This window comes from Orbicella franksi, chromosome 1 (assembly GCF_964199315.1).
Source record: "Orbicella franksi chromosome 1, jaOrbFran1.1, whole genome shotgun sequence".
Lineage (NCBI taxonomy): Eukaryota > Metazoa > Cnidaria > Anthozoa > Scleractinia > Merulinidae > Orbicella > Orbicella franksi.
In genome coordinates, this window is record NC_138145.1 from 42228316 (window position 1) to 42370958 (window position 142643).

At 39.3% G+C, this 142643-nt stretch overlaps 11 protein-coding genes, 1 long non-coding RNA gene and 3 pseudogenes across 15 annotated transcripts in view; 9 read left to right on the forward strand and 6 right to left on the reverse strand.

Annotated features, from left to right (window-relative positions):
* The first annotated feature begins 1273 nt into the window (after window positions 1-1273).
* On the forward strand, window positions 1274-6361 carry LOC145462885 (Golgi phosphoprotein 3 homolog sauron-like). Its single transcript, XM_081446535.1, has 3 exons — window positions 1274-1651; window positions 1729-1975; window positions 3492-6361. Exons 1-3 carry the CDS (start codon window positions 1466-1468, stop codon window positions 3914-3916), a joined length of 858 nt encoding a protein of 285 aa, XP_081302661.1. The 5' UTR covers window positions 1274-1465; the 3' UTR covers window positions 3917-6361.
* Window positions 6362-7394: 1033 nt separating this feature from the next.
* On the reverse strand, window positions 7395-34786 carry LOC145462876 (uncharacterized). Its single transcript, XM_081446523.1, has 18 exons — window positions 33699-34786; window positions 32849-32987; window positions 30231-30367; window positions 29330-29462; window positions 27977-29024; window positions 27483-27556; window positions 25023-25254; window positions 23928-24048; window positions 22871-23145; window positions 22274-22347; window positions 21509-21557; window positions 21174-21224; window positions 20594-20728; window positions 19111-19772; window positions 17192-18570; window positions 11752-16666; window positions 9909-10673; window positions 7395-9226 (listed from the first exon to the last, which is right to left on the reverse strand). The coding sequence occupies exons 1-18, from the start codon at window positions 34031-34033 to the stop codon at window positions 8501-8503; spliced, it is 11250 nt and encodes a 3749-aa protein (XP_081302649.1). The 5' UTR covers window positions 34034-34786; the 3' UTR covers window positions 7395-8500.
* Window positions 34787-35932: 1146 nt separating this feature from the next.
* On the reverse strand, window positions 35933-39630 carry LOC145462921 (large ribosomal subunit protein uL22-like). Its single transcript, XM_081446595.1, has 4 exons — window positions 39376-39630; window positions 37564-37668; window positions 37166-37262; window positions 35933-36121 (listed from the first exon to the last, which is right to left on the reverse strand). The coding sequence occupies exons 1-4, from the start codon at window positions 39589-39591 to the stop codon at window positions 35982-35984; spliced, it is 558 nt and encodes a 185-aa protein (XP_081302721.1). The 5' UTR covers window positions 39592-39630; the 3' UTR covers window positions 35933-35981.
* Window positions 39631-40014: 384 nt separating this feature from the next.
* Window positions 40015-46617, forward strand: LOC145462899 (46 kDa FK506-binding nuclear protein-like). Its single transcript, XM_081446563.1, has 7 exons — window positions 40015-40157; window positions 41270-41521; window positions 42016-42779; window positions 43419-43502; window positions 43801-43930; window positions 44034-44082; window positions 44824-46617. The coding sequence occupies exons 1-7, from the start codon at window positions 40148-40150 to the stop codon at window positions 44900-44902; spliced, it is 1368 nt and encodes a 455-aa protein (XP_081302689.1). The 5' UTR covers window positions 40015-40147; the 3' UTR covers window positions 44903-46617.
* Window positions 46618-46713: 96 nt separating this feature from the next.
* LOC145462894 (uncharacterized) lies at window positions 46714-55588 on the reverse strand. Its single transcript, XM_081446547.1, has 15 exons — window positions 55253-55588; window positions 54842-55000; window positions 54188-54237; window positions 53467-53566; window positions 52701-52789; window positions 52290-52404; window positions 52062-52202; window positions 51376-51591; window positions 50383-50472; window positions 50141-50206; window positions 49157-49245; window positions 48681-48739; window positions 48507-48598; window positions 48096-48147; window positions 46714-47309 (listed from the first exon to the last, which is right to left on the reverse strand). The coding sequence occupies exons 1-15, from the start codon at window positions 55337-55339 to the stop codon at window positions 47095-47097; spliced, it is 1620 nt and encodes a 539-aa protein (XP_081302673.1). The 5' UTR covers window positions 55340-55588; the 3' UTR covers window positions 46714-47094.
* Window positions 55589-56299: 711 nt separating this feature from the next.
* LOC145462930 (histone H3) lies at window positions 56300-57065 on the reverse strand. The gene has a single exon (XM_081446606.1). It carries the CDS (start codon window positions 56985-56987, stop codon window positions 56577-56579), a length of 411 nt encoding a protein of 136 aa, XP_081302732.1. The 5' UTR covers window positions 56988-57065; the 3' UTR covers window positions 56300-56576.
* A 147-nt stretch (window positions 57066-57212) lies between these two features.
* LOC145462906 (6-phosphofructo-2-kinase/fructose-2,6-bisphosphatase-like) lies at window positions 57213-62030 on the forward strand. The gene has a single exon (XM_081446572.1). The coding sequence runs from the start codon at window positions 57343-57345 to the stop codon at window positions 58681-58683; it is 1341 nt and encodes a 446-aa protein (XP_081302698.1). The 5' UTR covers window positions 57213-57342; the 3' UTR covers window positions 58684-62030.
* Window positions 62031-62837: 807 nt separating this feature from the next.
* LOC145462913 (histone H1-like) lies at window positions 62838-64148 on the reverse strand. The gene has a single exon (XM_081446583.1). The coding sequence runs from the start codon at window positions 64027-64029 to the stop codon at window positions 63367-63369; it is 663 nt and encodes a 220-aa protein (XP_081302709.1). The 5' UTR covers window positions 64030-64148; the 3' UTR covers window positions 62838-63366.
* Window positions 64149-67442: 3294 nt separating this feature from the next.
* On the forward strand, window positions 67443-80066 carry LOC145462940 (dual specificity mitogen-activated protein kinase kinase 1-like). Its single transcript, XM_081446618.1, has 10 exons — window positions 67443-67943; window positions 68077-68311; window positions 68540-68686; window positions 73115-73192; window positions 73433-73484; window positions 74241-74365; window positions 76068-76304; window positions 77161-77222; window positions 78369-78414; window positions 79225-80066. The coding sequence occupies exons 1-10, from the start codon at window positions 67861-67863 to the stop codon at window positions 79300-79302; spliced, it is 1143 nt and encodes a 380-aa protein (XP_081302744.1). The 5' UTR covers window positions 67443-67860; the 3' UTR covers window positions 79303-80066.
* Window positions 80067-82689: 2623 nt separating this feature from the next.
* Window positions 82690-142643, forward strand: part of LOC145482252 (uncharacterized) — a 74180-nt gene continuing 14226 nt past the window's right edge. For 2 of the 3 annotated variants that reach the window (XR_014048739.1, XR_014048740.1), the window contains exon 1: window positions 83088-83985. This is a non-coding gene — a long non-coding RNA (uncharacterized LOC145482252). Of the gene's footprint in view, window positions 82799-83087; window positions 83986-142643 lie in introns of those variants that run through there. The other variant, XR_014048742.1, reaches the window with a different exon arrangement.
* Window positions 86917-97503, forward strand: LOC145481317 (uncharacterized). The gene is made up of 4 exons (XM_081459787.1): window positions 86917-87400; window positions 90686-92392; window positions 92911-93265; window positions 97037-97503. Exons 1-4 carry the CDS (start codon window positions 87292-87294, stop codon window positions 97092-97094), a joined length of 2229 nt encoding a protein of 742 aa, XP_081315913.1. The 5' UTR covers window positions 86917-87291; the 3' UTR covers window positions 97095-97503.
* LOC145484654 (uncharacterized) lies at window positions 104044-129326 on the forward strand. Its single transcript, XM_081463260.1, has 3 exons — window positions 104044-104128; window positions 125654-126242; window positions 129248-129326. The coding sequence occupies exons 2-3, from the start codon at window positions 125833-125835 to the stop codon at window positions 129324-129326; spliced, it is 489 nt and encodes a 162-aa protein (XP_081319386.1). The 5' UTR covers window positions 104044-104128; window positions 125654-125832.
* Window positions 108337-109410, forward strand: LOC145462947 (uncharacterized; annotated as a pseudogene).
* Window positions 130468-135781, forward strand: LOC145464562 (uncharacterized; annotated as a pseudogene). Its single transcript, XR_014041438.1, has 4 exons — window positions 130468-130511; window positions 130704-132417; window positions 132739-133093; window positions 133869-135781. The product of XR_014041438.1 is annotated as an uncharacterized LOC145464562 (transcript).
* Window positions 138261-140150, reverse strand: LOC145481798 (kelch-like protein 25; annotated as a pseudogene).

Sequence of the window (142643 nt, forward strand, 5' to 3'; positions counted from 1 at the left end):
CACATTTATTCTTTTGCTTTTCGAGACACCAATCTTGACACTTTGTCTCCTTGCACCCCGAAACACGTGATGTGGCAACGCGTGTTTCGGGGCGCAAGTGAGTTCAAAGTACGGAACTTAGTAATATAGTGAACGGGTCATTTTGCAATTTATGTGCGTTGGCTGTTGGGCTGGCGTTACATATCTTCGCTACACAGTGCTGATGAGCCCCAAGAAGGGCGATACAGCTGTCCATTGTTGCGATCCTACTTTATCGGTTCTTGTCATGTTGGTGTCTCGAAACGTTTTCCACGTAGTATCAGCCTTGCAGTCTATTGTTTGTCTTTAATTTACTTCACTCCATATATTTCTCACGAAATGGGAGGACTGCTTATGTAAAACGGAAGTACAAATCGCTTTCAGGGGGGAACACCCATGTGAAATGGTTGGGGATATTTGTCGCAAGATTTAAATTAAACCTCAAAAGGAGGCGTGGCTCCAGCTTTAATTGAGCCACCCCCGAAAAGATACTAGTTTTAAACGGGCATGACAGCGTTTTTTGATTATTTCATCGAGTGAAGAATACCTTGACAGCTAAAAATAGTGGCGTTTCGTCTTGGACACTCTGAGTGAGACCAAAATCAGTGATTTACACTCCTGAGCGAGGCGACGAACATCCCCGAAATTTTTTAAATGCAAGTCTTCCCCTGGAATCGCTTTGAAAATCTTCAAAATTTATCCTTTGACAATCGACCGATTTTGATGTATTAAAATTCAGCCATAGACCTCAATATGGACTATAATAGACCTCAGCACGAGGCTCTGGGGAATAAACTCTACAAACGCTGTAGTTATTCCCCAGAGCCTCGTACTGGGGTCTATTATGTTAGGCTCATTTTGATATATCGAAATTGGTCTATTGAATTGAATGATTTACTTATTTGTTGTTGTAGATTGTTCGGGCATTTTCACCGCTTACTCTGTAAAGTAAATACGAACCAAAAAGACTCGGCAACCTTTTGTTTCCAAGCGTAGCATGGACACGTTTGAATTGTAGATTTCAGAAGTAAGTGTACACAAACTGTACCTTATTTGATCAGCTTCGAGTTTTTGCCAGTTTTCGTTGTCTAGTGCGGTTAAAAAGTACTTGAAGCAAGTTCGAAAATCACGCAGTTCATTCATTTCTTTATATGAAATAGTTCTCGACAATAAAATATAACAATCCTCATTTTCTTCTTGAGAAATAAGGGGCGCCTTAGCAATCTAGTGAAGCTCTAAAAAAATGCGATTTCAAATCAAGCAAAAGAGGGTCGGGTGGGAGGAGGGGTCGGTCACCGCTTTGACCACTTACCCATGGGCCAGTTCGATCGGTGTCTATTGTAAACCGGCCAACACGGCCATCTTGGTAAAATAGCAGGGAAATTTATGGTTGTTTTGTCGCTGCTGTTCTTCATCCTTTCTTAGTCAGTTCTTCTCTTGTCTTACGATGGCAACGAGAAGAACCGGGCAGTTAGTTCAGCGTAGTACTGCGACTGGTGGAATATCACCAGAAGACAATCCCGACATCGAAGGCAACGAAGGTTACGAAAGCGACGAGGAATCTGGTGATAGGAAAGAGACGAGACTCACTCTTATGGAAGAAGTGCTACTGCTGGGGCTGAAAGACAAAGAGGTAAGGATTTCTTGCTTGCATTTGACGTAGATCTATGTAGTTATCTGTTTAATGGACGTTTTCCCTTCTCTAATTAGGGTTACACGTCGTTTTGGAATGATTGCATCTCATCGGGGCTGCGCGGGTGTATGATAATCGAACTGGGCCTGAGAGGGCGAATCGAACTGGAGAAAACCGGAATGCGACGAAAGAGCTTGCTGAACAGGCGAGTTCTGTACAAGAATGATAACTTGACAGGCGATGTATTACTGGATGAAGCCTTGAAGCACATCAAAGAGACTGAACCACCAGATACAGCGCAGAACTGGATTGAACTGTTGAGTGGTAAGTGAGTACTTCACGTCGAACGTAACACGGTGACAAATTATTAATGCCATCTGTGACCACTTTTATTTGCTGGTCATGACTTAAATCTAGCTCTGCGAAGTGCATTTGCTCTTGCCTTATTCTATTCTACGTTTCAAAAACCGCTTTTAAAGTCCAAAGCTACCAAGGTTACTTTTCTAGCGATAAATTTGCAATGATCAAGGGCAGATGTAACGTGTCGTATGGAAAATCAAATTCCTTCATTCGTGTTTACATCAAGCCGAAAGTCGTTCACAGAAAAGTATATATAACGAGGTTTTAGTGGTTAAATATTCCGTTTTAGCGCCTGATTTAAGGTGTTTTGCGCGGATGATCAGAATTTTTTTAGGCCTTATGGAAATGAGTTCGGTAGGCCTTGGAGACCATCGGGACCAGAAACGTGTCACTTCTTAGCGTACTGTTTTCGACGATACATATTCAGCTGGAATAAATTGTTTGAGTTCTTATTCAGCAAAAACTTGAACTTCGGAAGTGTGATGTCTGTGTTTTGCAGCTGATGTTCTTAAGTTGAGATTGATAAACTAAAATGAATCCATTTAACATTTTGTCTTCAACACGACGAATAATATAAACAACATGGGCCATTAATTATTGTTACTGTGTTGGCTGAAGTTATACAATTCTGGGCCAATCGTGTTTTGTGGTACAAACAAAGTATTGGAAGAATAAAAATCAAAATCATTTTAGGGAAAAGCAACTGGATTCCACTAAGAAAAAACGGTATTTTGTTTCAAGAAGTTATCGTTAATCAGGCTGGCATAGCTAGAACCAGAGTTCTTTATTTTTATTCCTTCCCACCTCCCCCCTAGCCTAGCCTGGCACAGGCCAGCAATTTCTTTTTCCCAGTATGCCTGTGCCATTGACAAAAATAATCTTCTCAAGAACTTCTTAACATTATTTTACTGTAAACATGTTGAGATTCTTAAACGAGCTGAGTAGAATTTTATATTTCTTTATTTGTGCTATCGAGGAGAATCTCCACTGCACATTTGGCCTATGACATTTCTGTCCCTTCAAATTCTGCAAGGGAAAAAGCCCTAGCTAACCACCAAGGGGAAAGGCTTTTAGCCAGATGGCCGTCCAGGCTTCCTGTGGATGGCCACTTCTTAAAGAAAATTGTTTTATTTTTCATATGTTGCCTTGAAAATAATATTATTTGTTTGAGCAGGTCCTATAGCACATGTTGGATGCCTGCTTTTTAAATCCTGGCTAAAAGTCTGCAAGGGGGTGACTGGTTGTTAGGACCTGTGTTTGCTACTACTATGTGTCAGACCTGTACATTGCACTCTGTACTACCTGAGATTGTCTCACTATTTTTTCCCACTCCAGGTGGTCTCTAGTGATACTATACTTCCATCTTCTGCTTCTTATTGGAAAGAGGGCTCAGCTAAATCATTTAATTACAGTGCCCATTGTATGTCTGAACTAGCTTGTTCCTCCTTAAGCACACTCTTAAACTGATGTTTTTTTGTAGGTGAGACCTGGAACCCCCTGAAGTTAAGGTATCAGCTTAGAAATGTCCGTGAACGTCTTGCCAAGAATCTAGTGGAAAAGGGTGTTCTTACAACCGAGAAACAGAATTTCCTCTTATTCGACATGACAACGCATCCTCTTGTTGATAGCGTGTCCAAACAGAGAGTAGTGCGCAAAGTTCAAGATGCTGTTTTATCGAAATGGGTAAATGATCCTAACAGAATGGACAAGAGGACATTGTCTCTCATCTATCTTGCACACTCTTCTGATGTGTTAGAGAACGCATTTGCTCCACTCTCTGACGATGATTATGAACTAGCCATGAAAAGGGTGCGAGATCTCCTAGATCTGGAACCTGAAGAGCAAGCACAGAAACCAAATGCCAACGAGGTCATGTGGTGTGTCATCTCGGCATTCATTAAATAAAGGGCCAGTGTTACATTAGGTAGGAATTAGCCAGTTAATTATCACTATACACAGGCAATGACGTCAATGACATATCAAGTATGTGTAAATGCACAACCTGTTTGAACTTGCGGTTAGGATAAGCACTCACTGTTACAAAATGATATTGGTTAAAGCTAGGTACATGTAGTATCACTTTTGTATAATTATTAGAAGCCGAGAATATATAACCTTCTCTTAGCGTATTGTATTGAAGACCCCAGACGCACAAAGAAATTAAGTTTTCATATGAAAACAGAGATTTTTTTTTCTGAAAATTGACTTAAGAGGAAGATTATTCCAGCTGTGGGATTTTTTTGTGAAATCATGGCAACACTGACGGTGATGATGAGAGGCTGTCATTTGAATAAAGTCTGATGTCAAGGTTTGGTTATTCTTCCATGGTCTTTTTTTAAATCTTCATTTCTTGCTATAAGAGGACATTAAATCTCTGCTTTCAAAAATGCGCTGTTTGGAAAACAATTTGAGTGAACACAATTATTGTTTTTCTTAGGTTTTTGCCACTTTCATGACTGGACAGAGTGCCAAAAACTTGTGAGATCTCTGTTTTATGTGAAAGCATCATATGGTATTGGCTGGGCTAGGCTTACCTTTTGGCAGGTTCTTTTAGGATCACTTATCCATCCTGTCTTTGCAATCTGCCATACAGGGCTCAATGTATTGTTACGTGTTTTTTCACTCACAATTAGATCTTACATCAACTTAATAGGAATGGCAATTTAATTGCAACATTTTGTTTAACCCAGGCAAATGTTTCCTACTATAGCACAGATCAAATTAGCCACAGGAACTTGTGCACATTTGCTGCACTGATAGTCGTACTAGTCTAATCAATACAGCGATAGACAGATCTAATGTTGAATCAATGGCCACTGGGCGAGTTACTTTGTCAGTTTACCATCCTGTTGTCATACTACACTCATCAATATAGGACATACAGTTGGTACATATTTTTTGCACAATCCACTGTCTTCTTAGCACAAAAAGCCTATTAGGGCAATATATATTTTTCTAGCTTTGGTTAGTGGTTGTTTGTCTCACAGTGTTGATGAGCGATTTACTTATTGTTTACAAATGGTGTTAGGATGTGAGTTACTGGTACCCTCATTCCTTCAATTTTAAGTCCAAAAGTGAAAGCCCTGAAAGCCTTGACAGCCTGTCAAATGGTGCTTGAATGTCCTTGAAACTCCTATCGGTCTCACTCAAACTGTTAAAGATCTCATTTGTAATATATCTCTGGTATTTCTGGTGAAAAGTGTAATAATAAGAATGACTCAAAAATTTTGTGTAGAAGTACAGATTTTTAAAGTAATGTGGCTTGTGAAAACTAAATGTAGGTTCTTTATTTTTTGGTCTGACAAAAAGGAATATCATGGCCTGAGTTGTTGACATGCGAGGATTGTTAAAAATAAGAATAACTGTAATATGTACCGGTTTCCAGTAGCTAGCAAGAAAGTGGGTGGTCAAGGAGACCAACAGGAATGCTGGATGATTATTTGAGTTAGAGGTTAAAGTTAGTTATGCGGTCATGTTTATTTAAGTGCAATTCAGAATTGTATAAACCTCAAAAGTAAATGTTCTATGGATTGGTTTAATGGTACTTAAGAAGTTAAAGGGGCACTGAAGAGAATGTTTGTTGTCATAAATGTAAAGAACATTCTCTCTAAACCTGAAAAGCTTATTACAGACAGAGTATGGGGACGATATCTGCAATTATCCGGGTTTAGAGATTGATGTAATTTCTCATACTTTGCTCATTCTAAGTGGAAGGAGCAGATGCAAAATAAGAAAGGTGGTTCTCTTAAAATACAAGCTTTTAAAATCGTAATTTCAGGCAATTTACTTTTGTGACCTTGTGACTTGATATACACTTGTAATTGCAATAACTGACGACCTGGAAGCTAAGATAGGAGTAGAAACATAGATTTTATCATTTTTTCCACTGTTAATGAAAATACCTGTGCTGTATTTCCTCAATTAAGTACTCGCATAGAATCATGCAATTTCGAATATAAACACATTACTCTTTTTAGAAAAGATGTCAAAATGATTGTATAAAGAGAAAAGAGAATGACTCCCAATTTTCTTGCCAAAAATAGTTGCTGTTTTAAAGATAAAGCTGACTCAATAAAGCTGATTGATAACAGAACTTGGCATTTGGAAATAAGCATCCAAAGTGGGGCTTAATCAAGGAAATACATCATGCTCCATAAATTGTAATTTTACTTGTTTTTGATCTGTGATCAGAAACAATTCTGCAAGTTAGCTGTTGTCAGTAGTTGCAAATAGCATTCCATTGTGTCAGAATTGAAGCCAGTTTTGTACAGTAACTGTCAGCAGTAATACTGTTAAGGTAAGGGTATTTTACAGTGGTAATGTAGACTCAATAAAAGATTTCATGTTGTATATTCATTCAAAAAGCACAAAATTCAACAATACTAAAAATGCAGGTACATGGTAATACACAAAGCTGAGAGATCAGGCTCTTTTGGTAGAATAACGTGCGCATTACGAGGTTCAAAACAAGGTTCAGACCTCCACAGAGGGTTACTGGAAATTCTGACTGGGAGGGGTGGGGATGGAGTGTTAAGGCATTGAACCCACAGTGGATACTTTCTGGAGCAGCACATTCTTGCCAAGTTTTGTCAAGATTCTTACACAGTCCTCAACACTGTTCAGTCGCCTTTTTGAATTTAACTTCTTTTGTGGATTGTGTTATTTCTGGGCGAAAAAGCAAGCTAAATTTTTTCATAACATCCGACGATTTTTTTCAAATAAACACCCACCGCTCACAGGGAAATGACTGGCACTATAGAGTACAAAATTTCGTCCAAGTTTTAAGAACCTTTATGACACAGTGTCTCTATGATGCCTGCCTCTTAAAAATATTTATATTTCCAAGGGTGTATCTTCGATCTTGGCCCAGCCCACCTTGGTGGGGAAGAAGTAGGGGGAGGTAGAAGCTAGCATCCTCAGGATTCGTCACGTAATGAACCGTTCGTCATAGACCAGTTTAGGAATCGTAAAAAAAAAACCGTTTTTGCGATCGTACAACACCTGTTGCGTTTTGGAATCGACAAAAAACAGTTTCAGGGCCGTAGTTTGGGATTGTAAAAACCGGTTTTGGGATCGACAAAAACCGGTTTTTGGGATTGGCAAAAAGCGGTTTTCGGATCGCCATAATCCGGTTTTCAGTGCTAAAGTTGGCTCATTTTCATCTTAATTTCTGCATAATTAATGAGGCGAACTTCGTCTTCTATTTTTGCGAATTTCTCGAAAACTGTAAATTTTTAGAAAGTGACAAGGGTGCATTTGAAGATAGTTCCTTAAAAGTGCTCCTCAAGCAAAGTATAATTTTGGATTTTTTCGAACCTGGGGGCCCATTTCTCGAAGGTCCTGAAAAGGTTTTGCACCCGGAAAGTCAGCAAAATCTCAAACCTTATGATTACAGAGCTGTTTTATTCAAGTATTCTTAATATGAAGAGAGGTTCTCTTCAAACAAAACGTTTCAGGAGTATACACTTCTCTGGTTTTAGATACAGATTAATTAAAATGGCTTCGCGGGCCTGGAAAGTTTCCGGGGCTTTCGAGAAACGGGCCCCTGGGCAGCGATTCTCGATATTTCCAGGCAGTGACTCTTAAAAGAGCTCTCATAAATATAAGCCAAACAATAACAAAAAGAATATCCTACAAAAAAATTAAATAATTTTATTTACAACTTATCTTTGACGCGATGCAAAATGTTTGAGTAGTTTGAATGCTTGTATCCAGTACAAATCATATACTGTTTATGTTCTAAGACATGTCATTGTTGCTGTTAATCATCAATAGTTTTTGCTTTCATTCACAAAATGTTTTAAAATTGTTCTTTAGATGTTCTAGAATGCTATAGTACCATTCTATAGTAAATAATTAGACGGACCTGCGTATGAAAAGCCGACATAAGGATTGTGTTTCTTAGCACCTCTAAAATTTGATTATCCAATAATAAAGCGATTTTGTCTGTCTATCATAGCAGAGGCTTGGGCCTGCCAAGATTGTTCAGATATATAAGTGTACCAATTCCCGACATCATATAACTATCTTATATACAAATTTCGAGATTTCAACTAACGTGTTGCAAGAGTTTAGTTTTATCATTTACAAAGTTGCTAGCATGCACAAATTTACAAAACAATATAGTTACAAATGAAAACCGATGTGAATACGTCTGTCACTAAGTCATTCAACCCTCCTAAATTGTTCTCATTTGAGGGTTTTCTATTGGCTGTCGTATCCTTTGTTGACTTCTGTGATTGGTTGAAAAGACCCATGTTACCATGTCTAGCCAATAAAAAAAAAAAACAAAAAAACATGTCGTCTTCTCAGCCAATCAGGTGCCAAACCAAAACTGACGGTCACTTGGGCTCATGACTTTTCCCGCGCTTTGCACCGGTTGCGTGTTTTCTCGCGCTTTACATTGCGAAGTCTGATTGACTCACTGCTGTATTGCGGTGTTGTGATTGGTCAGTTGTGATGATTATGGTTACTGCTTCAAGTGTAACGTTACTTCCGCCTTATCTTCATCGCCACTGGTCCATAAGGCAAACTTCTAATGAGTTCAAGAACATCAACATTCGTCATGTAGGTCACCCTCTGTCCATTCACTTCAAGAATCTCGTCACCAGCTCTCAAAACACCACTCCTCCCGGCCACGCTGTCTTTGAACACATACCTTACATGTATTGGCGCATCGCCGTACAACGAGTCCTGGCCCCCACCGAGAGAGAACCCCAATCCAGATGCCCCCTTTTCAAGGGTAATCTCAATCACCGCGGGCCCTTGGGGTACTTTCTGAAGTTTCTCTTTTATACTCATGGTCCCGCCATTAGAGAAAAGTCTCTTCTTTAGACGTTCGAAAGTGGAGTGCTCTCCGTTTTGTTTAACGAGGTCTAGTGGAATTTTTTCAAGTATTGGCGGTGTGCTACTGTTTGTATTTGCTAGGTTTTTCTTCTTGGTCAGTTCCTCCTTTGTTGGCCAAGCCTCAGAGCTAGAAGTGATTTCTTTATTGGCGTTTTTGTTTCGAAGAAGCGTCATGGGTTTGGCGAACTGCTTAGGTCCCAGGGCCCGACTTACGACAAGCGTCACCCGTTCAGGCGTGTCTTTAAGGAGTGTCAAGGCTTCTGCATTCGTTAGTCCTTTAAAAGACTTGCCGTTCACAGACAACAAGATGTCACCTTTCTTGATAAGTCCGTTGTGAGCAGTCACGCTGCTGGAGAGGATCTGGCGTACCTTGCAACAGAAAGATTAATAACGGTTACCTTTTCTATCTTAACAAAAACAGTTGGCCTAATTAATTCAAACTCGGTTATCTTGAACTCCCCGTAATTTTGAACTCAAAATCATTTCCCTCGGACATACCCTTCAGTCATTTACTATCGGCTATTTCGAACTCCTGCTATTTCGAACTATTTTTTGGTTTCTTCTGCGAGTTCGAAGTAGTGAGGTTCGACTGTAATGACAACAGGCGTATCTGATAGGTCATGGATAGTTTCTCCTCTGCATTGGTAGATTTATATATTCATCAGCCTACAGAGCAAAGAATGTTTAATGACGGTAACATTGAAAGACAAAAGTGGCGTTTGGAAATATCATTATAATCAGAGGGAGTTGAGAGGGTAGACGAAAGAGAGCAATAAGGGTTGACGAAGAGAAAGAAGGGAGTTATGGAAGGGAGGGCGGGTGAAGGGTAAAGCAAGAGAGAGTAGAAAGTGGGGAGGAGGACAGAAGAAGGGAAGGAGAGCAGGAAGCAAGTGGAAGTACGGCCAGAGAAAGAAAAAGACAAGAGAAATGAGGTTACGGAAAGTGAAAACTTGGACTACAGGCACGGAGAGATTGACAGTAGGACGCGAAGTGAAGGGAAATGTACGGGAGGGAAGGTGTGTGGCTGGACAAGATTAAAATGTTGACTCACCATTATGTCATCATAAGGCGTGTCCACTCCTCCACTAACGCTCATCCCTAGCCCAGCTCGGCCACTTTTCAGGAGTTCCACAGTAAAGACCTTGCAGTCATCACTGCTGACCGCCCAACTGACGCTTTTATTAACAGGTCGTACTTCTTCCTCCTCCTGCTCGGTGCTTTCATCGTCTTCACCCGGAATGCCGTCAATAATGGTCACAGGCACGTCATCTTGACGCAAGTTCAGTGTTGGGCTCTCTGGCTGAAGGTACGCTGGGAGATACTCATCAGGTTCATCAAAGGAACCACAAGGTGATCCTGGAGAATGGTCACCACTGTGATATGGGGTCCCAAATGAGGAGAGGCTCACGCATGACTTAGGACGTTGGCCCCTATCAGTCGGTGGACTCAGAGATAATTCTGACGAGGTCTTTGAAATGGTGCTTGACTCACGTGCGCTGGAGACTATTGGTTCTTCAAGGTCGGTGACGCGTCTTCCCTCTGCCACTAGCTCAGCACCATCGCTATCGCTGTTTTTCTTTCTCGCCACAGTGAGTTTGACCAGGGGTGGAGTATTCTTGAGGATGTTCAACGCCTCACCATGTGTCACGCCTACCAAACAATTATCGTTGACTTGTAACAGTTGGTCCCCTGTTCTCAGTCGGTTACAGTTGGCAGCTGGAGAGTTAGGCTGGATATCTTTGATGTAAAGCATACCTAGATGAGTGTCTAGGCCTCCAACAACCATTAAGCCAATAGACTGCTGTTCTTTAAGAAGCTACACAGGAAGGAAACAGTTACTATGGTTATTTACTAACTTATTCCATGAACTGATAAATAGGTTTTGGTTGCCTTTACGTAAGGTTTAGTGGTAGCAATTTGCAATAAAGATGGGTCACAGTAAATCCCAAAAATGTTCAACATATCATCCAAACGCTTTTTTAAAAACCATAATCAGTGGCGGATCCAGACCTTGAGCTAAGGGGTGGGGGTTGTTTTGCTTGCCCTGCAGGCTTTTCTTCCTTCTGTGATTTTTTCTTTTATTACCCAAAACAAGGAGAGGCTCGGCTCCCCCTCCCCTAGATCCGCCACTGATAATATACAAAACGAAGTGCCAAAATACTTTGATCCAGAAAGATTCTATTTGAGAAGGATACATCAAGCACAAGCATTTACTATGACATCAAACTTTTGAATGAGATTTCCGTGTACCACCAGACTTCAGTGTACCACCAGACATGACTTTCACTTTTGCATTGTAGACGCTTGTATAGGTGATCAGTTGTCAACACACTAATGTCCTACTCCACTGAAGAGGGGAGTTTACAAAGTCACTATCCCTAGCCTTATTGATAGTAACATCAGAACCACATGGTTGTAATCCTTCGAACCACCTTGTACAGCATAATGAACAGCAGTACGTGAACATACTGCTCAATAGCTTTCATTTGAGCGGTCACACACTAGAGTTTCTTCCACGGAGTTGTAACACCTTGTACCGCAAAATAAACAGCATCACACGAACACACTGCTAAATATCGTTCACTAAATTGGTCACACACTCGATTAGCGCACGAGGTTTGATTTAAAGGAGTTACGTCACGGTTTGCGCATCTTGAAAAGTTTAACCTACATTTTTCAAGTTCGTCGTTTGTAATCCCCGTTTATCTTCTCCATCCTTAACCATCCATATACCTTTACGGTTTATTATTGTCTCTTAGGTTTTTTCTATCTTAGTAAATTATTATTTTCAGGTTTCCTTCAATTTAAAGGTAATTTCTTACGTAGCCAAAATAACCCAAAATGCAGCGACTGTGCTCCTTTAAGAATTGTTATCCTGGATTTGTTGGACTCACCTGCACTTCTATGATCCCTTCATCCACATCTGGCTCCTGATTCCGACTGTTGATCAGCTGCTGTAGGTTTCCAGTGTGCCAGTAATCTGTCTCTCCCGCTCCTCCTTCGGACGCGGCAACAGCTGCTAACTCTGGGAACAGCTGAGGTAATGAGGACGACCGTCTACGCATTGGACGAGGAGGACGCATAATGCCAGAAGGGATACGTTTCTTTTGGTTATCTGCAGCAACAGGAGGACGTTGAATGTGAACGTCTCCAGCCGAGAAACTAGCACTCCTAACAAACCTATTACCAGCTACAAGCAGGCCAGGGTCACCTTGAGTTGAACTACAAGTATCATCCCATTCAGACGACACTTCTGAGCTGTCGAAGTCATCGCTGTGAGAAGCATTTACAGGATCAACTGCGTTTTGTACCATCAATGGCTCTGCCACTTGTGAAACTTGTGAGTAGTTACTGTCTTCAATTAAGTCGATCAGTACACGAGCTAACTCAGGTGTCCGTTCTAATAACTCCGGCGTGTCAGCGTCTTCATCACTGTCACATTCATGAGCATTTTGTCTTGAAAGGGGAAGCTTGTGGCTGTTATCGTTTGACTTCAGGTTAAAACCTGTGGGAATTAGGGGCAAAGGTTTGGTTTTTCTCCACTCATCATTCTCTAGTGCTGGCATTGCGTCATTTTCAACGTAACTATATTCTGTAACATTATGTTTCACTGAAGCTTCTTCCTCTCGTCTTTGCATCGCACCAGCAGTGGGAATTGGGGGCAAAGGCTTTGCATTTGGTAGATCAGCCGTGCTGGGAAGGTCTCCTGGTTCGGAATCAGCGTTCTTGCTGTGTACCCGCATATCTATTGGTGGAGGAGCAGGCTTAAATCTTGGAGGACCAGGCGAGCTTGGAGGATCCAGCCCTTGGTTACTTTTTATGTCATTTTGTACCGGAGTGGAATTCAAAGTTATGGGTGGCGGTAGAGGTTTAAATGGAGGAGGCCCAGGTGAGTTTGGACTACCTGTCGTCTCGTCAGAATCATCGGTAATGGAACTTGTTCGTAATGTAAGTGGTGGTGGTAAAGGTTTGAAAGTTGGTGGACCTGGCGAGGGTAAACCATCATCATCCTCGTCGAAAACCACCTCCTCGTCGCTTTCATTACCAAATTGAAGGTTCTCTTTGCTACTTGATGCTGTTTCCAGTCTACCTTCGTCAGACGAACCTTTGTCAAATTTGTTTTTTAGTTCGTCCACAGTTTTCTGCTGTTGCGTATTTGGTGTACTACCTAATTGAAGGAATGCCGGCTTCTTTGGCACAGGTGGTTTTGAGGGAAATGTTTTTGGCATCCTCTCTTCATCAGCACACTGCTCGTTCTCGTCGACATTTCTTGTGAGGGCTACTGGATCAAGATGTTGTTCACGTGATGGTGGTAGCGGTGGAAGTGGCCTGTTTGTCAGTGATGTATCCGCTTCCAAATGGGCAGCAGGTCTCTCTACATCATCACGATCCAATGATAAATTTTTACTGAGGTCGCCATTATCTGATAGTCCTTCCACGTCGTGATTTAAATAGACATTCTGACCTCCAGGTTCTTCGTAGTATGATTCTACTTGTACTGTTGAAATGACACGTTCTGTATTTGGTTCATCATTCAGCACGTTCCTCTCTACTACATGTAAGAGCTCCTCGTCATATGTTGCTGGTAACGCACATTTATTGTTGTTTCCTTCCACATAACGCCCTTCGTCGAATGGAGGATTGCTCATCTCTGAAGTAGACGGCACTGTTGGCAAAAGCACTGGACGTTTTGCAGTGTCTTGAACGGAGAGGTCTTTTTCTATTTTGTCAATAACTGGGCCTTTCTTACTTTCATTCTTGTGTTTACTCAAAGGAGCCTTTTGTGTTGACTGTGGGGGAGGAGGTGGACTGGATCGCCTTGACTTAGAGAACAATCCTCTCGGTGGTGAAACCGATCGACTTCTGTTCTCTCGATCCTTTGATTTGTCTCGACTCTTGCTTCTACTACGGAAACCGAACAGTTTCTTAGTCCAAGAACGCGATCGCTCGCGTCCATCGGGATTGATCTCAAACGATGTGTCAGGTGACGCAAGATGGTTAGGATCTGCTCTTTTGTCCTTATGTTTATGACCTTTAGAGAACAGCTTTTTGGAAGTCTTCTCCTTAACTGGCGACGATTTGTTTTGTTGTTCTTTCTGATGCTTGTGGGTTGGTTGATGATGTTGAGGAGCTGCCTTGGACTTGATGTCAGGTCGGGAGGGAAGTACTTCTATGCCTAAACCTCCTGGGAGTGATTTTCGAGGAATGGTGCTGGCTTTGTTGGTGTTGACGCTAGGTCTTGTAGGGACAGGGGGGGCTGGCCTTCTATGCTTGACCAAATTCCCCGTCACGTCATGTCCTTCACTTAGCTGCTTCAACAGCTTACCAGACAGCTCCGGATGTGCAAGTTCACTTGTTGTGGCCTCTTGAAAATCATTAACAGCCAAATCAGTTCCAAAATTCTCATTTTTGTCTGTCATGTTGAAGGAAGAACTGGGCTTAATAGCTTCCAACTCAGTTGGTTCCCCTTTGTCTATGTCAGGCAATCCTTGCAGCGATGACGTGACACTGTTTGTATCTAGGACACCTTCCCTTGCCATAATGAGATCTCTCTGTTCAAATGTTTCTTCAGATTTAGAAGCCACTGGTCCTTCCTGAACTTCTGTGGACTGCTCGTCCACTGATGACACATCTTTGGAAAACGATGGACGTTTGGCTGACGACGAGCTCCCAGCATCGCTACTTTGCTCATTCCCTGATCTTGAAGAATCTTCCAAAGTCAATATCTGATCCAATAGAGTCAGCTCAGCTTCCACTGCTCCAGCCTCCGACCACAGCTCCATTTCTGGAGGAAGAGGGGGTGGTGACATGGCATCAGACGAATCTGTCACGGTAACCTCATCTTCCAGTGGGCTAAGATGCGTTAATGAGCTGTCTATAGTGAGATCTGTCTCAGGCACACTGGGAACATCGCTAGGCGAGCTTGAGGACTTCGGTAAAGGTGCCCTTTCGTCCATGTGAATGACATTTCTACGAAAAGACTTCTTCTTCTTTGGAGAGTGCTGGGGTGAATGCCAGGATTCTACGCCAGTTGGTGTTGAGGCTCCTTGATCGTCAGAGGCCAAATGAGATAGACGGGGTTTCGAATGCATAACGTTCATGGGCTGCAATCCATCAGCCATGCTCTCCAAGCTTTCCACAGTGAGAGGTGACATTCTTGGTGGGGGAGGAGCAGGTGGCAGGCTTTCCATGTCATCTTCAGGTGGCTGATTAACATCACTAGAAATGTTCGCATCACCAAATCCCATTGGACTTGACTGAGGTAATGACTCCTGGTGAGGATCAGCTAGCAAAGATGTCTCAGATTGTTCCGATGCTTTCCTGCCCTTTTTCGACCTGATTCGTAAAGGCAATATCCTTTTCTTGGAATTCTTCCGCTCCTGTTTGACTGGCTGTGAGAGAGGGCTGGTGATACGAGGTACTTTCTCATTTCCGTGCGGTGAAGACACTACTGCATCAGAAGACACAGACCACGTGGATGACCTGGAGAGTGGTGGCGGTGGTGCGGGCGGTAGGCTGGACATGTCGTCATCTGGAACATCTGGTGATTCCGTTGCTGCATCATTGAATGGAATAGCCACCCCTGATGTCGAATTATTTCCATAAGGTGAAGACGATCCCGAAACTGCACTTAAATTTGAATACTTCGATGCATGATTGGGCGATTCTCGATCAAACCAAGACGACGAAATTGGTGATGATGAATTCGAGGACACTGTGTCCAGACTGAAGAACTGTTTGTTTAGTCTAGGAGGTTTAGGAGGTGGAGGACCTTGTGGCAAACTTTGGAGACTTTCAAGTTCATCATCAAACAAACTCGGTGGTTTGATTGGAGCATTATCTACCCCATTCCATTGCACAGACTCCATTGAAGTCGCATCATCAACACTCGAACTCTTCTTGAACGTTCGTGGTAATGCAGATGGTATACTTTCAGTGTCATCTCCAAACAAACTAGGGGGTTTAATGGATATCTGTGGTTGACTGTCTTCAGATAGAGTTCTAGCATCGTCCACTGAACTGTACGATTCATCTGTCTTGTTTAATGATTCTTTTCTCTTTTGAACAGAGGAGTGAAAGTTTGGCTGCGAATCTAGCTGCACAGCATCGGCAGTCTGTGTTAAACCGTCCATTTCAGAATCATGAAACGATGGTGATGAATTCATGTTGTGGTCATCAAAAAAATCCTCAAAATTTGTTGGTGGGTTTAACGAAACGTCCTCTACAGTGTCCTGCACCAGAGGCTCATCTACAGTGACGGAAGAACTTCCCATCTGCAAATCATTTGTTGGTACTGCCGGAGGAGGAATGGGTGGTGGTAGATCATCGAAATCTGTGTCTTCCAGTCCACTGTCCTCTATAACAGTATCACAATCTTTTGTTCTGATGAAACCGTCTGGACTTTCGTCAGGTGGAATTATAGGTTTAAATGTCCGTTCAGCGTCTTGTTCTTGATTTGCCTCAATCCCGTTTGCAACTGTGGAAATGTCTGAGTTCCCTGCAGAGATTAGCTCACTCGGCATGTCCACACGAGGCTTGTGGATTGCACTGTTTGACAGCACATCTGGCAGAGTGTTCTCCTCAGCTTTACTCTTTGAATGATTCTCCTCTTCTGATTGACCATGTTCCTTTAAAGCGGACGGAGAGACAGCTTCCTCATCAGCTTCATCTTGTATTGCCTGTTTGGGTGCAGCCTGTGCTACGACTGTCACATCCCCTCTGGGGCAGTTTTTGATCATGGCTTGCACATCTTCAAGCGCCATTCCTTCTAGTGACGCATCATTAATGGACACAAGAACATCTCCAACTCTGCAATTGGACAATGACTTATGATACGAGGAAAGTAATTTTTACTATAACACGAACCGGCCATTTCCGAGTTACCCTTTGCCTCTGTGTAAAAACAAGTTTTCGTGCAAAACTATTCATATAACTACAGGCTCATTTTCATGCAAATCAAACTCCTGATTTTCATATAAAAGGTTTTGCACGAAAACGCATTTTGAAACACTGGCACAAGGTCACTGGTCGACAAAGCACGATGCCATCAACTACATATACTTGCCTACAAACCTTTCGACAATACCATCAACCTCCGAGATCATAATAGAAAACACAGGCAATGCTAATCTCTTAAAAAGCGACAATTGAGAAAAAACATGTTTGAGTACGACCGGAAAAATCCGATCTTTGGCTCCACTTCATTCAATAGCTGCAAGCAAAGAACAGATTTGATCCATGGACAATAGCTACCGTCCTACAAATATATCATCAGTTTATAAAAACAGCTAGTTCGCTCTGCTATATGTACTCGTAGGTTTGCATCACTCATACCTGATATTTCCATCTTTTCCCACCAAACCAAATGAAGACACTTCTGCCACTATGACCTTCCCCTCCCCTGATAGGTCCACTTTGATGCCAAGGCTTCTGAACTTTTTCTGGTAAGTGATAACAAAGGGAACATTCTCCACTCGTCTTCCAGCTACTGGTTTTACATCATCGCTCGCTTCACGTTCACTGCAGCCTTCAGAATGGAGAGGTGAAACTGGTGGTGTCAAGCTTCTTAATTCCTCAGTAACGTCAGGGTGTTTCACTATGGTTTGAAGACCTTTATCGTTGTCGGTCAGTCCATGTATTGTTCTTTTGTTCCTAGCTCCACTGGAGAGCAAATCATTACCACTTCCCACGGCAGGAGGTTGAATATCCGTGCTACTCTCAACAGGAACTACAGAACGTTTCACAGTCAGTTTGTCTAAACCATTTTTCTTTGAGATCTTGGCCTGTGACCATTCTGGTGATGAGAGCTTTGGTTTTGAGTCTCCTGGCGCTAAATGAGTCTCCGTAACACTACCCTGTTCAAACGTCAACACATCATCGCTTTCGTGTGAATTCAAATCGTTGCAAGCATCCAGCAAGGATTCGAAATCCCATCCTACAATTGTGTCATTACGAGGCGAACTCGACGGGGTGAGCATAGCACCAGATTCCTGTGAAGTCTCCTGTTGATGAATAGATCCTTGACTACCTGTTTCTTGATCATCTTCACTAGTAAACAGGTCTTGCTCCATAAGTTCTTTCATTCTTGGACTAAGATCAGGAGGTGGAGAAACAATGGGGATTGACGATAAAGGGAGATCATGGGATGATGTTAAGTCTGATGTTATGGGAGGTGGTGGAGGAGAAAATGATGGTGGCGGAATAGAGACATCGTCATCTAAAAGATCGTTCACTCCCAACACTGGCGAGGGTGGAGGTGAACAAGGTATCTCTGGAACTTGTTCTTGAGCAGTTTCTTCTTTCTGTATTAACGGAGATTCATGTGATGTGTCTAGTAAGTCTCTTGATTCACTGTCTACTAGTTGAGATGCTATGAAAGTCACAGGCTGTCCTACGCCTTGCGGTTTACCTACACGTTCTGTTTTTGAATATAATGTTTCAGTAAGTTCTCCGCTGTCTTGAAGTATGGGTGAACTTTTAGCCGGCGTCTGAGCTATACTCTGATTCAGAGAAGAACTCGTTACTTTTCCTTGTGTTTTCAGACCCTCTCTTAGTATCACAAACGTTACTACGTCCATAGGTTTCTTGAGCAGCTGTAATGCCATCGAATGAGTTACACCTTTCAGAGACACACCATTTACTGACACGAGCTTATCGCCAGTCTGAAGTTGTCCATCTTGGGCACACACCATACCAGATAACAGTCTGCGGATCTGTAAAAAGAGGAAAATTAATAACTTAATTAATAACTTGACATGAAAAAAATACATAATGCTTTTCCAGAGAAGAGTGATACTCATAGCTGTAACAACGGTACCTATTTGTTTGAGCCTTAAAAACCTTTTGTTCCCGGTCATACCTCATGCCAATTACTGAGGTTCTAACTTCTAGGTGCGATTAGATAAGTGAAACCTACTGGTAAGAAGTTTTACAAATAACTGTATAGTATACATCAGTATGGATTTTTGTTATGTATATCATTATGACTACTTGGTCTACTAGCTCTGGCTAATGTGTGGTGCAGAGGGGTGTGTCTCATACGAAAAGTTCTCCGAGTGGGTGTATGACGCAGATGGAACATCAGGCCAGGGACAGTAAAGACTGGTGGAGTTTTGTCAGTGGCGTATGCTCCACAATGGAGTAAAAAGCCTCCCGATCAGATCAGATAAGATCACGGAACCACTATAATAGACTACAGTATCTATGTCGTAAGCCCACGGCACATGTAATGAAATTTATATTACTCTTAGTACCTGGAAGTATCCTTTCAGTTTCCCATAGCTAGGAACTAGTGAAAGACCAAGTGTGGAGTTAGGTGCCTTTTGTATTTTCACAGTCAATTTCCTGTAACCAGATGGAATGATCAAATTGTCGCCCAGTTCATCATTTATTTTGTCCGATGTATTGATGTCATTTAGGACTGGTTCAGTTTCTTCTTTAGATTTTGTTTCTGGTGTGGTTTTTGCTCCACCGGAAGTGACAATCCTTTCAGTTTTTTCTTCAGTTTTTTCTTTATCTCCACTACCATTCTGGTAAATTTCCTTTGACGCAAGTCCTTGATCACGAGAATCGGTTTCCTCTTCAGCTTTTCGATGTTCAGACGACGGAATTCCTCCTGTCTTCACAGATGATGTAGGTTCCACTTCTTGCTTAACATACTGTACTTTACCTCTCACACTCGACCTCCGCCTGTTCTCAGGAGGTTTAGGCAGTGGCACTGGGTCTTGTGAGGGAGGTTTCTCCACAGACTCCTTTCTCTTGTTCTCTTGTTGTTTTGAACCCTGTTCCTGAGGCGCCATCTTTGATCTTCTTATTTTCATCTGCGTTGAACTTGGAAGATCTCTGAAGATCTTGATAACGTCTTCTTGGTTCATTCCTCTGAGATAAGTACCGTTGATTTCAATAATTTGATCTCCTGAAGAAATAGTGCAAAGAAAGACGAATGTCAAAAAAATATTTCAGCCAATAAGCAAGGTTTGCACAAACTTGGAACAACATTTCTAGGCCTTGTTATGAACTTTTAAGATCGTACATATTGAGCAAAAACTTTTCAAACTAGTGGTATAATAGAGCACAGTAATCATTAACAATTTTACAACTGGACAGATTAGGAATAAAAGATCGCAACAAATGTTAAGTATTTCTACAATCTAAGCACCCACATATTTACTTTGAAGTCCTTGACATCCTTTAAGTATTCTGATTAGGTGGCTAAATATACGAACAGTCAGCTACAAAACAGTATATAATAAGCCTTGTATTTTAAAGCCACAACAGGCAGCTACTTTGGCCCTTGTTGCCGCTTTCTACTGTGAACCCTGATTCACAGTCTATTGAATATTGCTTTCACAAAAGCGGCCCAGAATCATAGTGCTCAGTGTGTTCTTCTTTGTTTTCATTGTCTAGCAAACGTTTTAGGCACCCTGACCAAAATATTAGGTTTGTGGAAGAGTGGGGAAGGGGGGGGGGGGGGAGGGGGGTGGTGGTGGAGATATGATAGATTACTATTACTGATTTCCTCCATCCCTGGGGAGTAGTTTCAACAAATACAGTCCCTTAAATTACAGACACTGGAATAAGCTGCAGCGATGTGGAACACGTCTGCTAAAATGAACACCTTAACAATACATCTGCCATTGGTATGAAATCCTTGGCTTGTACTACCACATGTTTCTGTAGCAGTTGTTAACCTGGCTTTTGGGTAGACTAAGATCATGTCCACCACTTTATACATACCTAGTTTCAGCCCTACTCCTCTGGAGCTTTTCGCCAAAGCAGCTGAACCTCCTTCAGTAACACTTTTGATTGACACACGCTGAACTACGGTGTTCCCACGAGACTTGTCTATTGTAACACCCATTCCCAGCTCACCTGATGATACAACACATAAAATGGAACTATGTACATCAATGTACAGTCGTGTATATGTGAACTTTATTTGGTATTAATATATGGAGAGTAAAATGACTGAATCTTGTACACAACATTACATTGTTGAATTAGGGTCTAACAGTTGAGCCCTTATAACCCTTTGGCAGCCTGTAAAGTGCTTGGGAAACTTACTTAAAACGTCCTCTCCAATTTTTCACTTACAACGCTTCATACTAGCTACTTGGTATTATATCTACCTTAAATGCAACAATATCTTAATTTGTAGACTTAGTTAGCTTCAGCGATGTTCAGGGAAAAATGTGTAGTTTTATTTTGAATGGGGCACTTGTTCAAAGGACATGTTAAATCAAGGAAATAAATGTAAGCATGAACTTCAAATGTTAGCATTTTGCAAAGTTTCCTATCTGTATTGTTTTAGGCTTACCAGTGGGTTGTTTAATAATTGTATAGATGTCTTCAAGATATTCTGCAGCAACTGTAAACATTAAAAACATGTCTGAGTAATTTAAGTAGGCACCACATTTTGGATCTACATCCACACTTGATCACCTTTGTTGCTAAACCGACTGGCAAAACTTACTTGAATCAATAACAATATGGTTTGTTTGTTGTTCATTTTCATTACTGAATACTACAGGGACCTGATAGCCTGTCTGTAAACTAGCTCCTTTTTAAGTGATATTTCACACTTGAAAGTTTGAAATGATTATGGGAATAATAATCTAAAAAAGTAACTTTTGAAACAACTCAGTCTCATACCAGGTTCATCTGTGAAAACAGCGTCATCTGGCTCTTGAAGGGCTTGAGACTGAAAAAAAGTCAACATTTTGATATTAATTTGAATTCAATAATGTTTTACATATTTTATATTTTTCTGCAGTTCACATGTGCCTAAATAGCTTAAGTTGCACATTCATCAGTTATTAACAATATTTCACTAACCTAGTAAATATCATAATTGCCTCACTGCAGATGACAACAATATTATTAAGTTTGAGACACACAAGTTCTCTGTATCCATGAGTGTACAGGGAAACCAGTGGTTGGTTTGGGAAACCAGTGGTTGGTTTGGAAAACTTGAAAAAAAGCTGGGGCTTATCCACAGTGAACTAGAGCTACCATCCCATCTGGGGAGGGGGTAGGGCAGTAACAATACTCCTAAGTGCTTCCCACTACAGAAACCAGATAAAGCTCTGGTACCATGGGCTAGTGGCTCTGAGTGTGACTTCAGCTTAGCCCAGTTTTTTACAAATTAATTAGGAAACAAGAGTGACCTTGCAAAGACCGAAATGGAACATGAAATGGTCTGCAGTGGAAGAACTCCAGGTACCAGACTCATAGAATTAACTTCTTTCCTACAGACAATGTATGATTTTTACATCGTCCCATTATTCAGCCAGCTTTGGGTTTCACAGACCAACTAGGAAATTGATGTTAAGTATTTGTTTTAAATTCATGTTTTCTTTGGTCAAAAGATTCAAAGAACCAACATGTATACAAAACGCAATAAAAATAAATTATCACCTTCTTTTTCCTGCTTGATCCTGCAGAGAGTGGTATTAGAAGATCAAAAGATGAGGAAAGACTTGTCATGTTGTCTGAAAGAAATAAACAATGAGACCGCTTGGTCAAGGTATTTTTAATTAGGAAACAGTTTTCTCATAAACTTCAAGATTCACATAGTTAGGAACAGCTAAATTTTGCAGTTTTAGCAACTAATAAAATTAGTGACTTCTAATTTTTAGTCTCATTTTGGAGATCAATTTAACTTAATCTTCTGTTACATCAGCAATTTTTATCTTTAGAGGGTGCTTATTTAGAATTAATTGATTTTTCTTGCATTCATGTATGTTGTTGATAAAAAAGTAACTTAAGGGATATGTAAAAACTGGTCTCAATGAAACCTACCACCAGAGAAAAGACACCCATGTTTTCAGAATTGTGAGTGAATGGGTTCTTTGATGTTATGTAACTTCTAACTATGACTATAACATAAGCATATTGAGCACTGAAAATATCTGTTTGTCCTTCTTGTGCACATTAGCAGAACAAGTGTTGCTTTTTACTTTGTTACCCTTTTAATTAAACCTATTAATTAAACAAATTGAAATGAAAACCTACCACAAGAATCAGAACTGCCTGAAGCACCCGCGAGGGTGGATGCTGTCCCAACACTCTTTGATTTCCCAGACATCTTTTTATCCAATAACTGACGCTCACTTTGAAGTTTGCTTAGTGCATCATTTAGTTGTAGAGGTATCTTCTCTGATGCATTGCTCTGTATGACTGTAATGTACACTTTTCCTGGAGGAACTTTATCCAGAATGCCATACACTTTTTCCACTGTTAAACCTTCTAATTTCACATCATTTATTTCAAGGATTTGGTCACCTTGCCTGTTAAGTAAAAAGTCTTGTTACAGTAATTCTCAATAACAAGCTACAGGTAACTCTTTTCAAGGTATCCTCAGAACTTTATTATCTAGCTCTCTGCACGCACTGCAGGCCTATGATGAGGGAGCATCATAGGCCTGCAGTGCATGCAGAGAGCTAGATAATAAAGCTCTGAGGAGATAATTTATTGTTATGGCAACTGTGTGAAAACCAGAAAGTCAGTGAGAGCTTTGCTCTATGCTTACTTGTACAACTGGTATATAAATTTTTCTGTTGGCCAGTAAGTTCCATTTGGTGCTTACTAGACCATACACTGCTGTACACAGACATTTTGACCAGGATGGAGTGTATAAAATTTTACAATGCCTTTACTTCTGCAAAATTCAAAAACTCACAACTGCTTTTTTTCCACATAATTATCTCAGCAAACTACTAACAAAAAAAAAACCTGGATCAAAATCTTCTGGTCACAATGGACTAATGTGATGTTTTTGCAGCTTTTTGTTCCTAAGTGCCAGTTCTAGTTCAAAGTGAAATAGAACCCCCAAAGAAATTCAATTGGACAACAAACCCACATTAAACAAACAATGAACAAATGAATGAGTGAAGGCCATATGGTTTGTGAGACTGTCTTAAAATGGCATGATTAATTTGTTAAAATTATCTTTCGGTAGTAAATGCTGAAAGAAAACTTGTCTATAAAAATACCAAACAACAAACTTAGTGAGAAGAAATCTTCAGACAAAAACTTTCAACATTTGCTCTTATCAAAATAGGCATTTCACCTCAGTCGTCCATCATTCGCTGCTGGGGTCCCTTCAATAATACATTGAACAAAGATGCCTTGTAACTGCTGGCTTGATGGACTGCGTTCTCCTAAACCGATTCCCAAGCTGTTCCCAGGCTCTGAAGAGAAGTGAACATACAGAGGTCTTGCTCAGTCTTATAAAACACAGCTACATTATCAAGTGAACCCAGTTTCTTGAATTCTATATAATAATTCTTAAAAATGTTTTTATTATTCCAACCGAAACCTGAATCACTATTGTTTACATACAACATTATATTTGTTCAGTGAATGAAATTAATAATCACAGCTACATGTATTAACAAAATAAACATAAGTTACACATTATTTAAATTCTTCCACAACTTGATACAAGTAATGTATGTTTATAAATTACTGCATTAGTAACTGTTTTCGCCAACAATTTTTAATTTGGACAGCATGAAATATGTCATTGCAAGAAAATAAATCATGTCACTTGAACGTTCTACATGTATTCCAGCTAGATGGAGATCAACTTTAATATTTGAGAAAACTTTAAATAAATTATATTGTGGTAGAGAAAGACTCTTGGAAAATCTAGCACAAATTCACATTTTACTTTTTAACACAGAGAAACGTTCACGTTTATAGCTCCAAAGTTGTCATCAGAATTGTTTAATTTAAACTTTGAACCCCTATTCTCTTAGTAGTTGATAGTTATGAAAAATATTATTAATCATTAGAGATTATCAGAACTTTAAGCTATTGTTCAATAAAACACCATCACAAAGCCAGAATAGTACTTATTGTAAAATTAGTCCTTGCAGAAATCTACAGACACTAAAAGGGTGATTTAAATATGCTTCGCTATTATAGTCATAACTAGACATTCATTGATATCAGACCAAAATAAATCTAAATCTATATAGTAAAATTTATTATCATAACAAACCAGGAGAACAAATTGACTTGATGTTAAAATGTTAAGCAAGTTAACTTATAACAAGATCAAACATAAACACAATTTTAGTTGACGTCGGATTGATCATATATCAAAATTAATCTACAGAAATTAAAGTAAATTATACATCAAATAAATTTAAAGTCACACCTTTATATAACACAACTTCAGTTTTTTTCTCCTTTTGGCTCCTTTTTTGACGCAGCTTACGAAACATCGTTGGCGATGAAGAATTACTCGAGCTAGAGGATTCAGCAGTTACATCTTTGCTGTTATGACGTGAGCTTCCCGGTGAGCTCCGAGGTGTAGTGAACGCTGACAAACTTGGAGCTCCAGGGCTGTTTCTTTTTACTTTCAAGGTCACAATTCCTCTGCGAAGATTCTAGGAACCAGGACAACAACAAAGATTACTACACCACATACAAATTTCACCAGGCATGCAGAACTTAGCAGATTGTTAACGCAAAATATCAGTCTTAAAACCTTCAAAATGATAACAATTCTCCAACAAATTTCAATTCTTCACACTGTGAAATTGAAAACAATAAAAGTAAACATTTAATAAAATAATGCTTAACATTTTCAGAAATTACTACAAGGATTTTGAACTGTGACTGTTTATGAATTGATTAGTTTTTCTGGTTTGAACATTTGTAATAACAGTTATCAGTTTGTTTGCTTTTGATAAGGCTCTCGATCAGTAACACACAAGGCAGGTGACAGAGGTAGCTGTTTAATATTTAATAATGAATTGTAGCATTTGTAAACCATGTGAGGAAAATCTCTTGGATCAGCAAGGCTTAAAGAAAGATTGTCTTTAGATTCACTCAAAACACAATTTTTCCACTTTAATGTTTTTGACTGATCACATGGTTTTCAAATAGGTTATTTTAGCACTGCATTCTAATTAAGCCAAAGACATGATGCTAATTTTCACCAGGAACAAACAAATACCATAAAACTATTGATTTTTCATACAATGGCTAGCACTGTCATTCAAATTAATCCTGACCTCTTTCCTTAACACTGCTTGAAACCAAGGTGAACGTAAACACCAAAATTAATTGTTTTACGAATCAGCAAGAATAATTATGAAGAATAATTTGAATTCACAATGAAGCATGAACAGGGTTGATTAACACACCAAAGATAAATGACTCAATCAGTATTAAATCAACTTTTGCTGTTAGCCAGTGTTTTGACCATGTTCTAAACTAATATTGGCTATCTAGATTTGTTCTGAAATAATACAGAGTTCTATAAAATGTCTCAACAATCAACAAAAGGTAATTCAAACTTTTAAAGCAATTATACTTAAAAATTTTGGAGACTGAATTTGGCATATAGAACTGAAATATTTTACAAAAACTACTGCTCAGAGAATATTTAAGATTTGTTTTGGGGAAAAAATATTTTTGGAAAAGTGAATTTTTTGAAATCTTGTGGACAATTTCCATATAACACGGAAAAAGTTAATTATCAAAAATCAATACATGTAGAGTTATCCATATCTCAAACAAACACATTTTTTTTGCTTATCCTGTAAGGAACATACTTTTATAAAATTGCCAGAAGACAACCTCCCTGCTAATATATATAGTAATTCCGTTTTTCAGCAGATTTAAGACGACGAAAATTCTTGATTTACAAAACAATACTAACAAAGGTCTGTTTTGTTATCAATAATTATTATGATGGAATGAAAGTAAGTCAGTATCTTTTCCAAGTGATTTACTTTTATTTAATAAGTTAAAAAGGAAAAATATTTATGGTTAATAACAATATAAATGAGAGCCAACACAATTTGCCGAACAATAAAAAGAGAGCAAATTTGATGTGACGGAGAAACTTTGCATGAGTGCATATATTATGGTTTAATTGTATTTTTTGGTTAGAAATTATCCAAATCCATGTTTCAGATTATGTTTAAGAATTGAATGTGGTACAAAGAAAATCAAAATCAGTTGCAACAAGTTTGAAAGTCCACATGTCAATTACATTTCAAACATCAACAGGCTGTTGTGTTTCAACTACTATCAATTATTATGATTATTTATTATATGTACAATGTGTTGTATCCATATTCCTTTTACCAAAGATTTGTGTTTTGGTTTGTGCCCCCCACGCCAACAACACCACTAAAAAAATTCCAGTTTAACTTTATACTTTCCTTTAAATGATTTTGCTTTGAAGACCCCCCCAACCCCTCTGCCTTGGAATTTCCATTTGACTTTCCATGGTCTGAATGTTTTCTGGAACTGTGCAATTACGATGGCACATAGGTCAACTCTTATTATAACTGATTGGGTTAACATGTATCATATAGGCCCCAGTTGTTCAAAGGGCATAAAATGCTACCCTGCGGATAAATCACTACCCAGTGTATCGTGTGGTTTGTTTTGATAACATCCAATTGGATAGTGATATCCAGTGGATATTAGTATTATCCACCCTTTGAACAACTGGTGCCTGGTCAACATTTAGAGTTACCATTTTGTCCAAACATGATTGACCTTAATTGACTCAGAGAAGTTTCATCACAAACCTTACAAAATTTCTCTAAATTTTCCAAATTTATACTAAATAACAAAATTTTGCATGAAGTATTACCTTAAAGGTGTCCAGCGCTTCTTGATGCGTGAAGCCTTGAAAAGCTGTCCCATTTACTGACAGCACCTCATCTCCTGTAAATTGATGAGAAAATCTTTCAGTCTTAATAGCAGGGTTTAGCCATAGAAATGATGCCACCATTTAATATTGTTAATGAAGATGTTAAGTACAGTGGAAACTAACCTGAATAGTCAAGTTCAAAATATTTTTAAGAATATAAATTCTCCTTAGGCTGATTGAGAATGTTTCTTCCATGTAAACTCTGAGAATTTAGTGTTACACCAAGAGAATATCTCCTAGCTGATGAATTTCTTTATTCTCAACGCCTGTTCACTTGAGAATGCATTGATACTGTAAAGGGAAGTTGGATGTTGATCGCTTTTGGAGAATAAGAGGCTTGATGGAAACAGTGTCTCATACTATTGAGGTTGATAGTCAACTGATTATCCACAGCTTGTAACAATCAATAAGCACTGAATGATTCAGATCCCTACCTCGTTTCATTCTGCCATCTGCTTCTGCTGCACCGCCAGGAAGAATATTCTTGACATACACAGCCATATCACCATGAGGTGAGCCTTTTCCTCCAACAATAGTAAAGCCAAGACCTTTTCCGCTCATTCCTTTGACCAAGACTATGGTCACAATTTCCTCGTCCATTCCTTTACTAGCCCTCCTCACAGTGTTCTCATAACTTCCTTTTCTTTTAGCTTGTGGCGAGTCTCGTTCATTACTTCCAACAAAATTCAGAGGTGTTGGTGAAGCTATCGTCATAACATTAGAAGGGGACTCCCCAAGATAGCGTGCAGGGAAGACAATTCCCATGCCTCCTGGAGACTGAGGCCTTGGAAGCGAAGGCGAGATTTGACCAGGTTCCAAACTTGTTCTGCTGTTGGGTGGCTTTTCTTTTGATGTGTTTGACAAAACATTTGGTGAATTTCTTTTCCCTGTAGCATCGATAACTGGGGACAATGAAGTCTTGCGAGGTGATGTATTTGTTGTTGAGCCTTTTGTTAGGGGTTTATCTTCTAAAGTCACTGGCTCACAATCTAGACTTTCATCTTCTTTTGATAACAAAATATCCCCAGAGTTTGACTTTGATGTCCCATCTGAACTCAAAGATGAACTACTTGAGGACCGACGCCTACCATTAGTCAAGCTTGATATGCTTCCATCCACAGGAAAACCATTTTGTATCTTGAATGAATTCTCCATAAAGTCAGTTTGTTTATTGTGATTATTATTCTTCTCCAATCTGTGATCAGTTGTTCTAGAATGACCATTTGCTATTGGTTGTTGTACATCAGAGTGGTTCAACCTTGTAGTTGCTTCTTCTACATGTTTACCGGTTAGAGAAATTTTCTTTTTGGTGTGATCCAAAGTCTTGCTTCTGCCTTTGTAACTTGTATTTAACACATTGTCTGCAGATGCAGCACGGGGAAGGCTTCTTGTTCCCTGTTTCATAGCTTTTCTCTGCACATTTTCCTGTGACTCTGATCTACCTCTCAATGGGATTTTCCTCTCTGCAGGAGATTCACTACCCTGTGTAACACAGCAGTGAAAGACATTAAGAAAATCCCCACAGTTGTTGAATTGAATTTGCATGGAATTAAGTGGTCATGAGCACTTGCTATAATGACACTTAGAAAATTTTAAAACGTTCAAACTTGTATGGTAATGCTCAATTAGCCTTCATTTTTGTGGGGAAGGGGGAAGAGAGAGTCATGGGGGAGGGGGAGGGGGAGGCTATTAAAGGGCACATCAAGGGTGAGTACTTAATTGCAACCTAAGATAATTAACAACTCTTATACGATAACCAACATATAGATGTTATGTCTGATATTAACCTGCGTGGAAATAACTAGTTGTATAAGCTTTGGTGATGCTCTCAGCAAGTCGACAGCCTCCTGTTGTGTGACACCTATTAGGCTATGACCATTGATCCACAAAAGTTCATCACCATCCTTAAGGCGACCATCCCTACACAACAGTGAATTCAAAATGGCTTGAATGAGATATGGCAATATTTTATTTAAATATTTTAAGTAATATCAAAGAATCAGTGAATATTTACATGTCACTTTAGTACAAAAGTCTAGCCCTTTTCAGCAAGAACTTAAGGGTTTATAGTTAGCCAGGTGAACATGGAACAGAGAGATCTTTACTAAGACCTGACTAAACTAAAACCTTTAAAATGGCCATCTCTACTTTGATTTTTTGCTTTGTGATATTGCATTGTGAACGTTTTGGTTACACTTTCGTAGTGTTCAATATTGTTTTTGTTTTGTTTGAGCACATATTGAAGAGTGACTTAGAATCTGGAATTTTTTGGTTAACGGGATACTATCAAACGTCTCCATTAGACTCCTCTAGCATGCTATAAAGACACTTCTATATTACAACAGTTCACTTGGTCCCAGAAGAGTCAAGGTTTATATAACCCTTACCCCAATAATATGGACACTCACCTCTGGGCTTTGGTTATCTAGTATATACATGTACTATAATGCACTGTGGCTTTAGGGAACAAAATTTTGATTTGTCTTTAACTTTTGGAATATTCGTTTACAAGTGTTTTGACATATTGATTTGTCTCTAAGAATGCAATAATTTATATTAATGTCTAAAGAACATTGAATTGCTTGTCTCATCTGGGACGACAGGATATACATATAGCATTGCAAAATTTAAGACCAAGATTGACAACACCCTGTAAACATCACCAGAAAAATTATAAACATCATTAACCTTGCTGCAGCTCCTCCAGGGCTGACATCAGACACAAAAACACCTTTCTCTCCTGTAACACGGTTCAACTTCATTGATATTTGAACTCCAAGTCCACGGCTGTCTTTAAGGATGTGAATCTTTTTGACCATATTTTTCTGTAGAGAAACATGTTGCTTATTTTAAGGAGTTTTAGACAACAGAGAGCACAAGTACATTTATATGTGCGGCATTAACTTGTGACACCTATCCACAAGACAGTGCATCATACTTTAAGGAGAAAACCGATATTGATAAGTTAGCTATGCTGCATTATTTTTATTGCTTCAGTAACATTTCTAGTCAAATTTTGGCCTTGCCCAAAAAATGAGAACTAGTGGTCTGGCCTTTACAAGTATATTTCCTAATATTGATCAAAATCTTTCTTCTCCCAGCAAAATAAGTATATTCTCAAGAAGACAGGCGATAAAAAAAAAAACAAACTCATCAAGGTATTAGGGTATTTGGGCATTTGGACATTAGGGTATTGGGGTACTAGGGTATTAGGTTATTAGGGTATGAAGGTATCAGGTTATTAGGGTATGAAGGTATTAGGTTATTAGGGTATGAAGGTATTAGGTTATTAGGGTCTGAAGGTATTAGGTTATTAGGATATCTAAGTATTAGGGTTCTAGGGAACTAGGTTATTAGGGTATTGGTGTATTGGTATATTGTGGTTTTAGGGTATTGGGGTTTTTTGGTAATGGAAAATTGGGGTATGGAGGTTATGGAACATTAGGGTATTAGGATATTAGGGTATTAGGTTATTAGCAGTAATATAATTGGGGCGTTGGGGTATTAGGGTATTAGGGTATCGAGGAATTTGGGTATTGATGTATTGGGATATAGAGGTATTGGGGTATTGGGGATTTGAGGCTAAGAGACAATGGAGCTTTAGGACATTGGGGTATTATGTTATTAGGGTGTTGCGGTATTAGAGTAGTAGGACATCAGGGTATCAAGGTATTATTGTATTAGAGTGATAGGATATTAGGGTATCAGGGTATTAGGGTATCAGGGTGTTAGGGTATTAGGGTATTAGGGTATTAGGGAATCAGAGTATTAGGATATTAGGCTATTAGGGTATCAGGGTATCAGGGTATTACGGTATTAGAGAATTAGTGTGTTAGGGTATTACAATAGTAGGGTATTAGGATATCAGGGTATTAGAGTATTAGGGTGTTAGGGTATTAGAGTAGTAGTGCATTAGGATATCAGGGTATTTGAATATTAGGGTATCAGGGTATTAGGGTACTAGGGTATTAAGGAATCAGGGTATTAGGATATTAGGCTATTGGGGTATTAGGGTATTAGAGTATTAGAGTGATAGGGTATTAGAATATCAGGGTATTAGAGTATAAGTGTGTTAGGGTATTAGAGTAGTAGGGTATTAGGATATCAGGATATTTGAATATTAGGGTGTCAGGGTATTAGGCTATTAGGGTATCAGGGTATCAGGGTATTACGGTATTAGAGAATTAGTGTGTTAGGGTATTAGGATATTAGGGTATTTAGGGTGTTGGGGTATTGGAGTAGTAGGGCATTAGGGTATCAGGGTATTATTGTATCAGGGTACCGGGGTATTAGGGTATTAGGGTATCAGGGTACTGGGGTATTAGGGTATTAGGTATTAGGGTACATACATACATACACACTTCATTTAGACATGGTAAAAACATCAGTTACAAGATTTAGATATATTGTATTATATGTTTGCCTGTGGGAGTACAAGGAGGACAGTTGGCAATTAAGTCCGTAGTCTGTGCTGAGGGGTTTAAATAGGCCTTTCAGCTATTCCGGAGACTGATCATTCAAAGTTTTACACAATCTAGTGTATCGAGGAACTCGACTAAATATGGTCTCAAATCATGGAGATATTCTGCCCCAAAGAAATGGAACTAGCTAACAAATGATATTAGCACTAAAGTAGGCACTAATGAAGTGAACAACAAAATTCAATCACTTAAGTTTGACTGATGTCGGAATTTATTGTGATTTGATTCTCTAGATTTTTAGTTCTCTGCATTTATAGGTCTTTATAGTTTTATACGATCAATTATTGTATATTTTTTGAGGATTTAATTCTTAGCATATACTAGGGCAATGAATTACCTGTAAACTAGCTGATTAGCTAAGTGTAACTATTGTATGGTATCAAATACAGTACCAACAAATTAGAACTCAGAACTAGCATTATGCAAAACAAACAGAAATCAGGAAGAATTAAAATTTCAATGCCAAGTTCATGAAGAGGAACTTGAGAGTCAAAACTCTCTTTATTCTCAATCAAGTTTAATTTGACACTTGAAGGTAAAATTATTTCAACAATCAGATGACAGATGCTCCTTCTCGTAGTCATTTTGTTTTGATTTCAGTTTGTAGAGTAATCCTGCAAAGTATGAACAGATCTACAGCAATAAATATGTGATGTTTTTCGTTAACTAGCAATGAAAGAATTTTAATCCAATTTTCATCACAAAAACTCGCACGTTTAGTACAACCTTTCTCATAGCTCAACTCAATAAGAAAAAATAAAATTACTTAGATTTAGAATGTTTTTCATGAGTACGGATCGTTAAATACAAAAAGTTAAGATTTACCGGTTTTGAAGCATCAGGAATTCTTTCAAGTGCAGCTGTTGCAATCCCATTAGCTATCGGTGGAATATTGCTTTCCGTTAGGTTCCGGACGACTTTTATTTTTAATTTGCCACTTCGTAAAGCACTACCCAAGTACCACCTAATAAAATAAAACGTTGGAAATGTTCATACTCTAGGCACTTCAATTAATATTGGTCAATAAACATGGGCAAATATCAGATGATTTCAAATCCAAGATGTTTGGGAATATTGTTTGTAGACGGGTAGTGAAATATACAAACCGTAATAAACAGGTATAAAATTGAAGCTAACTTAGACACTGACACCATGTTCAAACACAATCGGGAATTTGTAGGAAGGATAGCAAATGATTAATTAATGAATCACTTCTTTTTCAGTTCTTATCAAGCTCTAAACGAAAATACAACGACATGCATTTTCGAAGTCGACATCACCATAACAAAACACTAAAGGAGATCTCAGTTAAAACGAAAACAAAGGTCACACAATACAGGCCAATACAAATGATGGAAACTTGTTAAAAATCTCCAAATTTCACCCAAACAACAAGTAAACCACAACCAATACAAATCTCTGTTAACAAGAATGAATAAATCATGTTGTGGAGAAAGAGTTTGCAAGATTCCACTCTGATAAACCTTGATTGTCGTAAATTACAGTTCCTTTAGATTCTAATTGAAACCCTGGGGAGAATCGTTTTATTTACGACGATATTTTAAGTACATCTTTGTGCAGGATCCAAACTGTGGGATTAATTCATTACGCTTTCCCATATAGAATATACCTGTTGCGGTTTTTCATAAGCTTTTATGAAGTGTATGTTTTTTACCTTGCTCGTTCAAGACTAGCCTTTGATAAATCGTGTCCATTAATTTCCAACACCCGATCTCCAACTGATAGCTTTCCATCGTCTTTAGCTCTGCTACCCGGCAATAAATCCGCGATTCTGATATTTCCCAAAGCACTTCTTGCACGACTTGGGCTGCCAGAAGCTTTATTTTCGAGTACAACTCCAAAATTTCCCGTGCAATCTTCAAATTCGAACGAGATAATGTCGTCTGCATTAACGACATCTCTTCGAAGAGGAGTTCCATTTTCTGTAATCGAAGCTTTTTTTGCTCGCGGAGAGAACTCTCTTGAAGAAGAAACCTTACTTTCAGTCATGATGTTTATATTTCAATTGCTGGAAGAGTCTATCTTGTTATGATTCTGTTACGGACATTCCTCCAATACTTCCTGACTTCACAACGATCCGTATACGTTACCAAGTTCCCTTGGTTGTAGCTCGTTTGCCGCGCTATCCAAGAAGATCCGCGCAATAATAAACTTTTCACTCTTTCTCTTCACACTAGACATCTTCCAGCCAGCTATACGTTTTCCGACGAGTCTTAAACTTCATAATCCTTCTAGAAAAATCGTATCTAACTATTCTTAGTGACTTATGTATAATGTCTTTTGAAGTTCTACTTTTTGAATGTGCATCTGCATATCATAAGCCATGACGTCATCGCTCCCATCCCACTCTACCCCCAATGCAATCTGAAACCCCACACTACGCTGGAGGAATTTGAAAACTGAGATTAATATTTGTGTCTAACAAAAACTCGGGCAGGAAAAATCACTTGATTATCGTGACGCTATCGATGTTGAAAAGCTCCGTTTTTCAACATGTTTTCCGTCCACAAGAAAACGAAAAGCTGGCGTTTAACAATTCCTCTGGTTTGAAGAGCGTATTCGAAAAGCTCCGTTTTCGTGACGGATTAGTGTGGACGGTAGGCCTAACCTTCGGACCTGTCTACAAGGAGGGAGGGTTATCCTAGCAAGCGGGTTAACCCTAGCTGAAGGGCAAAAGATAGCCCGGGTTTACAAGCAAAATTTCGCAGGTAGGGTAACCCTACAACCCGGGACAACTTAAACGCGGCTACACTCAAAGAGCCTGGAAACAATTAGAAAGTTAACTCGGGTAGACGGGTTAACCCTACTTGGAGTGTTTACAAGGAAAAAAGTTAACCCGCCTGCCAGGGTAACTCTAGGCCAAATTGCCTTGTAAACACGACAAAGAAAGAAAGAGGAAATGTGTGAATGCTAGGGTAACCCGCTTGCTAGGGTAACTCCCTCTCCTTGTTAACAGGCCCTTAGAAATAACAAAAAGCTGCGTTTTCAAATTCCTCCGGCACTGTGTGAACGGGGCCTACATTGAGTGTCAGAAAGGTCTCCATTATCGACCCGTTACGTTTTACGGGGGTCATGAGTTTAAAATGGGAGAGTCAGTGGGGGGAGGGGCTTAAACAGGAGGATAAACTAAAGGAAACAATGGACAGCTGAATGAAAAATAGCCTGTTAGTGAAAGGAGATGCTCGGTGCATGACCTAAAGAAGGGGGTTTTGCACCACGGAGTTATTCGTTTTCTTTTGTATTCAAAGAAATAAAAATAGACATAACCGGGCAGGTAAAAGTGTAAAACTTTCTTTTACTTCTAAAACTGCGTGTAAAAACCTGCTAACGACTTACGAGTCACTTAACAATGGTATCAAATTGACTCGTTTTGCTTTCGAGGTGCGTCAGAAATTTGAAGCCGTTCCGCGTGATTAGAAATTGTTCCCGAACACGTCAGACACGTAGTGGAGATATAATAAACATCTTACTAATAACCTCGTTTCCTCGGTCCGTACTGTAAGTTACGGATCCTCGTTTTCCCCTTTGATTTATGTCCCGCGCCCGGGCCTTAAATCGACGGGGAGAAAAACTCGGTCCGTAACTTACAGTACGGCCTTGGAACTCGGTTAGCAAAAGGTATGTACACAACATGGGAATCTGACAGAAATTTAGCGAGATCACAAAAGCCGAACGCTGGTCGCTTTTCTCGATACCAAAAATGACCGCTTAATAGAGGCTTGACTGTACCAGGTTAACACACTTTAATCCATGATCAACTGTTAGTAACCTAACACTATCAATGTTTCCGTTAGGCACTGTCGCACATACTTCCACACTTTTGCAAAATAAAAGCCGATTACCAATGTGTCTGACAGAGACTGACCACAAAGACAACACAACAAACCATTTTCTTTCCAAGTTTCTAAATTTTATTTTACAGCTCTGAAAGCAGGGTTTATTCCCTGGATTTCATCTTTTCACGTGCCATCTTCTTCTTGGAAACCTTCTTAACTTCCACCTCATCCTCTCCACGTGGAACCACTTGCTCGCGCTCAGCCAAGATCATCTCTATGTGGCATGGAGAGCTCATGTAAGCTGCAATAAACAAACAGGATTGAAGTCAATATGGAGAGTATAGTGGTAACCTAAGTAAACCATAGGGAAAAAAACCTGCCAAAACCTTCCGAAAATGACAACCCTCGTTACTTTCGGAATTAGCAGCCTTTGGGGCTTGTTACTTTTGGGGGGTCGTTACTATCGGGGAGTCGTTACTATCGGGGAGTCGTTACTATCGGGGAGTCGTTACTATCGGGGGGTCGTTACTTTCGGGGAGCAAAAACCGTTATATAAAGTTGGTACGACTGAGCATTTTTCGACAAAATAAAAGACGGAAATTCGTAAAAACAGTTCATTAAACATCAGATTAAATTCTTCGTTCCAGTTTAAATCTATGTTGCTGTCATATGGGTTGGCTCTTCCCGCCTAGACTGTGTTCTCAGTGGTCGGCAGGAGAGCTAGTAAGGTACCGTAAACTGTCTCTACTTCATGACACACTGCTATGCCACTCTGCTTTAAACAATATCTCAGTACGTTGGCTGAGTTTTCCATTTAAATTTGAAGAAACGTTCCTTTTAAAATGCTGCTGCTGAAAATGATATAGAGTTTTCAATTTTAATTTTTAAAAAAGTTCATGTTAGTACATTCCTGTTATTTAATTAAAATTCTATGGGTTTAGTTTTAACACAGTGCAACATGAACTCACAAAGCATGAATTGATTTTTCATAACGCTTTGTGGCATGAACGATACCTTCTCTTGGTGGGAGAGGGCGGGGGGCTGAGTGGGCTCGTTACTTTCGCAGAGCTCACTACTTCCGGGATTTATTAGCGTCCACAATTTTTTGATGTTACTTTTGGGAAGTCACTACTTTCAGAAGTTTATGGCACTTTAATTGTTTCAGGTAGAGGGGATGGGTGTGTTACATCGGATTTACAGTTGGGTAACAGTTTGGGAAAAATACGCCCAATCAAGGACTGGATTTAATTTTTTTTTAGACAGCTAGTGCTACAGACCAGGAAAAGTAAAGAGTCAATGAAATACTTGTTAACAGAAATGAAAAAAAGAAGAAACGTTGACTCACGATTGATTCGTCCGTGAGCTCTGTAGGTTCTTCTCCTCATCTTGGGAGCAGCATTCACTTGTATGTGCTCAACCACTAATGAGTCGACATCCAATCCCTTAAATAAACAAAACGACATGTGATAGGAAAATATCAAGATAAAACAGTCCCAATAACAATGAAAACTGAATTAGCATTCCTATCTCCACAAAAATAACAGAAAGAATTTTCAAGTAGGTTGCTTTATCTGTTGGGTCTGTTGGGTTAAGCAGTTGATTTTGCACTCTTTCTAAAGAATTGGAAGAAAAACTCAGCAGAGTAGCTGGCTGAGGTCATAAAGGAGATAGTGATTTTTGCCAGCAGCTGCTACTTTTGACAACCCTAACTGACATTAAGTGTATTTACAATATGCCACCCACCTTAAACTCAGCATTGCTCTCTGCATTTTTGAGGAGCTGCAGAAGAATCTCAGCACTCTTCTTTGGCCATCGGCCCTGGGACCCAGGGGCATTGTGGTTCTTGGCCTAAAACATGATTATTCAGGAATTAGCCACTCAAGCCTTAATTTTTGGTGAGAAAATGATACAATATTTGATCAGCATTGTTACAAACATAAAAATATTTGACAACAGAGTCAACTAGATCAACTCCCCCATTACTATTACAAAGTGGCCTTATCGTGGAACTCAGAAAACTGTGAACACCAGAAATATTTCTGGAATGTTATTATGTCGCAAGGAAAAAGCCAATTTGGCGCGAGAAAACAAAACCACGAACAGCAACCGTTTAACAAAACGAATGTGGTTTAGCATGGTCTGTACTCTTATCAACAACGATAGGTGTCATCACTGTGGTCAAAATGTTGTGGACTCACGAGGTGCAAATTTTGACCACTGTGATGACGCATATCATTGTCAATAGAGTACAGACCATGCTAACCCACATTTCAATTTGTTTTTTACCACAATATCAAAGTCAAAGAAAATGTTTTTTTTCAGAGTGCAAGCTGAAAAAGGCATTGCCTGACACATTGACATGAGCAGTGTTATCTGGACTCTTATTGACAACAACAAATTAGCCAATCAGGTTGCCAGATTAGTAGCAGTTGTGGTGAAAAGTTAGTTTGTGGTTTTGAGGTTTGCTCACATGTCCTGAACTCTGTTGTGATTTGTCAGTACACAAGTGACTTGTCAGAATCAATTCAAAGTGTTTAGGGTTTTTCAACTTGAACAGTAACTTAAATTCAAGGAAAGCTAAAAAAAAATAACAGTTTACATTTATTTCACTACCACAGATGTCACAGTAAAGGTTGAAGGCTTGATTTAGAAGGTCACTTTTTTTTCGGGTATACTTTCCAAATTTGCCATCGCTCCAAAATTGTTATGGGATGACAGCTTGGCAGATTGTCAGAGAATGCTGTTGGCATTCTTGGCAGATTGTCAGAGAATGCTGCCAGCCCACTCAAAATGTACATCCCTGTTCCATCTTTAAAATGCAGCACTATAATTTATCTCTCTTCTATTTATCAAGAACTTCTGACTCCCTTCTACACCGAGGAGCCAATTTGCTGATTCAATAGCATACATAGCTTACAATGTGCCCTTGAATCAATCAATCAATAAAAAAGTAGATTCCATGTTGCCTTTCATCTGTTCAATAGAATCTCATAGCTCAGAGAATTCTCACACCCTGATTGGTTACCTAAGTGAAGTATTCAGCATGGAATTGCCACTCTTGAAAGCGAAGCACATTGAATATTGCAACATTCACACAGATGTAAATGAAACGGGGAAGGCTATGCGATTCAAGGGAAACTCATGAATTCTACATTAAATTTCACTTGAAAAACCGATATCGCACTCATTGCTTCGTGATTTAAGCGATAACGGTTTTTTGCATGAAATTTACCTGGAATTTCCTCACAGGTAATTAATTTTCCTATAATATATCACAGAAGACGTCAAAATGTGGTACAAACATCAGTGACAAACTTGCCTTACTGTTCGTGTGACACTTTTTTGTTCTTATATTTAGATTTGGCATCTTCTGTGATCTATTACTGAACAGACACATCGCAACATAGAATCTATTTGTTGAATAAATGCAAAAAAATACGGATAAAATGTGAAAGCATAAATTAAACAGCTGCTCTCTTAACAGAGCTGAATTTCAGGTGGCAAGGTATTCTAGAAAGAAAGCATTTAATTCCAACAGCCACAGATCATGCATACCTGAGCTTTACGTCCAATGCCACCATTGAATCTACGGAATGGAATGATCTGCTTCTTAGCTATCACATCCTTCAGATATCTGTTGGCCTTGCGTACATGCAGACCCTTAATGGCAACAGCCGTCTCGTGAGTGTTCTTGAAGTGCACACGAAGATTAGAGCCTCGTGCTTTACAAGACTTTGTAGGATTCTCTGGATCGGCTGCGTACCGAGTCATCTTTGTGTTATTTTACCTAAGTAGATTAATTTTCCTAATTATCTATAACAGGCAAAATAAGGCTGAAAGGACAGAAACACTTTGACTGCTGCATGATTTTTACACAGTCATAAACGTAACATTTTCAAACACTAGGAATTCTCAAGGTAGTCTTTAATGAGAAAGATCTACTAAAAAATAACAAAGTTATCGTCAAGTTGCAAGTTTCTCTGGTCGGAATCGTGATCATCCAAATTTTTATAAAGCCCATTCAAATTACAGAGATCCAATACACTAAAAGTAAGCAACGATAATAATTCTCTACAGGTTATGTATTTTGGGAAAATCATAAGGAAGGATTGGAGAGATAATTTGAGATATCGAGAACACATTGAGATCTGTCTCACCTTCGTAGAGGAAGGCAGAAAGAGGACATATACCCAGAAGCCCTTTCGCTATGGGCACTTCATTGCGCAAGCGCTCCCAGTGATTCAAAATGGCGCCCATCTGATATGTTTGCGTCCAACAACTGGTAACATTTCTGTCTGCTTTCCGTGGCGGTTTCATTTTGTTCAGGATGTTTTGGGGTAATTGTACTGTTCTTTTTTGTATTCCTTCCCTTATTATTGTTGGTGCGGCATCGAGGTCGAAAATGACGTGCCTGAGTTGCTGAAAGTTGACCAGTTAAAAATTTGAGATCTATTTGAAATCGAAGTTTAATCTATTTAAGCTTGTTATTTAATTATCATAAGGGGTTTTCGTGCGCAAGAGGTATGTTTGAATTTCAAGAAATCAGATCAATTCTACCCCTTTTTTTCCTTTGGTTTTTAAGAAATGGTGTGTACTTTAAGCCTGTTGTAACAGCGTATATAGAGTGTATATAGGTTTCTGGACACACGTGGGAAGTTTGGAGATCGGGTAGGGGGTTGGTGCGACCCTATTTAGGACCTAAAAAGGGAGCTTCTTCTAAAAGACATACCTAGTTCAAGACTAGAGTGCAAAACCATACCCTATTTATGACCAAAATGGCCAAAATCGATACCCTATTTATGACCAAAGCAGCTGAAAACCCTACCTATATAGCCCATATAAGAGAGTACCCCCCTTCCTGGCTTTGGAGAGCACTGGAAAGCAAAAGAGTCACTCACGGCAAAATGATTGTAACTGTAGATTCACTGGTGCTCTCTTAACACCAGCAACATCCATAGCTTGATGTATGCATTGACCTGAAACTGAGCACACTAAAAAGAGTGAAAACACACAACACCACACAACAGACGAAAATGCAACAACAAAATACAATGACACAGCGCAACACAACAAAGCACGACAAGAAAGCACAACAACATACTATGAAACAAAACAAAACACAACTGCAACAAAACAAAACAACACAACAACTCAACAAAACTTAATGAAAAAACGACACATAATAACACAACAAAACCCAATAAGACATGACACAACAAAACTAAACAACAACAAAATAAAGCACAACAAAATGTAACATATAACACAACTAAACACAACAAAACATACAACAAACCAAAACAACAAAATAAAACAAAGCACAACAAAACACTCACAACAACCAAAACACAGCACAGCTCTACACAACAAAATTCCATCATGTCTGCAAGGTTGAACAGCTTGTTTTCAGAGACTAAGAAATGTATTTTTCATTATAATAATTTTGCAGGAGTGACTCTTGATTCTGGCAAGCGTTATACACAGACAGTGGAGAAGTCATTTCACTTGTCAATGGCAGCTCTGGGTTTTCAGAACTGTTCATCAACACCAGTAACTGTGATGGTTGAAGTAGATAAAGCACAGTTTGCACTCTGCACACTGCAACCAGGAAAAATTCCACAGCAACCTTTAGACTACTGCTTCACTGAAGGAGAAGAAATAACTTTTTTCACAGAAGGACCTGGTGATGTCCATTTGACAGGTTTGCACTTGTTGCTAACTTTTAGTACATAATATATCTTTTTTATCCATAGAGTGATAAGCACAGACGAAGGAATCTTTGTTTTTCTTTTTGTCACTTTGCACAGGTTTGACTGTACTTAGTCAGAATGTTGTAACTCAGAACTTGATATTTTGGTGTGGTGTTTCCTCACCAAAAGATCCTATCAGGCTAAAAGCAACCCAAAAAGAGTCCAGCAGCATGAAACTTACCAACCCCACTCCCTCCCAAAATAATAATGATAATAATAAAGGGACTGATTCACTTGTTTGTGACCAAAATGAGAGAACCCCCAAAAAGACCTTACCAAAATTATTACCCTAAAGAGTTACTTCAACCTTCCTAATCCGAGCAGTCTCAAATCCCAGATTTCAAACTCGAAAAAGGTCTTCACACCTTTCTGTCACTAGGATTCCTGAGTATTCCTTTTGTGTCTGTCCACTCAGGTAATAAGCTTGTTATATTTTTCTGGTTAGGTTATTTAATGGATGAACCAAATACTTTGGAATTTGAGAATGATGAAGATGAACTGACTGCTGACACTGACGAATCTGAATCTGCGTCAGTTAGCAATTCTGATTCTGATGATGATGAATCTTCCAGTGATGAAATTACTCTTGGAGATTTACTGCAAAGTGGAGACATTACAAATGATGATAATGATGATGAAGACAATGAAGATGAGGAGAGTGGTGATGATGATTGGGATCCGTCAAAGGATAATCCCAAGAGACGAAAACAAACCAAAAAAGAAAAGAAGAAAAAGAAAAAATCAAAGACAGAGGATTCTGATGAACACAATGATGTGATTACTAGTAAAGATTTCGAACAAACAGAAGGAACTACACAAAATGAAGATGGTGATGATGACTATGATCCTGAGAAACAAATTAAATCAGACACTAAAAAGGAAACAAAACGAAACAAAAAGAAAAGGAAAAAGCTGGAAATGGAGCAACCAACTGTTGAAAATGGACTTACACAACCACAAAACCTGAAGAAGAAAGCTAAAAGAACTCAGTTAAAATCACCTGATAATGATAGTGGTGTAGTAAACACAGAAAGTGCGAATTCACTTCAAAATATCAAAGAGAGTGAAAAAGTTAATTCCACTCCAGTTAACTCATTAAACTCAGTAAAGACTTACTCAAGTAAGAAGAATGAAGGAAAAACACAAAATCAAGTTGATTTACAAGAAACAAGTCCTGAGAAAAGGAACAATCAATCACAGGTCAATGAGGTAAGTATATGGGCTTTCCAAAGCTAATTTTAAAGATATTATTTTTTTTGTTGGGGTACCTAAAGCGTAGTATTTCTGAGGAAAACAACAGACTGTGATATCCATGAAGAACATTTAAGGGGAAACATTGTGAATTTCATTAAACAGTGCCAGTTTAGTTCTGTAATAATTAGCGATTGTCCATATTAGCGTATATTTCCATCACCATATTTACACTTTTTGTCCTTAATATATTCTTATCATTTGTGTCATCTACCTCACTTTAATTTATATTATGCACTATTGAACATTTTCTTTCATTCCCTGATGATGTGGTAGAACGGCGAAAGCTTGGAATTAAAATACAGCAGCTCAAGGCCTCAATTGAATCAATGCATCTATCTAGTGCTAGTTTAGTTTTTTGTCAAGGCACAGTGCCTGATCAGTTCCAATGCCAGTTATTTAATGATACACACTCAAGCTCATGTTCTGGAGTCCCCTTTATTAAGCTTTTGGATTTGGGTCAAAAATGTTGATTCTCGTTTTTTGAGTCCTGAAATAATACTGTGGAGCCATGTTTTCTCCACTTGAGCAGAGGAGTAGTAGGAAGTAGTAGTAAGAAGCACTTTAATTTTGTAAAACAATATTGGAATTGTACAGACAAAGAAGAGGAAACTACCAGGAGGGACAGTATTAGAAGATATCACAAAAGGAACTGGACCAGTGGCCAAGAAAGGACAAAAGGTAGATCTAGAAAATGATCCAGTTAGGCTGAATAATTTACATTACTAAGATAAACATGTGAAATTTAATTTTAAGAAAATTGAAACTGCTCTGGACTAATGAAAGTTACCTACAGTACATGTAGAACTATTTTTGAAGCAGAATATTGAGTCAGTTTTTTCTGGCACAGATCTTCACTATTTAGACATAAATCAGCAAAAATCCAGATTTTAAAATCCATATTTTGGAATATCATGACCTTCATTACATTTTATCAGTGCTTTCTGGCAGTTTTATTTATTTTCTTCTTCTGCAACAGGTTCATGTTTACTATAAAGGCCATTTAGCAAAGACCAAGAAGCAGTTTGATGCATGCCTAAATGGACCTCCATTTTCATTCAGACTGGGTGTAGGAGAGGTGATACGAGGCTGGGATCTGGGTGTAGCTGGTAAGTACTTAAAACCCTGATATCGACGTACAAGTTCTCCTTACAGAGCTCCATAAGTTTTTTGAAATACTAGTAGTGAGAAATTACCATTCTTGTCATACAGGTATGCAAGTAGGAGGCAAAAGAAAACTAACAGTACCTCCCTCACAAGGGTAAGTTCTTGGCTAATGTTACCCCACTAAGGGTGGGGTGTTGGTAAACATTACTCCTTCCTCTGCCCCTAGAGGGTGGGTGTGAGGCATGGTGGATCAAAGATTATCACCCTGGGTTTAGCTGTTCAGAGAGTGGATAATACCATTCACTGGATAAATCACTGGTCAGTGGATAGCATAGTTTGTTTTACTAACACTTATCCACTGTATAGCAACTTATCCAGTGAAGAGTGTTATCCACTCTTTGAACAACAGAACTGCACCCTGTACTTAAGATTGAACAGTTCAGGCAATTGCTTTGCATTCTTGAGTGAGGAGGCACTTTCTTCTCACAATGCCTCTTTGCTCTGATACAAGGCTAAGGCTGGAAAAGTCAGCTTCACATACTCACTTTTTCAGTTAATTTACCTTGTTCATCAGCTTCAAGTTGATAAATAACTTATGGCATCAACTCAGTTGTATTTAATTGAATACTACTGTCTCGCCAGCTACTGGAGAAAAACCTTTTAATGCATGGCTTTTGCTTTTTTTTATTGCCACCAAAATATACATGTATTTATTATCAGTTCTGGGTTCAAAAATTGTTACCATTCATCATTGCTCCTCAAACCATTATTTTTGTCTTGGAATTTCTCCCTTATTTTTCATACTTAATCACTCTTGGACTAATAATATCACTGTTACTGGAACATGTGGCAGTATGCCATGTAATGATATCTCTAATATTTTTGTTGTTGGCAGGTATGGGAACAAGAAGATGGGGCCAATTCCACCTAACAGTACCTTAGAATTTGAGATTCAACTCATCAGGCTGCAATGATATTGTAAAGGGGCTAGGCCATGATTATCACTCATGTGGACAAACTGGTCTCAAAGACATAACCAAGGGCAATCAGTCTGAAAAAGACAGCAAAGCACTTAAAACTGCCCAGCTTGGTCTAAGTAAAGTGATGGTTCTGTTCCCATTCTTAATTCTTCCGCTAAATGTACGGTATGATAGAGATAGCTGAGATGTGTGCTGAAAAATAGTGCCTTACTGATGACAGCTCTGTACAGATCCGTGTTTTGTCTTAGTTAATAGTGATTCCTACTCACATGTGATATCTTATGACCACACTACAACCAATCAAAGATATTTCCTGGATTCCTTTAAAACTGCATCATTAGTATGCAATTTTTGGGTGGAATCTTGGCTGTCACTCTCCTGCAGATGGCAAGCTCAACCAAACTATTTACTTTGTTTACTCTAGACACGAGAGAGCAAACACACGATTTCTGGTTCTTATACATTCTGAATATGCAAGACCATTACACACAACTGTAATTCAACGGAACTGACATATTCTATACATTTTTGTAATTTCCTACAGAGCAAAGTCACTTCTCTTAAGTGGTCACCTCTCTTGTAAGGCAGTCTAGCATTTTGTGGGAGGGAACTTACTAGTGATCTCACCATGGAGCAAAGTGATTTTACATAACCCAGGGGTTACTACACAATCAGATACTATTAGACCAGAATTTTTACAATTCCTCTGTTTAGTTTTGGCTCTTTGGTGATGATTGTTAGATCATGTTGTTTTCCTCGGGATTATAAAAAAACTCACAAAACTGAACTATCCTGGAGCCTTATACATAAGTCTAGATAATATGCTGTTCAATTCTAGGAGAACATTTGTTTGTGACAGTGTACATCTTTGTGGAGTAACTTGTAGCATTTTTGAAAATCACTGGGATTATGGAGGCAAGCAGCATGACCAGGACTTGAAAAAAACTTGAATTCCATTTTGCCCTTAGGACAAGTAGGTCTAAAATTTTGCTTGCCCTGGGCAAGTCTTAGTTTGCTCTTTTAGTTATTTAGTTGGCGGATGACTTGCCTGATCCTTGCCCATTGGGCAAGTGAGAATAAAAAGGTACTTGCCCAGAAGGAAAATCTACTTGTCCTGGACAACAGGACAACAGTTTTTTCAAGGCCTGTTGTCAAATTCTCTTAATGCTGATCTTTCTCAGTACATTTTTAACAAGTTGTTTTTAATTTATTATAAATTTAGACATTGTATTGTATTTTTAGCTGAATCATTTTGAGGTTGGACATCATTTAAATATTTTGTTGGCATAGTTTTCAAGCAATGTGGATACAGAATTATTTAGTGTTGCGCTGCCTTATTGTTTTTTCATCCTTTGAATTTTCCAACCTTTGCAAGCTACACTGAAACATCAGTGGTCTGAATATAGTATTACTGGTGAACCTATTGATGTTATCGCACACTCTAAATTTCTTTATTATTACTTTACAAGGTCACATAACAAGACACTAAGTACCAAGTACTCAAAGTACTTTTTATCTCTTTTATAAACACCTTTGTGTCTTGCTTTATTAGGAGATGAAAAACTTTCATCTAGCACTTTCATCAACATTATTACCACTAAAATTTTATCACGGATAGTTTTGAATGTAATAATTAAGTATATATGACACTTTTAAACCACATTTAATGGAAAACATCAGCTTTAAATAAAACATTTTTCTTTTATTCATTGACTTCTAGCCCTGCTCAACACAGTCATGTAGTCTTGCAATACATCATGCACTCATGCAATATCTATCCAGTACACATTGTGGACTATTTTAGGTAGTAACTCTAGTGTGAAACCTGTATCTGACAGGACTTGGAAAAAAAGCTACTATTGATATCATTTGACCATGCTAAGCTTTTGAAATTTTGTGCTGTGTGACAAACTAGTGAATCAAGATACCATTGCAGTGGATAACTGCTCTGCGAGACACCCTATTAGCTAGAAACTTGTACTGTGAAGGCCAGATAGCAAAACAAATCTAGAACAATCAATGGATTAACAGTGAGGAACTGAAGAGGATCCACAATATGAGGCAGAGTGTCAATGACTTTTGTCTGTGAGCACATTAGCCAGTGAATAATAATGATGATGATGATGACGACGACGAAGACGACGATGATGATAATGATGACAATCTAGTCCCTGTGCAAGTGTGTGTCATGTACTTGTTTGGTGTGGGACGTCAAGATCTTGTCCACATTCAGAAGTGTTCAGTGTTTCATTGTCTGCTGTCGTGGTATCACCACTTAGTCCACCATCCTTGGCTTCCAGTAGCTGTTTCATTAGCATGTCTCGCTTGGCCACACACTCCCTTGTCAATGAGTGCAGTGAGTCAATAAAGTGTGTATGGAACTCTGATAAGGCAGATACTCCTTGAAAAAGAAATTCCAAGAAAATGTGTTAGAACGACAAAGGGGAAAAACATGAAGATGTTACTGGCCTCAACCGCAACCATGCCATGAAAAAGTAAAGAAATGTGTATAGTATCAAAACTTTATGTCTCGTGATCATTTTGCATGGGCCAAAGGTATCTCTATATCTGGTTGACAGTGTCATGATCAGACTAAATAATACAGTTAAACTACACCAAAGGGCCGGGGTTGAATGTCTGTGATATAGAGGTGTCCATGTTATGGAGATGTCTGTAGGAGAGGTTTGACTATTTTCTGCAGCATCTGCAAATCATCACTTGCATTGCCACTGACAAAAAAATAAGTAAATAAATATAGCTTAATTGACCACTCCCCCAATGGGGTTTTTCAGGGCCAGTGAAAACAAATGATAAAAGTAGTAACGTACTGGTTAAATGAATATAACATAAAATATCCCCACTGGCAAGAGACAGACCAGTTGGGTATTTACAAATGCGGACAAGAAACTGAACTCGGGACTACAATGCCAACTAGTGGTCAGAATGGTACTTGAACCAATGACTTCCGGATTTCAAGTCCACTCTGCCATACTGCTACCAGGTGAAGTAATAATAATAATATTGATATATTAGAATCCCTAATGAGGAAAATGATGTACTTCTGCTGAACATTTTTATCTCTTGGTTTTTGAACCTAATCTTGTCCTCTCATTTCTTCTCATCATTGTCATTCTCCTTTCTGTGTGAGAATTCAAGTTACCTTATCCTCTTTTAACAGTTGTATTACCTTGTTCATCTTCATAATTATGGGACTGAAGAAATTCCAAGGCATCTGATAACTGAATGAAGGAAGTGGAGAAAAAGCAAGGAGTCAGTTTAATGACACGAACTACAATGCATTTCAAATATCAGTTCTGTTTGAATGTTGTGCAAATCAAGTGTTACAAGTACATAATACTAAAATCAAAATATGTGCAGAAAAACACTTAAAAGGGAAGGGACATCTGTAGTGATGGTATCGCTGCCCACCACTTGAAGTCATCTCTACGCCAGTCAGCAAAGGATTGCAACAATTCATAGTAAATATGACATATTTGGAGTTGTCATGCAATGTGACAGATGGTTGTCACACTACACTTCTCTTGCATGATGACCTATGTCATGGAACAATAGTTACACTATGCAGGTTAAATTTTACCTGAGGAGCATGATCCTTGAACGATGAAAGAAAATTTCTCAAGTCATTTTCAGAAGCTGTGTCCTTCAGTTTTCCATAAGCACTGAGAATTTCTGTCAAAACAAGAAGTAAGAATATCTTCCCCCAAACTCAAATCACACCTTAATTCTAAATTCTACAAACATGAAAACAAACCTTCCAAGGGTTTACAAAGCAGTACTTTCAAGTTTCCTTTAAATGTTTGGTATGCTTCACTGTTGAGGCAAGAAAACACAGTACACATTACAACAAACACACCGGCCTACAAAACACAATGAAATTACTCTGTTTAGTGTACTTAGTGTACTACTCAAGGTCCCTATAACTGAGGAAATAAAAAAACTAACTTTTAAGAACACCCTTGCTAGAGCTGACACACTGAATGAAGGAATTTCCATGCTCTCTCTCCTTCTCCAAGGGGCGACAGCAAGTAGTCCAGCCTAAGAGAACTATAAGGCACAAGTTGCAGGGAGCATGTGCAAAGTGTGTGTATCCTTGAACAAAATAGCCCAAAACTTGCCCCATAAATTTACTCCTGTACACTTATTGTAAGTCTTTTTGACTAAAATAAACTATTGGGGTATTAGTTTTTCTCACAAGTCTTTGGGAAGACCTTGCCTCTTAAGAATTACCTCACTGCAGACAACAGCGATTCTGCATACTCAGCCTGACATTCATAAACTTTCTGATGAAATGACAGCTCCTCCTTAAGAATTTTTATCTGTATGAAAATAAAAATGGAAAAAAAAAGTTGTCAAGTTAAAAGTAACAAGACATACTGGGTATATGAGGATCAGGATGAGTTTCACAAATAGCTGAGAATTGCTCAAACTGTCAGCTAATAAAGGACGCCTTTTTAACCTGGCAATGGTTGAGATCTCTGGCCAGTGTTGTTTGAAAGGTGGATAATGCTATCCATTGAGTAAATCACTATCCAGTGGATAGGGTTATCTACCTTTTGCCCAACTGGGACCTGATCTGTATTAGTTTATTGATGGGTGAGAAATTGGCTTAAACCTATACTGATAGCTTAGAAATTGCCAATACTGACAACTGAGATTCCAGAACCCCATCCAGGCCCTAGTATATCAGATGTTAAAGGAGCTCAGTCACGGTTTGCGCATATTGAAAAGTTTAGCCTCAATTTTTCAAATTCGTCGTTGGTAATCTGTGTCAATCTTCTCCATCCTTAGCCATCCTTGTTCCTTTATGGTTTATCATTATCTCTGGTGTTTTTCTATCTTATTAAACTGTTATTTTAAGGTTTCCTACTAGTTAAAGGTAATTTTGTGTGTGGCCAAAATAACTCAAAATAATGAGACTGAGCTCCTTTAAATCTTGCCCAGGTTCCTACATATGATTTTGTCCAAGGCCTGAACTACAAAATCGTTTTGGTGATGTCAATAGAAGGAATGCATTGTGTCATGCGATCCGGACCATATTGACGGTCGCACATAAAGAGACCTAGGGATATTGACGGTTGCACATAAAGAGACCTAGGGACTAGGCAAGGTTAGATTCATAATAGGCTTGTGACTGTCAAATGTTCCCTAAGCACCCTGTTTGTCAACAAGAAAGGGCATATGACTTTCCTATGCTTTGGGTTCACAACTTACCTCAAGAGACAATACATGCTTCAAGTAGCTGACAGATTTCATTAGCCCTTGCACAACTGATCTCACCTAAAAGTCAAAAAAGACATGGAAAACATTTTCCCTGTTTTTCTGTAAAGCTGTAGACTGAAACACTCAGTTTAGGAGCACAATCACACACAGCATTTCTTGTTATACCAAACTTCCACTTGTGTATAAGTATAAGTACTGTTGATAGAAACATCAGGTCCAGGATTGTGATGTACCTCTTGTTGCTTTTTCCTGCTCAGGTCTGGCATGTGGGACATAATATTCTCCTCTGTTAAATCTTCTCGGATAATCTTCTTGAGGGGAGGCTAAAATGTGCAACAAATATTCTGACTTATGTAATGATACATCAATCAGATCAATAGCTACGTGCACCACGCACAGGCAAGTAATGCTTTTCAATCGCTGCAACAAAATGCAAAAAAATATAATTTTTGGCTTGCCCTTTGGGAGTTTGATGATCCACAATGTTTGTTTTCAGCAGAGGTAAATTTGTCTCAAATTTAACCACTGCCTCAGAAAATGGCGGTTGAGTGCCTGAGCCATTTTCCACTATTGGAACGCGAGTTGGAGACTGCTCTCATGAATGGAGAATCCTGGCAACCCAGCCCAGAGCCCCCACACGGAAGAAGAAAAAATGGCACCTGTCACATTCTTTTTGATAAAACAGCAGAAAGAGTGGGGGATGGGGTAGACAGCCTATGAAAGAAGCCCATGTTCAAGAAAACATTCACTAAACGCAAACTACAACAACATACGTGGAACCCTGGTGCAAGTGAATATTTAAATGCAGCTGAATGCAAAGGTCAGGCTAATTTCTTGATGTTGTTAACTCCATTAAATTGCATTTCTCTGCATTATTCTGTTACAGACACTAAAATACCAAATATTGCAGATAAATGCATAGTAGCATGGTAAAGAAAAACAGTGGCTATTTTGCCATTGCACCTAGGTAGTAACTTCTAGGAACATGTTCAGCAACTAGAATTTAGCATGGAGAACATGAGCCTTAGTGAGGAGACCTCATAAAATATCTGGTGATGTGAATATCATGCATCCCATCCCCAGGGTCTCTTTTTTTCCTACGCCCTAGAATGAGACAAAGGGAAGAAGGGCAGGTAGTTGTGAGACTCTGGGGACAAGGTCGACCATCAACTATACATCAGTTACGTCATGTTAGCAGTAATGTAATGACTCCAACTGAATCTTACCCATGGTGCAGCAGGGTAGAGGACAGAAAGAGACAACAGGTCTTCACTGCAGTCTCTCAGCATGTCAGTCACTGTTGTCATATGACCTGCTAATCTGTCTCTGATTGGCTGTGATATGTGTTCACTGGTTAAGATCCCTGAAGGTTGGTGTTGAAGCATTTCATTCAGACACACCATGTTCTTGTACAGCTTACAGAGCTTGGATTCTAGTCTAGACTGGAGAGGATTATCATATTTCATTCTTGGGCAGGTACTTTCACAGCTACTAACAGGTAACAGGTGACAGACAACTCTAACCCTTACTTGGACTTCTACCCCTTAGGTTGCAGTCCATGTACAAGCTTGCCTGGCAGCCTATCAGGCCAGCACACAATCTAAGCCAGGTGTTTAAATAGGTACTGGCAAATTAAATGCCGGGGGTTACCCTGCAATGGACTATCATTCCATCCAGGGGGGAGTAGAAATACTGCTGGTCGGTTGATGCTACAGAAACTGCGATAAGCTAGCCCAAGACGGACCACTTGGCCCGACGCATACTTTACATTGAGGTAAATATTTGGTGATTTGTCCATAACCTAATAAGAACTCAATTTCATCCACTGTGATATATTAAAAGACTGAAGCAACCCTTTCTAGGGCTAACTAATTCTCTAGAGTTTAACTGACTCTCTAGATTAATACCTCACCACATGCTTCAAGTTAAGATGGTCCACTTTGCCACTACAACAGTCCAACAATGTCAAGGCTTGATCTTCACCACTTTTGGACTGTTTCAGAAAATCACTCATGTACACAGCTGGCAGAGAAAGATCGTCAGTTTCTGCAATCTTAGAAAATGGAAGAATCAGAGAGAGATTATTGTAAGTTATTGTAATATTGTAATAATTATTGTAATTTTCCAATTACATACATACCTCTTTGTTTTTATATAAATCAAGCCTTGCTCCTTCTACTTTGTATTCTAAATTCTGCACATATTCACGTGCTACTGTTATGTAATTTGAGGAATCGTCTGATGAATGAAGACTCCTGCAAGAAGCATTTACAAAAAAATAATTTACAACATCTGGCACAAACTTAACAAAGAGAAACTCATTTCACAACATTTTCATCAACTAATAAACATATGTATGTAAATACCATGTAATTAATCCAAATTTAGTTGAAATTCAGTTGAAAAAGATCTTAATAAAAAAACAGTTTTAAAAATTACAAGACAAGCACAGTAACTGCTAAAAATAACATCTACAACAAATACATCATATTATTTAATTTCATAAATTAAAATTAATTTTGATTTTCATATGAAATGCAATAGTGTGTACCTCAAGATCTCCTTTAGGTTTAAAAGTTTATTTTCAACTTGCAGGAAAACATTCCTTCTGGCTTGTAATGCACTGGATTGAAGAAGAACCTGGAAACACAAATGTAAATTTTAAAAATAAAAAAGAACATTTAGGGGAGGAGAGTTAATCAACGCTAAGGAGAAGTACCATGTAGTACCAAAACCTTAAAATTGTCTGGAAATGAGGTATCTGCTTTCCTTTTACACTGTAATCACTGTCAAGAGGCACAGGACGCTAACTGTACACTATACATGACAAATTCTATACGATACTTTTAACTTCCATTCATGTATTGTAATACTTCTAATGGTAGATGATATTGGTACTTATAGGCAATCTGAATTTAATAAATTTTCAAACATTGCTCCAAGCAAGTATCAATGTCAAGAAACATTATAAATTGTACAGTTGTGTGCAAAAGAATACCTGGTCTGACTTCACGATTAACCAGACTAATATAACACATCTATTTTTTCTCCTTCACTTTTCTTTAAAACATAACAGTTGATTTTTCTACAAAGGTGAAGCAGTTTTTAATTTTCAGTGTGAAACCAATTTACCTTAGTATAGTCTACTAGCTTATAAAAAATTTGCACAACCAGTCACAAAGTTTCTTTGTTCAAAACAGTTTGAAGGGCACCCCTGAAATAAAATTTCAACTAGTAAATGATTCTAAATTACAGGGTAATACGACACCATACTTGATATAACTTTTTAAAAATTTTAGAGTAATGAAGTCCCTTACCTGTCTCTCGAGTTGTATAACTTGTGACTTCAGCAAGTTCACTCTTCTTTCATCAAATTTCTCCATTGGCACCTCCTCCACAAGCTGTTTATAAAGAGACCTGCAGTGTCCAATATATTCAGTTTAGAAAATAGCCCCCAAAAAATATGCACGCTGATTGGTTTAAAATCATGTTTCTATAACTTGGTGTAATGCTGGCACGAGCAAAGAGAATTTACATTTTAATGATCAAAGTAAACAAGTTATTTTTCTTTTTTTCACTGCAGTATTTTCTAAAAGAAATAGAAAAAAAGGTCTCTGTGTTTCTGTCAAGTTATAGAAACACTCATGAAAATTTGGGAGAACTCGAAAAACTGTGGAAACACTCACCTAATGGTTCTTGTTCCCATAGCATTTCTGGTTCTCCCAAACTTTCACTTATGTTTCTAATTAACTCAATAGAAACAGGCACATGTTCTCTATTTCCTAAACAATGATTATACAACTCAACTCCTGAATTTGATTATCACAGTCTACTTGCTCTTATTTTCTACAAGCCATATGTAGTAAACTTGCATGCACCCTTCCAACTATTCAACTACACATTACAAGTATCAAGCTTGTGGCTTGCTTGTTAAACTTAGTAACTTCCCCTCACAATAGCTCAGACAAACAAAGGCAAAGATTTCCCACAGACTATGACTAGCTTGTTTATATTTATCTTTGCCTAGAAACAGCTTACCTAATGAAGAGTAGCTCTGCTTTAAGTTCACTATTTTCTCTTTTCAGAGTCTAAAAGAGATGAAATAGAAGTTATGTTTCATTCCCATCACTCCAGACAAACATAGTCATATGTAGTCAATTACTTTAGACTAACCTTTTAAATGATCCATTAATTATAGCGCGTATCCCTTGCGATCAAGTGATCACAGGTTACTTAAATGGGGCAGATATAAGGAATTCAGAGCAGGTTGGTCAAACCCCCTAAATTAAAAAAAATGAGACGTACATGTAACATGCTGACATGACCTTAGCATCCCAAAAATCACATTTCCAAAGACCTCAAAGTAAAAATTTTTTCCAGGGGATGGTGTCCCCCCACCCCCACGAGGGAATGCCTTCAGCAGTACCTATCTCAAATCCCCTTCTCTGTAATCCTGTATCTGCCCCAGCTTAACCCTTAGGTATCACATCTCCACAACCAGTCATGAGTGTTTGTTGTCATCTTATGGTATGAATTTGCTCTTTGATTACACAGTTCTGAAAATGTTTTGATTTTGTCATCATCATTATCAAAACTACAGTCCAAAATCAAAATAAATCCACAATAACTGCACTGTATACATAGCATGGCCTAGCATCAGTAGACAGAGTGTAAATCTTTTGATAGCCATACCTCCAACTCTTGTTGGCATTTTTGTAACAGTCTGTCTTTCACTCCAGTAGGTGTCTGTGTGTCTAAAGTTGACAGCCTGATAGCACTTGCATTTCTAGATGACGTCCCTTTGAAATCTGTGGTATATGCATTACTACTTGGGGATCCTGCAACCCTTGTCTGGGAAATTATTTAAGAAATTATATATAGCTAAGAAAGTTAAGCTTATATGGTTTTCTGCTTTCATATGAAAGGATATGTCTTGCAAGCTAAAATCTCATATTTCTATTTTAGCATGTTTCAAAGGAAAGCGATTGTGTGGTGAAACTGAAAGGCGAGGCAGCTCATTTCTTATTAATACCAGACAAGCAAGTTGATCGTCAAAGATTTAGAACTCAAGATCAAGGAAATAAGTCACATTGGTTCACTCACCCTGGCAGTAACATTTCTTGTTTTGTTTACATGGCTAGAGCTTGAACTAAATGATGAAGGTCGACTGGACATGGGAGTTTTCTTCATCGAGAGTGTCTTAAAAATGATAATTATTATTCTGATTTTACGAAAAAATCAGTCACAACAACATTACTGCTCGCGGTCGCCCATGGATTTTTGTTCGTTTTGCCACCCGCCATTTTGTTTTGTTGCAGGCAGAGAAGAAGACTGGAAACTAATGGCGGGAACAGCATCAAAATTCGCGCACAAGGTCCAAACGAAAGAAATCGAGAGACCGTGACTTGTTGTCCAACTTCAATTAAGGTTTTACTCTTTACACAGTTCACTGACACATGACAACTGCTTTTAGTTTGCTAACACTCTTCTAGCTGCTGCATCAGAGCGAGTTTTTTTGTCTTTCATTACTTAGAAAATCCATTCTTTAGTAGCCAAGGAAGAACAATGGAGGATTACATTGAGGCATCGTTCATACGTCAACACTGAACAAAATAGTTAGCGTTTTTATGTGAGCTAGTAATTAGTGACGCCTTTTCTCGCATAAAATGGCATTTTGAGCACCGAGAGTTTGAGTGACAACCAAGAAGTTCCCAAGCGTTAGTCTGATCAGACGGCCTGGTTCGTCACGACTGCCTCAAGGGAAGGGGAACATGAATGCGTGTGTCTGACTACAGTAGCTTTCTCTGTTGAGGCTCCCCAGAGTAGTGGCCCGCGAGAACGTCCGGTGAGCATCTCTCTAGGCCATCATGGCCAGAGAAGAGGTGGGGGCCGGGATAGAAACCGGGAGTTCTTAGGTTCTGCGAAGTGAGGTACTCCTGCTCTTCCGTTCCGTGAAAATTCCGTTTTGTCTCTACTTTGCATTTTACCTATGTTGCTTGCACTCTTTTACGTGTCTACACCGTGCGCGTGTAAAAGTGCGTTCCTTTTGGGTAATCTGGATTACTGATCCAAGACGATCATGATACATCAAATAGGCCGATAAATCCACTCTAGTCACGGTTTCATGCACCCTGATCTGAGTGATCTCACTCGAACGCGTATTTCGCGGGTTAAGGGAAGAGCCACAAGCAGCTACCTTATTTCACCCTATTTCTTTTTCTTCCTTTGTTATCAGGATGGGAAAGCACTTTCTGAGCCAAAAGAAGCTTCAGTGTGATCTAAGTAAGTAAAGGTTAAACAGATAGTAAGGTTTGATTGAAATTTTAGCTCAACGCCACAGAAGATCCAATATTCATTATTGGTCATTGACTTTTGTAATATTTGGTGGCTCTTAAAAGAGCCGTTTTTGTTTTCTTGACGCGTCGGTTTACGCGCGTTCTCCGCGAATTCGGCGGGCGAGCTGAATGTCTTTCGGCATGATGGTGACACGCTTGGCGTGGATGGCGCACAAGTTGGTGTCTTCAAAAAGACCAACAAGGTACGCTTCGCTAGCCTCCTGAAGGGCCATCACTGCTGAACTCTGAAAGCGAAGGTCCGTCTTGAAATCTTGAGCAATCTCGCGCACAAGACGCTGGAAAGGCAACTTGCGAATCAGCAGCTCTGTGGACTTCTGGTACCGACGAATTTCACGAAGAGCGACAGTTCCGGGCCTGTAACGATGCGGTTTTTTCACGCCACCGGTTGCTGGGGCACTCTTCCTTGCAGCCTTGGTTGCAAGCTGTTTGCGAGGTGCTTTACCTCCAGTAGATTTACGCGCTGTTTGCTTGGTACGAGCCATCGATAACAAACCTTGAGTCTACACCTTAGGAAAAGAGATGGAAAATGATGAAAGTAACGCTACCGGCGATTTATAAGTTAGCGCCTACATTCATGATTGGTTTATTTTTCTCAAAGGTGATTGGTCAGAATACTACTTGCTATCTCGTGACTGGTTCCAAAGAACACCTTTTCATTGGTCAGCTTACGCAATTTTCGATCCTATTTACATTAGAAGCTTGGCCAACATCGAGAACCACTTGGCAAAGTCCATCTTCCAATTGGAAGTGTGGGCCATAAATTACTCGCAAAGCGTCATTTACGACTACCTGAAATTGATATAATCTTTTCAGGGGAGAATATCTTCAGTTGCCAAGATGAATCGTTCTCTTTATCCCGCTTCGTGTCCTCCTATTGTACACGTACCCACTTGCATAGTCATGGTGGGTTTACCGGCTCGAGGCAAAACGTATGTCTCTAGAAAGCTTGCTCGCTACCTCAACTGGATCGGTGTGAACACGAAGGTATTTAACCTTGGTGAATATCGTCGTGAGATGGCCGGCGCTCATTGCAAGCACTCGTTCTTCGATCCGACCAATGCTGATGGTATGAACGTTCGCGAAAAGTGCGCAGAACTAGCTCTTGAAGACATAACGAAATGGTTGAACGATAAGGGTCAGGTAGCCATCTTTGATGCTACAAACACCACTCGAGCAAGAAGAACGAAAGTCACCGATCATCTCGCCACTCATGGTTTCAAGGGTTTTTTCGTCGAGTCAGTTTGCGACGACAAAGAGATCATACGTTCCAATATTCTAGAGGTGAAAGTCAACTCGCCTGACTATCAGGGGGTCCCCTCAGAAGAAGCTTGTCAAGATTTCGAAGCCCGGATAAACCATTATAATGATTATTATGAACCAATTTCTTTGGATCATGATCTTAACATGCCATTTCTTAAAGTGATTGATGGTGGTAAGAGGTTTCTGATGAATAAAGTGGAAGGCTACTTGCAAAGTAGAATAGTGTATTACATAATGAATCTTCACATCACCCCTAGAGCCATCTACTTGTCAAGACACGGTGAAAGCATGATGAATTTGCAAGGTAGGATCGGTGGGGATTCTGATCTCACTGAAAGGGGCTGGGAGTACAGTAAAGTCCTGGGGAAGTTCGTCAAAGAGAGCATGCCAGCCGACCTCAAGGTTTGGACAAGTGAATTGAAAAGAACCAATCAGACGGCTAGTTTTATAGACAGACCAATTGAAATATGGAAGGCTGTCAATGAAATTGACGCTGGAGTATGTGAGGGAATGACATACGAAGAAATTCAAGAGCAGTTTCCAGAGGACTTTGCTAGACGAGATGAGGATAAATTTCATTACCGGTATGTCCGCGGGGAGTCTTACGAAGATCTTGTTGCCCGCTTAGAGCCAGTTATCATGGAACTTGAAAGGCAGCATAATGTCCTTGTCATTTGTCACCAAGCAGTGGCGCGGTGCCTCTTAGCCTACTTCCTTGACCACAACTCTGAAGAGCTGCCCTATTTGCGAGTGCCTCTACACACCGTCATAAAGCTCACCCCAGTCGCATATGGTTGCCGTGTGGAGAAGTTTGATCTGAAGATCCCCGCTGTAAACACACACAGGGAAAAGCCCAAGGTTGTTTCAGTCAACCGTACTGAAGAAGATGCGTTAGAAACTGTTCCAGATCATGAGTGATCATTTGGAGAACAATATTTTCATTCTCAGACAGGGTATGGTTTATCTAATAAACTAGAGGGAAAAGTTTATGATTTCTGTCATGTGCTGATCAATTATTGGATACTTCAACTTCCAAAACCCAACATTTGAACTTCTGAAGTTTTAGTTCAAATTCTCATCCTCTATATTAAAAATAGTGTTTAAATGTCCCACCTCCTGTTACACCCAAACTAGTCAAATGTCCAAAAAGGATATTGCATTTGATCAATACTTAAGAGAGCATTTTTACTTTTGGTGCATATTCTGGGTTTTTTCATTAATTTCAATTTGGATGTAACAATTGTTGGGATGCAGGGTTAACTACCGGTAGTCTGCTTTGAATGTATAAAATAATAATGGAATATACAGTACATAATTATATACAAATCTTTGTGGAGAAATATATATTTAATTTCAATTGCATCCATGAATTAAACCAAAATATTAGAAACAATTGTAATGCTTCTTTCTACAAACATTTTGATTCTGAGTTTTGTGGTATTTTTTCTTTTCCATTTAGTGGATCACAGGTTTTCCTTCAACTAAAGTAACATTTCAGTAGTCGCAACATAATACTTTACCAAACGTATTTAAAATTCCTTACATGTAAAATTTTGACATGGACCAGTTTCATACATTGAGGACTTATATAGCCATAAATGTTTAATGGCTTGACTATGTCTTGCCCCTAAATACAAGGTCCCAGTGGCTCAACCCCACCCTTACCCCCTCCCACAGTGTGTCCAGTGGAACTGGATGGGGAGGGGATGGTAATTTTTTGATTTAATTGGTGCATTACAGTCAAAAACACTCATTAATAATCAACAGCTTTATGTTTCATAAAATGTTTGAATTTTTTTACTCATGAAAAATTATAATACATCTGGTCATGCCTTGGTGAAATTGTTTCTTTATTTTGTTGTCTGAAATCTTGAATTAACAGCATTTTTTGTCTTGCATATAGCATATTTAAAAACATGGTGATGGTGTTTTATTGTTACTGTAGTCAATATTTAATTAAGAATTACGAAAAAATTATTTATTCAGTTTCCTTTAAAGAGATCTCTGAAGGAATAATTATTTTTGAAACATTTTTTAATGACTTGAAAACTTGATGCATGTATTGCAACTATTTTTTTTTCAGATTATTTAATTCCATGTACTTTCTTGTTTCTTATATTAGTGACTATATTATTGTACTTAAGGCCCTTGGTCTTTTGCAGAACATATTATTTTTGATATGGGATAAAATCAGTGGTTTCATTAGTTTAGGTTTTTGATTAATTTACTTAAGGTGGCCGAACACAGTTTTCAAGAGCCTATGCTTAATTCACCATTACTTTTAAGCTGTTTATGCTTTGGCGCTCATTTTTTGCAAGAGTCAAGGTTAACCACAGAGAAGTTTATTCTCGCATTTTGGTTAAGGTGTGTGCTGTTGCCATGGCAACAGGGCTGGTTAAAAACAAGGCTTTAAAAATGGTTTTTGTTTATGTAAAAAAATCCAGTCGTTAGATTTTTTTCATCTTTTGCCCACTACGAATTGAGATTAAATCCCTTCTGTCAACACTGTTCTAATAAAATTTTGACATAGGCGATTTTCGTAATTCACCGTAAATCGTTTTCACCGCATGTTCTGTATTATTAAAAATTCCCTATGTCAAAATTCAGATTTTTTGCGATAGATCATTCACATGGTTTCTGAACTATTTTTTTGCCAAATTTCTTGAAATTCTAACGACTGGATCGTCAGAAATCCGCAAGTTTCTGCAAAAGCAATCGGTCTTAATTTTTCGAGCAACTGCGCATGCGCTGCATTTAACTGGGTTCTTTCAGTAACAAAGAGAAAGCCGAGAATTGCTGGTTTCTTTGCGTCATTACCTTTTCTAACATATCTTTGTAATAAAAGACTAAAGCCATCAATACACTGCATTCAATAATAGAGAAAAAATAGCACAGATAGTGCGGGTGTTGAGTAAATAAAATGATCGCTCTTTGCAATCCTTGTGCGCACGCTCGATTGCATCAGCAAAAACGCGTGCAAAAACTGTGTTCGGCCACCTTAAGTGGATACCCACAAGAGGCTAGTAGGGTCAAAGAAAAGAACATTTTGAAGTGAATGTCTCTTTGTATAATTTGAAAGTAGGCAGGTACCAACACTTGGCGTCTACTGAGTCACCCATTGCCATGATCTTCACACTTAAAACAACCTTGTTACTTTGTGGGTGAACTACATCAGCAAGTTCACTCATCTCCATTAACCATATCCAACCGAACCAGGTGTTGTGGATTGTAGATCTTAATGACAGCCCTGCATATCTACAATAACTGTGACCTTCTCAGGGCCCTTATTGAATGATTTTGTTTGCACACTGATGCACCAATGAAAGGTTATGCCAGTGGGGAGGGATTTGAGAGCAGTTACCTGCAAGAGACAAGTGTCTTGCATAAGAACTAGGTTTTAATGGCTCCAAAAACCAATAAGAATTTATTTGATATTGCATTTTAATATATTTTCATTGATGTATACATTTCACCAATAAAAGTAAAATATAAAACTTAAAGGTAAAAAGCTGTTAAAATTATGAGTCTAAACCTTTTTCGATCTGTTTGATCATCATCAGAGTAATGATGATGATCAAACAGGTCGAAAACGTTTAGACTTATAATTTTAACGGCTTTTACCTTAAAGTTTTATATTTTCGTTGATGTTTAATGACTCTTTTACCCATTGTTAAAAACCCTGATATAAGGTGTCTGCGCAGAAAATGTCAGCTAAGCTCAAATCTTCCTTTCAATTGCAGCCCACCCTCATGCATTAACACTGATAGAAGCATTATCCTAGGGTTTACAGTCATAGACACTGCATAAATGGCACATAACTCCTAAGCCTTGTGATGATGTTTCCAGACAAAGGATTTTTCTCATGAATGCAAGGGTTGGGACGTATAGATACTGTTATTAGATATAGACTCCACTTGTGTAAAGTGTCTATAACAAACTGACGTCAGTTTTTTATGCATCTGTCTTCTCATTTATGATAAATTGCATCACAACATTGTCAAAGGGCAAGTGGTTCCACAGTAAACTTTGACAATGTTATTACAAAATTTATCATCAATAAAAGGACAGATGCATTAAAAACTGACATCAATTTGTTTTTTACAATAACAAGACCCTAAAATGGTCAAATGCCGGAAATAAATGAGGGAAAAGATGCTGTAAACTTGCCGTAAAACAAAGATAAGTGAATTTTATTCAAAGTAACGCGAATATTGTCAATAGCTTTTTTCACTTTTCGATTGGCTACTTTAAAAAGTCAATTAAATCCCATTGGTAAAAAAGTTGACAGTTCGACAGCTGAAAGTTGAACTGTTGACAGCTTGCATAAATTAAAATTTTATCTGTCTGTGCTCTTATTGATGATAAAAATGAGCCAATCAGCACACGAGAAATTTGACAGTTACTGTAAAATAAGGTATTAAAGTACCCAAAATGTCTCCAATGGGGGCACCTACTGGACAAAAACTGCAAGTATTTACAACATTACTCGATTCAAGGCTATAGGAAAGGGATGGAGTGTATCTACTAATGGTGTGTGAAAGGGATACCGTTTTCTATGGAAGATGCGTTAAAGGGGCAGCATTTCTGTTCAAAATGTTATCTAAAAGGGTAGGGGTGGTTGGCGTTTTTCGTGATTTCAGCCCGAGTTTTTGCAACTAAGACATTCCTGTTTCACGAAGGTTTTTAAGTATTTAATCTTTTGGCAAAATATAACATTGCATTTATTGCTAGTGATGCTCTTTTGGTTAAATGCAAGATACTTTACTCTCGCAGTTCCCCTTTTCACCGAGGACTTGGTGGGTCAGTCGGTCAGTCAGTCAGTCACGTGCACAGCCAAGAACATCCCTCGGGTTAGGACCGTGGCGGATCCAGACCTTAAGCAAACAAGGAGGGTGGGGAGCGGTTTTGTTTTACTTGCCCTGCCGGGCTTTTCTCCTTTTTGTGATTTCTTTTTTTACCCCTCCCCTAGATCCGCCTCTGTAGGAGAGGGGAAAACAGTTGTTAAGGAGCTAGTCACAGACAGGACAGCATTTAGAGGCGTCGTAACTAGTAACTGTTTTTTTTTTTTTGTTTGTTTGTTTTTGTTTTGTTATTATTATTTTTCTCCATAGGCGTTTTAAGTACACGAGTAGAAATCAAGTTGTTTTTTTTTCGTCATGTGGATTTACGTCAAAAACCCCTCAAGGAGTGGTAGGGAGGCTGCCCGACCCCCACCTATGGATCTAGGAAAGTGCCCCGGGTTCATCTGACGGTCGAACGGAAGTATCTAAGGACTTCTAATGGCCGTGCTAGACTTCGCGAACCCCGTCCCGCTTCTTTCGAGTACTGAATTCCTATACAAAATGGTTACCGTGATGCGGGCAAAGCTTAGAGCAAAACGGTTTATATTGTGTATTTGATTAAAAAACAATTTGGGTAGGAAATCTTCTGTGTTCAAACAAAAACTTCGAAGGTAAAAGGAATTTTCGCAACAACTTGTGATCGAAACGAGAAAAAGGAATAAAACAGGAGAACTTGGAGAAAAATTGTTGGTCATTTCTTTTCTTTTATTTGGTGGCTTCTAAAGAAGCCGTTTTGTTTTATTCTCTTTGAGGTTCTTCTTTACTTCTTGGCTGCAGCCTTTTTGGTTTTCTTTGCTACCTTCTTCTTGGGCGCTGCTCGTTTCTTGGGACTTTTTGTGCGCTTCTTTGCAGCTGACTTAGCCTTCGGTTTCTTGGCGGCCTTCTTTTTGGCTGGTGACTTGGCCTTCTTTCCCGTAGTTTTCTTCTTCGCAGCTTTCTTAGCACCAGTCTTCTTGGTAGCTCGCTTCTTTTTGGGCGTGCCAGCCTTCTTTCGGGGTTTTTTCGCCGCTGCCTTCTTCTTCGCAGGCTTTTTCTTTGGTGCAGCGGGAGCTTTGCCGACTTTAAAAGATCCCGAAGCGCCAGTTCCCTTGGTGTGAAGTAGCTTTCCCGACTTGACGCCACGTTTCAAAGCCATTTTAAGGTGCACTGATATATCTCCAGTGACTCGGTTGTTTGCTTTGATGTACTTTTCAATGGCTTGCCGTGACGAGCCACCTCGTTCCTTCATAGCTGCAATCGCCGCTGTAATCATGTCGATGTACGGAGGATGGACTGCAGGAGGCCGAGGGGCCGCCTTCTTCGCTGGTTTTCTGCTCTTCGCCATCTTTCCAGCGGGACTTTTGGATCTTGATCTCGACCGTGACCTCGAGCGCGATTTTGACTTGGATCTGGATCGGGATCTAGCCTTAACAACACCAGACATGGTGAACACAAAGCGGAAGATAAAGTGATAAACGGTATGCTTCGGAAAAAAAATTCACGATGCAAGTAAACGTAGTTTGTTTCTCGCGCCAATTTTATAACAAAAGACCTGACGCCCGAGGGAACAGTCACCAGTCACGGATCGGCGCTAACAAGAAGACATCAGTGTCCGACATGTTTAGAATTTGTGTTTCTTCAAGGAGACTTTCAACCCTTTACTGCTCAATAAGTCACCGCAAGGGAACGGTAAGTTCTTAAAAGTTGAGCTATAGGGATCAGCTTTTCGGGTGTGGTTTCTAAGTTGGCTCTTTTTAATGCGTACCAGGGTATTTTTTACGTCTTTTTCATTACCTGAAGTGTCAAAATATCATACGAGTGGTTTAAAGTATGAATTAATTATTAATTGACTACTACAAAAGGATTGAAATCCCCTAGGATTAAAAATCGATGCCTAGGCAACAGGTCAAGAACCAAATGAGCCAAGACAATCTTATTCCATCCTTCTTTTCGCTGCCGACAATGTGTCAAAGAAAGACAAGATTTTGTGGTCGCCATTTTTGTTCAGCTCCGTTCAGTTTAAAATGGTCTTCTTCCATCGCGTTTTTGTGGCAAGCACGTATTTATTTCCTAGACTCCCAGATTGTTCTGACTTTTTTAAAACAGAACGAACACGCAATAAAACGTTATTCAGTTGTAATTTGAGGGATAGTTTGAAAAAGACGTTAAATTTTATAGTCTCACGGTCAGCGCGGCATAAGCCGAGCACGAAGTGATCTGACACTACCTAGTAACTAGACTCCATTTCATTCATTTTTAAGTTGTTAAAAAGAAAACCCTTAAAAGGCTGATGCAAGCTTGTTTCGAAAGCGTTGAACTAATGAAATACTTTTCTCCATTTTTAATCATCTCTTTTCGTGACGATTTTCTATTTTGAAAATTGCACCCTTCGACTATTATTTTTTTAGTAAGCAGGTACTATTTGAGCTCGAGTTTGAGTACCAGCACGTTAAGTTAACTTTCTGTGCAGCTTGCTTTAGAGATTTCCATCGACTGTAGGGTGCCAACTCCACCGAAAAAGGAAGAGTTTGAGAGCTCTTTAAATAAACTTATTAGCAGATTAGGTGGATTCTGTAAACCAAAGTGGTTTATGCTTATACATTTGTTTTCACAGAAGAAAGAAGCTTGTAAACGGTAAAACTTTCAAAACAAGTTTTAACATGAAAAGGGTCGTTTCTCTCATTTCACGAGTTTCTTTCTTAAGCTTAAATGATTTGTGGTGCTTGTTTGGGTCAGGTCGGTTCATCTATTCATCATATTAAAGAAAGTTCGCCGAAGTGGGTGTAACTAATAAATGTGTGTTATTTCCAGAGCAATTTGAAAAATTCCGAAAAGAGCGCGCGGGTTGAAATTGAAGTGAAAACCCCGGGGTGAAAACATATAATTTATCCAAACATTGGCACGAATTTAGAGTCTTTGTTAAGGAATCCGTTGGTAAGCAATCGCCCAAAAAGAAAAAGATTTCTTAGATATTCGCAGTCTACAGCTTTTAGCTGTCTGTCGCAGAGATTTTCTTTTCTTTTTCTAGTAGCTCTACTGAAAAGGTTCAGTTTGGTTTGTCTGTAACTTCTCATAATCGCGGATTGCAAGGATCACTCAGCTGGTTTTACATAAGCTTTCACTCTCGGAAAGCTGAAAACGCTACCAAATCTGAAGGCTTTCCAGTTAAGCTTAACTAGAAAACAAATGCTTATAACGTCAAAAACGAGTCTGGTAGGCTGTTGTTAAGTTTATTTGTAAATCGTATTGTAGTTCGCATGCTACTTTTAAAGTAAAAACTAAAATACTACTTTTTGCCAAGTGGTTCAGAGCCACTTTAATTTTTGCAAATGTTTGAGGTCACTGTAAATTCGCTCCCACAGTTTGTGACAAGTTGAATTTTGACATACTGACCGCAAATCCGCAATTCGATAATCCAAAAGTTGCGGGTGGGGAGAGGGGAGAGGCGGCGTCATTGACCTAGTTTGGAAGCATTTATATTGCCTTAAGGTCATTCCACTGAAATAAAACCTGCACTGAGAATTTTTTGAAACTTTGCCTATTGATTGTTTATATTATAGGAACTTAAATTCTGAAATAAAAATGAGGGTTCCTCATGTTCGTTTAGGAGGAGGAGCATCTTGTTTATACCCATATAAATCCTTATAATAGCACCATGATTGTAGTCACGATTGCTTGCTAAAATCACGTTTCCAACGATTGCTTTTTGTTCTTATTACTCAATTCAAAACAACAGGAAAAAATGATAAGTCCCCATACTCGTTTGCGAGAAAATGACGATTTACCTCTATGGCGAGGTCCAGCTGTAAAGAAAAAGCCGCCATTTTTAATGCGCGCGCGCTAATCACGCGTGAAATTATGAGCAGTAAGGATGCGCAATGCAATACTGGGGAATGACCTTAAGGTAGCACTTTCAGTGCGTCACTGCTGTAGAGTGTCTTATACTGACTGCTGGCCAAGAGCCACTCCAGTACGCCCCAGATATACCACAAGGCCATTCATTTCTTGACAAGGCTAATGTACTTTAACAACGCACACCAAGAAGTCGTATAACGTGTACTGCTAGTTGAATAATGATGAAATATTTTAATATCGAAATTGGAACACCCCAGATAGGGCTGTCCACAAGTTATTCGGTAGCTTTTTCAGGTGCAACTTTTCCAAATCAATTACGAATATCTGTTATCCCTGTCTGTAACTCTTTGAGTTCTGAGCAGCTTCTATCCATTCAGAGAAATTGGAGCAGCTTTTAATAACTACAGCATGTGGTCTTACATACATGGTGGTGCTCTCAGAACATAACAATATGAAACATATTCTAAGGTTAAATGTCGCAGGTATATAGACATACCGTAGGACATAAATACAAAAGAAGGTTACGTCTTCCTTCACATGCGAAATTTAAATGCACGACCATTGGCCCAATTGTTTTTGAGGGAGTGAGGTGAAGGATTTTTGCGCCAGACATAACGCAGAAAATTTGGGGGTATTTCGGCACGGGCCGAGAGTAACCGTCTTCCGCATTGCTTATACGCCACAAGAATGAGATAACTGAGATAAATATAGATGTGTATTTAACTTTGCAACTATTTCCTGTATTTCGGTTTCTTGACTTCAGTTTTAGAGTCAGACTGCATGTTATCAGAATTCTGAGAAATGATTCCAGTTTTAGCTGTGTGAGATTTACAGGCAGGAACAAAAAGATTAGATTGACGCAGTCCATCGGCCGGCCATAAGAGACAAAACATCTATAAAAGGGAGTTTACAAGTGTTTCTGAAATCCAACAATCTTTATTGTAAGCTTCTCGCAGAATTGACTCATGGCTGGCCATTGACTTTGTATTTTTTTAATTAAAGAACTTATTTTTTTTTCATTTATTCATTTATCTTTTCTTGATGTTGAAAAGTGTTGGAGAGTATTAAAGCAGATGTACATGAACTTCGCTCTCGCCCAAGAGGATTTTCATGAACGTTAAAAAAGCACACAAAACGGAAGTTTACACAACCCAGGTATGGTTTCAAAGAATTGACCCTGCTCTGACCAAATGTAACGTGGGCTCAGAAAGGGGGAACTTGCCTTGAAAAATATTATTGTCTACTTCGCGTTTGCTCGTCGCCCTGGGTCTCGAGAGTCTTTGCAGAAATAATTGATACATGGTAAGATCTGCAAACTACATTTCCGTTGTGCAATGCGGAATGTTCGTGTGATTGATAGAAAGTAGAGATTCTGAAACATTCTTGTGGAAAGCGAGCATCGTGCCGCTGGCTAGCCGCGATGTCGAAGAAGAACAAGTTGAACAAACTGAATTTGACTATAACCCCTTCTACTCCGTCTCCTGATCCACTGCAGCCCGAACCGTAAGTAAATGGCCGCTTTTGGCCTTTTTCTTCTCATTCTGAGGTCAAATCCACCTTTATTTTAAGTCACTGGCCGTCAACATCGTGCACGATATAAGCCCTTTGTACGGTGATTTTTTCTGTTGTTTTGCAGTAATGATGCCGCTGGGATCGGCTTGCAGAAAATGGAGGAGATACGAAAGAAATTCGATGAACTTGAACTGGATTCGTTACAGCGCGAAAGACTAGAGGCGTTTCTAGCCGAAAAGAGGAAAATTGGCGAGTTAAACGCAGAAGATTTTGATAAATTGGCCGAGCTAGGCGCTGGAAATGGTGGCGTTGTTACGAAGGTTTTGCACAAGCCCAGTGGATTGATAATGGCTCGAAAGGTGAGGGAACAAAAATACCATTTGGAACCCAATTAAATTCCCAGCCGAATATGTTTTCAGTTGAACGCGATGTTATGCATAGCTAATTCTCCCGATTCTTTCAGGGACTCCTTTATTTCGGCCTTCAAGGCGGCTGTGCTCCTATTTTGACGAGTTTACGACCTCCAGGAATTTCTGTGCTATTTTTGTACATTTTTTCAAAGAACTTATGTTTCCTTTCGTCTGCAGCTAATTCACTTGGAAATCAAGCCTTCTATTCGGAACCAGATCATTAGAGAGTTGAAAGTTTTACATGATTGCAACTCCCCTTACATCGTTGGATTTTACGGCGCCTTTTACAGCGACGGAGAAATCTCTATTTGTATGGAACACATGGTAGGGTGAATGTTTCGTGTATTGGCAAATGTAATGAATGTATTGTATTCTTCCCCATAGGAAAACATTAGGCAGCCATGCATGATGAAGCATTTATTCGTGTAGTAGAAAATGTGTGAAGGCAATACTCTCTCTCGCAAAATGAGAACTGAAGTATAAATTATTTACTGGTTGTATGGCCCACGTCGAACGCAAGCGATTTTGCAAGTAAGCTCGAGACAGTTTTTCGGGTTGCAAATATAAACTGAAAACTGTGATCGTCCCGCACAAAATTCGGGAATGGGTAGAATTTTTTGCGATGAAACTTTTGTCCGTAGGTATGAATACGATATTTTAAAATATATACGTGACGGTTTTCATGTTGAACCGTTTACTTTTGGTCTCGAGATCTGTCAGTTCAAAATTAAAGGTACTTCAATTTACTGTGGCGGGGGCCGCTTTTTGTTGTGGTGCGCCGTGTTCTCAGCTTCTGCAAAATGCTAATTTGATGCGTTCAGTTGTCACCTCTATCCTCGTTGAGAATGTAGCCGATCGTTTGTATCTTGATTATTTCACGAGCCAAAACCCGGTTGGATAATGAGCATTTAATTTCTAAATTCGGTTGTTCTTCAATGTAGTAAAATCGTGTTTTGCTTTTAGTGAAACAGTGCTCTTGCAAACACGATTATATCTTTATTGATTTAATTATTAGCTAGGCTTGGTTTTGCTGAACTTTTTTTTCCCCTTAAGTCTGGAGAAAGGTTCTTTGCAATTTCCGGGTTTTTCTTTGCATACAAACTTTGGTGGACATCTTGCAAGTTCACCAGGTTTGTTTCCTTTTTTTTTGCACGGGTTTGGTTTGCATGTAGCGTTCTATTCTCCACACCTGCAAAACTTAATGATTTGCATACTAAAATAAATTAATGTTTTGTCTGTCTTACAAGAATTGCACACCTTTCTGATCCTCAAAGTGTTCCGATTACAGTACAAAATTACGTACTTGTTCTGTAAACTTCAAAATTTTTGGCTGTAGTTATGGGCAATTGTATCATCCTGTTGTACAATGTGTACTGCATTTTTCCTCAAAGATATTCATGAAAGAGCTCTTTGCTGCATGTAACTTGTCAGTTTGCCAAAATGTAAAAAAGTTGATCTGGTCTGCCTTCAAGCTACAAACATGCATTGCCTTGTTTGTTTGTTTGTATTATGCCAGGTTATACCATTGTGTCTGTAGTTCAAGTTATTTCTGTACAGTACCCTGGGAGAGTAGGTGTTTTCACAGGTGTTAAGTGAAAAACATTTAAAATTATGTCGTGTTAGAACACTTCTCATACAATGAGAAAGGCTAGGTGGAAACCGCAATCCAATTTCTTAAGTATTTACTTGCATTATTTTAATTCAGATGAAAGATATTAAATCCCTTCATCTTAACACAGGTAATTTTTATGATATACATAATTTTTGTTGATGATTTTCATTTCCTGTATTTTTAAACCACAAACTATTTCTTCTACATATATGTATTTGTCTATTTTTATAACTGATGGATATTCCAAGATCTGGATTATTTTGTTGGTTTGAATGCATTGAATAAATACAGGAATCCTGTATTTTGATTTCCACTATTAGTTATTTGTGCTTTTGCTAATAAATGGAAAGCATCTTCAATGTTACTACAGGAAGGCAAGTGTCGGAAGTTTGAGAAAATATAGCATTTTGGGAACACCTAGCCTGAGAACGCAGACGTATTTCTGGCTGTCGCTCGTCTCCATTGAAAATAACATTTGCAAACCCGAGCCAGGAAATGATTTCTGTGACATAATGATTTTTGTTTCTCCCTGGCCAATCAGATTCCATGATAGAATGAAACTCGAGTGCTCCTCACAGCAAATACCTTGCACAGTAGTTCTGGGGCTTCTCGAGTTAAACTGTGATTGGCTTAAAATTCCTACTTCACAGAAATCGTTTTCTGGCTTGGGTTCGCAGACGTTATTTTTGGGGGAGACAAGCGACAGCTGGAAATACGTCTGTGTTTGCAGGCTAGGGAACACCAGCCATGCAATTGTTCATCACAGCTGTTTGGAATTCTCCCAGCCTGTCGCAAATGCTTTTTGAACTCAATGGAAATCTGTGGTCTTAGTCTGATTTAGTTTTAGTTTTATTCAGCTCTGTTCCTGCTAACAGCTTAACAGTCATAAGTTATTATAAGCTTTAACATAATGCTATCACATGCATCAGTTACTTCTTCGCGGTGGGAATTCTTATGAACATAATCTTAAGCGTTCTAATGATCAGCGTAATCATAATTCAAGTGAGCTATCATGTTCCTATTAACATTTCTATGGCAGTGTTTTTCTTACAAGGAAAACAGAATTATTATCAACATCATTATAATGCAAAAGTCAATTGACATCAAGCATTAATGGTACATTTCCTGTCTGATAATGGTGAGCAGAAACTATGTTGGTCAGCATGTGATAACCTTAAAGATCTAAGTAGTTAAACTGGATTGTTTAATTGGCTGTCGGGGGAGAAAGATATATTTTATATGGCAACTCAAATTATGGCTGTTATTTTACTGATGCATGAAACTTTTGCTTGCAGAATTTTGCCTGTGACAGGTCAGAATACAGTTTCTACAACCTTTTTAGTTCCTTTAGTGAGAGTTAAATTGATCTTCTGCAGCTGTTGATCATGTGACTATGTTCATCAAAGTAGCACTTGATTGTTACATCAATGAACAGAACAGTATTTACTCTGTTAGTTTTTTCATTACACATTATCAGAGATATCAACCTAAAAATCAAAATCAAGGAGATTACCAATTTTACCTTCTTTACTCTTAAGAAAGTTGTTTTAAGTGGAGCTTGGCAAATTCAACCACAAAAAGGCATCAGATATCCAAAAATTTGCCAAAATACATCTGAAAATGTATTTTATGCACTTTCCTTCACATTGTCCAGGAGATTTGGTGACTGACAAGGGAGCCCAGGAGATTCAGTCTGTACCTGGGAGACTCCTGTACAATCTGGGAGAGTTGGCATAGATGCTTTGTAGTTATGAAAAATACCACAGATGTATTTCAAGGGGAGAATTGCAGCTGCAGTCTTCTTATTCAGATCAAATGAGAATTGAGAAATGTTACATTTTGAAGAGAGGTCAAACCTCTGGAAGTCAGACAGAATCTTTCAAAATACTGTCTTGGTCCGGAAGACAAACTGTGTACTCTGGTGCAGCTGTGTACTCCCTTTAATAGTTGGAAATGATATAGGATGTACCCTTAAGGATGTTCTTAAAGCATTACTTGTGTCAGAAATGCAATGATAAAGGTCACCAAATTTGTTGCAGCGATAAAGTATGTGTAAAGATACCTTGATTTTGAAAAATTGTGACCCATAATTCAGCATGGTATCCAGGGCTTTTAGAGTCAACAAAAATAAACTAGCCATATTTCATATCTGATGGTCTGTTGCATTATTAATTCCAAATGTTGCCATCCTTTCACAAAACTTAACCCTAAAAAGGTATTTGATACCAAACAACGTAACAGTGTATTTGAAGAGCAAACAAAAAACATAATACATAGCTTTCCTTTTTTTTCCAAAGTTACAGCAGTGACCAGTAGTACTATTGTTGCTCATTCTTATACTTAGCATGCACTTATGCCTGGCATGGCTTTTAATTGCTTACACAGGGATCTGCAAAAACAATTACTGCAAAGAACCCATATGTTTTTGTAAACTCTGGCTGACTGGATGTAAAATTTAAACTAGTCTTCCAAGTTGCTGTAATTTCATATCTCACCTCTAAATCATCTCTTAAAACCAGAGTGCTTCAATTTACCATACCTGTTGCATCACCTTGGAATGATCAATTTCTCTTATTAGTGTCCCTAGGACTGACTTTCTAACATATTGGCGTCCTAACTAGTGGCATGTCAGATTTGAGTAGCCAAAACATTTATAACTAACCAAAATTTCTGCTATTCAAGTTTTAATACACTACTGTAGTTTATTGCAGAGATGCTAGTCTATTGCAAGATAACCCCCAAGGTAACCCACATTAAATTCACCAGTGCACATTTGAGCCTGATCGAGTTTTGTTAGGACTGTGTACCTGGCAAATTGACTGGCTGAGGATAATTTTGCCCACCTGGGTTGACCATCTAGAGGAAAGTTTTTCTAATAAAGAAGTTCAGTTCAAAACGTTTTGCCTGCTAGTGAAATCAGTCACCTTCCTGCTTAAACGCTAATGAAACCCCTGAGCTTGACTGCTTAATCCAGAGGCTAGTGTGCTTGAGGTCATTTTACCTCTCAAGAGGTCAGCCATAACACTGGGTATAGAGGCTTCCTAACCAAGAGACTTCTATAAGCAGGCAAAATTTTTTCTATCAGTCTCAAGGCCTGCAGTTTGCATCTCTACTAACAACTTGTTTAATTCTGTTCACAGGACGGTGGGTCACTGGACCAGATACTCAAAAAAGCTGATCAACTTCCTGAGGACATTTTGGGGAAAATCACTGTTGCTGTAAGAACGAATAATGACTCAACTACGTTGAACACAATTGTCACAGTTTGCTTGATTCTTCAATGTAACTTAGGTCTGGAAAATACACAATGTAACAAGCTAATGCAGGATCTATGATAACTTTTAAGTTTTTCGACTTATCATGTTTTAACTTTTACCAGTAAAAACTAGCAGTAGAAGTTCAAAATACGTTTAAAGTGCGGGTGGCAGAATTTACAGCATCACAAATTTATTCCACAGGTTTTGAAGGGTTTGAGCTATCTCAGAGACAACCACAAAATAATTCACAGAGGTAGGAGGCCAGAAATTATTCATACTATAAAGCCGTTTGAGGACCGTCACTATATTTAACAGCTAAAGAATCCTAAACCATGTATTACACTGTGATAAAAAGCGACGGGCATTTGAGAACACAAGGGAAATGTAGAAAACACGAGCTGCAGGCGAGTGTTTTCAACATTTCTCAAGTGTTCTCAAATGTCTGGAATGTTCTATTTCTCAAGTGTTCTCAAATGTCTGGAATGTTCTATCACAGTGTAATACGTGGGCATCTTCATTTGCTTTATGATATAGAGGTAATGTGGGAAAAACACTATAATAAGCTTTTTCTATGTTTTATACTCTGATAAAGCATGGGTTTTTTGAGCAATCACAGCATGTGCAGGGTCCTATCTATATTATAAATGGACATAAAAGGAGAAGGCCGTCTCCATGTTATCCAGGTTTCCGTATTAAGCAGGCTGCCCTGATAAACCTCACAGACATTGTTCTCTCTATACAAAGAATAAAGTGTGCAATCTAATGCAACAGAATGGTGTTTAATAATTTAGCTGTAACTTAAGCAAGTTTAAACTCAAGGAACTTCATGCTCATTGAAAGTGTCAAATGTGTAGCAGTAAGGCTTACAAGTGTTCATCTTGTTGCCGCCAATGAGCTGCCTGAGTTTTTGAATCCCTAGGTTGTTACAAACATTGCCTTTTTCTAAGATGCTTCCTTTAATATGAACTGTCAGTAGCTTTAAGACCATCTTTGTGCTTGTGCTCCACAGATGTAAAGCCATCAAATATTTTAGTGAACTCACGTGGTGAAATAAAGTTGTGTGATTTTGGAGTCAGCGGCCAGTTAATTGACTCAATGGCAAATTCCTTTGTTGGCACAAGATCTTACATGTCGGTAAGCTATAAAAGAACTGATAGAACCAAAAAACTTGTCATGTAACTTTTTTTTGATCCAGCTAATTATACATTGTTGATTACAATCTCACCACCATAAGTCTTGGAAAGTTGTTGATATGATAGATTGATATACCATCGGTGGACAAAGGAAGAAATTCGGTTTAAATACAGTGGAATCTCAATTTTTTTAAGGTTACTCCAAACCTTTGCAGGGCTACTTTTGCCAAATTTTCCTTTTTTCAACCAAATTAAGAGTGTGTCCACGAGAAAACCAGGCAGAACCAGGCAGGAGGTGATACAGCTCAAATCACCATTTTCACTCAAACTTGGTACAAATGTTGGGTTTGATGAGGGAATGATTGTGGCAAAAAAGTAGGCCAAAATATTTTATTCCCTTTAAGTTGGGGGAACCCCTTCCAAAAATGGCCATTTGACACTAATTCATGCATATTTAATTAGCCATATTTGGTTTAGTATTTCTACAACAAGAAAACCCATGTGAAAGTGAAATCCACTGGATCATGTGGTGCAACTATCAGTCTAAAAGCACAGATGTTCATTTTTACTGGGCAATTTGATTTCTCTTTGTGGCTTCATCTTAAGTAAGGTGCATATTTCATAGTGTTGTGAATAGCCTTTAATTGATGGCAAATATCTGCAATGGGCAAAACCAAATACACATTATTCTAACATGAATAGTGAGAGCAATCAACAAAGTTCTCAAAAAAGCCATAAAATGTTTGGGGACTTCAATATTTTTTCTGTGCTGGTGTACTGTTTACATAGAACTTAACGATTTATGGCCATTTCATAACATCCACTAAAACACAAAAAAGCGCAAAAAAACTCGCACCAGTCCCTTTCTTCCAAGGAACACCTGCCAGATTATTAAGCATATTTGACGGTATTTTTGACTGCCCAAAGATTTTAACAGTCTGAATTTGAGCTATTTTGCTTTGTAAATGTTAAAACAACACAAGAAAACGAAGAGGAGGAAAATTACCGTAAGTGGTGTTTATTTTTATAGCCAGATTCAGACTTAAAAAGGAGTTTGCACAGGCTGGCCACACACAGTAGGTTTTTCTTGTTGCAGAAGAGTAAAGCTTGTCGCCTGGTGCCACTAGATCACAACCTTGAGGAGGCATAAATTCATGTTCGTTTGTTCATATAGGCATTGCCAACTCGAAAATGTACTTCCATGGGTTCACGATTATGGAATTCTGAGGGCATGGGGGGGGGGGGGGGGGGGGTAATGCATTCTGGATTTCCCAAGGCAAGGGGAGGGGTTAAAACATGGAAACCATCCGTGGTTGGGTATGGATATTTTCTGGAATTGCCCATTTGCCATTATGAAGAAGCTTCATATAACTGCCTCTGTGCTTCACATTCTTGTGTCCTTGCTTGTGTCTTGCGTTTCTTGTTCCCCAGAAAATGAAACATCTTTTTATACTGCTTGATAATGGGAAATGATGGACTTATTTCCAAAAGGTTTTCCTATACAGCTTATAAGAGCCCCTTCCCCACTGGATATAAGGCCCCCCCGCCCCCCTCTTCCCTCATTTAGCCCAAGCCCAAAACCTCAGTCTAAGCCCAGAGCTTATAATCAGAATTTTACAGTATTTGTATGTAGATATGTCAATCCAGTCCTTCTTTTTGTAACAGTTAACTTCTGTTAAACATTCTGACATTTCACTTTTAAGCCTGAGAGACTTCAAGGTGCCAATTACTCAGTTTTGTCAGATATCTGGAGCTTTGGATTATCATTGGTTGAAATGGCAATTGGTAGATATCCAATACCACCACCAGAGGAAAATTCCAAGAGTATCAGCCCATCTCACCTGATGCGCCTGCCTCCTGGAGCAAGACCTCCAGGTGGAGTGAATAATGATGCCAGGCCAATGGCAATATTTGAACTGCTGGACTACATTGTTAATGAGGTACGGTGCATGTTTTGATGGAAAAAGTCCTGATGCTTAGTCTGTGGTAGAAGATAGGCTGACGAGATAAACGAGGCCAAGGTTCTCTAATGTGATTTGAAATGTTTTAATGCAAGAGTTAAGAGTTACACAAGACAACCTAATCCAGTCATTTATGCAGGCAATTTTTGGTGCAATTTTTATTGTGATTTCCATTGGGACTTTTGGCGTGCTTGTGCTGCAACCAGCTGCAATTTGAATTTGCCTCGAGTACAACATTGTGCGGTTGCAGAAAACATCAACACCCACCCCAAGAAGGACTACTGGAAATTGCAAGGGGCAGGGGTATCAAAAAACAAAATGTTTAAAGAAAAGCCTGGGGATTGGGAGGTGGGTGGGGGTTCAACGCGAAAAAACCCTCCATGGGAACGTAGAATGTCTATGAAGCATGATCAAATGACATGAGGCTTTGTATCAGAGATGCACGCATATCTTATAAACCAGATTGGTGGTTTTATGTCAAGCTCAAAAGCTCAGGTGATAATTTTCTTGCTGAAATTTTGATGGTATCACATTGAAATTGCCGCTGGTTTACATGTGTGATTTTTGCATTTTAACCCTTGTTAGGTGCACCAAAATTCACGGTAGAAATTGTGATAAAAGTGCATCAAAAATAGCCTGTGTTTATAATAGGGCCACTATAAAACTAGCATAATTGGTTAAGTTTAAAGTGCATTGACATTATCATTAAATTCTCCCAGCTAACATTGTGAGAAGAGTATGGAGAGCAGTAATGAGATTTTGAATGTTGTTATATGAAAAGAAGGCTAAACTTCTCTATTAAAGAATTTCATTTTGTTCTTTTCTTAAAATCTAGCCACCTCCCAAACTACCATCAGGTCACTTTTCAGATGAGTTTTGTGAGTTTGTGAACAAATGGTAGGTTTTACCTTCTAGTGCTTTTTACAACAATGTTATATCTAAATTATAGCATGTTGTTTGGGGAAGGATTCATTAAGTGTAGTTGGTAAAAGCTTGGGTCATAGGAGAGGTCTGAGCAGCCAGGAAAAAATATGTAGATGCGGTATCAAGTCTTGGTTTGCCTGATTGTGAGTTGCCACTATTCAAGGCAATCATAGGCATCGGCAATTGATTTGAACGAGCTCTGTATTCATTTTTTCTCGTTAACCTGCTCCTCTTTTGTTTTTAGGGCTAGGGGCACGGTTTGTGTTCATTATCTATTGTTTGGTTGAGCCACCGCACAAGGTTGACCAAGGTTGAACCTTGTGCGGGTCATCCTGCATTTGGTGATGTGTTTTGCTGCAATACATGACATCCATTGTGCTTTATTTGTAAGGGTAATGACCCCATTCCCTGCCATTGTTTAAAGGGTGGAAATAATGTTATCTACTGGTGAAATCACTATGCATCAGGGAACTGTTAACAACTTATTCTTTTAACTTCAACTGGGTGGGGTGACATGAATGTGCCCATTGAACAGCTGGGGACAGGTCTAAATTTAAAAAAAAAAAACCCCTGACAAGAAACATTTATTGGTTGGCTCAAAAGCCCACACTGACATTTACAATACACCATTTGCGAGTAATATATCACACACTGAAGACCGTGTTTGACCATATTTCCAAACACTGGGAAGAGAGTTGAAAATATGATGCACTGCAGAGTATTTTTGACGAACTATGAGGTGGTTGGTAATGTGGTCAAATTCCGTCTTGAGTGTTTGATATATCTTTTCAATCGAAACTAAAGCTTTGAAGAAAATGGGAAATAAAATCGTAAACATTCATGCTAATTAAGATCAGATATCCAAACACCATCACGGTCATGATATTTTCAAAATATCTCCTTAAAATTCTAATCAACAGAATTGTCCAGGTCCCCACTGTCAATCCCTCTTTCATATCTTTGTCTTATGTGTATTCACCACATTAAGTATAGCTTTTGACTTATCTGACATAAAGTTTTGGTTTGTTCAGTTGATATTTAAACTTCCATTTGCTATTATTGTTACTGTTATTATTATTATTATTATTATTATTATTATTATTATTATTATTATTTTAGTCTTGTGAAGAATCCTTCAGAAAGAGCAGATCTGAAGTCATTAATGGTAAGTGCCAGTTGAAGCCTCCAATAAAGATCCGCTAAGCTTACCGCTACATCATTTCACAGAAGACTGTACACCACTTCCAGTGTTTTTAAATTCAAGTAAAAGTTTATAATAACAAATTTTGTTGGTGCCTGGTGTTACAGGAGTTTTCAATAGAGGCAGGACACTATACAAATATGTTACATCCTTGATCTCTCATTGACACTTTGCTGTCCTAAAAGGACACATTATCCAAACCCCCAAAGGTATCTGCACACCAATGTAGTGCAAGACAAATGGTTTGAATCTTCTCGGATACACCTCTTCATGCCCTATAGGTCATCTGAATATCCTTTTTTTACAATAAGTGTCTAATTTCTTGCATGCTGATTGACTCATTTTTATCATCAATAAGAATACAGACAGATAAAATTTTAATTTATGGAAGCTTTCAAGTTCAACTTACAGTTGTCAAACTGTCAACTTTTTAACCAATGAGATTTTATGGACTTTTTTAAGTAGCGTAAGCCAATCAAAAAGCGAGAAAAGCTATTGACAATGTTTGCGTGATTTAGAATAAAATTCACTTATTTTTGTTTATGGCAAGTTTACGGCGTCATTTCATTTATTCCTGGCATTTGACCATTTAGGGTCTTGTTATTGTAGAAAACAAATTGATGTCAGTTTTTTATGCATCTGCCCTCTTATTGATGATAAATTTTGTTATAACGTTATGATGTAATTTATCATCAATAAGAGGACAGACGCCTAAAAAGCTAACGTTAATGTGTTAAATTAACAGTGCCATCTTGTGTTTCTTATTTTTTCCAGAATCATCCATTCATCAAAAAATCTGAGATGATGCAAGTAGACTTTGCAGGTTGGGTGTGTCAAGTGGCTGGTCTCTAGCAAGCGACTGACTGGTGGATCAAAATAAACTGAATTGGAGTATTGCTATGGACAAGTTTATTACCCTTATTTAACTTGCAGCGTCAGAATGATGGAATTACAAGAAAAGGAAAATATATGCAATGGAATTTATATAAATGTGGTGTGTTTCGGATTTGGTGCAGCAAGAGACTGCAAAGCGTGGGAGGGAAATATGTTGCGGCATGTCTAGAGGATGCTAAACTTATCAGAAGACTCCAGATTGATGGATTTGCGCTAGCATGGAACACAGTTGTTTACTAGGGAGCACTTGTGGAACTGTGATAAAGATATGGAATGGAAATAAGACTCAAGACAAAAATTGGGTGTTTTAGGGTGGGGTGGGGGGTGGGTTCAGTCTCATGTCCCCCCCTCCCACCCACCCATCTACCCTCTATATAAATTCCTTACATGTCTAGACTGGCTGTCAAGGTATAACATCAGTTGCACAGAACACAAGTGGATTTCTTTGTAATACTATTTGTTGCTTATGATTTAGCTTTTTTTCATGCATTCTTTCTGTAATCTCTGTTCAATGTCATTTTGGTCAAATGGGTTGTTATATAATGACTGTAATCTGTAATGTACAGTAATATAGTTGTTATGACGAACTGGGAGACTAGTTTATCACATCACTGGTTTGTCATATCACTATAAGGGGATAGGTTGGTTATCTTTAACTGTAGATACAAGTAGCATGCTTTATATCAAATACATATCTGGCCCTCGCAACAAAGAGGAAATCATTTTACAAGTGGTTTTTGAGATGCCATCATCAATACTTTTCATCTAAAAGGCCAAATGTCTTCGCACTATTGGGTTGTGAAAGTTGTGGTAACCAAAGTTAGCATTTCTCTAAAGTTGTATAGTCGTTTGATTTAGCAGGAATCCAAGAAGCTCGGAAATAAGCCTAGATCGCTGGAAACTGAATTATATTGATTTCATATTGTGGGACACTTACAGAATTGGACAGAGGACAGGAACTCATTTGAAAGTAAGGGTAGGCTGTGAGCAGGGCGAGAGAGGGCAATAAGCCCCCCCCCCCCCCTCCCCGCCACTTCTTCCAAGAGTTCCTGTGCGGGCGTTTTTCTTCTCGCACTGTTTTTCGCGCCACACTTGGCGGACTAAGAGAAAAAGATGCCTGTTTTTAGTCTAAGCGGGTATGACCAATGATGGTGTGGATCCAGAGCATGGATTTCAGCAGGAACAAACTACAAATCCTTTGAGAGTTTGCATTGTTTTTTTTTGTAAGGTGGAATCCCTTCAAGAAACTGCTCACTTACTCAAAGTTTCTTTTCTTGATTGTGTGAAGACGGCCTGTATTTATTACAGTTTGAAGCAGTTGCTTTAAGGTGATGGCATCCAAAACAAGGAGAAGCTGTAGTGTTACTCCTTTTCTCTGGGAATTGATGTGAGGGCTCACTGCATGGACCAAAACAGGAAGAATGCTTACTGCAGGTGACAGCAAAATAGGCCCACTTACTTTCATTACTTGGCATCGGCAATCAATAGATGAAATAGTGGTGATCGAAAACGGTGGGCAGTTATTAGTTTTGCATGATGGAACACGTAAGACCTGATGGAAAGAAAAAATTCAGGAGCTCACTATAACATCTTAACATGTCGAGAAGAAGTTATCGGCCCTGGCCTTCGCTTGGGTGTTAATGTAACGTGTTTGCGATGCGAGTCTCCATAAACATCCTTTTATAGTTGTTGTCAGATCGTTTGTCAGTTGTTTTGGGAGAACTTGCTTAGGAGATGACCCCCTGATGCTTTGTGGTCTTTCACTCTCACAGTGCCTCTGGAGTGTTGGGTCGGGGGTGGGGTTGACCGGGGTAAGTAACTGTAAGGCGGGTATAGGAAAGTAACACACGATGGACTAGCTTTCCTTCCGGGAGGAGACCAGTTACTCTATGCAACAGACATTAATTTTTTACACCACAGCACTTCCTACAATCCATGATATCACAAAACCTGTTCGGCTTGTCCATAAACACGAGCTGTAAATGCGAGTTTCCTTTACGTGAAGACAACGGGGGTTGGGTTCTAAAAACGGCTAAATCTTATCTCTGCTTTACCAATACCCTGGCTATACCTTAAACCACGTCAATTATTACGTTGGATATATGTTAAATATGGGTTATATACCAAGCGTGTCCAGTCAAGATGGCTGGATATTGGCCTCGTTCCTTTTTTTTTTCCGTGTTTGTATGGACCGAGACGGAGTAAACACGTCATAAACACGTCACGTGGATGAGTCGATAAACTCGAACACGTCACGTGGATGAATACTCATAAACACGTCACGTGGATAAGTCTGAACTAGAAGTGGATACCAAGGGAGTTCAGATAGCAGCATAATAGTGTAGACTGCGGACTTCGTGCGCTTGTCTTTGCAGTCAGCCTTCTAAATGGGATGAACCCGGAAGAGCAAACGTATTCGGTTCCAGAAGTACATGGGAAGAGGGCTGCCTCTTAAAAGACAACTTTGTGATTCAAATCACAACTTTTAACGACCTCACAATTGATGATGACCGTTATTTGAACGATCAAAACAAACTGAAAATGGTTGTAAACTATTTAAAAACAGACTGACATATATTGTGAATGCGAGAATCCCGAAGTGAGACTGCAGGGGGAACATGTCTCCCCCGAAACCTGTCCACACTACGCATGAGGAACTTGAAAACGGAGGTTTCACTCTGAATGTTTTCCGTCCACGCTACGCCGGAGGAAGTTAAAAACGCAACGGTCAATCACTGGTCATTTTGGATTTGTGTTTGAGGAAACCTCGGTCAGTGAAATCACATGATTATCGCGAAGTCATCGTTTTCAAAAAGCTCCGTTTTCAAAATGTTCTCTGTCCACACGAAAATGGATTAGTGTGGACGGTAAGCATAACCGTGGAAATAAAGCTGCGTTTTCAGATTCCTCAGGCAGATAAAGAATAATAAAGAATTTTTATTAGAAATAGGTTTTGCCAGATAGATCTAAAATATCAACACAGTATAACAGATTTTTTTTTCTTGCTTTAAGGTACCTCATTGGGGGAACCAAATTTGTGTTTATGTCGAAAGTTTTGTCAGTTTGCTTTGGCTTTTAAATGGCGTTCGTAAGGAAGTCCACTAACTGGAGAAATATTTGACAAAATCAGTAATTATTTAGGAACAATCTCGCACCTAGCTTGCCTCTTGTATTTTGGGGTGCCAATTCTCGTCCTTAGAGCCTCCATTTCTATTTTAAATGGGTAGCACTGGGGATTAGGAGGGTGCCATGGTTACATAAGTGTAATAAACGTGCGTCACTAGAGAGGTGATAAATCAGCCAATCAAAAGTGTCATATTCTGCGGGGTTTACTCATTAAGTAAGTTATGCGCGACCTGATAGTTTAATGAGACAAACAGTTAGGAGGAATGTTTTTATATACCTTTCGAGTTATTCCGTTCGCTACGAAAGCGCCGGTTGCTCTGAGAAAAAGGTGAGAAGGTACGATAAACTTGAAGTTCCCAGAGGTTTTGCAGCTTCAGTGAAACAATGCTGGATTCGAAGAGGACTGTTTAGTATACTTCCGCCTCTGTCTTGTGCAGAATTTTATGATTAGATTTATTCACTTAGTGACTTTCGACAGCAAGCGATCTCCTATTGTTAACGATAGCGATTTTCTGAGGGAAGAGAGATCGAGCACACCAGCATTAGACCATGTAAGACTTTGACAGAGATTTAAAGTTTAACAATACCTCGTAATTACCGACGGAAACAAAGGTGTAATTGCAGTCACTTCTGTGAGTGACAAGTCATTTTTGCAAGCCTTGTTTTCTTCTTTCGATTTGTTCAATGTTTGCAACGTCGGCACGCTATGCCATAAATAGTGTTGCGCTTTCCAAAACGGCGGACTAGTTGAATGGTAACGTTACAAAGGCTTTAGACTTCTAGTTAATAATATCCCTGGCATCTTACAACTTTGGCCTTCTTTCAGTGTCAAGTGACAGTTCATACAACTCGAGATTCTATCACAATTTTTCCTAGCCTGAAGATCTGAAGACGGAACGTGGCATACATAAGAGCAATCCATTAGTTCTGGGTGAGTTTCAAAGGAAAACGTTCAATGTTTTTACTTCATACTTTGTTCTTTCAAGCACAGTCATTTTCGTCAACATAATCGGCTCTCTCTGTCTTCTTTCCGTAAGTAACGTCTGGCACTATTGTCTGCTTGAAATGACCTCAGGCAAAGCATATTAAAATAGCTGGAGAAGATACTGGACCGAAATATTATTTAGGTATAACCCTCTCGAGGCCCGGTTTAAACGTTGTATTTTACAGGCACTTAATTCGGCAATTAGATTCGGTGCATGTAAAATGCGACGTTCAAACCAGGCCTAAGGCCTCTATTCAACTTTGAAGTTTCACTTATATTTTGTGACAAGGTTACATAATTATATTTGACACTGCTCTCCGATAAAACGACTACAGAGATTAATATATCAACCAATCGGATCTCTAATATGAAGATATGGTGTTAGATGTACTCAGACATTCTTTTGGGTGTGTAGAAGACCAGTGAACGGTTAATTAATTCAGGCAGGGAATTAACAACGAGGACTGTTTATCACCTCTATTTTGAATCATTCGTTTAGTTACAAGGCCGTGGGTTGCACTGACAAAAAGGTAAGGGCGAGACCGTGAATGGCTGAGACATTTAAGTTGTGAGTTTCTTGAAACCTGCTTCACGTTTGCAACTTCACCGAATCGATGATATTAGGTTCGAATAACAATCTAATTCCTCCTCTGTCTTGCACACTTGTATCAGGATCGACTTTCAGTTGCTGGTCAATTTATAATAGCCAAGCTATCCTACTGCTCGGTAATTAAGCTAGTGTCGACGGAAGCTATTCTCAAAAGGAAGAGAAATCGCGTACATTATCTTTATTTAACGAGACCTGGAATTAGGTGAACTATGGACGTCTATTCGCCGGCCAGAAGTCTAATTGCAGACCGGCGATCACTTCTGTGAGTGAAGAGTCTTTTTTGCAGGCCTTGTGCACTTTTTATGTATTTGTTTAATGTTTGCAACAACCCAAATGTGCCATAATTAGTGATGAATGCAGTTTCTAAAATGGCGAACTAGTTAGAGCTTGTTGCATGGTTACGATAGGTTTATATAGACTTCGGGTCAAAAATATCCCTTTGGCTTGAAAGAGTTAAGATTATTTATATGGCCTTCTTTTCAAGTGTCAAGTGACAGGTCAGACAACTCAAGATTTTATTACGTTTTGTCTTGACGCGATCGAAGATTTGTAGACGAAACATGAAGGCTTATACAAGAGTAATCCATTAGAGTGAAATAATTAAGAGATCAACTCGGTTCAGGCAACAGTACGTTTCAAGGGAAAATGCACATCTACTGTTCTTTTATTTTTGTTCAATGTGATGTAAAGATTCCTGTTTAGTGTGAAACTAGCGAGATATCTTTGCCCGAGGGCATGAACTTTTTGCAAACGGTCGTGGTTGCCTTCATAGATAAGGACTTCAATAAAATGTTTTCGCTGATTTGAGAAGCAGATTTGCGAGGGAAAAACCCAAACAAAGCTAAGACGATAAAAATTTACTAGAGAATTAACGTAGCAATCCGCCGTAGGAAAAAAGATGGCGTTTAGTACATTTACCCATAATTCTTAGCACACGGAAACTTAAAAAACGCTCATAAAAACGTACAGAAACGTTCCAAAACCTTCAAACCCAGTGTACATAATGTCGATAGCACAGGGAGAAATACTGCAAAAATGTGGCTTACCTTGTACTTTACAGGCTGTGTTAGGCTCGCATGATGTTGTGGTAAAATGTACAGCCGCCATCTTTTTTCCTACAGAGGATTCACCAGCCATTGTAATAACTAACCGGCACCCATAGCGTTGGAGCAAAAGTTGAGATCTCAGAAGGTTATAAAATGCCGCCATTGATTACATTACACACAACTGATGCAGTCTGACGAAAATCATTGGAGAAAGTTCGGAATTTCTTCCTACGTTTATAAATTGCAAGCGTGATTACAAATGCATTGGAGGCTATAGTCTATTTTTATCTTCTTTAGTTAAGGAAGACCTGGTTGACTTGTTGACGCAATGGCTGAAAACGGTAAGTCATATTCCAATTCCTTCAAGATAAAGAGGTATTTTGAACTTTTCTTTCTTGGTCCCATTTACTTAATGGCATTTATGTGGTAGAGTCTATTCGTGACTATTTAACTACGAAAGCTAGTTTTACGGAAGTAGATTATAGAGGAAATTTAATGAGCCTTCGTTGGATACGAGGTGTTAGATGGCATGATTGTTTTATTTAATTCTTCAATCAACTGGACAATCAGGACATTTCAGCGTGATTTAATTAAGCGAAGTGATGGTATGAAAAGGCGGGAAAATTTGTGGCGCGGCGTTTTGAAAAGCAATCAAGATATTCCTTGCCCAGTCTCCTTCTAATTATGTAGGAATGAGCTAAAAACTCATCAAGAAGAAGGGCTAAGCCCGAGACGTTTAGATTACCAGCGAATATTCGACACTTTTAAGAGCCTTTTGAACCTTATATATTTCTTTTAGTTTTTATGGGAAGATTCGGTGTAAAATCGTTGCAGTGAACATGGTGAAAATAATATGCTTTGTCGACTGAAGTATAAAAAGGACGAGCCCCGAACTTAAGGCAATAAACCTTACTACAGTGCTAAGCTTAATTCTATTCCGAAAATCTGTCTTCACTTTCTGAAAAAAATTGTGCTGGTTTCTGGACACTGCTTTTCGCTTTCATTCAGTCTCTCTTGGTGTACATTTGCAAGCCTTTTCAAGTACTAGAAATTATTTCGTGCCAAAGTCTGCGTAGCTGAGCCACTGAACAGTGGTTTTTTTGTGATCATTTGTTTTGTGTGTTGAAGGACGAACTTTATGAACATCTGTGAAGAAATATCTTTTCGCCCTTGTAAGAGAAAATGCTGAGATAAGCATTTTTGTTCTTGATTCAAAGCTAATCATCTTTGAAAAATGCGTGGTTACCCTCCATATTTTGGATTCTAGTAGCCCTTGCTAAGTAAGATCTACATTTTCCTCATGGTCTTCAGTTAAATCTGGGGAAAGACCTATGTATTTTGTAGGCACTGTCCTTAACAAGTGCTTCATGTTCCTCGGCCAGATTAACATACGGGCTCCGCAACTTCACCAATAAAACAGGAAACTAATCCAGGTAATTTGAACTTTTTAGGGCGGGACTTTATAACCTAAAAACACACCACTTTGTTTTTTTAAACTTTCTTCGTGGCTAAGATTTAATTCCAAACCGTGGTAAAGCATACATTTTTAGAAAGCTTGAAGGCCAAAGATTATGAAAAAATATTTTTGTACCTCAGAACTGTATTGTAACCTGACACCGGCTGATTAAATCTGCTACCCGCTGGGGAATGTCAGGGCTTACTTGAGAGAAGATAACTCTCACAAGAACTGATCAAAAGGAATAATTTTTACATTTTTTAAAAGAAGACAAACAGCTTGCTGTTTTGGGGGAGATTTTCGAAAAGTTAAAAACGCTCTCACTCACTCACGCATAAAATGGTGACTAGTGAAATCTGATATGGAAAATTCAGCACGCGTTTCAAAGCATAACTTCTAGAAGATGCACTGGATGGAATTGTTCTCTGCGTAAAACACAAAACTTACTCAGAATACCAAATCCTGAAAATTTCAGCTCAATTGGACAAATCTTCTCAAAATTTCTAAATAGCTCGTTTTGAGAAAACGAGCTTTGAACTTACAATAACAGAAATTCTCAAAATAAAACTTCAATACCTGAAGAATTCAAATTCCGATACAAACAAAACTTCGAATTCTTTACAGAATTTTAGGTTAAGTCCCGCCGATAGTAATGGAGATGAAGTTTGAGAATGGAAAACTGATAAGGGAATGACGGGATGGGAAAGTGAGTTGATGGGAGAGAATGGTAAGCAAACAGCTTGGCCATGACTGGGTCATTGATATTGGCGACTGTTGTTCCCTACTAGATCAGCATGAGGGTGCCAGACGTTCAACACAAGAATCTTTTGCAGGTAATTTGAACTTTTATATTTTTATGAAAGACTCAACATCAAAAACAAAAACAAGAACAAGAACAAGAACAACGACAGCAACAAAGAGAAGCGTTATTTCTATTGAAATAAATTTTTCCAACATTGCAGAAACATAACGTATTTTGAATTGGGTGTAATCGTAAACATGCGAACATTTTGTCATCCAATCAGAAGTAAAACCAAAACCTACGGTGGCCCACAACTGTGACGGCAAAACAAAAAGTCACGGCACTACAAACTACGGCAAGACAATGTTATCTGACAGCAAAACAAAATTAACTCACGGCAGAACACCTTTAATTCACGGCAAAACAAAATGAACTCACGGCAGAATACCAGTAATTCACGGCCAAACAAAATTAACTCACGGCAGAACACCATTAATTCACGGCAAAACAAAGTTATCCCGCGGCAAAAACAAAGTTTACTCACGGCGAGCGAACGGGGACACTCACGTCAAAACAAAGAAAACGAGTTGGTCAGCGTTTGTCAGCGGTTGTTATTTGCATTTGAAATGGTACGTCGTGAAACAGTAACACTACTCGCTCGGAAACCGCCATTTTTAAGCGATGACGTCATCGTCATCGCTTATAGCTGGCATGCAGCATTCCTCTGGATAAATGTGTCGCACACGATTTATCCCTAGGTGGAAGCGAAATGCACTCTGGGAGCTGGTGAATAGGACACACCAAAAATTTGCCATCTTTGGTTTCGGGGAGTGAGAAACTTGTCCTTTGCGGCCGACCTTTGCAGTTTGGAGGATCCGCGGAGTGCCTTTAACTTAAGCTCCATCTTATGTACCTTGACAAATTCGTTGACCTTACGCTCAACATTGTTTTGCGTGAAATTCTTGAGAATGAACAGGTCATGCTGTTCAAAACTTCTCAAAGTAAACACAATGCAAGCGTTACGCTTTCGGTAGCATTGCGGAATGCAATTTGAACTGGATGCCCTATGTTGTATATATACAGTGAGATATTGATCATAGACCTAACAATTAGTTTTTGTGAATTATACCTGTTTGCTTATTCGCAGAAAATGCGCTTTAGGGGTTAGTTTTTAACCACTCATTGTCATCTTTAGATTTTTCCGCGTGACTGAAACCCGTCACTTCAATGTATTAAGCCTGTTATTTGTTGCCAATTTATTTTAAACGTAAGCGAGTTGCGTGAATCGAGACAAAAAAAAGTGCTAAAAACAGCCTGGTTATCATGGTTACCCCTGCAACAGTATATTGGAGAACACTTACTTGACCTCTGAAAATGCAGGCACAATGGACAAGTTACATTTTGTGGGAGTCATGCGTTGTAGGTTTATTTTGTTTGAGATGGTAGTTGATTTGGCCTGCACCCTCATGAACTAAATGCTTGTAAATTCTCTTGCCATAACCAAAACAGCCGTAATGCAAGCCTAAAAGCAGAAACGGTTCAAAAACAAATATTTTGTTAATCTGAACCTATTTTCATCCACACATCCCTTAGCATCCTAGGCAGACGCTGTATCGCACGTTCCTCCTAAGGAAAAATTGTAGACTGCAGAAGAGGCTTCTGATCGTTTTTTTTTTCAATTATTCATTTCTTAACTTGTGACAATTGTTCTCACACCCCTGTCGATAAATGAACTCAAATTCCGTTTTCAAATACCCTATACAAATACATCCTAATTTTGCAAGTGTCGGCAAAAAGAAACGTCATCGCTTCTGCATGCATTGCGTGCCGTTTATTTAATAGTGCAGTCTCCTTTATCTCGAGCATATGATGTTTTGCAGCGCTTGCGGCTAGTTAGTCGATCAAAATGCCAACTTTTGCAAAGACTGTGGTAAAGGTACGTTTCTCAATGTAAAGTAATCGTATTTGCATCTCTTTTAGTTCCGAATAACGATAGACACCGCACGTAAGAAGTCGGACAAGCTGCTCGGTACGAATACTTTAGATTAAAAACGTACCTTTACCACAGCCTTTGCAAAAGTTGTCATTTTGATCGACTATTGAACCACAAGCGCTGCAAAACATCATGAGCTCGAGACAAGGAACACTGCACTAAAAACGGCGGTTTCCGAGCGAGCAGTGTGTTACTGTTACACGACGTACCATTTCAAATGCAAATTTAATTTGCACATAGTCCTGCTAATTGTAACTCCTTTTAGGAGTGCCCTATTAGCAGTAATGCTAAATCTCATTGATACGTAAACAAAGTTATTATTATTAACAACCGCTGACCAACTGCTGCCCAACTCTTCGTTTTGCCGTGAGTAAACTTTGTTTTTGCCTCGAGTCAACTTTGTTTTGCCTTGAATTAGTGGTGTTCTGCAGTGACTTAATTTTGTTTGGCTGTGAATTAATGGTGTTCTGCAGTGAGTTAATTTTGTTTTGCCGTCAGATAAAATTGTCTTGCCGTGAGTAAAGTTTGTAGTGCCGTGACTTTTTGTATATGATCAAATCCGCAGTGCAATACAATCATTCAGCTAAACAAGAATCCTAAAAGACTAAAAACTAAATATTAAATTCTAAAAACCTTTTAATTATCAGTGGCGCACAGTGATTGTATAATTAGTGCATGTTGCAACTGTTGTAACTGGTATTTGCTTGAAATTCAGGATTCTATTTTTTTCTTTACTAAAACTGAGTCGTCTTTAATTGAGTAATAGTTTAGACAATGAAGTAGGAAATGTTTCTTCTTTAACGTTGAGAGCACAAACAGTTCAAAGTTGTCTAGATTTTTGAACATATTCCTATTTCAGTCTGATCAATCTGTAAATCATAGTTGCTCATCAGTCTTACAATCTTTTCTTCACCTCTCTCCCCAAGGGGGGGGGGGAGGGGCAAATGTCAAGAAAAAAACATCAGGAGAATTGTAGAATGAACAGTTCCCTACTGCCGACCAACGCATAATTTCAATTCAATTGATTAAAACATATAGACAGAACCAAAAGAACAAATAAACGAGCTTATACAGAACGTTAACAAAACTTGGATAAATTCAGAGTTGATAAAGTTATAAAAGCTCTGAAGCTGATTACGCTGAATGCAGCCAGACATCGTCCACTTTATCAATGATTATACTTTACAAGGTTGATGGTTAGTGTTCTGGGAACAACCATATTCATTTGTTGTCAGATTCTCGTTCTTATTAGGTGCTTTGCAGTCTTTTAGCTTGATGCTTTTAGGAAAGCACTTTCATTAGCGATATCTATCTGACCCGTCCTTGTAGAGGGAATTTTATATACACAAGTTGTCGACTAACGAAATAACAATTGTTTCACAGGAGCCTTCAGATATCTTTCCCATCTCCCTCAGACAATACCGCATTTTGTCAGTCGTGTCCAGGAATGCAATGCCATTAGCAGTCACCTTTGTCCAAAACACGATTGCAGATGTGTTCTCGTCCATGGCGTTATTGGTGTGGGTAAAACAACCACGGCTATCAAGGTGGCAAACGACAGATTGAACTCCGACAGTCGTACCGTGGTTGTTTATATCAACTGCAGATATATTAATTCTCTGGACGATTTCGCAGAAAAGGCTCTTCAACAAGTTTACCATTACCCCGTCGACAACCCGATATCGGAGCTAAAAAATCGTCTGAAAAGCCAAGATTGCTACACGGTGTTGTTGCTGGACAACTTCGAATTTCTGCTACATCTGGGCGACGTTGGGCAAGAAACTCCCCATGAAGGAGCAGTGGTACAAAACCCAGCATGCGAAGAATCGACGATCATGAAAATCATCACTGAAATTGTGATGATCTCAGGAAAAGTCAAGTTACTGGTCACCTCTTCAGAGAGAGTTGCGTTCCCGAGCCTAGGGCAGGAAGAGGTTCATCTGGATTGCTTTAAACCAGAAGAATCATTTCAGCTTCTGCAAAAAGTTTGTAGAGATAGGGTGCAAGACCCACAATGGGCGTACCAGCTATCAGAGATTTGTAGCGGCATTCCACTCGTTCTCTACACTTTAGCCTTGTCACACCACGACCTGCTTAGTCTCGTGGAACTTATGAACTGCTCGTTGCCACAAGATACGTTTGAGTTCTTGAGAAAGATTCAGGCAGTCCCAATGGAAGAAAAGATCGGTGTTTGCCTCGACATTTGCTTTGGCAGACTTTCTGAACAAGAACAGAACACCCTTATAACATTGGCACTTGTTAGAGGGCGTTTTACTCTGTCTAGAGCTGAACAAATATTTCGTTCGCCGATGCTGAGCGAACATCAGCTGACAAAAAATGCATTACAACTGGCAAAGCGATCTCTTCTGGAACAGAACATCGTTGGGCGTGATTGTTTGTATACTTTTCTCAGAGTCATTCGCGATTACTGCAAAGAAAAGGCATTAGATCAGTTTCGTGAAGTCTTTGTCAATGCGCGGAATGTGTTCATCGATCACTTCTTTACCTTCCTGGCAGACACATTCAGACTGTTCCTGAGCAAGAACGTTTCAGACGCAATCACAGCTTTCCGACGAGAGGAAGAAAACATCATGCAACTTACTGAGTGGTGTGACAACGGCAAAATGACTGTAGTACAAATTGGAAAGTGCATCGATGTCTTCAACAGCGTCGGGGAGCTTCTGGCAAAGATGATTGGAAAGGAGAAATATGAATCTGTTTTCAAATTGTTGAGAAAGAAGTCTGAAGAAATGAGAGATCAAAAGAGATTGAGTAAGTGCCTCACCTCCCTGGGAATCAAACAAGTGTTCCACTGCTCGTGTTCACCAGGTCTGTGTGATGTAGCCGCGGAACGAGCCAAGGAATATTTGGTGGAAGGAGACAGAATTCAGAGCAGTCTGGACTTGGACGACTTGGACATCAGCACTAGAAATAGCCGGGCTCAATGTCTCTCCAAACTTGGTCGATGTCTCGCAAAAGAAGGCCAATTCCTTGAAGGGAAAGAGAAGATCCAGCAGGCAATCGACATTAGACAACGACATCGGGACGAGGACATCGTCATGCTTGCGGCAACATACAACGATATGGCAGGTACGTGTCATGTTTATTGTATATGTATACTCGGTTTCAGCGAGGCCTTGCGACAGTAAAATAGTCTTGTTCATCAACACAACACAATGATACCAGCCAAGAGTCTGGCCACGACCAGTCGGATTGGGATTCTAACCCACTAACAATTGGACGCTCTTGCCTCGCACAGTCCGATCCTAGCGGATCTTCCCATCCTTTCCCGAACAGCGGCTGGTAATGGAGTCTTATGTAGAGTTTAATAGGCCCTTTGCACGATCCGGTCACGTGGTACAAAATCACTCATGCTGGTGAGCAAGTTGCACAGTGGGACTTCCAAAACAATGCCACTCGTACCAGTCCACCTGGACCTGCCTTTGTTTTGGAAGTCCCACTGCGGAACTTGCTCACCAGCATGTGTGATTTTGTACCATGTGACCGGATCGTGCAAAGGGCCTATTTTTTATTAGTGTTCCTTGTACTTAACTATAAGGCATCAAGACAGAGGAATAATAACATTTTCTTGTAAATTATTTTGGTAGTGGCCTTATCGCTCGAAGGAGACCACCAGCAAGCCATTTTAGTCAGAGAACGACAGACCCTTCCAATTTACAGGGAGCAGCTGGGTGATCATCCCTTCACGGCAACCATCCTCAACAATCTGTCCAATAACTACTATGCTCTTGGTCAATACGACAACGCTAAGCAGTATTCAGATGAAGCACTGAGGATGCGACTTGAGTTGCTGAAGGATCATCGTGACACGGCCAAGTCTCTGTTTGATCTTGGTATGGTGCACAAAGAAAGAGGAGAACTCCAGGAAGCGAAAGAATGTCTTGAAAGGTCTCAGACCATCCAGGAGAAGGTGCTGGATGACAACATCAGGGATCTTCAACGGTATTTTGGGGTTTTTCATTGTAGCATCGGCTTGCTTAAACATCGGTTTTAGCTTAACTCAGAGGCCCAGCGTTGGCAAACTTATTGTCTATCAATCACGATTGATTGATAGACAGCACTCGACAGAGCCTGCGTTTTTTTTTTTTGCAAATTATGGCAGAAAGCGTCGCTATACATGTCAGTTCTATCGATACTAAGACATGATTGATCATTGCAGTTATACACACAACTTAAGCAGTTGCGAAATTAAAGCCTGAACAGGATTCGAACCCATGACCTCTACGGTACCGTGCAGTGCTCTACCAACAGAACTATCAAGCCCACTGGGAGCTGGTCACATTGTGAGTTCGTAATATACCCGTAATTTAATTTCACAACTGCTTAAGTTGTTTGTATTACTGCGATGATCAATCATGTCTTCATATTTTTCTCCGCAGTTGAAATATATGATATTTCGTATATTCCCTTGCATTCTTCACCATCTACGGGTACATTACGAACTCATAATGTGACCCGCTCCCAATTGGCTTGATAGCACAGTTGGTAGAGCACTGCACCGGTATCGCAGAGGTCATGGGTTCGAATCCCGTTCAGGCCTGAATTTGTTTCAGGCTTTAATTTCACAACTGTTTAAGTTGTGTGTATAACTGCGATGATCAATCATGTCTTCATGTCTTTCTCTGCAGTTCAAAGATATGATATTTCGTATATTCATTTGCAGTCTATCGATATTCTTGCTCAGTCACTGGGTTATGCTAAGACAATAAGGCTGGGTTCCTTGGGAAGATTTGAATCAGTGTTTATGATCCAGGATCACTCAGATCATCACTGTACATCAAAGGAACCGAAGAATCCTTGTCAAAAGAAGATTCATTGGTTCCTTTGATGCACCATGACCCGATTGATCTTGGATCATAAAATGGGTCATATATAAATCCTGACCAGGATAATAACGCACATTTAGAGGGTATGTTCTCGGTTTCTATAGATTGGACTTAAATAATTTCCTGCTGATATTTACTTCGACAGCATTTCCCTAAGCTCTGCCTGATATGGTTGTTGGTTCACAAGTCATAAAATCTATAAAACTGGCCATACATCACGAGAAAGGACTTGCTGATTATGAAAGGAAGACATTCGCATTTACCCTTAGGTTTTGAAAGATTACTTGACGGCATTTTACATTGTAAGAGTATGTGAACGGGCAAGGACAACGAAGATACATACATACATACTTACATACATACTTTATTGACTTTCCCTTTAGAGGCTTTTCAAAGACAATACAATAATAATTTAAAACTACTTAATAACTCTAAGATTCATTAAGATTAATTAACTAGAATTAGGAATCTATAAAATCCTTAATAAGTTTACGTTTAAGATAAAACTTAAAAGCAGATACTTTCTCGAGAGTTTTTAGAGAGCTATCCATGGAGTTCCAGATACTGACTGTTCTGTAGTAGAACGTTCTCTGACCACTGGCAGACTTAAAAAGAGGAATGTTCAGCATTTGTGAACTTCTTGTGGCACGTCCGCTTATTTCTCCTCGCTTACTGAACTGGGAAGACAGATACTCCGGCACGCGAGATGTTAGACATTTGTAGGCCATGATAGCGCTCCTGAAATATAACTGAGTCGCGACTGGTAGCCATTTAAGCTCTTTTAAAACTGGTGTGATGTGATCATATTTGTGTGTACTGGTCGCAATTCGAGCGGCAAAGTTCTGAATACCTTGTAATTTATTTATATTACTTTTTGATGTATTCGCCCACACGTTCGAACAATAAAAAAGTTTACTAAAAACTAAAGTATTTATAATAGTTAGTAGGGTGCATTTGTCAAAAACATGCTTTGTGCGGCTTATTTGACCGAGACAAGACATACAGGAGGAGACAGTTTTGGTAATGTGTTCGTCATAGGTCAGGTTCTTGTCCAAAATCACCCCAAGATCTTTAGCGGTGTGTTCCGGTACGAGTTCTCTTCCCATGAAGGTGAGGCTGGGAGTGTCCAGTCTGGAATGCATTTGCCTGCTGCCAAACACCATGAGTTTAGTTTTGCTTGGGTTCAACAATAAATGGTTGTTGGAACACCATTGACCTATTCTATGCAAATCAACTCTTAAGTCAGCAAAGGCGTTTACAGTATCTTTCATTTTGAAGGATATAACTAGCTTAGTGTCGTCCACATAGCTCTGGACGCTGCAATTCTGTGGTGCTGAAGAAAGATCATTTGTGTAAATGCTAAATAAAAGTGGTCCCAGTATACTTCCCTGCGGAACGCCACAGACTATGGGCAAGGGCTCTGACAATGTTGAATGGATTCGAACCACTTGTCGTCTATCATTAAGGTAGCTACCAAACCACTGGATAACTGGGTCTGAGGCGCCTACATCTCGCAACTTCAAAATTAGGGTTTCGTGGTTGACGCTGTCGAATGCCTTACTCATGTCTAAGAACACTACCGAAGTCAACATCTTCTGGTCTATCGCTTTAAGAATAGTGTCGGTTGTTTCTATGACAGATGTTTCGGTTGAGTGCCATTTTTTGTTGCCGCTTTGGGTCTTTGTTAACCTGTCGTTTAAATGCAAGTAAGAAGTGAATTGATTATGTACGACCTTTTCACACACTTTTGATAAAACTGGTAGAAGAGAGATTGGTCTGTTGTTATTTGCCAGTTCGTGGTTTCCACCTTTATGGAGAGGTGTCACTTCAGCTAATTTCCAAGCTGTAGGAAATTTGCATGTTTCAATAGAAGTGTTGATAATAGACGTAATTACTGGAAGAATCGGGTTTAGGCAGTCCTTCAAAACACGAACAGAAATCTTGTCGATCCCTGGGGCTTTGTTTGATGGCATTGATGATATTATGCGTTCAATCTCGCCACTGCTTACGGTATTCGAATGAAACTGCTCGCATGAAGGATATTGTCTTGGGACAAAATAATTTCGGTTGAGTGTTATGTTGCATTCATTAGCCAATGACTGGATTTTTTCAACGGAACTCTGGCCAACAGAAACGAAAAACCGATTAAACTCATCTGCAACAGTTTTGTTGTCCTTGCTGAAGATTCGCTGGGATTTGGATTTTCTAGGAATTATTTGGCGGATTGCTTTCCAAATATTGTTTGTATTGCCTGGGTTTCTTTGAATCTGTTCTGTGAAGAATTCTCGTTCAGCAATTTTAATTTCTCTTTTAACCTCCTGTCTTAAGTTTCTGTAAGCCGTCCAAGCCATAGGATCATTTCGTTTTCTTGCTTCTTTGCGCCAATCGTCTCTTGTTTTCATCAGCGCACGAATGTTATCAGTTACACATGGATTTGGCTTTCCGCGGACTTTAAAGGTTTTAATCGGAGCGTGTTCGTCGAGTATAGAAGAAAAAAGCAGATTGAATACGTGAAGCTTATCCTCGACCTCATCAAAAACATCAACTATTGACCACGGTGCTTTTGCAATATCATCATGAAATGTGTCGGCCTTGTAATGCTTGTAGCTTCTGGTAGTGATATATACAGGTTTAGAGCGCTCTTTCTTTAGTTTTAATGTAATGTAGACTAGGTCGTGGTCGCTGATCGAGCTTTCCAGAACCATAACATTGTGAACTTGCTTAGTATCTGAAGCTAGGATTACGTCCAAAATTGAGCTGGTGGTTAAAGATAGATAAGATAAAGCATAGAGAAAAAAATACACTGTGTAGTGCTGATGAGTAACAAAACTACTGCTTGTTTATACAATTATAATGAAATGATGTCTTGCTTGATCTCCTCACACAGAACTAAAGAACAGATTGAAGATGTGCGCCACCGTCTTGCCCGCCAACAGCTGGAGTAAGATCCATTGAGTAGGGGGACACAATCCAGAGTTTGTAAATGGTAGACATGGTTGACGTTTTAATCTGATCCCAGCATGAAACCTAACACGAAGAGAAGCTAGGGGTTCTCTCATTTATTAATGCGTGCTGGGATTAGGCTTCTAATTTAAAACGTTAGTTGTAGACAGCAAAAGATTATCGATAGCTTAAAAGATCGAAGCAATTAAGGTATCTTTAACAGGTTGTACTAAAATTAAATCACCTTACATGTAGCGGATCCAAACAAACGAGACAGTTTTGGGATCTTTTGGTGTTACCAACTACTAAGTGTTTCCTAAAAACAATGAAAATGTTTCTTACCAACCATTTCAGAGGACAATTTGGCACATCTGAATGTGCAGCGAACGTTATTAATCAGGCTCTCGCATAGGTATTTAGAAATTAATAACTTCAGTTTCCGGTGCGTGGAATTATTTTATCGAGCGCTTAGGTGCTAGTATCCTTTATTGTGATCGCTTTGTATGTTTTACGAGTCTTGCAGTATTTCCGTAAGTTTAGTAGAGATGCGCGCTCATCAGAGAGAATGACGGGCATTGAATACCTTAAGCTAGCTATGCATGTATGCGCGGCGCCAAAGAGTAAGAATTTTGAGTCGTTTTAGTGGTTTTCCCATGTAGATTTCTCTTGGAAAATAACACGCAGAAGTAAATTCTTCTGCTGAACACTTCGACAAACAACGGTACGATAAAACGGCAATTGGATGCAAATAGATTTAAGTTTGATGAGAAATGCTCGTTTTTATTTCTTGTTTTCCACGTTTTGGTAATTTAACATTTTTCATTTAAAATTGTTTCTACACCTACGAAATTATTTCATGCAAAGAAGGATACCTTGGCGGAAAACAAAATCTCCAAGCGCTCCAGAGCGATTTGAAATTTCAGTAATTAATATCTTGACGTTTTCAGTTTAAGGTTTACCAGTACAGGAACATTTCGTGGTGAGGAATAAAGACAAAAGCGTGTTTAAGACTCGCGCCTATGGATTGATAGATTCCCTTGGAAATTTTTTATGTCCTAAAAAACTACAATTCGTAAGTGGAACTATCAGCATATAGGCCCTAGACACGTTGCTCTTTAAAGGGAAAATATATTCTATATTTGCTCTCGTTTTCTATGGCAATGATTCGCCCTTAGAAAACCCAGGCTCGTAGTCTGTTTGTCAATTCTGGATTCTCAGCAAACGTCTGCTTAACAGACAACTTTCTTTCTTTATAAAATCTCTCTTAAGATGTAGGCTGGTGCTTGCCTTCAGTTCATTTCATAGCGCAACATTTTCAAAGCAATTAGGACAAATTTGGCGAGACACTGTCGGATGTTGTAAATACATTTTATTCAACTCTACTAAGGGAATATGTATTCGCTTATTTTAACGCGTACTGCATGCACTTACTTGGACGTATGTAGCCTGTATGACTGATGTAGCAGACTGTCCATACGACTGAAGTACAAACGTAAGAATACAAAGAGATGTCTAGATGAATGGCGCAGGGGGAAGGCGACTATCCATGAATTCTCGTAAATGAAATCAAGCTTTATGATGAAAACATAAATTGATCGCAATCGTGGTTTCTCGGTTCCAGGCACTCTCGGTTGCTTTCTTCGCCCACGTGGGTAAATCATTATCATTTAGCAGTCCGTCGCATCGAGTAAAAGTACAAAAAATATTTCACTAAATTTGGCACAGTTTAAGTATTAGGATATATAATTTTTTGAGTAAACACTTCGGTTGTGTATAGATCGTTTTCACATGACGTCATCACTTTCTAAAATCCAAAACTAAACGGCCACCAAAGTTTTTATCCTCGTCAGGTATAAGAGGCGGCATATTTATATCTGCTTACAATTTTACAGCTCAATAACGTGATTCGTTTGGAATCCAGAGCATTTTAAATTTCAGGGTTATGGAGGTGCGTGACACAAGGCTACGATCGAGTTCGTCGAAAAATATATACTTATCTCATGATTTTGAGCCTTTTTAGAAGTTAGAGCATTAGGAAAAGTGCTTCTGTAAATGCTTGTTTGATCAGTACTGATAATCAGTCGCCTAGATAGCCAAAGGAAGTTCCAGATGTTTACACTATTTTCCGGCCGCCATATTGGTGTACCACGGAGGTACCTCAACATGGCGTTTTCATACTGGGCTCTGTAAATATCTGCGAAACATTTCGACGAATATCTGAAGTTTGGGGAAACGCACGGGCCTAAAACTTGGAGAAGTGTCTTATTTAGATATCTTCTATAAATCATAATTTCATAGCTTTCTCCAAATATATGGTTTCGATTTATTTTTTTATTGCGTGACTGTGAAAACGATCCATTGAAGACTTGGCCTTGTAGACCCGACGTTTATTTGAATCCGACGTTTGCGAAAATACGTTTTACTGTATTTCATTTGCCTGGTGTCTTACCGATGGGACTAAAGAAGGACTATTATAAATACGAAACTCAAGTCGTAGAATTTTATTGTGCTCTGAGTCTTCTTAGACTATTAGGCATTGATTAGAAACTTAACGTTGCCCTTACTCCGGTGGGGGGGGGGGGAGGGAGGGAGAGGGGGGAACTCCCATATAAAAAGGACGGGGGTGCTCGTCGGAAATTTTCAAAAGAACCCGTAAGAGTTATTAAGATCCTGTTTTGTAGGCGTGGTTTGAAATGTTTTTTCTCCCGTAAGAGGTACCAATTCTTACCTAACACATTATCTCCCGTGATATTTTTTCGGCTCAATATCCTAAAAGGTACCGCGAAAGCTCCAGCCGTGGACCTTTCGAGTCTTAACACCCTGAAAGGTACCAAAACCCCTCTCTTAACCTCTAAAAGGTATGACGAGCACCCCCCGTCCATTTTATATGGGAGTCCCCCCCCCCGGTGCCCTTGTACTTTCAGTCACAATGTTCGTTTCAAACCAATTGACACCATGTCATAATTTAGAAGCGTGTACACTTTGTAAATACCGTGTTCTATATGTATAGTAAACGGGTTATGTATTTTTCATGGCTCACGTAGTATTCATTTGGGGTGTTAAACTGTCAAATTGAAAGGACCTAGAAGACATTGACAAGTGTATTCTTTGCAGGCCTGAATCAATGGAAAAGGATTTTTTTTTCTTACAAACCGAAAAATCTGGCAAGTTTTTGTTACAGAATTATAGTTTTAACTTTGTAGCAGTCGAAAATTTCTGGGTCTCTTTTTATTGCTGTATGAATTTGCTTATTTCTTTGCTTCCTGAATGTTTCAAGCGTATATGACCACACCGAAAGCTGGTGGAAAGTCCGTGAGAACGGGGGGACTTCCATATTAAAAAGGCTGGGGTGCTCATCGGAAATTTTGAAAAGAACCAATATCCCGTTGGATGTGCGTGGCTTGAGTTTTTTTCACCCCTTAGAGGTACCAATTCTATTAAACACATTTAAAACTGAATGTGATAAGTTGTGAATTCCCGGTGTAAATGTGACAAAATTAAAAACCGGTTCCTACAGGAAATAACAAGTAAACTGTGGTGATGACATGACGATAAAACGCATCGTTGGAAAACAAAAACTCTATCTTTTTACTTCTTGTTTCACGGAAAAAAATCAGTTGATTGACAAATATGTCCTGTCATATTTTTTCAGCTCAGTACCCTAACAGGTACAGCGAAAGCTCCTGCTGTGGACCTTATGAGGCTTAACACCCTAAAGGTACCAAAACCACTTTTTTAACCCCTGAAAGGTACGACGACCACCCCCCTCCTTTTTATATGAGAGTCCCCCCCCCCCGGGGATAAAGGCAGAGAGCCGCTACGATATGACATGGACATGGATGTTTCTTTTCTCTTCTTCAGACATTTGGAAACAGACCAAAGCAATGTGGTTGATTTAGAGTGTTGCAAGCTTAAAAACAATCAATTGTAAAGAAGCGTACAGAAAAAAACACAATCTTGTAGATACCTTCTAGACTTACATGGAATATTCCAATGAAGTGCCCAGACCACCTTTCGGTCTCTTTTCGGCTTTAACGCTTTCCCGATCCACAACGTCTATTGTTATGTTTACTCCTGCTTATTCATGTCCTTCGCCAGTTTCCTCATTTGCAAAACTACATATCCAATAAATAAGGATACACATCTTTCTATCTATCTGTATTTTCAAATTAGTTTTAGCATCAGCCAATTGATCCTGAGTGTGCATGTTATACCGTTAAGGGTTGACAGATATTAATTTGTTATATCGAGGGTTTGTAAGTTTACTTCTAAATTATTAGTTTTGTCTTCAGAACTCTTGAATTTTTTCATTTTGTATTAATTTTGTAAATATTTTTTCCCAATTTTTTGATGTACTTTTGGTTTTTCATGCATAATAAAGAAAGCGCACGCCACTTGTGTGAACACAGGCCTGGAGGTTGTTGCCTTTTACATGATAAATGTTTTAATTCGTTGAAATCTTTAGTACTGAATGACTTTCGCGCTGTTTATGGAGCAGTGACAGGAATCTCACTTTGGTCCAGGCCAAAGCGGGTTAAGGCGCTTGGTCTGTTCAAGTGAGCAAAATCGACAGAAATTCATTATGTTCTTAGAAGAAAAACAAGTCTGCTAACGACTAACATCGCTGGGTCCCCCCCCTCCTCCAACCCCTGCATTTAATTTACTGCTACCCAGGTGGACAGAGGCACTGTCAGTGGTTTGGTGAAATCACTCTGAGTGTGACTCGTGTCCAGTCTTAATCATCTACTAAGACATGTTGAATTCTCTTTCCCATAATCCCTCTCGTCTAACAATTACACAAGAACTGGGAACGAGTGAGGTTACAAGCTTTCAATGTCCGAGTGATATTCCCCAATGTTCAAAAGATCTTGCGTGCTGCAAAAAACATTTCAAGTATAATAGCCTCCATTTGACTTAAAAAATATGCTTGTACATCATCTATTTATCTGTTCCCGAAGCTTACAGTTTTCCTCGAACGTCTCTCCGCGCTGAGAAAACTGTTCGCTTTTCGGAACAGATAATCCGCAGACAAACATCCAAGCATGTTTTCGCTCCAAATGGAGGCCATTGTTTATTTTTTCAACCAGGGTGAATGGAATAATTGTTTTGTTAAATTATTCCTAGTCCGTATTGACTGGATAATATGGACATTTTAGTTTGTACTGAACGAAGTGATAGTATGAAAAAGGCGGGAAAAATTTGTAGCGCGGAGTGGCGCGTCCATCACTTTTTTAATTGAATGAAACACGTGTGGAAAGCGAGCGAGACAGAGTTTTGTTACCGAAATGTTCCTCGCACAATCTCCTCTAAAGTCTTGTATACCTGAAAATTATGACAAAAGATAAAGGCTTACGAGAGGATGCGAAGAAATAACGTTTCTGAAAATTAAATGCCTTGTGCAAGCCAAATGAAGCAGGAGATCACTTGTTTACACGGTTTTCACCATCGAAAGACAACAACTGTATTGCTCACAATTGTACAAGTTCACTGAAGTATAAAAGGACAAGACCCAAATGGAAGGTAAGAAACTTTACTGAAGAACTAAGAGTAATTTTATACGAAAATAATGTTTCCACCAGAACGAATATTTTGTCGCTCAACAGAATTTCACGTGAATATTTTTTACAGCTTTTAAATTCAGTCGGTTTTGTTGCACATTTAAAAGGTGTTTCAACAAAATGTTTACAATCAAACGCTATGTTTTACATACTTGAGTTTTCAATTGAAACATTTTGTGGCCTTTTTTCTATGTAATTGTAGTTTGCAGGTTGGCATTTGCTATTAATTCTTGTCAGGTGTCTTGTGTTTCACGGCTGTTCCAAATGACGGAAGGAACTAATCAGTGCGCGCTGTATGTCAACTGAAAAATAATAAGGGTCATTGCCTCCCGGTTACCCGAGACAACCCTTACAAACAACATTACTATAAAATTACTATAAAATCTGTTGGCTAGTGTGTGACGGAACTCCTTAGAACATGCAACCACTAAATATATTTCGCGCTACTGTTGCTACGAAGAATAAATGTAAACTGTGTTGTTACTGTTGTTTTCTTGTTGAATATTTTTGCCCCATTACGCGCTAAATTTTGATCACGTCTTTTAAGCGCACAGCCCGGGTCTATTAAGCGGTTACTAACCTTTTTGTTTCATTTTTTGTAATTTGTCGAATATTTTATATGGGGTTGCAACTTTTCGCAACATTTAAGACTTGTTTATCATAGGTTTCTATTTAATTTTGGTTGTGGGAAACGCTAGCCTCCAAGAATAACGATTCCCCGCGAATCTCACAAAGAGAAAAATAAGTCAGGACAAATTATATTCCACGGGCAGGTTTATTGGCTCAGAGGCTCCTTGCTCAACTGGTTAAAACTCAACTGGTTTGGTACGTCTCTCGACTGGTTTACAAGGTCAACTGAACTCAAATCACAAAACGCTTATGTGTTTTACTCTATATTGCATGCAATGTTGCATGAAAGCAAACTAAAGGTTAATTTCCGGTCCTTGACACATATCTTTCTCGGCTATTTAACAAAATTACTTACTGAATGAAATTGGTATACCACGTGAGTTTCCTATCATCAACTCAAGTCTGCTCAAATCACGCTATCCATAATACTAACTCCAGTCTCCGACATGGTCACTGTGACACTGGAGTGTCTTGCTGACCCTCGATGCCACGCGCTATTGCGTAAGGACATAATCTTAGTTTGCATTGTACTCTTTTTCTCAGCTTCTATAACATTTTGCACAGATTTCGTGAGGGAGTGAAGATTGCGCGACGAGCCCAAAAAGCGAGTCTATTCAGTAGCGATATTTTTTATGCCGGAGGTCAAACTTTTAGTCAGGAACCAATCAATACGTAGGTCAATGTTTGTTGTTGTTTTATTGACCAATCAGAAAAAAGTCACACATATAGGCGTTCCGCACTTAGCGCCGCGATTAATAGGGACGCCTGTTTGTAGGTTATCATCTGATGCTGAACTATTCCTCACAGAAACTGTCCATTCTGCGTCGCTGAAGACGAGTGTAGTTCAGGTTTGTACGTGTATATGTTTTCTACTTTAATTCGCGCCTTAGTATAAGTTTTAAATCTTGTATCCAGGTCGAAAATTGATTAAAAATAGTCAATATCTTCGGATATCTTATCGATCCGATTCTGTGTAGCGAAAACATGTGGAATCATGCACTAGTTAATAACTTTCAGTCTGAGTGAAGATTGCAATTGTGTTGAAAAATTTATTGCATACACTTTTTCGCAGAAAACTCTTGAATTCTTGAATCTCGGAAAGTTTTTAATTGGATATCGAAATATCCCACGGCTGTATTGTGAGTCACAAGGTCTAGTTTTTCTGCGTTTCATTCGTCTCCAAGTCTGAAATCGTTTAAGCCACTGACAGGATCTAAGGGCCTCGCCGTCTCGATGCGCCTGTCTCGGATGTTAAATAGTAGGAACAGTTTGGATAGAAGTACGAGTTGGAACGTTACATCCCAAGAATCCACACTCTACGCCGGTTTCCTGTTACAGTCGAGAAGATGCTCGGTACTCGATTGATGTGATAATCAAGGTGAAGTTGTCTGCCAATTCACTGCTAATTCGCCATCTGCCAATTCGACGGGCTGAAACTGTCTGCCAATTCGAATTAAAATTCAGTAGTGGAAATTAGAACATAAAATCATTTAAATATCTTTACCAATTTTTCAAAAACATTTTCTAGCTGCATTCAAAGCTATTAATTTGCGCCAAACGCTCAGGTAAGTTTGTAACAAGAAGATCTGTTAGATCTTATAACCGCGCTTTAAAAATGAAACGGTTCGCTTAGCACTACCGTCGGAACGCAGTGCACATTCCAAAGCAGTCATTGATGATTCTATTCTTACTGTAGACATCACATCACTTGATCAACACAAACTGTATTATTGCACCATCAGTGGTAGCCGTTGACAAATCTCCGATGACGTAATGGTGTTAATCTAGAACTTTCTTCAGGATATGTATGGGCATTAACGATATGAACGACACAATAATAACACTATTAACAACAGCTTTCTTTCTTAAAAGCCATGATTAAATTTGATTGGTGTTTTCCACGAGTAAAGGGCTAGCAAAGTAGTCACACAAGTCATATAAAAAAAACCCTATCCCGACCGATGTATCGATTTTGGTCACTTCAGTGACCACAGATCGAAAACGTGACAGAAAATTGGCGTTACTTTCGATTCTCACCAAATTTGTCATATCCCCCCCTCGGGAGAATTTTGTTAAGTTAGCTAATTTAGTATGCAAGCCACCGTAATGGCGGTCGCCGCGGCGAAATGTTTATTTGCTCAAAAATTGCGGCCAAATCTTTCGGAGATAGAAGTCAAGACATTTGTAAGGATACAGAAAGTAATTTGGGACCAGTTGCTGGCTTCTAAGACTGAATTTATCCAGAAGTAAGCTGTATTTTCGTTTTCGTGCCGAAAGCCACGCGATGAATTAATATTATCGGCTTTTTCTGCTGTCTTGTTCTGTTTTTTCTCTTGGTCTTTTTTGTAGTCCGCCGAGGCCAGTCTTTCGTCTAAATCAGTTGAAAAAAGTTCGAAAAAGATGTTCCCATTCAAGTTTAAGCTCTTAGCCGATAATTCTGGAGTTTTTTGGCCGAAACGTCAGCTTTGTTATGTTCGTGTTTTTCGGTTGCTATGGGCGACCGTGGCTTCCTTTGTTAGGTCAAGTCTAGGGAGTGAGGTCACAAAAAAATTCTAATTAATTCTGGTTTTGTTCGATTTCTATGAAATTTTAACACGATAAAGCTGGATTGTTAAGGAATAGATTTACCGCCTGCCAATGTGTGGTAGCTATTAACGCTTAAGTGATATATCGCTTCGAAATCAGGGTTTCGAAGAGATTTTTTTGCAACGTGTGGGTTCGGCGAGATTTTGTAATCGGAGGTTTTTGTTGACCCCGAAGGAAAAAATATCCGAAAAAAGTCATTTCATCGATGATTCAAACGAATATAAATATGTATATGTTCCGAGCGAAATTTCTGGTGAAAAAATATAATTTTTGACGAACGCTGGGTTTTTAATTTTTTTCCCGCGAAAGTCAGTATCGGAGATGAGATTTATTAATGTTTCAACAGCTTTTGGCGAGTAAATATCACAGGTTGCGTGACTCAAAATTTGGCCGAGTGAAAGCTTGGCTCTGGTCGCATACAAAACGAAAACAAGAAGATCTTTTAGATCTTATAACCGCGCTTTTAAAATTTAACTGTTTGCTTAGCACTACCGTCGGAATGTAGTGCACATTTCAAAGCAGTCAGTGATGATTCTTTTCTTACTGTAGACATCACATCACTTGATCAACACAAACTGTATTATTGCAGCATCAGTGGTAGCCGTTGACAAATCTCCGATGACGTAATGGTCGTAATCTAGAACTTTCTTCGGGATATGTATGGTCATGAACGATATGAGCCACACGATAATAACACTATTAACAACAGCTTTCTTTCTGTAAAGACATGATTAAATTTGATTGGTGTTTTCAACGAGTAAAGGGCTAGCAAAGTAGTCACACAAGTCATGTAATTTAATAATGAAACTCTATGGAGGCCCGTTCTGGTCAAAATTGTAGTAATAAAATTGCCCCACAAGTCAGTTTTTTCAGTCAATGTTTTACTTTTTATGAGCTTGCTGTGTATTTTCATCGGCGGTACAAATTTCTTTTTCGAGGTGGTTGCTTATTTTTTTTTTAGCAGCCTGAATTATTTTAATTTAGTCAGGTTAAATTTTTTGTGGGTACTACGAACGAATTTTTTCACTCGTACTGCAAATTATTTTTGACTGGTACTGCGAATTATTTTTTACTTGTGGTACTGAGAATTATTTTTTCATTGGCGCTGACAATTATTTTTCAAGGTATCGTGAATTTATTATTTGGCCTACAATACATTGCGGGCTTGCGATTTGAGGGGGACTGGCTCGAGTACTTTCCCGCTCGATTTCTTCGCGCCATCTTTGAGGTTTCATCTTTTAATTGTATTGAAAATATTTGGAGATGGATAAATCTGTTCAACGGCAGATACGTGAAATAGCCAATAATGCTATAACAGAAATCAGTCGAATTTCTCAGCTAGTGAACTCCACTCATACTGCGGCAGCAAGTAATCAGCGAAGTTCTTCCTCTTCGAGTCCATTATCTTCTGGTTCTGCTTCTAGTGCCCTTCCGTCAGGATCAGAATCGGGATCTTCTTCTAGAAGTTCAGGAAGTTTGGTAAGTGAACTGCACCGAAGATTCCCGAGTATGCAAGGAACAACTCATCGTAGTTCTGCTCCTACTTCGAGCGGTAGAGGCCGCTCTAATTCGACACAAAGGGTTGGCCGTCCATCGAATGAGTTTGCCATCAAAGACATTATTATGGTGGGTTTACAGTGTGAAAAAACACCAACAACTCGCCAGGAAAAGGTCAGTCTCCAGCGTAGAAATCGTGTTATAAGTGGATTTACAATTGACAAAGGGTGGAATGAAAAAACCCTTTACAATAAAGTGAAAGCACAGTTTCCAGAGGAATGCAAATACATTGAGTTCGAATTCGTGAAGAATATCTCTGGAGTGCTAGTGAAACCGACATTGGCTTCAGGGGTGAGGATCAATGGAAACATTTTGCTGAAAAGCATTGCTTCTACAGGTGCTGTGTATGTGCGTTTACTAGTCGAAGATGACCCTGATGAGGTGGACAGTGGTATTCAAAGGAGTATGGATGATTTCATGTCAGAAGTAAATCAAGAGAACATCATCGTACAAGATGAGGTGCAATCTATGAACTGTGAAGGGCCAAATACAAATAGACATAAGGAAGAGGAACATGCAGAGGAACAGGCACATGCAGTCGAATCTGCAGATGATGAAGAGCGAGATAGTGGAGAACAACATGCAGCCATAACTGTAGATGATCAAGAGGGAGGCAATGGAGAACAACATGTAGTACAACCTGCGGCTAATAAGGAACAGCCTGTAGATAATGGAGAGCCTCTCAGTGAGGCTGACTATTTGAGAATCATTGATAACATTACTGTCAATATTATTGATGAATGTAAGGGATTTCAAAATCCAGTTGCCATCCTGAAGAAAGCCCAAGAACACATTTTAGATGGAAGGCAGTTGGACATAGTTGACCCTTCAACAGAACTAAAAGGAAAGACCAACTTTATAATAATAGATAGGGACCATGTTTTTCAAGATGCATTAACTGAAGTAGCATTAATTGACAACTTAAGGCTGCCACTTGAGGTAAATTTTATGGGAGAGGGAGCTCAGGACTTGGGGGGACCTAGAAAAGAGTTTTTCAGGTTAGTTCTCAAAGAAATCAAAGAAAAATTGTTTGACAGTGGACTCATCGAGGACTTTGCAGAACGTTACTATACATCTGGTATAATAATGGGATTAAGTGTTCTACAGAATGGGAAAATTCCCAGCTTTCTGTCTGAGGAACAACTTCAAGAACTTATTGATGATTCATCTGAGCATTCCCCCTGCATTGTCAACCTACGAAACTGTTTACGTAAAGTTGGAGTCCTGCAACTGATGGCAAAGCTTCCTTAGTTTGTTTTTATACCTTTTCAGGCCCTCTTCTAGCAAACTCGATGTGAGGAATCTTGTCCATTTGTTGGAACCAAAGTTTGCAGAGGAGGGTTCCAATACTAAGAGGTATGAAAAAGAAGTATATGCCGCATTTTACAAATACGTGAAAGAAGTTGCTTCAGGGAGAAGGGTTACTGGATCCACCACCCTAACCCTTAATCACATTTTGCAATTTGTTTGTGGCGCAGATGAGGAGCCAGCATTGGGGTTTTCCATTTCCCCGCAGATCAGATTTGTATCCAGCAGTGGGAGCTTCCTCCCTACTTCAAACACTTGCACTAATACATTGCATCTCCCATCTCCAAGCAGCACAGTCAGTCTTCCTTCAGATGACATACTCTTTAATCTGTATGACTATGCTTTTGGTAGCACATACTTTGGAATTATTTAACAGATTCCAATAATGTTATTGTAGAGTTAAGCATTATTATATCTGTTACCAAAAGGCTCTTTTCAGAAATGAGGATTACAAGTTTGAATTGAAACTTATGCTTTGTCAAGAGTTAATTTATAGAAAGGGGACAGTTTGTTTTGAAGGTTTTTACATTACAACAACTTGAACCTTGAAGTCAACTTCGATTGAAAGAAGTCTGTCCCTTGAACATGATGTTGTTAATCACAAATGTTTCAGTGGCCATGTTAAACAATGATAATATTATTCATGACAACATCAGGCCATGTTGAGTTTGAACAGTTTTCAGTTAACTGACAGAAATTGGTTTTCAATCTAGGATATTCCTGCTTCAATCTAGGATATTCCTCATTCTTGGGTTTCCATTTTAACAACTTAGCTTTTGCAACTGGTTGGGTTTAGTAATGGTGCTTTGCATCAGTTTTGTATGTATTCAAGTGAGATCTCTAAATAGTGTTTTCTCCAGCCTTATTGATACATGTACCTCAATACTTTAGTGACAGCTATGGGAAGAGGTAGCAAAAGTTTACTTTCATACCCGGTATTTGTTACTTAACTTTGTCATTACTTTCCTTTAATAAAATGTTTATGTTATCAACCCAAGTATCATTTTTCTCTTTTTTCAGGGAAATTCTTTATATGGGAGAAATACCCACTCTTAGTACAGGGAATAGGCTATAGAACTCAGGCTGATGAACTCTAAAATGTTTTCCTGAATGGTTTCAATTCTCATATTCTGATGGTGTTCACTACTTTAGTTCATTGGTGTGGGTTTTGTTTGTGGCAAACAAACAAACAAAAGAATCAGAAAGAAGATAAAAGAGGCAACTGTGTAACAACTTATCCAGGTCATTACCACTCTTAATGTTAATGAAAAATGAAAGTGGGAGCTATTGAGTGCACTTTGAATGAAGAACTACAGACCTGTCATTAGAAAACATGGAATGGTGACTGTAAAATGGGTACAAAAGCCAAGTTGTTTTGAGGGGAGGTGGAGGGTGTGGGTGTTAACAAGATGATTTTTTAATCTTTCAAAGTAGGTTTTCTATTGTGACTCTTATACATCTGACTTCTCCCTCTGTTCATCATGGGATACAATTTTGCAAAGTGTCCCAAGGACACAAAATGACTGTTTTGTAATAACCTGACTCAGTGCACTTAGGGTAATGCACTTTACCTTCTCTAAGGTCTTGTCAAAATCTAGGTTGAGTTCAAATCTTTCCTCCAAAAAGCAGCAACAAACGGAGTTTTTTATTATTTGACACAGAAATCCTAGTTTTCAAAATTGCAAGCAGACAGAAAAGCTCACATCAACAGGGTTTTCCATCAGTGACTTCTATTCTTAAGTTTCTTCCTCGTTGAAAAGGAATAATGTCATGAGCTCGGCACTATTAAGGTAATTGTTCCGACCTTGATTATGGTCATTTTGAAAGGGATCTGGCAGTTGCATCCTTTGCTCTTCTGTGAGCACAAAGGTTGGTGGATCAATCTGTACCTGGTAGTCTTCATCACTCACTGTAACTGATTCATCAGCGTCAACACCATACTGTTCCATTTCATCTACAGTAAGTGCAGTATGTTGAGAATTCATGTTTTGCAGCATGCCACTCGTCCACAGCTGGAGAGGGGACATATTATGCAGTTCATAGTTCATTTAAAGGGTCAAGAATACCAGTTTTTTCCATTTCGTCAAATAACTTTGCATAAAAACATAGGACGCCAGCATAAACATCCCTGTGAGCTCTTTCTACCCGGCAATTGTGAACAGATGATCCTGTGATAATACTTCCCCGGTCTAAGCCTCTTCTTTCCAACATGAACTGGGCAACAAGAACATTCTCCATCCCATAATCACATCTTGCTCTTGATGGCAACCCATAGGTTTTTGTGCTCTCCTCAAAAAGTCTTAATACAGTCTCAGCTTTGTTATTGTCACAACACCTGCAATGGGTAATCAAACGTGAAAATCCATCTACACAAACATGGACTATAAGTTTCCATCGGATAAGCTTGTGGGCCGAGTCAAAGTGCCACAGCGAGTTGGGTGTTGGAACATTATACTTTCGACGATAAATTACCAACCGCCACCTTAAAGCAGTGCCTACAGGGTCTAACCGTCGTAAACAGTTGCTCACCCTCCAGCGTTGAACTCGCAACCCTCTACTCCTCAAGGCTCCAATAAATCGTCTCCTACCAATATTTGGTGTGAGAAATCCACCATTGCTGACATTTGTATCAGCTGCAGTTATTTCTTTGTAGATTTGATCTAACTCATCATCAGATATGTCTGAATATTGTTCAAAATTATCACTTATACCTAACACCCTTCGTCTTCTTTGAAGCGTTGATACACTTATGTGAAGCAACTGGGCTATTTTTTCCCATGGAAAATGTATAGAACGCAAATATTCTATTTGTTCTTTCGTTATGTTCAAGGCCGGTCTTCCAGGTCCTTGACCCTCCATCCTTGGACTTGGTTGAGGATAAAATGAAACAGAATTCTCTGCACTTGATGCAGTAGTTTCACAAGACACGAGAAGTCTTTGAAGAGATTGCACATTGTTCTTCAAACGACGCACATGTTCAAGAAGGGGATCGCTCATTTGGGAAGTCATGTCATGCTCAATAAGGGTTAGAGTTGTGTACGAGTCTTGCAGCCACTGCGTAGTCTCTTCTATTAAATCCTCGGTCCAGAAAACCTCATCACTTGCGCACACACCAACGACTCCTTTCAAATTTTGTAAGAAAACGTGAAAACCTCTTTCGTTTCTTTCTCTGACAATGTTTCGCCTTGGCATTCTTTTGGATAGCACTCGCACAATTTTCAAAATGGCCGCCTAGTAAGTCAAAACACTCGAGCCAGTCCCCCTCAATCGCAAGCCCGCAATGTATTGTAGGCCAAATAATAAATTCACGATACCTTGAAAAATAATTGTCAGCGCCAATGAAAAAATAATTCTCAGTACCACAAGTAAAAAATAATTCGCAGTACCAGTCAAAAATAATTTGCAGTACGAGTGAAAAAACTTCATTCGTAGTACCCACAAAAAATTTGACCTGACTAAATTAAAATAATTCAGGCTGCTAAAAAAAATAAGCAAACACCTCGAAAAAGAAATTTGCACCGCCGATGAAAATACACAGCAAGCTCATAAAAAGTAAAACATTGACTGAAAAAACTGACTTGTGGGGCAATTTTATTACTACAATTTTGACCAGAACGGGCCTCCATAAAACTCTATCCCGACCGATGTATCGATTTTGGTCACTCCAGTGGCTAGAGATTGAAAACGTGACAGAAAATTGGCGTTACTTTCGATTCTCACCAAATTTGGACAGTGGGAAGATCTCATCATTAGCCAATTACAGGCCATTTTTCAGCTCTTTTCCTCACATCCTCCCCCGTCGGGAGAATTTTGTCAAGTTAGCTAATTTAGCATGCAAGCCACCGTAATGGTGGTCGCTATTGGCGAAATGTTTATTTGCTCAAAATTGGGGTAAAATCTTTCGGAGATGGAAGTCAGGACATTTGTAAGGATACAGAAAGTAATATGGGACCAGTTGGTGGCTTCTAAGGCTCAATTTATCCAGAAGTAAGCTGTATTTTCGTTTTCGTGCCGAAAGCCACGCGGTGAAATATTATCGGTTTGTTCTGCTGTCTTGTTCTGTTTTTTCTCTTGGTCATTTTTGTAGCCCGCCGAGGCCATTCTTTCGTCTAAATGAGTTGAAAGAAGTTCGAAAAAGATGTTCCCATTCAAGTTTAAGCTCTCAGGCGATAATTCTGGAGTTGTTTGGCCGAAACGTCGGCTTTGTTATGTTCGTGTTTTTCGGTTGCTATGGGCGACCGATGCTCCTTTTGTTAGGTCAAGTCTAGGGAGTGAGGTCACAAAAAAAATTCTAATTAATTCTGGCTTTGCTCGATTTCGCTGAAATTTAGCAAGATAAAGCTGGATTTTTAAGGAATAGATTTACCTTCTGCCAATGTGTGGTAGCTATTAACGCTAAAGTGATATATCGCTTCGATGTCAGGGTTTTGAAGAGATTTTTTGCAACGTGTAGGTTCGGCGTGATTTTGTAATCTGAGATTTCTGTTGACCCTCAAGAAACAAGGTTTGGCGAGTAAACATTACAGATTGCGTAATTCAAAGTTGGCCGAGTGGAGATCTCGTCTGGTCTCCGACAAAAAAAAATAAAAAAAAATAAACCAAGGCTAGAACATGAACCGCGCTCGGCCCATGGCCGCGCGGTTAAAAAAACCACGGGTAAACCATGAACCGCGCTCGGCCCATGGCCGTGCGGTTAAAAAGATGCTGTAAATATCCTTTGTTCAGAAGTGAATAACTCGTTACGTGACTTTTCAACTGACACCAACGAAGTAATATTTTAAAGCTTAGCATCTTATTAGTCCATCTCAACGGCTTCTACACCCATCTCAACGCAATTACTATCGAAAAATTTCACCCGAACATCGTGCTTTAATAATATACACACTCTGGCTTTTCCGGAAGTGAATAAATCGTCGCGTGACTTTCCAATTGACACCAACTTGGTATTATTTTAAAGCTTACCGTGTTATTAGTCCATCTCAACGGCTTCTACACCCATCTCAACCCAATTACTATCGAAAACTGTCACCGAAACATCGTGCTTTAATAACATACACACTTGTTCTGACTTTTCCGGAAGTGAATAACTCGTCACGTGACTTTTTCAATTGACAGCAACTTGGTATCATTTTAAAGCTTACCGTATTGTAAGTCCATCTGAACTTCTTTTACACCCATCTCAACGCAATTACTATCGAAAACTTTCACCCGAAGATCCTGCTTTAATAACATGCACACTTAAACTGGCTTTTCCGGAAGTGAATAACTCGTCGCGTGACGAATCGACTCTAGTTGGGTGTATTGGACACGAATGATTTTTCGATGGTAGTTGCGTTGAGATGGGTGTAGAGGCCGTTGAGATGGACTAATAATACGGTAAGCTACCAAGTTAATACCAAGTTGCTGTCAATTAAAAAGTCACGTGACGAGTTATTCACTTCCGGAAGAGCCAGCACAAGTGTATATGTTATTACAGCACGATGTTCGGGTGAAAGTTTTCGATAGTAATTGGGTTGAGATGGGTGTAGAAGCCGTTGAGATGGACTAATAAGACGATAAGCTTTAAAATGATACCAAGTTGCTGTCAATTAAAAAGTCACGTGATGAGTTATTCACTTCCGGAAAAGCCAGTACAAGTGTGTATGTTATTAAAGCACGATGTTCGGGTTAAGGTTTTCGATGGTAGTTGTATTGAGATGGGTGTAGAAGCCGTTGAGATGGACTAATAACACGGTAAGTTTTAAAATGATACCAAGTTGGTGTCAATTAAAAAGTCGCGTGACGAGTTATTCACTTCCGGAAGAGCCAGTTTAAGTGTGTATGTTATTACAGCACGGATGTTCGGGTGAAAGTTTTCGATAGTAATTGGGTTGAGATGGGTGTAGAAGCCGTTGAGATGGACTAAAAACACGGTAAGCTTTAAAATGATACCAAGTTGCTGTCAATTAAAAAGTCACGTGATGAGTTATTCACTTCCGGAAAAGCCAGTACAAGTGTGTATGTTATTAAAGCACGATGTTCGGGTTAAGTTTTTCGATGGTAGTTGTATTGAGATGGGTGTAGAAGCCGTTGAGATGGACTAATAACACGGTAAGTTTTAAAATGATACCAAGTTGGTGTCAATTAAAAAGTCGCGTGACGAGTTATTCACTTCCGGAAGAGCCAGTTTAAGTGTGTATGTTATTAAAGCACGGATGTTCGGGTGAAAGTTTTCGATAGTAATTGGGTTGAGATGGGTGTAGAAGCCGTTGAGATGGACTAATAACACGGTAAGCTTTAAAATGATACCAAGTTGCTGTCAATTAAAAAGTCGCGTGACGAGTTATTCACTTCCGGAAAAGCCAGTACAAGTGTGTATGTTATTAAAGCACGATGTTCGGGTTAAGTTTTTCGATGGTAGTTGTATTGAGATGGGTGTAGAAGCCGTTGAGATGGACTAATAACACGGTAAGTTTTAAAATGATACCAAGTTGGTGTCAATTAAAAAGTCGCGTGACGAGTTATTCACTTCCGGAAGAGCCAGTTTAAGTGTGTATGTTATTAAAGCACGGATGTTCGGGTGAAAGTTTTCGATAGTAATTGGGTTGAGATGGGTGTAGAAGCCGTTGAGATGGACTAATAACACGGTAAGCTTTAAAATGATACCAAGTTGCTGTCAATTAAAAAGTCGCGTGACGAGTTATTCACTTCCGGAAAAGCCAGTACAAGTGTGTATGTTATTAAAGCACGATGTTCGGGTGAAAGTTTTCGATAGTAATTGGGTTGAGATGGGTGTAGAAGCCGTTGAGATGGGCTTACAATACGGTAAGCTTTAAAATGAAACCAAGTTGCTGTCAATTGGAAAGTCACGCGACGAGGTATTCACTTCCGGAAAAGCCAAAGCAAGTATGTATGTTATTAAAGCACGATGTTCGGGTGGAATTTTTCGATAGTAATTGCGTTGAGATGGGTGTAGAAGCCGTTGAGATAGGCCAGTAAGACGGTAAGGTTTAAAATGATACGGCGTTGGTGTCAATTGGAAAGTCACGCAACGAGTTACTCACTTCTGAACAAAGGATATTTACAGCATCTTTTTACAAATTTACGTGAGCGTTTGGCGTAAATTAATAGCTTTGAATCCCGTTGTATAAACACACACCAATAAAGGGTGATTGTATTAAAGTGAATATATGAAAGATTATATATTGTTACGGCAGAATTGGAAGAAAAAAATCTTAGCCGTAAAGCAGAAGTCGGAAAATCGAAATAATCGGAGAATCGGACGACTTTTACAGCAAATCTTCTATTTTTCTGTTGCAAGATTAAGCATTTAATACACTTTTTTGAAAAGGTATAAGGAGTTGACAAGGCTGGGACCTTAAGTCGCCGTAACTTAACCCTTTGGAGCCCAGTGTATCGGACAGCAGAGTAGCCTGCACTTCCTTTAACCAGCAGTCTGCCCCTTAGTCATTAGGGACCTTAAGATACGCTACGGAGAGGTGCCACTACGGCTATTTTGTCCGTGAGGGACTGGGCTGACAACGGTGTTTTACCCGCCAAACTCAAATGATTAAGAGTTTGCTGTACGGCAACGGTATGTGCAGTCTCTACGTGTCTTAGCAAAAAAAAAAACTACTTTTAAGGAAAACCGGAGATCATTCTACTTTCATACGAAACAGGCTTGATTAATAACAATGATTTCCTTCTCCTGTATCCGTCTTATATCTCCCAGAACTCAGATTTGCCTTTTAGAACTTGATAGAACCGCCTGTAATTCCAAACACAAAACAAAATATAACCTCTGGTATAAAAAATTAAAGGCTCGATTTCAACACGGACAGGTTGTTCGTACAACGATCGCGTGATAAACCCGAAAATACAAAACTTTCGATTATAATAGACTACATTTTGAACAGTAATAAACAATTATAGCTCAGATTAGAATATACAAAGCTTTCTTATGAACGGCTGATCGGCCCGATACTAATATGACTGAATTGATCATCTCGCGGTAGGTGTTAAAATCGTTCAAATTTTCTGTACAAATGACAAAGAAACAATGATCTTAGAACTGATTTTTATGATTGAGAACTTTATCTTCAAACTAGGCTGTTCAAACAGTGAAAATAGCGTTAAAATGAGAAGTAAACAGCAGGCTTATACTCAAGTAGTGAAGAGTACGTGAAACCAGGCACTTTCCCGTAGTAGAAAGCAAGGCTACGGCGAGAACGTCGTACTGGTACGCGCATCATGACGTCACCGGAAGTGATCTTCACTATCTGCCGCCGTACTACAACCTAGCCGTACCATATCTTAAAGTCCCTATTACCAGTTCCCAAACGGCCAATTTAGACAAAACACACATGGAGACGCCCTTTTGGTCCGATTAGAGCTGTTTTCATCGCGTTTTTTCGCAAAATTTTGCTTTTGTCAACAAGAAACGATTTAAAGACCACTTGTAACACGAGCAGGAGGTCTGTGCGGTATAGTGCTCGAGAAATACTTGATTATTTGCATGGAAACTTCGCTATTCCAGACAATGGTTTCGAATCTGCCATCGAAGGATTGGAAAATGACAATGACGATGATTTAACACACAGATGCCGCCTGAAGAGCCATGTTTATTTAAGCATTGTCATTATCGAGGATGAAGAAGCAGAGGAGCCAGATATTTTCGATCCAAGAGCAGCAGGGAAGCCGAATAACTATTCTTTCGATGGTTCCGAGTGGACAAAACATTTAATCCAACTCAAGTTCGCGAACAATGAAATTCAGTAACATCTGTTGAGACTAAGTGATTTGTCACACAAGTACCCAGTTTTGTGAAATCAGGCATAGGAAGTCTTACAGTTAAGTGAATATGTCAAGTGAGGTATCAAAATAAATAACTGCATGCTAAGTTCCTTCGTAAGAACACTTCCTGTCAAATTTCACCAACTACTGATAACCCTAGCAGTTTATACAGTGAATCGAATTCTTTTAGAAGGTTTTTACCACGGCTGATCAGACCACCAGGAAATATACCTTCCAAGCTTTCACTAGTTTCCACCTGGTATATTACAAATGCCCAGAACGACATTTTCACAACGAAATACTAGAAATTGATATATCGATACCAGACACACAGGTCTTCGCCATTTTGATTCTCCCAGTAACCCTTGCGCCGCTAACTGGTTTTCATGCTTCAAAGATTCGAGTTCTCCTGCTAAGTGTTCCTGAATGTAGATTTATTTCAACTCGATAATAAATTACTGTATTCAACTTTCGGAGAGTATTAGTTTGGCGATTTGTTTTCTTTCTTGTTTTTTGTAAACGCCTGTCGGAGTAATCATACTCGCGTGAGCTCGCGTATACTTTAGTCACGGAGCAAACTAAGTTACGTGTTCCAAACATTGGCCTGGCGGCCATGTTTACTGGGAGTTGATCACAGAGAATTTTCTGTACCTTAACTTTCGATAGTAACAGTACCGCAGTCCACGTAAAGTGTATAAGATGATGTGAATACCTGGCTTCATCAAATGTACGAAAAGGATACATAAATATTATGCTACAAGTTGGTTCGTCCAATTAGGAAATTCAAACGTTGACAGTTTGTCGAATGTGGAAGTAAAATGCAAATAATAATTTTTGCTGGAGAAATGGCCCACTTTTGTCACTCTTTTACACTGGGTAAGTAAATCATTTAAAGTGTAGACTCAGTTCGGCTCAATTGACTTTGGATGACCATATATTTACTGCTCAGCGTGAAAGTTAGAAGCGCACCTATTGAGGTTACCTCTTCTGCACCCTGCCCCTCCCCCCCTGTTCCGTATCCAGTACCCATTTATACATCTGGGTGAGGAGAGGCACTATGAGAGAACGAACACAATGCAATGATCCCCAATAGGGGTCCATTGCACCAACCATTGGTTCATCGTGCCTCCTCCTCCAAAGGGTTGGAGTAGAGTTTACCCTGACATGACAGTTATAAGTCTAATAACCTTCTACAGAGGCAATTTGAGTGTGCCGAAACCTTTGTAACATTGCGTAACCGATAGCAACTTAAGGCGACTTAAAACGACTTAAGGCGACTTTAGGCAACTTAAGTGTCATTGTCTGAGAAAGTGTTCCAGAGGCCAAAAGTTGTGGTCAACCGATTTGGCTGAAACTTGGCACAGAAGTTGGGTGCAATGAGATATTTCAAAAGCCAATTTGGCTCACTTCTCTGACTTTTAGCTTTGGAGTCTCAGGGGGGGGGGGGGGTCTCATTTTTTGCCCTTTGAGCACCAAAAACCCGGTCTTCCAGGGGACATTTTGAAAGTGCCATAAAACCCAATTGGTAAACTGTGCTTCCAAATGAATTTGACCATGAACTCTACTATAACAGAGCTTTCATTTCATAAATGTAACTTTGGCCTCGAGGCATTGGACAGAGAGGAGCCTTGGGCTAGAGTTTGGCAAAAATTGATGTCAAAATTACAACCCAAAATTGCCATTTTTCAAAAAATCACTGTATCTACCTGCCTTCTTGCATAACTTCTGTACCTATACCATTATTTACTTTAGTGACCCAGTTATCAAAATCAGTTAAGAAAAATTTGGCTTTTCAAAGTTTGTTGAATTTTTGCCACAAACACTCTATGCCCCTCTAAGGCCATTCAAAATGGAATTTTGAGCATAAGTCATGCCATAAACAAACCAAATTGCTGACATGAAACCCTTATTCTGTATTTGGTGAGTGAAATGAATTGTTAAAGCCAAATCAGTTTCATTGTTCAGAAATACTGTGATTCTTACCTTACAATTGCTCCTAAAAGGCCTTTGATTAGCACAACAGACACCCTGATTTAGCAAAACAAGGGTTAATGTTTCCTTTCAAAACTTAGTACCCATCAAACAGCACAAATGATGAAGGCCTTACCTAGATATAACGATCTTTTTGAACGGTGTTTGAATTTTTCACTGATTTATATTCAGTTTCAAGGTCTTTCAAGTCATAATTCTTTTCCGTTTCTCCAAGCATGGAAAATCTCCATATTTTGTCAGGCCTGATTTTTTATGATTACACGATAAAGTTAGCTTAACAAAAACGTTCGTTAGCATATAATCTATGTCTGTTAACGGCCTGCATAATTCTTGTAAATACCCACCAGTAAAGGAGCATGACCATGCATACATGGATATATTACAAACATGTAAGCTGCTGTTTATAGCAGTGCCGATGTGACCCGTTATTTCAGAGTCCTTTAGAGCGGAGTAAATGAAACCATCCGTCAAGAAGGAATGCACAGTTAGGAGAGCTAGAAAGTAAAACGAAAAGCTTTTGTTGCAAATACAATAACCAAACGAGGCCTTGCATTGAGACGATGTATCAACTGGCCCGCCATTTTGAACATAGGAGAGAGAGTGGGGACTGGACCGAGTTCCCATTCTTTTTCGGTTTGGCGGGTATGTTTTGTCAGATGTAAGAAATTCGAGGGTAATTTCACGATGGCACTTTGTTCCTTTGGAGGGGTAAGTGATCAGTGCGGTGCCACATCATGGGCTGCGCACGAAACAGGAATGGTTCTTTTGTTGTCCTGCGAGATAGACATGACTGAATGGTTGAAGGAAAAGTACAAGGGGTCAGGTGCGTCCGGGGTAAGAGGAAGACCTAGTCATAACAAAGTTACAGGTGATTCAAACTATCAGTTGGGGATCATACACGCGCACAAATGGCTTTTATCGCGATCCAGTGGACTCTTTTTATTGACAGAGACCACGATATTTTACGATTTTGTCGTCTCAAATTGTTTGTTTGTGACGAAGATTTCCCAAGGTAATTTACTTGGTTCTTGCGAAGAGATACTAACATTCAACAAATTGTTCATAGAAAGGGCAAAAGGGTTGACTAAAATCCTAACTTTGAAAGGTAAAAGTACAGTTATTTTATCGCAGCAATCTCGTGGACCAAAAACAGCGATAAGAATAACTTTAAGGCTGCTTTTCGTCTGCTCGCTCTGTTTGTTTACATTCAGCTTTACCTGTGCAGACGCTTATCACGCAATCACAATTCGAGCTTGAAACTCTACCGTTTTCCTATATTTGCTGGTTTCGTCGAAGAAAAATCTTTGCAAACATGCTGCATCGAAGCTCTTCGAGGAAGTTGACATTTTAAGCGAGAAATTGCCTTGATTCACGGATAAAATTCTTGGTTACAAAAATTATGTGGATACTTTTTTTAATTACTTAAAATTAGTTATTTTAGTATGTAAATGGAGGTGGCATAATTTTAGGAATCTTATACCCAGTTTGAAACCTATCTCAGATTTATCGTTGTATTCTTAAGCTCGATTAATTGATTAAACATTTTTTGTTTTCTGCAAAAATACACTAATCGCGATAGGAAATACATTCGATTTTGAGACGGTATTACGACTTCATAATAACACCATGGTAGAGAATGTTTTCCCGCATATAGACTCTCTGCTTCGCATCGTTATGAAGTCCTAATATTGTCTCAAAATCTACCGAATAAGTTTGTGTTATCGGATTTGCTTAGAAGATTTAAACTAATTAGACTGCGTGCTAACACATAGGCACTGAATCCACGTGTGTCCTTGAATGGGAACTGATTCTCAATCGTTCCGGAAAAGCAATTGACCAGGTGGATGTTGTAAGGATGAGCGTGTGCCCAAAGCATAGGTTTCAACTTACTACGCTTTATGAAGCAAAGGTAATGGATAGAGATTTTTTAATGGATGATCGATGCTCGAGTCTAATCTGGCATTATAACATACCACAGGACGCCCACTTTCTTAGGGAAGCCCTTTGGAGTTTCAGTTCATAGAAAAACAGCTTACAACCCCAGGTTACTGGTTGTTCTTTATCGAGCAAAATACGTTTGGTTGTTGTTGATTTTTTTTACTTGCGGGCACTCAAGGAATTTCATCTCTTCCCTAGTGATGCTAGTGCATTACTCACCTAACACTTTCTTTACTCAAACTTTTCCCTAGAAAGTAGATTTCTGGTTTTCTACGTGTGTGTGACAAGGTGGGGGGGGGGGGGGGTGGGGAGGTCGGGGGTAGTGGGTGGAGAGGGAACACCTGCTAGTGAACTTGTTACACCCCTCAATCCTGAATTACTTACGTTAGACACGGTATGTTGTTAACTTGCGCATTTTGTTGTAGGATAAATGTTGGTCTTTTAAGAGCAATTGTAAGGTAAGAATCAGTATTTCTGAACAATGAAACTGATTTGGCTTTAACAATTCATTTTCACTCACCAAATACAGAATAAGGGTTTCATGTCAGCAATTTGGTTTGTTTATGGCATGACTTATGCTCAAAATTCCATTTTGAATGGCCTTAGAGGGGCATAGAGTGTTTGTGGCAAAAATTCAACAAACTTTGAAAAGCCAAATTTTTCTTAACTGATTTTGATAACTGGGTCACTAAAGTAAATAATGGTATAGGTACAGAAGTTATGCAAGAAGGCAGGTAGATACAGTGATTTTTTGAAAAATGGCAATTTTGGGTTGTAATTTTGACATCAATTTTTGCCAAACTCTAGCCCAAGGCTCCTCTCTGTCCAATGCCTCGAGGCCAAAGTTACATTTATGAAATGAAAGCTCTGTTATAGTAGAGTTCATGGTCAAATTCATTTGGAAGCACAGTTTACCAATTGGGTTTTATGGCACTTTCAAAATGTCCCCTGGAAGACCGGGTTTTTGGTGCTCAAAGGGCAAAAAATGAGACCCCCCCCCCCTGAGACTCCAAAGCTAAAAGTCAGAGAAGTGAGCCAAATTGGCTTTTGAAATATCTCATTGCACCCAACTTCTGTGCCAAGTTTCAGCCAAATCGGTTGACCACAACTTTTGGCCCCTGGAACACTTTCGCAGACAATGACAGTTAAGGCGACTTAAGGTCCCAGAGTAGGCCTTTAACAGTTGATCCAAGGTCACATGCGTAACCGTGGCAATATCAGCCACAACCCACGACCAGAGTCCGCATGCGCACCCAGGCCTGTTGCTATTGATTATTGACTGATTGCTTGTCGGTACAACAAGCAAGCTTTAAACTTGAAGCTGCGATGTCAATCGAATTAAGGACGTTCGCCCCCGAAATGTTCCAACGGACAGATTTTTTTTTTTAAAAACGTACCATGAACTAACGTTTGCTAAAAAGACAAATGGGGGCCACCGTGCCCGTTGTTGACATCTGGCGCGTTGAAGACCAAGGCAGAGATCTTTTTATCAGTATCATGGGAGTACGGCTTTTAATAAATACTGTAAACGTACATAAATTTGAAGATATTACTATGGTAGTTATAGGCTTTTGATATTTGTTGTAATGTGCTTTCCTATATTTATGTTGTTATTCTTCTATATATCGCATTACCGTGTAACCTATGTTAGGTAATAGCTTCAGGGCTCCTATTGATAGCAGAGATGCTTTGTAAGCTCCCTGAAGGGACTATCCTGAAATTTTCACCTTTAGGTTTTTACTTTTAAATAAAGGTGTCCATTTGTCTTCTAGAGGTTTTTAGTTATTTTAAGACGATGTTAGCTTACAACTATCGGCCATAAAAAAAGCTACACTAGTGAAATTTAGATCACGTAAACGTACTCAGCCTGTACTCAGCTCAACGCAACTAAGTATATTAAGTAAATTTTTGCAGCTGATGTCGTTCCTTGAGGTAGAATAGGCTTGGAAAAGACTAAGTGTCAGCCTTGACCGTCCACATTCGAAGAACACACGAGAGTAGACAAAAAGAAATATTTGTACTCTTCTTTTTTCCTGCTTTTCGTTAAAATCGGCAAAGGAGCTGATCTACAGATAGAAAAATGGAGGTCACCGAGCATCCAAGAGTGTAAACTTCAGGCGAAGTTAGCGTACCCAGTGTCAAGCCCTATACTTGCTTATATTTCTTTCTAAGCGCCCACTTCGTTTCCAGGCTCTCTCTTCTCTGTCTCCCTTGGTTGTTTGAAGAAAGAGCCTGGTTGCGGCTGGTCACGTGACCTGCGACACGAACTTTTCCACGGGGGTAGAGTCAATGAATAATTTTTGTCGATCTCAACTGAGGGGAAAGAAAGGCGATCACTTGTCACCGCTCTATTAAAATACCCCTTTGAAATCCTTAAGTCTTATTCTTATTCAGGTCAAACGAAATATATATAAACAATAGCCTCCATTTGGCGGGAAAGTATGCTAGGATATCTGTCCGCGGACATTATCTGTTCCGAGAAGCGAACAGTTTTCCGAGAGCGTAGCTCGAGGGAAACTGTGAGCTTCAAGGAACAGATAATGTCAAAGGACAAATATCGGAGCATATTTTCGCCCCAAATGGAGGCTATTGTGTTTATTATTCTTCTGATCTTTTTTGCAACGCGCGCAGTTTTGAAAATTGGGCAATATTTAGCTCTTATTAACCGAGCAGGAGGTCTGTATGGGAGAATCTTGACCGAGGTCGGGAGTACACACGACCGAGGTCAAGATTCTCACATACAGACCGACTAAGCTCGGTTAACAAGATGTTTATTATATGGCGAACAAGAAAAAATTAATTCGTTTAATGTAACTGGTTTGTACTAGCTGACATTTTGCTTGCGAACGGCGATGAACTGAACTTAATTCTGCCAAAGTTTGGTCGTCCTGTTTACTTTTTTCCTCATCAGGCTAGGCACGTCCATAATATGAATATTTTCTGGAACTAATATTTTGGAAGAAAATGTCAATATTTTTGTTTTTAGTTTGCAACTTTTTCACGGCATAATGTAATCGGTCGAGATGCCGGTCTAGATGGGAAAATCTAGACCGCGGTCAATATCGATTTCAGCCAATCAAATTCGTGAATTCTGTAGTTCCCAGTCCTTGTGAGGCACAGCCATATAATAATCTCGGATATTCCCCAGTTTTAGCTGGCGAATATTCGGTCGCGTGACGCGTTTAGACCGATTATACATCTGTCTAATATAAACTTACATAACCCTGATGCAAATGAAATATAAGTGCAGGTTTATGTCAGCAAAACTTTAAATCATTTTACATTGCTGTAAATCAAATGCAAGTTAGAATACTCGGCTAATTCGGCGTGTGAGAGAAATACTTTTTAACATTACAAGTTTCGCACGTGCATTGTTCAACATTCCATTGCACCTGAACTTAAAATCATTTCTGAAATCTCTATTTCCGCACATGGTGTGATCATGAGCCTTGCATTTTTATTACACCGGGCCTGATTGTTGCCGGATTGGTAATATATATGAAGACAGGAGGCCATCACTAGGAGCATGCAACTCGTATACTAAGCCTATGTCACGGCATTTTTACAGACCGGTCTATTTTTGAGCTTCTTTTCCTGCGAAATAGGTCAGTTCCGGTCTACATGAGCGCGCATCGTTAAGGAAAAAAATGGCTGACCTCAGATCAGGAGCCCATCACTTCTTCCGGCGAAATGATGACGTCAGTGAAAAATTAAGTGCGTCCTTGTGATTGGTCACTGAGGTTTCTGCGGGAGTCTGAATTCACGGTAAATTCAAACTAAAAATAGATCGGTCTGTGAAAACGCCGTGACAGGAATATGGGGTAGTTACACCCTCCTAGTGATGGGCTCCTGAAGAGGGTTATTCCCCATTTTATAGACCTTATTCCCATGGCATTCCCTCTCAAGTTATCTTTAGAAATGGTACCTAATAATGATACCACGCGTGTTGCGTGGATGTTTTCGCGGATGAAAAGACGTGTGAAGTCGCTTGGGCTGTCCACGTGAGCAAAATCGCGTCTCAGGATTGGCTGTTTCTGAACCTACCTGGATTTCCAAATCCGGGAGTGACCTAAAAATAACTTAAGAGGGATTACCTTGGGAATAAGGCCTGTATAGGGGATTCACTCTCTTATCCTTCACTGTTCTCACTTGGTATTTTAATATGATACTTTTCATGTTCTTATGACTTTTCTTATTCAAGATTGCATTTGTGGTTTCAGTATCAGGGACGGGAAAGCCGCCAACCTGTTAACAGCAGCAAGTAAGGTTTCTTAACCACGAAAGGAGTCAAAGGCCAGCGAGTCACTGATTACAACAGAGTCGCCTCAGCGTCAGCGCAGTCAGTAAAAAGAAACGTTAGGTTACAGACGTCGATAGAGAGTACATATTTTGCAATCTGATGGCAGAGGAACCTCCCGCAGAAGCTGCAGGACATAGACCTGCTCTTGACGTTGAAGCTGGTTTCGGTGCGTTTCACATTAGAATTAGAATTGACAACCCCTGGTTAGCAGCAGGATTCGTAGGCGCCGGCATCCTAACGTTAAGAGCTTTTTATAATTCAAACCCTGAACCTGTTGAGACTGCAGTAAGAACTGCCTTGACAGGTTTGGCGGATGGAGTCCTAAATATTAGACCGGGTTCTGTGCTTGTCGAATTCATTTGTTATACAAAAGACAGGTTACTGGCATTTATGGATGCTTTTGCGACAGGGACCGTAAAGCAAAGATTACAAGAGGAGTTTTCTAAAATTGGATTTAAAGACGAGTTGCAAGTGACCGTTACTGTATACGACAACGCTTCTCAGAAGAGGTAAGATATTCCGTAAGCTAATAACTGGAAAACTAATGACTTGAATTGTATTCCGCGTGGAATAGCGAGACCTATTTGAATGTAGCCAGTTTCTTGTAGCTAAGAGACAACTAATGAAAACGTCCGTTAGATGCGGCGAGAGAACGGCACTTAGTGTTATATAATCCAGTGTATGGATGATTGGTCGAGAATTTTCTCAAGTATCGCGTTTCCGTCGATTTTCCTTAGGGAAACATGGGGCTTGCGGAGGGAAAAGCAATGGAAGAAAATAAACTAGCATGCGGAGAAACCAGTCGACAAGTGCCGACAAGTGTCAACAAAGCAGCAGAAAAAGTATTAGCGGAGTAAGGGACCGAGATAACTACTGTTCGGTCGCCTCCCCGCCCCTACCCCCTCGTGTCTCGCTCGCTTTTTCTTTCGGGTGCGTTGAATAACAGAGATCTCAGGCTGTGAACAGTCTAGCACTGATAAGGCATCACGATAGACACAAATTGACTACAAACATTCAAAGAGCTTGTGAAACCAAGAGATTATCACGGTAAGAGAGTGAATCCCCCATATAGGTCCTCTAACTAAGGTAATCCCTCTTAAGTTATATTTAGACATTGCACCCAGTTCTTCGGCGGATATTACTCGCGCGTTGGGTAGATGTTTTCGTGGAGGATCTGTTTATGTTTCGTTTCGTTTCGTTTCAAAGAAAAGGAAAACCTCCAACGCTGCGGGGATGTCTTCTTTGATATTTTGCTTACATGCAAAGGAGCTTCGACTCTCGGTATGTTTTAATACATTTCGAAACTTAATAGAAGTTTAAATAAGAGACGGATGTCCCCAGCACAAACAATAACAACTGAATGAGTGGCAGAGAAATGAGTAGACAAACGAGTGCAAAGCAAACAAACGTCCAAACACAAGCTAGGCAACCGAATAAACAGATGGTCGAAAGTGTAGGCAGATGCTCGCTGCCCAAGTAGCAAAAGCAGTTTTAGCAGCAACGGCAACAACGCCAAAGGCAACATCGAATAAAACACGACTTAATATTCAACCTACGAATCTCGCGAGAATTTAGATTCATTCGTTTTGTCTATACTTTCAGAAATATCCCAGACAGAATATGCAAGACAACGTCAAAATTCGAGAAAAATTTTAAAAATTGGCCGTCGTATAGTTCACGTTCTCTCGAATATGCAGAATGTGGCTATTTTACGTTGTTGTTTTGTGACCTTTTGTAAACAACAGCAAAGAAATGAACAAAGAATTATAACGCTCGCTTACACAGCCATTGTACTCGTTGCCGTTGCCGTTAAAGTTAGCTTAATTAAATTCCCTAAAACCGAATAAACAGCCAAATAATGAACAGCCAAACGAGCACAAAACAAACGAAAGCCCGCCCGAACAAAAAGCCGGCTGAGGGTGCAGAAAACATCTTTGCTATAAAACGAAATCAAAACATGTAAAATGACGTTCCCGCCATTTCGTCTCAGGTAGTTTCGAGAAAGTCGCTCCGGCTGTCCACGCATCGCGCGAGTAACATCCTCGGAAGAACTGGGTACCATGTCTAAAAATAACTTAAGAGGGATTACCTTAGTTAGAGGACCTGTATGGGGGATTCACTCTCTTACCTCGATAATCTCGTGGTGAAACTTAGTAATTGGTGAAATTTTGGGCTTTTTGGTTGTAATATTAAAGGAGAAATTGGCTTTCGAAAACTAAAAAAATTCTCGGTGGCAAAAGCGCTACTGAACTTATACATTCTTTGTAAGTTGAGTTTTTAAACCCGAGTCGCACAAAAAGTACTCAATACATCGGGCTCAAATTCCTTGGGACAGTTAATCATGCTGTGCCCCTTGAATATTGAAAACTAATGTTTTTGTAGCTCCATCAGAAACTGTATCGCTTATGCAAATCAACAACTGCGCGATGGGATAATTAACAATTAGACCCATAGCCCGCAAGGGCTACGGGTCAATAGCCCATGAGACGAAGCCGAATGGGCTATTGACCCGTGGCCCTTGATGGCGAAGGGTCTAATTGTTTTAGTATAACCCAACTAGTCGGACAGAAAAGGTAATAATAAAGTTAGCAAATGCAAGTTGAAGAAATATTTGTTTGGGAATAAAACGAAAGAAAACGTCACGCTCGATGGCGCCAATTTCGCTACTCGAGGACTATTACTAATAGTCCCCTAGTAACGTAGCCAATCAAAATGCAGGATTTGCATTAGTCCACTAGTTGGGTGATACTAAAAATCAATAGCACACCTTAGTAAACTTGGTTGCTAGTTGCCACTAGGAAAGGGCGCAAGAGGGGCGCCAAGTCTGTCCGAAAAAAAAAATTGACGGCAGCAACTGTTGCCGTCAGTGGCAAGTTTGCGTAGGAAAACTTTGAAATAAAAAAAGGAGATGTGTGAATGAAATTGTATTTCAAAGGTAGCTCGTGAGCTAACGACGAGATACGGGATTATCTGAAAGAACTCTGCGAGCAAATTTGAGGAGGAGAAGCTCTGACGTTCTGTTCGCTTATTATCTAGCATCTTGTTTGGGTAATACACCCATAATGCAAGCTAATTTTTTCATGAAGAGAAAATATTGGAAAAGAGCAGATCGCCTATCATGTGACATGAATCTCTTCCGGTCCTGTGTGAATATCTTAGACTCAACACCAAAGTGGTAAGTTAGACTGACGTCAGGTATTGTTAAAATTGGCAGGTTCTGGGTTTTACAGGAGATTACAACACACCGCACAGGGGAAAAAACGCAGCGGGTGATAATAGCGTCACTAAAGTAGCGGTCGAGGAACAGAGTGGTGTCTGTAAGGGAAGACCGTGCGGTCACGGGTACAGACAAAAATAACCCAACACTAACTAGCTACGAACGATAAATAGAATTTTTAATAATTGTCATGAAGCACAGGGATCCGCTCTCTCCTTCATTTTCTCTTGTTTTTATCTAGTCTAGAAGTTGCTAGGATGTTTTGAACCTGTCACAAATACCTGATTTTGTTTTCAGAAAAGAAATGTGGGAGAAATCCTCGGACTTGGGCTCGGCTTCTGAGTCTTCTGGTGTCGAATCAATGGAATTAGGTTGAATTACACTTTATAATTTTTAGTGGAATCTAGCAGTATTTGCCCCCTAAAAAATCCATTTTAAACAGACTGACGAGTAATTGATTGCTGTGACTCTGTCATAGAATGCTTTCATCTACTAGAGACGTTTTAAAATATATCATAAGTGATCGACAACATATGCATATTCAAAAATTGTTGCCTGACATTGTAGCATAAAGCATAAAGCATTTGAAAACGGCTATGATCGTAAACTTACAAACAAATAAACAACAAGAGAAACAAAAATGTAATCAAACGATTGAAAGTAGTTTGTCTCGCCCATCAAAACAAGAGGATAAGCACTGCACTAATGGCATGCTAATGAAATAATTAATGGCGTTGTATAATTAATACTGTAATCGTGTCTATAACAAAATTTCTATGGTGATTGGTTCCCCGCGCGCCTATTTGTCACGTAATCGGCGCGCGATCACGTGGGTGTTCAATTACAGGTATCCAATTTGAATTTTTGGATTAGCAGGAATTTTGATTTCAGTTTTGTAACTTTTTGGTGAGGTTTTCTGGTTTGTCCTTCAGTTTTGAGCTCGACTAAGCTTAAACTACACAAAACGTGAGTAACAAAAAACATTTTTAGACAGGAAAAATTAATAGTTCGGTTAACTTTTAATCCTGGGTTAGCGTTAACCGGCTTTCGAATTGTAATTAGATACCCACGTGACTCGCACGTCAATTACGCGCACTTTAATGGCTTCTTTCGCAATGTTTCGCACAGTTTTCAAAACTTATGAAAAGCGCTACAGACGTTTTCGCTCAAAAGAAGTTCTCAAAAGACATTTTTAATTCCGAAATTTGTTATAGATACGATTAATTAGTAATTGGACCTCGTGTAGTACAATTCAGGGTGTAATCGTGCTCGTAATTTAAAATCGGCGTCGCGCTTTGCGCTCGTCCGATTTTGAAATTACTCACGCGATTACTCCCTGAATTGTACTCCACTCGGTCCAATTACTATTACTAATCGGTAACTGTCTGAGATTCAGTATTCTATTGGTATTATTTACTGAAAAAGCGATTACTAATCGATGACTCTTTTCAACAATAAAGTTGGAACCGAGTCTTATCTTCGACGTTGCAGGAGCACAAAATGAACAGAAGTACAGAATGAACAGCTTACAGCTGCCGACCAACGCAAATTGTGTCCACTTGTTGGTCAATATAGTTTACAATATTGATAGTTAGTGTTCTCGGAAGAACCGTGTATATTAATTGGTGGATTCTCGCTCGTATTAGATGCTTTGCAGTCTTTTCAGTGTTTTAAAACCTTAAGTAAAGCTCTCTCAGTCGTGAAAGATATCTAAGTATCTGACCCGTCCTTCTAGAGTTGGTGATTAACAAAGTAACATTTGCCTCACAGGAGCGTGGAGAGATCTTTCCAATCTCCCTGAAACAATACCTCATTTTGTCAGTCGTGTCCAGAAATGCAATGCCATTAGCAGATACCTCTGTCCAGAGCACAATTGCAGATGTGTTCTCGTCCATGGCGTTACTGGTGTGGGTAAAACAAGCACGGCTATCAAGGTGGCGAACGACAGATTGGACTCCGACAGTCGTACCGTGGTTGTTTACATCAACTGCAGATATATTAATTCCCTGGACGATTTTGCAGAAAAGGCTCTTCAACAAGTTTACCATTACTCCGTCGACAACCCGATATCGGAGCTAACAAATCGTCTGAAAAGCCTAGATTGCTACACGGTGTTGTTGCTGGACAACTTCGAATTTCTGCTTCATCTGGGCGACATTGGGCAAGAAACTCCCCATGAAGAAGCAGTGGTACAAAACCCAGCATGCGAAGAATCGAAGATCATGAAAATCATCACTGAAATTGTGATGATCTCAGGAAAAGTCAAGTTACTGGTCGCCTCGTCAGAGAAAGTTGTGTTCCCGAGCCTATTGCAGGAAGAGGTTCATCTGGATTGCTTTAAACCAGAAGAATCATTTCAGCTCCTGCAAAAAGTTTGTAGAGATAGGGTGCAAGACCCACAATGGGCGTACCAGCTATCAGAGATTTGTAGCGGCATTCCACTCGTTCTCTACACCTTAGCCTTGTCACCACGACCTGCTTAGTCTCGTGGAACTTATGAACTGCTCGTTGCCACAAGATACGTTTGAGTTCTTAAGAAAGATTCAGGCAGTCCCAAGGAAAGAAAAGATCGGTGTTTGCCTTGACATTTGCTTTGGCAGACTTTCTGAACAAGAACAGAACACCCTCATAACATTAGCACTTCTTAGAGGGCGTTTTACTCTGCCCAGAGCTGGACAAATATTTTGTTCACCATTGCTGAACGAACGTCAGCTCACAAAAAATGCATTAGAACTGGCAAAGCGATCTCTCTTGGAACAGAACATCATTGGGGGTGTTTGTTTGTATACTTTTCTCAGAGTCATTCGCGACTACTGCAAAGAAAAGGCATTAGATCAGTTTCGTGAAGTCTTTGTCAATGCGCGGAATGTGTTCATCGATCACTTTTTTGCCTTCCTGACAGACACATTTAGACTGTTCCTGAGCAGGAACGCTTCTGACGCAATCACAGCTTTCCGACAGGAGGAAGAGAATGTCATGCAACTTATTGAGTGGTGTGACAACGGAGAAATGACTGCAGAACAAATTGGGAAGTGCATCGATGTCTTCAACAGCGTTGGGGAGCTTCTGGCAAAGATGATTGGAAAGAAGAAATATGAATATGTTTTCACATTGTTAAGAAGGAAGTCTGAAGAAATGAGAGATCAAAAGAGATTGAGTGAGTGCCTCACCTCCCTGGGAATCAAACACGTGTTCCACTGTTCATGTTCGCCGGGTCTGTGTGATGTAGCCGCGGAACGAGCCAAGAAATATTTGTTGGAAGGCGACAGAATTCAGAGCAGTCTGGATCTGAGCATCAACACCGGAAACAGCCGGACTCAATATCTTTCCAAACTTGGTCAATGTCTCGCAAAAGCAGGGCAATTTCCTTGAAGGGAAAGAGAAGATCGAGCAGGCAATCGACATTAGACGACGACATGGGAATGAGGACATCGTCATGCTTGCAGCAACATACAATGATATGGCAGGTACGTGTCATTTACTGTATATATATCCTCGGTTTCAGCGAGGCCATGCGACAGTAAAATAGTGTTGTTCATCAACACAACACAATGATACCAGCCAAGAGTCTGGCCACGACCAGTCGGATTGGGACTCTAACCCACCAACAATTGGACGCGCTTGCCTCGTGCAGTCCGATCCTAGCGGTTCTTCCTATCCTTTCCCGAACAGCGGCTGGTAATGGAGTCTTATCTAGAGTTTCAATTTTGTATTAGTGTTCCTTGTACTTAACTGAAAGGTATTAAGAGAGAGGAATAATAATATTTTCTTGTAAATTATTTTGGTAGTGGCCCTATCGCTTGAAGGAGACCACCGGGAAGCCATTGCACTCATAGAACAACAGACCCTTCCAAGTTACAGGGAATAATTGGGTGATCATCCCTTCACGGCAACCATCCTCAACAATCTGTCCAATAACTACAATGCTTTGCGTCAATACGACAAAGCTAAGCAGTATTCAGATGAAGCACTGAAGATGCGACTTGAGTTGCTGAAGGATCATCGTGATACGGCCAAGTGTCTGTTTGATCTTGGTATGGTGCACAAAGAAAGGGGAGAACTCCACAAAGCAAAAGAATGTCTTGAAAGGTCCCAGGCCATGCAGAAGAGGGTGCTGGATGACAACATTACGGATCTTCAACGGTATTTTGGGCTTTTTCATTGTAGCATAGGCGTGCTTCAACATCGGTTTTAGCTTAACTCAGAGACTCAGAATTAGCAAACTGATTGTCTATCAATCCCGATTGATTGATAGACAGCACTCGACAGAGCCTGCGTTTGTTTGCAGATCTTGGCTGAAAAGCGTCGCTATACATGTCAGCTCTATCGATATTCTGGCTCAGTCACGTGGTTATGCTAAGACAATAAGGCTGGGTTCCTTGAGAAGATTTGAATCAGTGCTTATGATCCAGGACCACTCAGATCATTACTGTACATCAAAGGAACCGAAGAATCCTTGCCAAGAGAAGATTCATTGGTTCCTTTGATGCACCATGACCCGACTGATCTTGGATCATAAAATGGGTCATATATAAATCCTGACCAGGATAATAACGCACCTTTAGAGGGTAGTGCTCTCGATTTTTATGGACTTGAATAATTTTCTGCTGATATTTACTTCGACAGCATTTCCCTAAGCTCTGCCTGATATGGTTGTTGGTTCACAAGTCATAAAATCTATAAAACTGACCATACATTACGACATATGACTTGTTGATTATGGAAGCAAGACATTCGCATTTACACTTAGGTTTCGAAAGTTTACTTGACGGCATTTCAATAGTATGTGAACGGGCAAAGACTATGGAAATAGAGCAAGGAGAAAAAAAATATGCTATGTAGTGCTGATGAGAAACAAAACTACCGCTTGTTTATACAATTATAATAAGATGATGTCTTGCTTGATCTCCTCACACAGAACCAGAGATGAGATTGAAGATGTGCGCCACCGTCTTGTACGCCAACAGCTGGAGTAAGATCCACTGAGTAGGGGGGACACAATCAGAGTTTGTCAATGGTAGATATGGTTGACGTTTTAACCCGATCTCAGCATGAAACCTAACACGAAGAGAAGCTGGGGGTTCTCTCATTTATTAATGCGTGCTGGGATTAGGCTTCTAATTTAAAACGTTAGTTGTAGACAGCAAAAGATTATCGATAGCTTAAAACTGAAGGGAAGATCGAAGCAACCAAGGTATCGATAACAGGTTGTACTGAAATTAAATTACCTTACATGATGTAGCGAATCCAAACAAACGAGACAGTTTTTGTATTCCCAACTACTAAGTGTTTCCTAAAAACAAATGCAAATGTTTCGTACCGACCATTTCAGAGGAAAATTAGGCACATCTGAATGTGCAGCGAACGTTATTAATCAAGCTCTCGCATAGATATTTAGAAATTATTAACTTCAGTATCCAGTGCGTGGAATTATTCTATCGAGCACTTAGGTGCTAGTATCCTTGGACGACGAATTTTCCTAATCTGTTGATGACCTAATATCACATTTTATTGTGATCCCTTTGTATGTTTTACGAGTCTTGTAGTATTTCTGTAGGTTTAGTAGAGATGCTCATCAGAGAGAATGACGGGCATCGAACCGATTACCTTACCCTAGCTATGTATATATGCGCGGCGCCAAAGAATATGTTTTTGAGTAGTTTTGCGTTTTCGATATAGATTTCTCTTGGAAAATAGCACGCAGAACTAATTTTGGGTTTGAGTACTGCGGCAAACAACTTACGAAAAAATGGCAATTGGCACCCGAACTATTCAAAGATGGCTTTGTTTTTGTGTAAAATAATAATACCTGGAACAACGCGAGACGTTCATCTTAAGCATGCTAATAGATTATATTTTCCTTTTGGCCTACTCCGAGATATATTCTTACGTTTGTTTCCTAATGCAAATAATTTAAATCACTAGAAAACCATTATAGACATTGTAACTTGTGAAAGGACATATAATCGATATCAATCGATGAATCAGTCATTGTCAATTACTATCGGCAATCGATAACTCACACTTTGCGTACAGGACGCATATACTTGGCTGCATGACAAACGTGGCAGACAGTCCATACGACTGAAGTTTAAACGTAAGAATTCCCGGATGGGGCAGATGGAAGGTGACTTTCCATCAATTCTCTTTAGGTGGCTCAAAACAGTTTCCAGCAGTTAGATTTTGATGGATCGTTATAACCACTCTTTAACACTTGATGCTACAATCATGGTATCAAAAAACTGCCCAATCATTGGTGAACACGTTGTTATCATTTTCGTGACACAATAGGTTACCATAGCAACAGTGCGACCTGTTAAAAACAACCTTAATTACAGCTTTAGGGGCTTTTAATTCAAAAATGGCACGGGAAATTTTTTTTATGTCATTAAATTCTAATTAGCATGACAAGACGTAACTTTTCGCAAAGTTTTAAAAAATTCTGTTCATAGGGTTCAGAGCCACCTTAAATTTTCAAAACTTTAAGGTGGCTCTGAACCCTACGTACAGATTTTTTTAAAAAAACCTTGCCAAAAGTTGCGTGTAATCATCCTTATTCAAATTTGATAATATAAGGACAAGCAACCATGTTGAACGAACAGCCAACACAGTGGCCGCCATGTTTTTGAAAACAAGAGCGGCATTCCTGTAACACCATATAAGGAACGCATGATTGAGGAAGCGATTCGCCAAATGCTCGCGAGAGTTTTGATTCGGGGGTTGCGTATCAATGAAATTGACGATATTATATAGCAGTCCTTCGTAAATGAATGAAGCCTTGTTATATTCATCCTTGCTTCTTCATGTGATACTTCAGCCTCCTCATTCGCCTAAGTATCTTTCTGTCCATCTGTATTTACGAATAAATTTTAGCATCAGCCAATAAACCACTTTCGAATATTAAAATTCAGCTTGGCAGCGAGGCCTAGAGGACGCAAAAAAGGAAATTGAATGGCCATGTTTATTCATTTCTTTTGTTTGTGTCCTCTAGGCTTCACTATCAAGCTGAATTTGAATAAATCGAAAGTGGCATATTGATCCTGAGTGTGTATATTATACCGTTATGTCCAGGGTTTGTAAGTTTACATTTTTAAGGCAGTTTAAGCAACAACAGCAACAACGCCAAAGACAATGTCGACTAAAAAACGACTTTATATTCAATCCAGGAATCTCGCGAGAATTTAGATTCATTCAGTTTGTGTATCACTGTCATGAATATCCCAAACAGAATATGTAAGACAGCGGCAAAATTCAAAAAAGACGTTTTAAAAATTGGCCGTCGTAGTTCACGTTTCCTCGAATATGCAGATTTGACTATTTCAAGTTGTTGTTTGATAACGAACGGCAAAGAAATGAACAAAGAATTATAACGCACGCTCATACAGTCAATGTACTCGTTGCCGTTGCAGTTGTGGTTTGCTTTTTAAACTCCCTAAAACCGAATAAATGGAAAAATAATGAACAGTCAAACGAGCACAAAGCAAATGAAAGCCCAGCCGAGCAAAAAGACGGCTGAGAGTGCAGAAAACATATCTGTTATAGAAACGTCTTTTGAAAGTCAAAACACATAAAATGACTTTTCACCAAATTTCCCGCCAGTTTCGAGAAAGCCGCTTGGGCCGTTCACGCATTGCGCGAGGTACCTCCTCGGAGGAACCTTGGTACCGTGTCTAAAAACAACTTACGAGGGATTACCATTTACCTTGGATCTAATGCCTACATGGGGGATTCACTCTCTTACCTTGATAATCTCTTGGTTCTTGTTTTTTTATCCTCTCTCGACACGTTCTATTAAACATTTTCGACAGAAATTCAATATGTTCTTGTCTAAGAAGAAGAACAAGTCCTCGAACGAAATTCGAGGGCTTACATGCTAGAACACAAATTATCGCGGGCGACTAACATTGCAGGGTTACCTCCCTCAACATTAAATTTGTTCCTACCATTTATACCACCCAACTGTCAGTGCCTTGATAAAATCACTCCGAGTGGGATTCGTGCCCACTCTTAATCATTTACTAAGACGTGTTGGATGCTCTTTCCCATAATCCCTCTCGTCCAACAATTATCACCGGGAACCATTGAGGCTACAAGCTTTCGCCTGGTTCATTATTCCTGCCTTCAGCAGTTGGAGGTCCTGGAGCGCAGGAGCAGCATGGCGTTTCAGACGTCTTGCGCGTGTTAGCATCCCACGCAGATGCTCTTAAGCCTCGTCACGCGTGACGAGCCCAAAGAGAGTCTTCGTGGGAGGCTACGCGCGAGTTGGCTATTGTATCTATTTCGAGCTAAAGCTTGGCAAAGCATTTCTGGCAATATTTATTAATTTCCTGTGTATTCTATACAATTTTGTTTTTGTTTGTCGTAATCAGCCTCATTTTCAAAGTCATATAATGAGGCAAGTAATTCAAGTCTTTACCAGTCATGCCAGATCCCAGGGTCCCTCTCCTCAACTTTTCCTCGAGCCACGAATTTCAATGCCACCACATTATTTCACGAGGAGACTGATGTGTCAGAAAAAGAAGAGAGTGGAACGGAAACATGTCTCCAGAGAGATATGAACTGGCTTGAAACGGGCATTTTGTGGAGAAAGACAGTATTTTATTCCAACTTCCGGATGTCACTGACCTTCAAAGGCACACAATGGAAAAGGCAATCAATAATCTCTCAAACCCATTCAAGCTGGAGCTTATCGGGCACTTAAAAGACACAGGCGAACCTCCTGTTGCGACCACCTCTCGTAAGCAACCACCTATCCTCAGCGACCAGTTTTCCAAAATACCAAAATTTTCCAACTCAAACTACTATATTTGAAACCTCTTGTAAGCGACCACCTCTCGTAAGCGACCGCGACCACTTTTAGAGCTAAAAATGTGAATTTTTCTTTTGTTTTTAACCTTCCATAAGCGTCCAGTGGACAGATAATTGAACGAAAATTGGATAATAAGGTGTTGTAACATTATCGCATTCCTGGATAGTACAAGAGACGGAAATTTCTCGATGGGAAGTACCGGATTTTTTTCTCAAAATCGACTTTTCACATGAATAAAGCATTTAAAACAGGGATAAGTCTCTTCAGTCACCGTATACTAATGAGACAAAACTTTGACCCAATATGCTCTAAGTTCTCGTAAACGACCATCTCCCGTCAGCGACCACATAGGCTTGACATTTCGGGCGTGGTCGCTTACGGGAGGTTCAACTGTATACGACTTTTTTTTTTCATGTAGCAAGCTTTCTTCAGCCAATCGACGACCAATTAAAAGGAAAGATCAGTAAAAGGAATTATAGGTGAAGACAGCGATGGCGCAGAAGAGAAGGTATTTTGACTGTTTTGGGACTTTTCGTTCTCTCTTTTGAAGTTAAAATTTGTCAAAGTTATCACATCCTTAGTGCTCGATGATCCAATTTGTGGAATACACAGATGAAGAGCTTTCAAATGGTACGCGCTACATGGCTATAGGAGGTCTATTAACTCAATTGGGAGAAGCCCGGACAGTTTAGAGCTGGAAGGGTGAAAGAGTCGCACTGAGCAAAATTCTAGCCAGAAATAAAAACCACTGGCACTCTCGTTTTCCCTGAAAACAATCTTGTCAATGGGAATTGTCGTTTTGTCATTCCATTTGTCCCTATCCTCATCGTAGCATTCTACAGGCACCTTGCCGACCGGAAAATAACAAGAACCCTTAAAGGGCTTTGGAAGTTCACCTCCAAGGACAAAAATGGTTTCATCAATCAACACCATTTTCCCACAATATCGAGGCACTGTCAAGCTGGCTATGAACTGCCATTCATTTGCCGCTATGTTGTAAACTTCACAGCTATTCAGCCAGACACGGACACCCCCGAGTCCTCCAGCAATGAAAATCTTTTCGTCATTTTTACTGACACCAAAAGCATCCATCCTCGCCTCTTTCAAAGGCGCTATTTCTTTCCATTCGTGTCCATTGGTGTCAAATGTTGAAGAGTGAGAGTGCGGGGCATTCTTTGAATAGATCTCAATACCATTGTAGCTATAACTATCGTCGCTGAGCATTCTTCCTCCGATAACATATATCAACCTGTCAACAACTACGGTACAAAATGATGCTATTTTAACCCAGTGAAACAACGGAGTCATTGAATTCAAATCAACATTGTATCTCCAAAGCGCCAAGGAGAGTCTTTCTGTTACAATAAAACATATCTCGTCTTTGATAACTAACACATCATGAATTTGTAAAGATGTGTAATCTAATGTCATAAATGCTAAGCTCGAATCCAGTTTTGTCCACGGTGCTGGAAACCAGCGGTTTAAATCTGGGTCATAGCATTGCGATCTGGCGATGTGTTTGGTAACAACAAATACTTTGTCTCGATGCGAAAATACGCGCGTTGGTTCGCATGAGGTCGAGGGCAAGCGGTGCCACTGTTCCGTTGAAGGAAGATAAAATTGGTGTGGAAAAGTGGACGTTCACGTCCACAAACCGTGACTACGATAACATCTCTCTCCAGAGCCCTCCGTGGAGGGTGTGGCCGTGGAATGTCGCAATCTGTTGATCGATCAAGCCATTGTAATGCAAGAAAAACACTTTCAAGGCACAAGATCATTTGTCACGACATCGCTCGTTAAAAAGTCACGCGATATACAGGTCAGTCGCACGTGACGAAACAAGTCACGAAATTTTACGCGTCGCTGGCTTTTGTCATGATCATTCCATCGTAGTACGAGTTCAAAAACATTTTCCTCGGCATCAATGACTATCTCATCGCTGGAAATCCATTTTTCAACCTCATGGCTTGAGAGGTTTAGAAAATCGTCGGATTCAGCGACGGAAGAAAAGTTTGAGTAGATCAATTTGAGACAGATATCGATCAGGTCTTGACACAAATACTTCTCAGCCAGGTAGTAAATCGAGATAGAATTCGCAGTGCTGATGTTTTCTTCAAGATATTTTCCGGCGAAAGCTTTCAGGTTTGAGAGGAGAAGATAATCTGCTAATTCGATCAGGTTCTCAGCATTTTCTTGAGTGGATATCTGAACGCTGCCGGTGTAAATAAACTCCAGAATATCTGCCATCTGAGACTCGAAGATCATCTCCAGTCTAATAACTCCTTCATTATTCTCTTTCATGTCGCTGTTGAGGAGCTTTTCAAAGAAGCTGCTGGCCTGCGAAAGGACGCTTCTATGAGCCTGAAACTCCTTTCCATCTTTTACCACCAAAGTTTTTTTTTTTTTATTGATATATCTTACATTACATTACATACAAAAATTACCTACTACTTACAATGTCAACGTAACTTACAATTTAACGATAATAACAAAACTTACAATACTAACATTATTTACGATTTTAATAACTTACATTACAATAATCTCTTACATTACAATTTGTTAATATCTTTCATGTAACTGAGGGGTTAGCTACAATAGGAGGCTTTCTCACATATTAATTTGTGACTTAGATTTATGTTTCTCAATTTTAATTTTGTTTGTCAACATCGCCAAGAAAGCATCGAAATAAAACTCTTCTTCTTTTCTTGAGGCAGTATATAAATAATATTTGGCTATAATAATGCAGAGGTTTAAACCAAGACGACGAGCGAAGTTATCTGTCACGCCATATATTATTTCATTTTTATCGAGAGTGATCCTATCTCCGTTTTTGGAGCTCCACCAATTAGTAAAGAAGAGACCAAAAATGCTGAGCTTCAGAACAGGTAACAAAAAGGTGGGTTAACATTTGTCTTTCTCCACAGAGGTGACATTTATCATGTTCCTTTAATGAATCTCTAAAAAGTGTCGAATTTGTGGGTAGAATGTGATGAATTATTTTGCATTGGAAAATGGCGAGTCTAGTGTCTTTTGTAACATTAAAGGGAAGGCTATAAATGAGTTGTATTGTATGTTCTTTTAGACTGGCTTCTTTCATCCTTCGTTCAGCTGTAGGCGTAACGAATTTACTCTTAACAAAGAATTTAGTTGCTGATCTGCAAGAGAGTTTATCTAAAGATATCTTATCCTTCTCAGAACGTTTTTCCAAGGGTTCAGTAACATTTCCTTTGAGAATATTGATCCATTTTTGAGGGACTGCGTGGCATAGACCGAAATAGTTTAAGAAGTTTGTGTTAATTTTGAACTTGCTACGGAATTCCTCAAAAGTTAGGAATCTGTTACCTTGAAAAAAGTCTTCAATTTTAGTTAATCCAGCATCGTGCCATTTTTTGTAATAACACCACCAAAGTTACATCACTAGGATCTTTATGATCTTTTAGCTTGATATCAAACCGATTCATGCTTGTTGAAGAGTCAGAGAGTTAAACTGACTCCTGAAGAAAACACTTTCATCGCTCTATGAATCTGTCAGCTACTGAAATCATGAATTAGCATTGTTTCACTTGAGTGATCCATGTACGCACGCTCGCTTGTGTATAAATGCTGTGTCATCCTTAGCTGAGCATTATCAACTAGTTCTGAGGGCCAATAGTGATATTAAGTATTTTTAATCACTTAAATCAGTTCAAAGTGAAGTAAAGTCAGTGTTCAAACCTAATGGCCCATCAGCAAGGTACCTATCTCTGGTTCTCGTAACCTGCAGCGACAGAATTTGAAAAGTTTGGGGGACTTTTTCAGTTTGAGATCAAAATCTCTATTGAGCTTTGCTAGTGATAACAACACTTTAGTGATAGTATGGTAATGGTGCGTATTAAGACCCATTTTAACCAACGTTTACCCCATTTGAACGAGTAGATGTACCTACTTTCTCCTCAGCAGAAACTTTCGAAGTCATTTTATTGCAATAAAACGATACAACAATGGCATAATTTAAGTTAGATTTATGAGAATACACACATCTATAAACGTACTGTAGACCAAAAAAGTATTTTGCAAATCTTTTGATCTGACACTTCTAAAGTAAAATACACATTATGAAACTTATGCCACAGTTCTCTGTAACTTTGAACAAGCCCTCTCAAACTCATTAACAATTCATCAAATTGAAACAACAGAAATCATGATCGTGGCGGTGTTTGGATGTCTGAGCTTAACATAAGATTTTTTAATTTTATTTTTCCATTTTCTCTTTAGCTTTGATATCGATTGAGAAGATATATCAAACACTCAAGGCAGTGTTTAACAGTAATTCCTTACAAGCTTTTAAATTCAGTCGGTTTTGTTCATATTAACCGGCCACCGGCTTTAGGTCTTCCTGATGAGGCTTTACTGTTGTCGTTAGCTCTATGTGGCAGCTCAAAATAGGGCATATGTATGAAGGGCTTGAATAAGCACTTAATGACCGATCCCAAGGGAAACAGTGAGTTTTGTTTCCCCGAGACTCTCAATGTTCCCTGAGGGGAAGCTGAGGGGAACATTGAGGGTCGAGGGGAAACAAAACTCACTGTTTCCCGTGGGATCAGTCATTTGGAGCAAAGTGCGAAAAACAAACAAACTGCGAAAACAATATTTGCTTGACGCCGGCTGGCACACAAATTTGCGGCGGAGCACCCGCTCACGTGCGAGTCGAACGTTCAACTGGTTTCATTAGGGAGTTAGTGAGTTTGGTTCGCCCTGGGGCCGGTAAGTAAGTTTCGACCCATGACACCATTCTAATTCCTGACGAATGCCAGCTCCTGCTAAGCGGCCATCTCCCAGAGGGTGGCCGCTTAATAGAGGCTTGACTGTAGTGCAGTCATATCCTATTTTAACATGCACAAT

Bases quoted from the DNA above. Each gene is read 5' to 3' on its own strand.
- LOC145462885 (XM_081446535.1), top strand. From the start codon at position 1,466: ATGGCAACGAGAAGAACCGGGCAGTTAGTTCAGCGTAGTACTGCGACT. The intron at 1,652-1,728 runs GTAAGGATTTCT...TTCTCTAATTAG, and splicing joins TGGGGCTGAAAGACAAAGAG to GGTTACACGTCGTTTTGGAA. The intron at 1,976-3,491 runs GTAAGTGAGTAC...GTTTTTTTGTAG, and splicing joins CTGGATTGAACTGTTGAGTG to GTGAGACCTGGAACCCCCTG.
- LOC145462876 (XM_081446523.1), bottom strand. From the start codon at position 34,033: ATGACTGAAAGTAAGGTTTCTTCTTCAAGAGAGTTCTCTCCGCGAGCA. The intron at 22,348-22,870 runs GTAGGTTTTCAT...TATTTCTTTCAG, and splicing joins AGGCAGTTCTGATTCTTGTG to ACAACATGACAAGTCTTTCC. The intron at 18,571-19,110 runs GTACTAAGAGTA...CTCTTTTTACAG, and splicing joins AACTGAAAGGATACTTCCAG to ATCCGCAGACTGTTATCTGG.
- LOC145462921 (XM_081446595.1), bottom strand. From the start codon at position 39,591: ATGACTCGGTACGCAGCCGATCCAGAGAATCCTACAAAGTCTTGTAAA. The intron at 37,263-37,563 runs GTGGGTGGCATA...TGTTTATTTAAG, and splicing joins AGAGCAATGCTGAGTTTAAG to GGATTGGATGTCGACTCATT. The intron at 36,122-37,165 runs GTGAGTCAACGT...TGTTTATTGCAG, and splicing joins AGCTCACGGACGAATCAATC to CTTACATGAGCTCTCCATGC.
- LOC145462899 (XM_081446563.1), top strand. The intron at 42,780-43,418 runs GTAAGTATATGG...GGAATTGTACAG, and splicing joins ATCAATCACAGGTCAATGAG to ACAAAGAAGAGGAAACTACC. The intron at 44,083-44,823 runs GTAAGTTCTTGG...TGTTGTTGGCAG, and splicing joins ACAGTACCTCCCTCACAAGG to GTATGGGAACAAGAAGATGG.
- LOC145462894 (XM_081446547.1), bottom strand. From the start codon at position 55,339: ATGAAGAAAACTCCCATGTCCAGTCGACCTTCATCATTTAGTTCAAGC. The intron at 54,238-54,841 runs GTATGGCTATCA...CATCTCTTTTAG, and splicing joins AATGCCAACAAGAGTTGGAG to ACTCTGAAAAGAGAAAATAG. The intron at 50,207-50,382 runs GTACATCACAAT...TTTGACTTTTAG, and splicing joins GCAGGAAAAAGCAACAAGAG to GTGAGATCAGTTGTGCAAGG.
- LOC145462930 (XM_081446606.1), bottom strand. From the start codon at position 56,987: ATGGCTCGTACCAAGCAAACAGCGCGTAAATCTACTGGAGGTAAAGCA.
- LOC145462906 (XM_081446572.1), top strand. From the start codon at position 57,343: ATGAATCGTTCTCTTTATCCCGCTTCGTGTCCTCCTATTGTACACGTA.
- LOC145462913 (XM_081446583.1), bottom strand. From the start codon at position 64,029: ATGTCTGGTGTTGTTAAGGCTAGATCCCGATCCAGATCCAAGTCAAAA.
- LOC145462940 (XM_081446618.1), top strand. From the start codon at position 67,861: ATGTCGAAGAAGAACAAGTTGAACAAACTGAATTTGACTATAACCCCT. The intron at 67,944-68,076 runs GTAAGTAAATGG...GTTGTTTTGCAG, and splicing joins GATCCACTGCAGCCCGAACC to TAATGATGCCGCTGGGATCG. The intron at 77,223-78,368 runs GTAGGTTTTACC...TTATTATTTTAG, and splicing joins TGTGAGTTTGTGAACAAATG to TCTTGTGAAGAATCCTTCAG.
- LOC145481317 (XM_081459787.1), top strand. From the start codon at position 87,292: ATGGTAAGCAAACAGCTTGGCCATGACTGGGTCATTGATATTGGCGAC. The intron at 87,401-90,685 runs GTAATTTGAACT...ATTGTTTCACAG, and splicing joins AACACAAGAATCTTTTGCAG to GAGCCTTCAGATATCTTTCC. The intron at 93,266-97,036 runs GTATTTTGGGGT...CTCCTCACACAG, and splicing joins AACATCAGGGATCTTCAACG to AACTAAAGAACAGATTGAAG.
- LOC145484654 (XM_081463260.1), top strand. From the start codon at position 125,833: ATGGCAGAGGAACCTCCCGCAGAAGCTGCAGGACATAGACCTGCTCTT. The intron at 126,243-129,247 runs GTAAGATATTCC...TTTTGTTTTCAG, and splicing joins GACAACGCTTCTCAGAAGAG to AAAAGAAATGTGGGAGAAAT.